This window comes from Salmo trutta, chromosome 21 (assembly GCF_901001165.1).
Source record: "Salmo trutta chromosome 21, fSalTru1.1, whole genome shotgun sequence".
In the NCBI taxonomy this organism is placed as follows: Eukaryota; Metazoa; Chordata; class Actinopteri; order Salmoniformes; family Salmonidae; genus Salmo; species Salmo trutta.
Genome location: NC_042977.1, coordinates 16,954,132 through 17,076,027, shown reverse-complemented (window position 1 = coordinate 17,076,027; position 121,896 = coordinate 16,954,132). Strand labels below are relative to the sequence as shown.

Here is a 121,896-nt window from a genome sequence, read left to right as displayed (position 1 = left end):
TTAAACAACACATCCTAGATCTGAATGAAAGAAATAATCTTATTAAATACTTTTTTCTTTACATAGTTGAATGTGCTGACAACAAAATCACACAAAAATAATCAATGGAAATCCAATTTATCAACCCATGGAGGTCTGTATTTGGAGTCACACTCAAAATTAAAGTGGAAAACCACACTACAGGCTGATCCAACTTTGATGTAATGTCCTTAAAACAAGTCAAAATGAGGCTCAGCAGTGTGTGTGGCCTCCACGTGCCTGTATGACCTCCCTACAACGCCTGGGCATGCTTCTGATGAGGTGGCTGATGGTCTCCTGAGGGATTTCCTCCCAGACCTGGACTAAAGCATCCACCAACTCCTGGACAGTCTGTGGTGCAATGTGGCGTTGGTGGATGGAGCGAGACATGATGTCTCAGATGTGCTCAATTTGATTCAGGTCTGGGGAATGGGCGGGCCAGTCCATAGCATCAATGCCTTCCTCTTGCAGGAACTGCTGACACACTCCAGCCACATGAGGTCTAGCATTGTCTTGCATTAGGAGGAACCCAGGGCCAACCGCACCAGCATATGGTCTCACAAGGGGTCTGAGGATCTCACCTCGGTACCTAATGGCAGTCAGGCTACCTCTGGCGAGCACATGGAGGGCTGTGCGGCCCCCCAAAGAAATGTCACCCCACACCATGACTGACCCACCGCCAAACCGGTCATGCTGGAGGATGTTGCAGGCAGCAGAACGTTCTCCACGGCGTCTCCAGACACTGTCACGTCTGTCACGTGCTCAGTGTGAACCTGCTTTCATCTGTGAAGAGCACAGGGCGCCAGTGGCGAATTTGCCAATCTTGGTGTTCTCTGGCAAATGCCAAACATCCTGCACGGTGTTGGGCTGTAAGCACAACCCCCACCTGTGGACGTCGGGCCGTCATACCACCCTCATGGAGTCTGTTTCTGACCATTTGAGCAGACACATGCACATTTGTGGCCTGCTGGAGGTCATTTTGCAGGGCTCTGGCAGTGCTTCTCCTGCTCCTCCTTGCACAAAGGCGTAGGTAGCAGTCCTGCTGCTGGGTTGTTGCCCTCCTACGGCCTCCTCCACGTCTCCTGATGTACTGGCCTCTCTCCTGGTAGCGCCTCCATGCTCTGGACACTACGCTGACAGACACAGCAAACCTTCTTGCCACAGCTCGCATTGATGTGCCATCCTGGATGAGCGGCACTACCTGAGCCACTTGTGTGGGTTGTCGACTCCGTCTCATGCTACCACTAGAGTGAAAGCACCGCCAGCATTCAAAAGTGACCAAAACATCAGCCAGGAAGCATAGGAGCTGAGAAGTGGTCTGTGGTCCCCACCTGCAGAACCACTCCTTTATTGGGGGTGTCTTGCTAATTGCCTATAATTTCCACCTGTTGTCTATTCCATTTGCACAACAGCATGTGAAATGTATTGTCAATCAGTGTTGTTTCCTAAGTGGACAGTTTGATTTCACAGAAGTGTGATTGACTTGGAGTTACATTGTGTTGTTTAAGTGTTCCCTTTATTTTTTTGAGCAGTGTAGAAACAGTTCTCTCCGCCAACAAGAGGGGTGTGAACAGTTTGGGGTCGCATGGGTTGGAGGTGTTTTTTTTAACTCTGCTGATAAATGACATCCATCCAGACCTTTGCCACCTAGGAAATTTGTGTGACTGGACCTTCTCAAATAGTACTTGAGTTCCCCTGACACCCATCCACTTCATCAGCAAACTAGAGAGCATGCGCTTAAACCAGATTGGACAAGTTTGGCATTCATCACAAGTTTGTGTGACAAAACAAAACCATGCATAGAGTGGAAAATGCAATGCAAATACATGGAATTCGTTTTTTTATCTGATACATGAGATCTTTAGCGCAAAAGTGTTTTTTATGTGCACTACGTCATCACGGACAGCCTTTTGTCTGCAACAAATCTGTTTTGATGGAAGCAAACCTTTGGTGGGAAAATGTGCATATTTGTTTAATGCAGATTTTATAATATTTGCATGAGCATCTCTTGCAAATTGGATGGAAACCTAGCTTGTGACATCACAGGGTAGAGTAAAAAGTGGTTTTCAAAACTTGTAAAGTATTTCTAGCCAGAGGGAGGGTATTTTCATGCTCCCCACGTCACTGCGGATCTCAGATGTAATCGGCTAGAACTTCATATTTTCTTTCTACAAAATGTAGAAATGTGCCGTTTTCACATGTAGACACTGGCATTGTGCTGAAGATAATGTAAATGAGGTTGAAAAGTGGTGGAATTGACCTTTAATCTTCATAATTAAAACACCAATTATAGTATAAAAATACAAGTCTCTAATACAGTAGACATTCACAAAATTGAACAAATAGCTAAAACATACATCTTTAACCTTGGTCTTAGTTATAACACATAATGGTAACAGACAGTTGGCTGTATACTGCTAATATACTTTAAAACCCATAAAACAGGAGATAGAGAAAAGTAGTCTAGGTCTAATTCCAAACACAATGTACTCAACTCTTTTGAGCACATGGTCCTACCATCATCAACTGACAAACTTAACCAGGAAACTGGTAGTAAACTTGCATATAATCTTGGACCTCGAGGGCTGAAGTTGTGCACCCCATCCACTTCAGAAGGATGCTACAAGTTGTGTGGTTGTTGGTTGGTCATTGAGATGCACTCTGGGATGTGTAGTCCATTTGGAGTCAGGAGCTGTAGGCTGTCAGGGTCAGGTTCTGTCTCTGGGTCTGGGGTGACCTCATCTCCTGCAGGGCAGATGGAGAGCTGGGTGAGGCGTTCCTCAGACTGCAGGATGTGGGAGGTCCACTCCTGACACACCTCCTCCATGGAGGGGCCGCTGCCCCCGTACTCCTGGGGGAGGATGTCTTTGGAGAAGAAGCCACTCAGAGTCTCTTTGAAGTTACTGCCGTGCATGTGGATCTAGGAGTAAGAGAAGGGAATTGACATGAATTAGTATCACAGTTGTCATGATCAACATTGTCATTGTTGTCATTATTATCATCAGAGGCAGCATTATCCTCATTATCATAATGGGTTATAAGCACCTGCTCTAAACAACATCTTGAGGTCACTATCATCATCTCCATCACTCCTGTTGACAATGTATGAAAGTTGTATCCAGGTGAAGCAAAAGTCATAGTGCAAGAACATAAGAATGGTGACTGACCCGCTGTTTGATCTTATCAGTCAGGAATGGACGGATCATGGCGAAGACGGGTCTGAAGAATATGGGCTCATTGATCAGATGGATCCCTCGCACCTTCAGAGGAAACGAGTCCTGACAAGATCACATTTACACAGAGGCTTATTACAGTATTATTATTAAAGGCGTATTCACAGTATAGCTATTGAGTATGTAGCTATATTCTGTAAGAGTAACATGAGATATCTGCAATACAGACAACTCTGGATCCAGACCTAACCCTCACCTTCAAAAGTATTGATCATTCTAAGATTATTTCTGAAAGCAGTGGAGGGGCCCTTTAAAAACAGCAATACTGGGTTCTGTTCATTAGGCACCAAACTAAAGAAAACAGACTGAAACAGGGAGGGACTACCTGCAATGGTTCAATAGGAAACTATTTTTGTTTTCAGTTGCAAAACTTTTAAAAACATTTTTCATTGGGTGTCCTAATGAACACAACCAAGTTCAACTTATAGCCTACCGTGAGCACAGAGGACATCATCTTTGCCAGGGAGGAGTTGATCTGGAGGGCGTGAGCGAAGCACCATCCCTGCATGTCGAAGATGGCCTTCAGTCCATTCCTCTGGGTCTCTGTCTCCTGGACGATCAGCTCAGATGTGATCAGACTGACACGGAACACCTCGTAAGCTGTGAAGTCTTTAGGGTTCCACTGACCTGAGGAGACAAGCCAACACATTGCAAATGACATCTAAAAATGACAACTTCTCCGATGACCCAGTAGAACAGGGTCCTCCAACCCTGTCCCTGGAGAGCTACCATCCTGTAACCCTAATCTAGCACACTTGATTCTAACAATTAGCTGGTTGATAAGCTGAATAAGGTTAGTTACAACTGGGGTTGGAGCAAAAACCTACAGGAGGGTAGCTCTCCAGGAACAGGGTTGGAGAGCCCAGCTGTAGAGTACATCAATTCTAATCTTGACATCGAAGCCAGTTCAACTGCTTTTTATAAATTCTTCCCTTCTATTCAGGGACTGATTTAGACCTGAGACACCAGATGGGTGCAATTAATGATCAGGTAGAACAGAAAACTAGCAGTGCTCTGGATCTCGTAGGGTAAGATTTGAATACACCTACTATAGAGTATACTATATTAAACCAAATACAGTAGGTATGCCACCTCACATGGCACAGGGCTATGGGCCGATGTATCAAAATTAATAATGTTCAAAGTACATTTCAAGGTTGCTGCGTTGACGTTAGGGGGACATAGCAGGAGTGAAACTTCGGCGCAATTCCATACAATTCAAGAGATTACGTAACCCCAGGTTACACATTGTGGGCGGTAACTGTAGATGACAAGGTATGTTTATTCATGTCAGGAGAATTTAGTGAATTAAGGTAGCTTTATTCACGTCAGGGGAATTTGGTGAAGTGCAGACTGAAACTCCATACAATTTAAGGTTGCTGCATTCACATCAGGGGAACACAGAAGGGGTGAACTTACGTGCAACTGTCACGTCCTGACCAGTAAAGGGGTTATTTGTTATTGTAGTTTGGTCAGGATGTGGCAGGGGGTGTTTGTTTTATGTGGTTCGGGGTTTGTTGGGCTATGTACTTACGCAAGAGGGGTGTTTGTTTTATGTGTTCCGTTTTTTTTGTGTCTATGTTAGTGTATTTCTATGTTCAGTCTAGTCTATCTATTTCTGTTTAGTTCATTGGATTGACCTTGACCGTGTTTTTGTAATGGGATTTGTGGGTAGTTGTTTCCTGTTTTGTGTCCGTGCACCTGACAGGACTGTTTAGTGTCGTTCTTTGTTTTGTATACGTGATTTGTTTGTTTTTCCTTCTTTTGATTTAATAAAGAAGATGAGTATACACGTTCCCGCTGCACCTTGGTCCAATCCTTACGACACCCGTTACAGCAACTCCATACGAAATGATATGTGGCTCTGTTCACGCCAGGGGAGATGAGGAGTTAACGACTATGGTGAAACTCCACATGATTATTGCATTTTCGTGTGTTACATTTGTGTTCAGTAGCATCTATGAGTCACATGATTATGAACCAATGACACAGATTGTTCCTGATGTTGTGAAATTCTCTCTACAGAACTGGTGCTGTGAGATTAGGATATCAGGATTCAAGGATGCTGTGAGATTAGGATATCAGGATTCAAGGAGGCTGTGAGATTAGGATATCAGGATTCAAGGATGCTGTGAGATTAGGATATCAGGATTCAAGGATGCTGTGAGATTAGGATATCAGGACTCAAGGATGCTGTGATATTAGGATATCAGGATTCAAGGATGCTGTGATATTAGGATATCAGGATTCAAGGATGCTGTGATATTAGGATATCAGGATTCAAGGATGCTGTGAGATTAGGATATCAGGATTCAAGAATGCTGTGAGATTAGGATATCAGGATTCAAGGATGCTGTGAGATTAGGATACCAGGATTCAAGGATGCTGTGAGATTAGGATATCAGGATTCAAGGATGCTGTGAAATTAGGATATCAGGATTCAAGAATGCTGTGAGATTAGGATATCAGGATTCAAGGATGCTGTGAGATTAGGATATCTGGACCTGCTTAAACAAAGCAATTGTAACAGTAGTAGAGCAAAGGATTGCAATACATGAGCAAATGAATGGCTGCAGTATTGCCGTTATGAGTACGATGCATGGAATGCTAAGGCAAATGTATGAACGTGTGTATTCTTATTTTAAATGTATGTAGTTATGTCCTTCAGCTGTAATTGTCTAATGTTATTTATTATGTTATGGTTTGTGTGGAACCCAGGATGAGTGGCTGCTGCTTTAGCAGTAGCTAATGGAGATCCTAATAAAATACTACAAGTACTAAATACCATTTTAGGTGGTTTTGTGCAGTGGTGCCATTTGCCTTGCCTGACACCGAGACCACACCATATCAGACCATATAGATGAGCACTAACCTATCCTATAGGTGAGCACTAACCTATCCTATAGATGAGAACTAACCTATCCTATAGATGAGAACTAACCTATCCTATAGATGAGAACTAACCTATCCTATAGATGAGAACTAACCTATCCTATAGATGAGAACTAACCTATCCTATAGATGAGAACTAACCTATCCTATAGATGAGAACTAACCTATCCTATAGATGAGAACTAACCTATCCTATAGATGAGAACTAACCTATCCTATAGATGAGAACTAACCTATCCTATAGATGAGCACTCTGCTGCCGCTGAGGTCCCGGTCCCTCAGCACTCCATGGTAGTTATTCTGGAGGAGTCCCAGGACAGAGGACGGGTGCAGGTTGGCATTGATCTCTGGGCACTCTCTCCTCCAACGCTGGTAATTAATTAGTAGCTATAAGGATGGAGGGAGAGAGGAAGCGAGAGAAAGAAAGATGGGAAAGAAAACATATATTTTAGATTGCAACAGAAAAACAGCCAGCGGTCAGCCTGTCAAATCATGTCAAGCTATTGAACCAAGCATGACAATGAAAATTACATTCTGAACCGGGAGGATGGAGAACGATCTACACCTTTTACTTTTTTGAGAGATTGAAATCAAAATAATGAATAAAAAACAAAGAATAAAAAACAAACAAAATTATCCGTCTCATCTACATTTTTTTTAAGTCGCTAGCAACGATTCGGAGGTAAGTTAATATAAGTTAATATAATATTTTTGTCATTTAGAAAAAAATTTTTTTTTTTATATATATATATATATATAGACACACACACAGTGCCTTCGTTAAGTATTCAGACTCCTTAACTTCTTTCCACATATTGTTACGTTATAGACTTATTCTACAATTGATTAAATGAACATAAAAAACCCTCAGCAATCTACACACAATACACCATAAGGTTTTTTAGAAATGTTTGCAAATATATGAAAAATAAAAACAGATCCCTTATTTACATAACTATTCAGACCATTTGCTATGAGACTCGAAATTGAACTCAGGTGCATCCTGTTCCCATTTATCATCCTTGAGATGTTTCTACAACAGGGGGGTCAGTTACCCCAGTACTTGGGAAAAGCGCCTCTTTTCTAAAAACATTTAATCAAATAACGTTAACTTAAAAAGTGTTAAACGCTGTCACTTATTTCCCTTCATAGGCAAACAAACGAAATGTGACCATCGTCCACATACCACATGTTTACCAAACTGTTTTTTTGTGTAAGCAATTGGACATTGTTCTTGGGGGCATCGACCCAACTCTCCTTCACTGACAGTTTTGATTCCAAGTTCTAAACAACTGCTAAATACATTAGATTTAGTTAGATTTTATAATAGTTAACCCACCGCGGATACCAACCTTCAGTGACAGCTCAACATCAAAGTCTCTCGCTCTCAGAAACTTTATTAGAAAACTGTCCGACCAATTCAACCTGTCCTGCGGGTCGATGATGTCTTTCTGTGCCCTCTGTCTCAGTTGTAATAAATAACGTTGGACAACATTGGAGTCGTCGGGTAAACTATTCAGGTCTCCTTCGTAATAATTCTCCTTTACAGACATGTCGGAACTGTATGACATTTCCCGCCCACCACACACAAAAGCAGGCTACTCTATTTACGTCGAGGAGAATGGAGAAACTTCCGTTCATGCAATCAGAATGCAACTGAAATCATTTCTGCTCTTCAAGCCGCATGCGGCTCACCTAGGCCCTACTCACCGCTGTGCAACTGAGCAAATAATCGAAGCCCGTGTCAACAAACATGATGAAATCAAGGCAACTGTACAGCCTATTGGTGGTGAGGGGTAAAACCTTTGTTTTCAAGTACTTCTCGACCTAAAGTCTACTGCCATGATACGTTGCAGCAAGGCAAGACAGTGGAAAACGTGGAATAGGCCAACGAGCTGTTATTCGTATAAATAAATTGTTCTGTTATGCTACAATTCAAACACTTAATAACTCGGGCTAATTAAGCAATAAGGCCCGAGGGGGTGTGGTATATTGCCATTTATACCAATGTTAAGGGCTGTTCTAATTCACGATGCAACACAGAGTGCCTGGATACAGCCCTTAGCCGTCGTATATTGGCCATATACCACAAACCCAGTCTTATGAACTGGTTACCAACATAAAATAAAATGTTTAGTCATACCCGTGGTATACGTCTGATCAGCATTCAGGACTCGAACCACCTAGTTTATAATACACAATACAAAAGTATGTGGACAACTGCTCGTCGACCATCTCATTCCAAAATCATGGGCATTAATATGGAGTTGGTCCCCCTTTCCTGCTATAAGCCTCCACTCTTCTGGGAAGGCTTTCCACTAGATGTTGGAACATTGCTGCGGGGACTTGCTTCCATTCAGCCACGAGCATTAGTGAGGTCGGGCACTGATGTTGGGCGATTAGGCCTGGCTCGCAGTCGGCGTTGCAATTCATCTCAAAGGTGTTCAATGGGGTTGAGTCAGGGCTCTGTGCAGGCCAGTCAAGTTCTTCCACACCGATATCAACAAACTTATTTCTGTATGAACCCCGCTTTGTGCACGGGGGTCATTGTCATGCTGAAACAGGAACGGGCCTTCCGCAAACTGTTGCCACAAAGTTGGAAGCACAGAATCGTCTAGACTGTCATTGTATGCTGTAGCATTAAGATTTCCCTTCACTGGAATTAAGGGGCCTAGCCCGAACCATGAAAAACAGCCCCAGAACATTATTCCTCCTCCACCAAACTTCAGTTGGCACTATGCATTGGGGCAGGTAGCGTTCTCCTGGCATCTGCCAAACCCAGATGGTGAAGCGTGATTCCTCACTCCAGAGAATGCATTTCCACTGCTCCAGAGTCCAATGGCGGCGAGCTTTACACCACTCCAGCCAATGCTTGGGATTGCGCATGGTGATCTTAGGCTTGTGTGTGGCTGTTTGGCCATGGAAACCCATTTCATGAAGCTCTTGACAAAGTTATTGTGCTGATGTTGCTTCGAGGCAGTTTAGAACTCGGTAGTGAGTGTTGCAACCGAGGACAGACGATTTTTACGTGCTACGCGAATCAGCACTCGGCGGTCCTGTTCTGTGAGCCTGTGTGGCCTACCACTTTGCAGCTGAGCCGTTGTTGCTCCTAGACGTTTCCACTTCACAATAACAGCACTTGCAGCTCTTGACGAGCTGACTTGTTGGAAAGATGGCGTCCTATGATGGTGCCACGTTGAAAGTCACTGAGGTCTTCAGTAAGGTCATTCTACTGACAATGTTTTTTTTATGGAGATTGCATGGCTGTGTGCTCGATTTTATACACCGATCGGCAACGGGTGTGGCTGAAATAGCCGAATCCACAAATTTGTAGGGGTGTCCACATACCTTTGTGTATATATAGTGTATCTATTTGGTCATGGATCACTCCCCAAACGGAATTAAATACTTCCAGAGAATGAAAAAGCAGAGTGTACCGTTACAAAAGTGTCCATAAAATGTTACTTTGTCTCTACAATCTGTCATATAATTGTATCCTTTGGCATTCCACACAAGAGGGCTGTGTCGTGTTGATCCACATTTTCTGTAGCGGACATCCCAAATAGGCATGGGCATGTTTTCTGGTGTCAAATCTGTGGCTGACCTTGGCCTATACAATACATTTTCCATTTATAGGAGAAGCATGGGAGGTTTCAGCCTGCCAAGCATGGGCATGAAACTACTACTTTGAGTAGCTATAAGAAGACATTTCATTGACACCTCCCTATGCAAAAGAAACCAAAATGTATAGGAAAATATTCACAACAGTCTACATTCAAACATTATAGAATGCCCTCGCGAGGTCATAGAAACAGCAGCACCTGCTGGACAAAGAAATTATGGAAGAGAATGAATAGAGGAAATAAACAAGTACAGAAGGATAGAAATAAAGAGCTACGAGTCCAGTCATTTTTTTGTTTGATATTTTTTTGAAACTCAAAAACAGAATAACAGGGTCAGGGAGGCGATCCAGGCGCCTAAGTTAGCAGAGAATGCCAACGAGTACTCATGACGAGTCCTCCTTTAAACCAGAAGTACAGGGTACGATGACAGTACATAGGGCGAGCATGTCCAAAAACTGGAACATAAAACAACGCTCGCGGGACACATGGGACATGTAAGTGTCGTCTGTTTCATAAAATCCATACAGGGTCTTTATTAAAGTCTTTATAACGTTCTAGGCATAAGGGAAACATGGTGGAAACATGGTTTACGTTTCACAAAACATTCTAAAGCGCTTTGTTTTGGTCCAGGCTTTTGCTACAGTAGATTCCACTCTTCTTCCATGGGAGGATCCATTTGAGTGACAGCTCTGAGAGATTCAGTGATCCAATGAGAAGCGACAGGGGAATGGGTCCAATGCAACTCCAATCTTAGCATTCATAGATCAGCTGGATCATACTCCAAGCAAGGTGAGTGTGTGTACAGGGTGTGCTTGTAAGCAGGGTGTGTGTAAGCACTTCAGAGTGTGTGTATATTTACAATATCTCTGTGTGTGGGCCCTCCATATCACTCTCTCAAGGGTGTGGACGTTACTTAAGGAATGTAACAAAATGATAAATATTTGCTTATTCCCCCACTAGGTCCATTGGTTGACCTAGAGAGGTGCAGTCTTCAGACCTGTAGAGACCACAATATCTGAAAATGTAACAACAGATGGGCATCACCATCTTAACAACGGGCATGGGACCCAAGGTCACACAAGGTGTTGACTCTTTACTAGTTGTGCCCCATCGTTCGCGTTTTCATCATAGAAAAAAAACCAAATGAATCGCTCGCTTATGCGGTGTCTATAATGGTTCTTATATAGCAGCTAAAGTGCGCAAGTAGGTACACATTTATGGCAAATCATTTATTTTGGTCAGAAATTGGACAATCGGATGAGGTGGAATCTAGTTAAATATTGACTCATTGATCTACAAAGCACTGAGGCCCAATGAAAATCAACAGTTTGCCCTGAGACACTGGGGTCCCCTCCTCCCTCGGGTACAAACATTGCTCAACACTTATTAAGACTTATTACAGGGATTACGAATGGCCATTATTGTTCACCAGCTCCATTCAAGTCTACGGGCCTCTGTGGAGAATCCCATCTGAGCTGGGAAGGACGACAGGAAAGCTGAACCGTAAAAAGACGGGGCATATCTCAAATGACACCCTATTCCCTATACAGTCCAATATTGCATGCTACTTCTAGTACACTATATCAGCATTAAGGTGTTACTTGGAACGGAGACACTAATAGATCACCATGTTGTCTTCTCTTGGTTCTCTCCTTCACCACGTTATTTAAGACTAGTTCCCCCAGACCCCATTTAAGCTCCATCAGGCTTTCCACAATCACCATTACAGTTGACCTATGAACTACGAAACGCAGCTTGAGAAGTAAGGGCCAAATCCTAACCTGAGATATACTTGGGTTAACTCAAACCTTTGAACATCGTGCATTGATATCAATGGGAGATAAGTTATCTGGGCATATCAAGTTAGGAGTCCGCCCTATACGATTGCTTATATCTTTACAGTGTTAGTAAATCTACCTGGTTATACAGAGTGGGGGTTAAAACCCTCAGGTGGCTTTTAGGAAGGGAGGGATTCTGGGAAATGGTTCTTACTCAGTAAGAGCAGAACGCTTAAAGCTTTTGCCTTCATTAGAACTGTGAAACGCATTAGATGCATCCTAATATTCAAGTCTCCGTAGGTGAGCCAATGCAGACCCTTCTCTTTGGAGTCTTTATGTGAGTGCATACACATTGCATTTCTTGGCTGGAGTTACTAACAGAATGATACATTCAACAAATCCCCCCCAAAGTGAGAAGCGTCCGAGCTAAGAACACATCCAAGGCTAGGAATAAAACGTAAAAATAAAAAAACTGTCTAGATGGAATGACTTAGATTTCTGCTACAGAGAAATATGCTGTTTTACAGCAGAAGTCAACAACTACTAATATTAAGGGCAGGTGAAGAGGCCAACCCCTGCACATCCCCAGATACACATGACACCTCACTCCTAACTGGCATTGGGTGTTCAGCCCTGCGATCTAATGGGATGGCAAGGACCAGTTTTCCAAACTGACACCTGAGCAGGAAAAACGCTGGGCCCCAAGTATAACAGAATCAGGGGAAACTGACCCTACTGATGGAAGAGAGCTGGGCTTTCAGAACAGACCTGGGCTGTGGTGCTTAGTGGACGCAAAGCAGCACAACATTGCATATAGAACTAGGATGTCTAGAACAGACGTAGGTATCACAGGTGGCTGGTGGCACCTTAGGATGTGATTTTCTCTAGAAAAAACGAATGTCACACGACCAAGAAAAAGTAAGGGCCCTAATAGTGAAATATCTTTTCTATAGATTTAATTTCTATCTGCTGTGCGTTATCCGGAAAAGGTGCTGCAAGGATCAATCTGACGTCTGCGTTGGCCGTGCAGCATCCTACGGTGACGCGGCCTCTGCAGAAGTCAGGGCGTTCATACTTCTTGCGCTTCGCGGAGCAGCGCAGAGCTGTTGTGAAGGAAGTGAGTTTGTGTGCATGGAGCTATACGGAGCCATCCGCATTGTTACAACATTTGCGAGGTGCACGGTGACGCTGTACGGAGCTCAATTTGGCCTCTGCGTGTCTCCGGATGCTCCGCAATTGCATCACACCCTCCATACGGAGCCTCCGACCACATTTTCGGATCAAGCATAAATGGGCTTTTATTGAAGCGTTACGCTTTGGAAGCACAGCCCAGCTCTCAATGGAATGTTTCAGATATTTGGCTAGCTCTAAGAGCAATAGTCGTAAATTCTGTCATTCTCACACCTACCACGGCTTATTGAGAGACTGTGTTAGCTCACACTAGTAAATAAAAAGAAGACATCTAAGATTTGGCATGAAAGTAAACAATGCTACAGTTGAACCATATTGGTATAGGGGTCGTTCCATGTGATTCCAATCACTTTCTGACTGCACCCCTTTTGATTGGAACAAAACCTTTCATTCATGTTTGCCCATGGTGGAAGTGGTCGGAAAAGTGACTTTTTGGACCTGAATGTCAAAGCATTCAGGAGATGGAGGTGCTCAAAGCTGAGCCATTTTGCATACCCCAACCTTCCATGAGACGTCCACATCACTGCGGAAAAATAAACGGTTGAGTGTGATATCATTTGAAAGCTTACAAACAGGACTGTCAAATGATATGATTTCATTTAAGAACGTTCTTACATTTCCATTTACGCTATAAAGTCTATCTAAAATGTTGTAGCTTAGACCAGTGGTTCCCAAACTAAAGGGGTCGGCGGCGGGACGACGACGACTGTCTAGCTTTCAAATTACTCTTGAATGTGCAAGGTGCAATTTTGAAATTGGGTCGTGAGTCATCAGTTTTCCTCATGTCAGTCATTGCAGACCTTTAGAGAGCTATTGATCAACTAGTCCATGTCAGCTAACGTTTTTTTTTTAGCTAGGTCTTTTAGCCCATTGATTTTGTTGTAATGTTTGAGTCACTCAGATATCACATGAACACGCAAAATATGTAGAACTGCAGGAAATTAGCTTTAAAATGGCCAAAAACATCTTCACCTCATGGCAGAATGTGTAGAATTACAGGAAATAAGCTTTAAACCTGAAAAATCCTCTCCGCCATCAAGAGGGGGTGTGAACAGTTTGTCATGGAATGTGCTTGTGCCCATAGAAATAGACATGGGGGGGATGTTCCAAAATGATGGGAGGCCCCCTCCCTATAAAGGTTCTGAAGACCGGGAAGGGGTGGGCTTGTTTTGAGAGAATTGTCCAATCAGAGCCTCCTGAGGGTTTTTGAACATACAATGTCATTTTAGAGGATGAGATGCCCTGAAGCACTGGTCTCTGATCAGCCTTATATTCAGACCGACCCATACTGAACCATTAGAACAAACTCCTCTCCCCCTTACGAACAGGTCTTTGGAACAGTTCTTATGGGCAACATTAGGCAGACACTTTAGCAGCCATCTCAAATCAGAACCTCCCCCATTTCACTACCAAATGTTTTAGGCATCTCTCCCCTCACATAAATAACAATTTAATTAAACAAAATAAAATAAAAACCATGGTATTCCTGGAAGAACTTATCACACATGGAAAGGACAGCCACATCAATACAGTAATCTTCATCATGTTCATCAAAAAAAGGTCATAAGAAAGTCTTGGACCAGACTGATTGCAGAGGAGTGTCTGATCACTGTTCAGAGTCCAACGCTCTCAGTCTTTTTTTTATGTTACATCATTTCTGATTAGCCATCTTGAAATCAACAGTCCGTTCCCCGTTTGTTCTTCCTGATATTTACATCCACATTTACACAGTCTTGGTGTTTCGTCTATGCCCCATGAAATATAAAAAATAACGGGTGACGTCAACTCAGCACTAAATGGTCCATGAACGTAACAAAACAAAGTGGCTTAAAAGTAGCTGTTCCAAGGTGTGTGTGTGTGTGTGTGTGAGATATTTGTCTCCAGTTGTTATCCTCTGTATATGCCTTTATTCATGTCTTTGTACTCTGTGTGTTGATGCAGATAGGCAGCTCTGTGATGGACTGATGAGGGGGCGGGTCATCAAATGATCGATCGACTGATTGATGAGGGGGGACGGGGTATGCCCCTAGGAGGGACGTGGTCCTTTAAAGAGGTTCTGAACCCATGCTATGGATGCAATGGGTCTGGCCTGATGTCAGGTATCATCGTCTGTGTCCTCCATGAGAACTTTGGTGTCCCGGGTCTTGGTCCTGAGGAGAGAGAGAGAGAGTTTAGTAGAGGGGAACACAGCCATACGTTATTACCATACTGGGAAGCGAGGCGCGGTTGTCTCAGGGACATACTGTAGCTTTGTGTGTGTATGCAGGCCTGCCAATATACAGTCGTATGAAAAAGTTTGGGCACCCCTCTGAGGCTGCATAATAATTTACTCTGTCGTCACAGAAAATGATCACAGTGGCATGCCATTCATTTTCGAATAAAAGCTGAGTACTGGGGTATTGTCCAGACAAAGATTTTTAGTGTAGCAATATTAAGTTGTATGAAATTAAATCAGATGTGAAAAATAGGCTATGCAAATATTTGGGCACCCTTGTCATTCTGTTGATTTGAACACCTGTAACTACTTAGCACTGATTAATTGGAACACACAATTGGTTTGGTGAGCTCATTAAACCTTGAACTTCATAGACAAGTGCATCCAATCATGAGAAAAGGTATTTAAGGTGGCCAATTGCAAGTCGTTGTTCTCTTTGACTCTCCTCTGAAGAGTGGCAACGTGGGGGCCTCAAAACAACTCTCAAATGACCTGAAAACAAAGATTGTTCAACATTATGGTTTAGAGGAAGGCTACAAAAAGCTATCGCAGAGATGTAAGCTGTCAGTGTCCACTGTGAGGAACATAGTGAGGAAATGGAAGACCACAGGCACAGTTCTTGTTAAGGCCAGAAGTGGCAGGCCAAGTAAAATATCGGTGAGGCAAAGGATGGTGAGAACGGTCAAAAACAGCCCACAGACCACCTCCAAAGACCTACAACATCATCTTGCTGCAGATGGTGTCACTGTGCATCGTTCAACAATTCAGCGCACTTTGCACAAAGAGAAGCTGTATGGGAGAGTGATGCAGAAGAAGCCTTTTCTGCACACACGCCACAAACAGAGTCGCTTGAGGTATGCAAACGCACATTTGGACAAGCCAGCTTCATTTTGGAATAAGGTGCTGTGGACTGATGAAACAAAGATTGAGTTATTTGGTCATAACAAGGGACGTTATGCATGGCGGCAAAAGAACACAGCGTTCCAAGAAAAACACTTGCTACCCACAGTAAAATTTGGTGGGGGTTCCATCATGCTGTGTGGCCAGTGCCAGTACTGGGAATCTTGTTAAAGTTGAGGGTCGCATGGATTCCACCCAATATCAGCAGATTCTTGGGAATAATGTTGAAGAATCAGTCACAAAGTTGAAGTTACGCCGGGGCTGGATATTTCAACAAGACAACGACCCAAAACACTGCTCAAAATCTACCCGGGCATTTATGCAGAAGAACAAGTACAATGTTCTGGAATGGCCATCCCAGTCCCCAGACCTGAATATCATTGAGAATCTGTGGGATGATTTGAAGCGGGCTGTCCATGCTCGGTAACCATCAAACCTAACTGAACTGGAGATGTTTTGTAAGGAGGAATGGTCCAAAATATCTTCATCCAGAATCCAGACACTCATTAGAGGCTATAGGAAGCGTCTAGAGGCTGTTATTTTAGCAAAAGGAGGCTCTACTAAATATTGGTGTGATTTCTCTATTGGGGTGCCCAAATGTATGCACCTGTCTAATTTTGTTTTGATGCATATTGCACATTTTCTGTTAATCCAATAAACCTCATTTCACTACTGAAATATTACTGTGTCCATCAGTAATTTGATAGATCAAAATGAAATTGCTGATCCAAACACCCAATTATTTATAAATGGAAATCATGGAAATTGTCAGGGGTGCCCAAACTTTTTCATACGACTGTATGTGTGTGTGGAGCTATTGTATAACCATACTGGGAAGCGAGGCGTGGCCGTCTCAGGGACATGCTGTAGGAGCGTTTCCAGTTCTTCTTGCCCAGGCGGTTCCGGACTCCGTCCTCCTGGTCCATCATCTGCTCCAGCAGCGTTTGGTCGTCAGCGTTCAGCGGAGCCACCGAGATGTCCCTCACCGCTCGGAACTCACCACAGTTATTCAGGTGCTCGTTCTCCAGACGGAAGAAGTTCCACACAAAACGTCTGCAGTGGAGAGGGGGGGAGGAGGAGAATCGAGTGAAATGTTTTTGAGGTTTCTCACCTTCATTTCATGTCTGAAATGCCGTCGAGGGAGGTATTTAGTGGTTAAATGGTCGCTGGTTGAAACCTTCAGAAGGGCTCTACCTAGTTACCACAATAGTAGGCATAGACTGAAATGTTAATTCAATGAGAAAGGAAGAGAATGCAAAGAAAATATAGGAGAGAGAATAAAATACTGTAATCTCACCTGAAGACCTCCAGAGGGGCGAGGATGGTAGCCACAATGTCTGCAGCTGAGGGTATCCCACTCAGGGAGAGGGGTATTGTCCAGGCAAAGCGCAGCAGCACATCCTCCAGTATGGCACAGTAGTAGTAGGCCTGAACAAACACACGCGTGTATTATCATCACATACACATCTTCTGACATTACAGAACAATAGTAGGCCTGAACATATTTTAGCGATGATTTACTACATTAGCAGACATCCTCTTATGGCTGGGCGATATGGCCTAAAAATCACATCTCCATTTATTTCCTAACTTCTGGACTATTTACGAAATAGGTTTCTAAATAAGCTTTGTTGTACAATTAAAGGTCAAATCCACTGCATTTCAAACAGTCAACACTATTCTAATGAATTCAGGGCTTGTGAAATTACACCTAGGCCTTCCATAACCATTAAACCAACTAATAAAATAATGAAATTATCAAAATAGTTTAACCTGTTTTTTTTGTTGCAATAATCACTGATCTGGCTTTCAGGTTTGTCGAGGAAAATATTTTGTTACAAATTTAACCAGAGCCATGTATAAAGCACATTCACTAATAATGACTAACCTCTTGTAGCAGGCATTATAAAACAGGTTTCATAATCTCTCTAGCACAAGCCCACGAGCTAGTGAGTAGCCAGCTAATCTTTATATTTCAAGTTTAGCCAATTGGATCTATTTTCTAGTTAACAAGGCAGAACAGTTGAATTGTTATGAACACACCCTTCTGTCCTTCTCCAACTGTTTGAACAGCAGGCTAGCTTGTCCACTTTGTTCAGATGTTGAAATCAAGTGGCCTACATTCTTTCTCAGAATGAGAACGAGTTGCCAATTCCTTATATAAATTGTGTTTTATGTTTATTGCGCATTTATAAAACACAGATTATAAACTGGGTGGTTCGAGCCCTAAATGCTGACTGGCTAACAGCCGTGGTATATCAGCCCGTATACCACAGGTATGACAAAACATGTATTTTTACTGCTCCAATTACATTGGTAACCAGTTTATAATAGCAAAAAGGCACCTCTGGGGTTGGTGGTATATGGCCAATATACCACGGCTAAGGGCTGTGTCCAGGCACTCCGCGATGCATCGTGCATAAGAACAGCCCTTAGCCGTGGTATATTGGCCATATACCACACCCCCTCATGTCTTATTGCTTAATGAGACAACTAGTATAACAGTCTGTGGCTAAAATGCTGCTAGCGGTACTGCAATGCCATGCGCGACACTGAGAATTAATTTTACAGAATCAACGTTCATTGGTACTCCTGTTTTAGTACTGTTTGCTCTGTGTGAACTTTGAGCAGTTGAGGGTATCGTTAGAAAAGTTAACGCCTCCTCTATTACAGTAAAATAATGTCTCAATGTGTTTGTGACCATATGACCCATTCTGTTGGACCAAACCTCAAATGCAAATAGCAAGTTAAAACTGCTTGTCAGAGAGGAAGAAGTGATCTCTCATTTTGTGGGAGTGGCAGGGGGAGGGGCTTGATGTCTGTGTGTGTGTGTGTGTGTGTGTAAACAGAGGAAGAGGCAAAAGTGAGAGGTTTCACAAATAAGTCAAATGCTTTTCTATGGGCTTATTTCGGACCTAAGCTTGTTGACTGCCTTCGCGCCTTTGGGACAACTCCCATTGTTAGGGTGGAGACATGAGCATCTTGTCATTATACTCCGATCGCTGGTGTAAATGGAAAGGTGCACACACAGCAGAGAAGGAACGAAGGAGACGAGACCAAAAAGACAACATGAGAACAATCGGACATAAACGCTCATGAAAACTAAAAAACTTGCGATACAGGCATTTGGAATATTGCGCAGAAACATACATTCAAATGAGTTACATATCGACCAGCCCTACATCCTCTCTGTTCCTCTTTGAGGCATGTTTTTCCCGACCAGTGTGTGTGTGTGTATTTCTGTATATAGACGATTACCTCTACCCATCTTATATTCGTCATTATGGTCGTTATGACCAAGAGGTGTACACTAACTTTCTGGGGGTAGACGATCTCCTCTCTGAGTATGGTGTTATCTCCTGCATTGCGGTCAAACAGGCCCCAGTCCATCTTCAGATCCCACACCAGGGTGTAACAGGAACTGACTAATGAACAGCCAATCAGCAGGTAGAAGAAGATCTGGGTGTCCTCATGACGCACAGCTAGGAGTGGAGAGGCATAGGGGTCAAGGGTCATATTCAATCACTCAAATCACTGATCAATCAACAAAGCAACCGCTCAATTAATGATTCAAGCGTTTGGTCAATCAATCAACGTAGTGCATACGTATAAACTACAAACGTTACATTGCGAATACCATTACTGTACCAATCTCTCCTTGTTTGTTGTTCCATTGTTTGTGGATCCTCTCTCCTCTTATGAGAATCACTGGTATATGCATGTCAACCGTCGTAGTGGCCCAAAACGGTTCTGTACTTACGATATGTCATTTAGATCCCAGTCTAAGATGGCTATAAACGTTCTCTCCATACCTTTGTGAGTGCTGTAGAGGGCAGCGAAGGTGACCACGAAGAAGGTGGTGGAGTATTTCCCTGCGTTGACCAGGTGTGGGAAGGCCCGTTTGGAGTCGCGGTAACGCCGCAGGCACTGCACAAAGCGGAACCAGGCCGGCAGACACTGGATCACTGCCCGCACGCCGTACGAGTACGAGTGACACACGCCTCCACCTATCAGAATACACATCGATTAGGAATTAGCCAATAAAATTCAGCACACGTTATACGAGTAGGAGTGACAAACACCAGCACCTATCACAAAGCACATGATTAGTCGACCAATAAAATCTGCCAAATACGTTCCATTTAAATTCCTGTCTGTTGGATCGGACATAGAATTTATTTATAGGAATTCAATATCCTCATGAGTTTTAGAAGGAGTTGACTCCAACACTTAACACCCATGCAAATAATAACATCAACGGGATAAAATGCGCTAGAACAAGGCTAGTTGGTGGTGTGTATGTTTATTTGGACTGGATAGTGTTCGGAGTGAGCTGTCTGTGGACCAGGTTATGTTTGTTTGGACTCGAGTTCACTTTGTTTGGACAAAAGTCTTGAGGGTATGTTTAGTGTGGGCTTGTTTTGACTGAGATTTGTATGTTTGGATAAAGCTGCGTGTTGTGATGAGTGAGAGTGAGAAAGAGAGAGGAGACGGGGATAAAGGAGAGGAAGAGAGAAATGAAAGTAGCGACCAGAAATTAGAAAAGCCCTGATTGTTCAGCTGACTGATTGAAAGTCAAACTAACAAGCTTATTTTCCATAGAGCTTGGAGTGTGTTATTGTGTGTGTGTGTGTGTCCGTTGCTTACTGTCGTGCAGTAGCCCGTCTTGTTGCTTCCAGTCGAGCTCAAAGCTGTAGAAACAGATGAGGTACTCCAGGTCCATCAGAACCACCCCTAGAGAGTTGAGCTGGTCGGCCAGCCAGAAGTCTGCAAACTCTACCCTGTGGAACGGGGCTGTCACCACACGGAACTAGAGGACAGGGAGGGTTAGGGAGAAAGGTAGAGAGGTGGGGAATGGAGAGAGGGAAGAGAGAGATCGTGAGAGGGAAAGATATATATACTGACTAAGGATGCATAGGACAACAAAGACAGAGCATTTGGCAACATAAAATGTTGCCCTTTCCCCCATCATGACGACAGGCACATGTTCAGACATGTTCAGCGGCCATATAACATTTGACAGTGCACTTCTTCGGCATTCTGAGTGTCTCACCAGCAGTTTGAGGAGCCAGAAGCGTGACTTGTAGTAGAGGGTCTTGAAGGGGTTGATGAGGAAGAGGAAGAAGAAGCCGTAGAGGACCAGCGGGTTGGCCTGCATGGGCACCAGGATGGACTTGGAGAACAGACAGGACAGGATGCTCATACACCACAGCACCCCCAGGAAACCAGCAATCTATGTGGAGAAGAGGAGGGAGGTTAACTGGTGTTGGAATTTGATTGAAAATGCAATCTATTACAGTGTCATTCCGTTCTACTGCTTATTGCTTTGGCAACAGTTGATTTGCTCCTTTCATGCCAATAAAGCTAGTTTAAATTTAAGACAGAGAGGGAGAGAATTCAAGCAAATGACTTGATACTAACGCGAAAAGCTAGATTCAGTAACACTACACTAAATTTGACCATAAAAAGCCACATAGGTAGAAGTAATAATCAGAACGATATGACTAAAACTCAACCAGTATCCAACAACAAACTTCTTGGACCAAACTAATATATATGCGCCATTCAGAAGACGCTTTTATCCAAAGTGACTTAGTTATGCGCGCATACATTTTACTTATGAGTGGCCCCGGGAATCGAACCCAAAATCCTGACGTTGCAAGCGCCATGCTCTCCCAACTGAGCCACGCGGGACCAAACTCTTACCTCAAAGAGGTGCTGGTGGGAGAGGTTGTTGCGGGGGTTGAGCTCGAAGATGAGCACATGGTTGACCCCCGCCTGGCGCCAGCCGTACGTGTTGATGCCCAGCAGGAAGAGGAACTCGATCAGCAGGAAGCCGCCGCGGTAGATCCTCACCAGTGGCCACACGTTGGCATTCTCTATCACAACCGCAGCTAGAGGGCAGGACGGTTAATAACCCATTAATAACATTAATAACAATTACCCATTAATAACTCTTTAATAACCTTTAACCCATTAATAACCCATTAATAACATTAATAACAATAACCCATTAATAACATTAATAACAATTGCCCATTAATAACTCTTTAATAACCTTTAACCCATTAATAACCCATTAATAACATTAATAACAATAACCCATTAATAACCCTTTAATAACCTTTAACCCATTAATAACACATTAACGTCAGCTTTCCGTCAACAACTGAGCTGTCAAATCCTGAACTAGAGCACTTAGGCCCGTAGAAATGGGGAGGAAAGGGAGGGATGACGGTCGTACCTGTGATGACGACAGTGACCATGAGGACGAGGAAGACGCCACAGTACAAGCCGACCCTAAAGGTGGTCCACGCCGGAGCAGGCTGTGCAGCACCCAGTGGAGGCACTCGTAGTCTCTTCATGGCTCTCTGTCTGTCTCCTCCCTCCAACTCTTGTGTTACCAGGGCCTGAGAGAGCGGTGGAGACAGAGCGAGAAAGGAAGAGATTGTGTCACAGCTAAAAGACAAGATGATAAGCGAATAAATCTGAAATGATTATAGTACATTGCTACTAGCAAATGCTTTTCATTGATAAGAGGGGGAAACAAAATGGCTGTCCAGTCCAGTACCTCAGTCTCAGAGATGAGCTGGGTGATCTTCTTGCAGGTGTAGAAGGGGGCCACCTCCACATGGGCCACGCGCCAGTCGGCTCCCCGCGACGTCTCCAGGATCTTATCATGCTTCTTCAAGATCTTACGGAAACCTGTGAAGTTCAGATTCTGGGGAGAGGGGAAACAGTTGAAGGGTTATAATAGGAGTCTCCCGGAGAATTTTTAGGACGAAAACTTGTTGCAATGGATCAGAAGGTGACACAGGACAACAAGGTTAGGGTTAGCGGTAGTGTCTAGGGTTTGGTGATTAGGAGCTGGTACCTAACTTGGTAGTTCTGCAGCAGGATGAGGCTGAGGTAGAATCCTGAAATAGTGTATAGGGGGTAATATCTAGGGGTAGTGTCTACTAGGATTGGTTGGTATACCGGGGTATTTGGAAAAAGGCCACGGAAATGTTTTTCGATACCGTCAAAACTATTTCTTTGACGTTTTTCAATATGTTGTAATATTTGTAGCTACCTTTTTAATACCTGCAGTCAACATGTGCAATAAATTAGGGAGATAAAACAGATTGTGTTCTTCATTTCACCCGTTTCACATGATCTTACATTATGAAGCTTACTGTAGTTCCCCAGAACAGTTATGCCAGTCACGTGTTTGTTTGTAAATAGCACAACGGGAGAAAGCGAGAGCTGGTGAGTCCATAGCAGTCTATCTATCGACGAGTCCCTGTTGTGCAGCGCACATGAGGTGATGAAGTTACAATTCAATTCACTACTAAATGTTTGCCATCAGATATCTCATAATGGCTTTCTGCCAGAAGTCAAAGAGCTCTGGATGAGTTCTGTACAGCTGCCATTTTTTCCCTGTGCTTCCTACTAGCGTTTTTTTTGTCTCCTCCGTTCTTCTCCCCTCTGCTCCATGTACACATGCTGCTCTTCCTTCAGAAAAGCATGCATCACAACTTGGCTCATTTGCACAATTTCTCTCGTTCACATTCGCTTGTAAATGTCCACACTCACCGAAAATTACATTTGGTAGCTACTAGCTATGCTTGTATAGCTTTATGAGCTGGATTTGCCTGTCTATGCAATTAGTTTGTTCGTTTTCGCACGTTAGCATTTAGCTAACAGCGTCTATGTGATTTCACTATTAGTTTGTGCTACTTTTGTTAGTATTCTGGTAATAGAGGCCCAATGGGCTTTTCTTGTGTTTTTAGCACCCCCTTGTGTGCTATGCCGGTAATACCTTAAATCCCTGGATGAGTGAAGCCCGGTTTTACAATATGAAAATCTGGATACCGCCCAAGGGTCTAACTTTGTAGTTGTGCAGCAGGATGAGGCAGTGTCTAAGGGGTAGTGTCTAAGGGGCAGTGTCTAAGGGGCAGTGTATAGGGGGCAGTGTCTAAGGGGCAGTGTCTAAGGGGCAGTGTCTAAGGGGCAGTGTCTAAGGGGCAGTGTCTAAGGGGCAGTGTCTAAGGGGCAGTGTCTAAGGGGCAGTGTCTAAGGGGCAGTGTCTAAGGGGCAGTGTATAGGGGGCAGTGTCTAAGGGGTAGTGTCTAAGGGGCAGTGTCTAAGGGGCAGTGTCTAAGGGGCAGTGTATAGGGGGCAGTGTCTAAGGGGCAGTGTCTAAGGGGCAGTGTCTAAGGGGTAGTGTCTAAGGGGCAGTGTATAGGGGGCAGTGTCTAAGGGGCAGTGTCTAAGGGGCAGTGTCTAAGGGGCAGTGTCTAAGGGGCAGTGTCTAAGGGGCAGTGTCTAAGGGGCAGTGTCTAAGGGGCAGTGTCTAAGGGGCAGTGTCTAAGGGGCAGTGTATAGGGGGTAGTGTCTAAGGGGCAGTGTATAGGGGGTAGTGTCTAAGGGGCAGTGTCTAAGGGGCAGTGTCTAAGGGGCAGTGTATAGGGGGTAGTGTCTAAGGGGCAGTGTATAGGGGGTAGTGTCTAAGGGGCAGTGTATAGGGGGTAGTGTCTAAGGGGCAGTGTATAGGGGGTAGTGTCTAAGGGGCAGTGTATAGGGGGTAGTGTCTAAGGGGCAGTGTCTAGGGGGTAGTGTCTAAGGGGCAGTGTATAGGGGGTAGTGTCTAAGGGGCAGTGTATAGGGGGTAGTGTCTACTAACCTGGTAGTTCTGCAGCAGGATGAGGCTGAGGTAAAACTCTGAGAAGGCCAGTTGCAGGTCTTTGATGTTGCGGTGTTTGCAGCGCTCCTGCTGGGACAGGTGGAAGACGGCCTTGCGGCGGCGACGGAGACCCTGCATGCTGCTCTCCCGCTGGGCATCCAGTGAAGACTGCAGCTCATTCTGCAGCGTGGCGAAACGGCGCTGGGCCTCGGCTAGCTTTTCTGGGAGAGAGAGGGTGGGGGGAGAAGAGAGGGAGAGGCAGGGTCATGGGAAGAAGGGGAGAGAGAGGGAGATTGAGTAAGAGAGACAGGGAGATTGTGTAAGAGAGAGGCAGTCTGATTCGGTCTCTGTTGCCTAACTATTGGTCTTTGGCAGGAAGACTCAGTCCCTAAGGGATTCATGTTTGTCTTCTGACCAGATGGGTCATTAGTGGCCTAGACCTGTGGAGGAGAATGTGACTGTTTGCTAGTAATGCAATGTGAATGTGCTGTTGGTCTTTTTGTTGGTACAATCATAGAAATAGGCTAGCTAAGTAGAGAAACAAACTGTGGTTTGGTTATATCAGGTGCATGACATCGAGCAACATGCACAGTTACCAGAGTAGAATGTGTTGATTTTGGCCAGCTCCTTCTCGCACGTCTGAAAGAACTTCTCCTCAAACTTGGCGTAGTACCTCTTGACTGTGTCCTCGTCTGTGACTGGAAAGACAGGAGAAGATTTGAAGCACAAGGAAAAACTAGGTGATATTCATCTTCTCTCTTTTCCAGACAAGCTGATGTTTGCAAATGTCTTTGAGACCTTGCTATTTTCCCCACGTGTGATATTGAGCAGTGGTCCTTTCGCCAAAGATAGCCTTAACCCAGTCATTTCACATATTTGATGCATTTAAACACTAGCAGCCCATATTTAACTATCTAGTCAACTTAGAAGAAAGCTTGTTTAGAAGGGAATACATCAAAACATGTGAAACGACTGGAGTCTTAAGTAGGGACGTCAAACGTTCATCCTGCTGCACAGACCCTATGGACGCTCTAGTCTAGAGCGTCTTGTTAAAATTGTGCTTAGGAGCATTTCTAAACTCTCTCCATGGTTAAAGTAGAAAGAAATGGATGTCATTATTGTAAACGTGTGTGAGTATGCTACATTTACTATCATCACATATTGGGGCGGCAGGGTAGCCTAGTGGTTAGAGCATTGGACTTGTAACCGAAAGGTTGCAAGATTGAATCCCCGAGCTGACAAGGTAAAAATCTGTCATTCTGCCCCTGAATAAGGCAGTTAACCTACTGTTCCTAGGCCATCATTGAAAATAAGAATTTGTTCTTAACTGACTTGCCTAGTTAAATAAAAGGTAATAAATATGGAAATACTGAATTAATTATATTAAATTACACTCATTTCCATATGGTGGACAAAACATATTACTACATTACACAAGCTTGCATTTTCACCACAAAGTTTAGTGGAATTAAACATCCGTTTTACGTCAGATTGGAGATGTTATTATAAAGAGTGTATAGTCATCACGCCAACACTAAATGGATTGCTTGAATCAGATTCACATATTTGGTTAGGTACCGTTGATTTTGTCATACGCGTCTGTCCGTCGCAGGACTTAACGCCATTGTCATTTTCAAACTTAAAATAGCACAGACAATTCGGGGCGCTCTCTGTATAAAAGTCGCTGGCCACAAACTAATACACGGATTTGACAGCCATCACTGAAACGAAAGCAACCCGTCACTATTTAGAACTACGTGTGGAGAGACGATTCATTGAAATTATCCAGTCAAAAAGTTTTTGCGTTTCCTATTTCATATCTACCATAAACATTTTCCTACAAGGAGATGAGTTGATAAAAGCCTATCGACAGTTACATGTTGTATACCCAGATTTGTTGTGGTTTTTCTTTTAAAAGGAGCGCAAACCATACCTGTCCCAGTTCCATTGATTTCAATACAATATCGATGCGAGTGATTCAGTTGCATGCTCTATTGATTACAGTAGAACAAGCTAATCAATTTCTGTCTAGAGTGACCGATTGGTAAATATTGGTGCGTGAGCAGTTTTTAAAAAGGTATTAATTTTGCAAAATACAGTAATCTGAACACAAGTGTGACGTGTGCGTAATTTTTGTCTTCAACATATCACAACTTATTGCAGCATATTGATTATTATATTAGATTTAAAAACAGTGTTTTGACACTACTATAATTACAAATCCATGACAACAGGAAGCAGCAATTTTCAACTTATGTTTTAGTAATATAAACTGTACCTTTTACATTATTCTTCAGGATTCTACTTAAATCAGGCCAGAACTAATGAACTAGCCCAAAAACATGTTATGATATATTGATGTTGATATTAGTGTGTTGCCTACTCTAAGTCTGCATTGACAGAGGCTGTCCTAAGAGATGGTACGGTATTGTGAGACTCCGTAGAGAGCAAGTTTTCTGTACATACACTACACCGTCATTACTTAACCTCTCGAAGTTAGCTTATTCAGCACATTCAGGTGGCATGACATGGTGGAGATGACATGGACAGTGTTATGACAACAGACAGCAGTTCTAGTACGTTCATAACGCTGAGAGCTGCAGAGGTCTTTTCGAACGTAGAACAGCTAGCCATGTTGGAGAGTTCACACACAGTAGAGGGTGAGAATGTTTTGATAGAGGTGAAAAGCGGCTTTGCAATGTTTTGAAGGAAGAGAGCTAATGTTTCATAGAAGGCTAATATTTTCATGCAGAGAACACAGCAGTGGTTAGAACACTAGACTGCTGCGAGAGACTGAAACGGTTCCAATTTCTACGGGAAGAAAATATATGACGGACATGTACGACGTGTTCTCTCCCGGAGGCCCTGCAGTGTGTGCAGGCTTTTGTCCCAGCTTAGCACTAAAACACCCGATTTCATATTGTGGATTAGTTGAATCAGGTGTTTAAAACAGTGTTACAGTTGAGACTAAAGCCTGCACACATTTCAGCTTTTTAGGAACACTGGTCTAAAGCAGGGAGGGGTATTCAACCGGGGGTCTGGGGGTATTGAATGACATACCTACAGGAGAATATCTTCTTTCTAATAACGTCCACTTTATTTCTCAACTCCTAATATTGAGCAAATTGGGTGGTTCAACGAAATGAGTGTCTTTTGCATCCCTTTGATATTTTAAGTATAAATTGTGCAGCAATATTGAATTTTAAAAGCCTGTTATATTCCATGAAGTGCCCTTTAATATAGACCACATGGAGAATTCAATAAATCAGATTTTCTTTTATATGAAGAAAGATTGACTAAATCGCCAAAATTCTGCATTTTGACATGCCCTCCGTGCAACCTCTGACTTCTAGGAAGATTTTAACCACCATTTCTCCAAGTTTTCACCATCACTGTGAAGACCTCGTTATTTTGTTGCTTTGACAAAGTCATTTCTGAAGAATATTATTTACTTGTGATTCAAAATCTATACCTCATTTTAAAGGTCAACCCTGTTACCTTAAAGTGTGGTGTCAGGAAAATAACCTCACACTCAATGTCAACAAAACAAAGATCGTGGACTTCAGGAAACAGCAGAGGGAGCAGCCCCCTATCCACATCGACGGGACAATAGTGGAGAGGGTGGAAAGTTTTAAGTTCCTCGGCGTACACATCACGGACAAACTGAAATGGTCCACCCACACTTCTCCTTGCCATTTTTCATTCACCTGATAAGACATTTTTATATTTTTTGCTAATGTATGATGGGGTTCCCTGGGCCGCCGGTTTGACTGAGAGGGGGGGGTCTAAAGTCATTTAAAGACAGGTCAGTATGTGCCTCGATACAGTGCTGCCTCACTCCTGTAATACCTCAGAAGGCCAGCAGGAGGAGCTGTTGGAGAGAGGGCAGCGGGTTGGTTCCGAGTAATTCCCAGTTTTACAGTATTATGTTCACTTACAGTAGAGCTATGGGTAGTCCGTCCAGACAGGTGCCTCTGACTCAGTGTCTGAGCACTATCTGTGAATCAGAACAACCAGACTGTGGTCTGGAAAACACTGGGTGGCTGTCAGGGATATTTCAAGGAGTCTACCTTCCTCTTACGTGCTCATGTAGGGTTCCATGTACGTTTTTAATCAGGTGCATTTGTGCTTGGATAGATTAGAAACTGGCACATACTGTGGCCCCTCCCCACTGGAGTTAAGGAAAATTACATCCTCGATGACTTGGTTTCCTGAAATCGGTTTTGAAACTATGGTACAAAATCCCATGTATTTTGTAGGACCAAAGATGCTGAAATGAACTAGAAATGTGATAGGCTGGGATGATCTGAGAGGAAAGGATTCATCATCCTAATCGCCTTTTGCCTTAGATGAGAAACGCCGATTCATAACAAAACGCTCATCCTTCCACTTTCTGTAGAACGAGTCTATCATGAATACATTACACACGCAAGGACACATGCATTCAGACATTTGCAGCAGAAGATAAATCACTGGAAGGGTTTTTTTCTGGATCAAAATGGGGCTTAGACAAAGGGTGTGGTCAGCCAGTCAGAGCAGCTGAATTCTGTCCGGTGCCTGGGCAAGAACATTTGAGGCCCCCATCTTGGCGGTGTAGTGATTTGTTTTTGCAGTTTTAAAGCAAATTTCCTGCAATTCTACACGTTACCATGGAGCTGAGAGAAAAGGTTGCCAATTTCATGCATTTTGCCATGGCTAATGCAGTGTTCTAATGCTCAAACATAATAACAAATTCAATACTCCTGAATTCATAGTTTGGGGAATTTTCAATTGTCCCTGACTGTCTAGCTTTTATTTTGTTGTTAGTCTTCAAAGATTATGTAAGAAGAAAAAAAGTATATAGGTCCATATCTTTTCTACATACTTTATCTGGTTTCAGTCATTTAAATTTACACTGAAAGCGTTTATTTTATTTTTTAAACTCCGTTTGGACTTAGGCAGCCCGAAAAAAAACAAGTAGGCAGCCCGTCCAAGGATTTTCTATGCAGAAAAATCCCTGCACTGGTCTGCAACAACAACAACAAAAAACTGCTATGAGAGAGGTCATCGTTAGTCTGAATCCACTGGAGGAACAGAGGATGGGGAGACTGATGGATGAGTGAATGGATATAATAGCTAAAAGAGACAACTCAAAACACTCCCTGTAGAACTGTATGCTGAACAGGATGTTAGTCTGTGCTAGTGCTGTTGGCGGGAAAGTCTCCAAATATCCCTTTTACTGGGCTTTCAGGCTCTCTCTGTTTTGCACGTGTCTTCAGTCAAAAGGTCGTAGAGAAATGTAAACATTTGAGAGATTTTTTTTATTTTTATAAAGGATCTTCACAGTGCTTTCCCCCTACTGTCCTCTAATAAGCTTCGGTGATGTCTCAGTTCGCTAAATCTAGCGGATGACAAAAACAAGTTCATAGTTTTGAGGGAGAAATACATTTTACGTAGATGGGTAATGACATGATTTTAATTTCTTTCTTCACATAAATGTATGTGTTATGACCCCAGTTTCAATATACAGTGACACATGATGATCAAATCTGAGTGGGGACTATCCAAGAGGGGTTGTTGTGACTCTGCAGATTAAATAGAGCTCATTTTATTAAAAGATATGCTATTTTATCTCAGACAGGGATCCTGACTGTGGCTGAATCATGGACTAAATTGGCAGTTCTTCCTCAATGTCCCTTTTCTTGTTTTTCCATTGTCTTAGGCCATATATACAGTATCTCACAAAAGTGAGTACACCCCTCACATTTTTTGTAAATATTTGAGTATATCTTTTCATGTGACAACACTGAAGAAATGACACTTTGCTACAATGTAAAGTAGTGAGTGTACAGCTTGTATAACAGTGTAAATTTGCTGTCCCCTCAAAATAACACAACACACAGCCATTAATGTCTAAACCGCTGGCAACAAAAGTGAGTACACCCCTAAGTGAAAATGTCCAAATTGGGTCCAATTAGCCATTTTCCCTCCCCGGTGTCATGTGACTCGTTAGTGTTACAAGGTCTCAGGTGTGAATGGGGAGCAGGTGTGTTAAATTTAGTGTCATCACTCTCACACTCCCTCATACTGACTGGTCACTGGAAGTTCAACATGGCACCTCATGGCAAAGAACTTTCTGAGGATCTGAAAAAAAGAATTGTTGCTCTACATAAAGATGGCCTGGGCTATAAGAAGATTGCCAAGACCCTGAAACTGAGCTGCAGCACAGTGGCCAAGACCATACAGCGGTTTAACAGGACAGGTTCCACTCAGAACAGGCCTCGCCATGGTCGACCAAAGAAGTTGAGTGCACGTGCTCAGCGTCATATCCAGAGGTTGTCTTTGGGAAATAGACGTATGAGTTCTGCCAGCATTGCTGCAGAGGTTGAAGGGGTGGGGGGTCAGCCTGTCAGTGCTCAGACCATACGCCGCACACTGCATCAAATTGGTCTGCATGGCTGTCGTCCCAGAAGGAAGCCTCTTCTAAAGATGATGCACAAGAAAGCCCGCAAACAGTTTGCTGAAGACAAGCAGACTAAGGACGTGGATTACTGGAACCATGTCCTGTGGTCTGATGAGACCAAGATAAACTTATTTGGTTCAAATGGTGTCAAGCGTGTATGGTGGCAACCAGGTGAGGAGTACAAAGACAAGTGTGTCTTGCCTACAGTCAAGCATGGTGGTGGGAGTGTCATGGTCTGGGGCTGCATGAGTGCTGCCGGCACTGGGGAGCTACAGTTCATTGAGGGAACCATGAATGCCAACATGTACTGTGACATACTGAAGCAGAGCATGATCCCCTCCCTTCGGAGACTGGGCCGCAGGGCAGTATTCCAACATGATAACAACCCCAAACACACCTCCAAGACGACCACTGCCTTGCTAAAGAAGCTGAGGGTAAAGGTGATGGACTGGCCAAGCATGTCTCCAGACCTAAACCCTATTGAGCATCTGTGGGGCATCCTCAAACGGAAGGTGGAGGAGTGCAAGGTCTCTAACATCCACCAGCTCCGTGATGTTGTCATGGAGGAGTGGAAGAGGACTCCAGTGGCAACCTGTGAAGCTCTGGTGAACTCCATGCCCAAGAGGGTTAAGGCAGTGCTGGAAAATGATGGTGGCCACACAAAATATTGACACTTTGGGCCCAATTTGGATATTTTCACTTAGGGGTGTACTCACTTTTGTTGCCAGCGGTTTAGACATTAATGGCTGTGTGTTGAGTTATTTTGAGGGGACAGCAAATTTACACTGTTATAGAAGCTGTACACTCACTACTTTACATTGTAGCAAAGTGTCATTTCTTCAGTGTTGTCACATGAAAAGATATACTCAAATATTTACAAAAATGTGAGGGTTTGTACTCACTTTTGTGAGATACTGTGTATATATATATATATATATATATATATATATATAAATATCGCAACTGGACAAAGGTGCAGAAGATGTTGCTTGAATACCAATGGGATCTTAATATTATTGAATTGCTATAAACCCCTCAATAGGCTATGGGCTGCCTCTGCTATATATCACCCAATAAAACCCTTTTCTGGTGTGATGTTGTTTATCATGTTCAATGTACACAAAGTGTACAAAACATTAAGAACACCTTCCTAATATTGTGTTGCCCCCCACTCAGTGTATAGTGTAAGAAGTTAACCTTAATCAACCCGGGAGTTTATCAACTGCCCCAGGGCGTGGTAACAGTCACTGTAGAACTGGTAGCCGGCCCCTGTTTAACTGGTTTGGGTAACTCTATATAGCTCTACAGAACTGGGTCACTGAGGCCGTCTGGGCCCCGAGGAGGGCTGACAAGATTGGAGATACACACCAACCAATCTACACACAGCTGGGTGACACACTGCCAAATCACAGGAGAGCCTGACTAGTAGGCACACATTGTTGGCCTATTTGGTTGAAGAAAGACCCTTAAAACTATTTTGACACGGTGGGTAAGATGGTGGTGGCAGTGAAGTCAGACTTGTGAGCGTGCTGGTGAAGTGACATCATGATGTCTGTGTGTGAAAATTAACGGGCGAAACCAACCTCACAAGTCTGCAAACCTCAGCTGTTTCCAAGGACCATCATTAACTTTTCAATTACATTCAATTTAGCCTAAAATGGGCCTGTGATTATCGTTAGTCTGCCATGGCAAATAACAGCTATTTACACCCAGTTCTGGCACACACACACACACACACACACACACACACACGCGTAATGGCACGAAAACAGCAGCCGAGATAATCAACACACACCCACACACATATTCATAAGCAACAGCCATTCATAACGGTCATTTACCACATGTGGGTAGGTCGCATCCTCGCTCCCGTTCTCTCGGACACACTCACACAACACACTGACGAACAGCTGCAGCGATCACAACAATCGTAGTTCTATTATCATGTGTTGATTGGAAGAAAATAAAAACGGTGCCTTTCGGCCTAATTCATGGGGTGAAAGCATCTACGGCGTATCATAGCGATGAAAACAAAGACGACTGCGGTCTGCAGTTGAGAGTTTGGAAAGGGTAGGCCTACTGAACAAAGAGCTAAGGGTATTAACAAAAATCAAAAACACTTGGTTGGGAGCTTCACGGTGTGCGGACTGCCGTGTCTTCTTGGTTATATAACACCGGTTGGTTACTACATTGCTATTAGAGTAAACACACTGGGAGCATAACAGTGTCCCAATGCTTTTTTGCTGACAGCACTGATGAATCGAGTTTCAACTTGGGCAACACTTCAGGCCACGTGTCCACTGTCCAGCCATAGCAACAGCACCTACAGACCCAGAGACCGGCTCGCTCCAATCCTATCAGTGGCAGTGATGTTGAACTATGACCGCAGATGAACACAGGAATCTGTGTTTGTTTTTGCGCCGAAGAAACCCAGGGATATACAGTGTCTTCAGAACGTATTCAACCCCCTTGACCTTTTCCACATGTTGTTGTGTTACAGCTTGAAATGAGATTGTGTCACTGATCTACACAATACCCCATGATGTCAAAGTGGAATTATGTTTTTAAGAAACGTTCACAAATGAATCAAACATTAAAAGCTGAAATGTCTTGAGTCAATAAGTATTCAACCCCTTTAGGCTTGCCATAACAAAGTTCAGGAGTAAAAATGCTTAACAAGTCACATAATAGGTTGGATGGACTCTGTGTGCAATATTAGTGTTTTTTTTTAATGACTAACCCATCTCTAGACCCCACACATACAGATAATTGTTAGGTCCCTCAGTCGAGTAGTGAATTGTAAGCACATATCCAACCACAAAGACCAAGGAGGTTTTCCAATTGTGTACAAAGGGCACCTACCTAATGGCACCCACCTACATTTTTAAACATCCCTTTGAGCACGGTGAAGTTATTAATTACGCTTTGGATGGTGTATCAATATACCCAGTCACTACAAAGATACAGCCGTCTTCCTAACTCAGTTGCTGGAGAGGAAGGAAACCGCTCAGGGATTTCACCATGAGGCCAATGGTGATTTTAAATCAGTTACAGAGTTTACCTGGGGCGGTAGGTAGCCTAGTGGTTAGAGCATTGGACTAGTAACCGAAAGGTTGCAAGATAAAATCCCCGAGCTGACAAGGTAAAAAAAAAACTGTCGTTCTGCCCCTGAACAAGGCAGTCATTGAAAATAAGAATTTGTTCTTACTGACTTGCCTAGTTAAATAAAAGGTAAAATAAAAAAATAATAGCTGTGATGGGAGAACACTGAGGATGGATCAACAACATTGTAGTTACTCCATGCACAATAGTACTAACCTAAAATATTCCAAAACATGCATCCTGTTTGCAATAAGGCACTAAAGTAAAACTGCAGCTTTGTCCTGAATACAAATTGTTACGTTTGGGGCAAATCCAACACAACACATCACATTCCAAATACTTCATATTTTCAAGCATGGTGATGGCTGCATCATGTTATAGCTATGCTTGTCATCGATAAGGACCGGGGAGTTTTTCAGGATAAAAAGAAACTGACTAGAGCCAATCCTACAGGACAACCTGATTTCAGTATGCTTTCCAACAGACACTGGGAAACAGCAGGACAATAACCTAAAACATCAGGCCAAATATACACTGGAGTGGCTTTCCAAGACGACATTGAATGTTCCTGAAGGGCCTAGTTACAGTTTTGACTTAAATCAACTTGACAATCTATGACAAGACTTGAAAATGGCTGTCTAGCAATGATCAACAACTAATTTGACAGAGCTTGAAGTGCTTTAAAAAGAATAATGGCGAAATATTGTACACCTCCCCGTGCGCAAAGTTCTTAAGAGACTTACCCGTTAAAACACCCCTACAGTAATTTGATGTGACGTCACTTTGAATACTGAATGTGTGTTTATGCTAGAGACGTACAGTTTCTTTCAGCGGTGTTCGTTTTTACCCTGTTATTTAGAACCTGACGGACAACTATAAAAGCTCACACCAAGTGTAGTCACCCACTGGCTCAGACAGCTGAACAGACAAAGACATGTTCCCACCAGCACAATTTAGGTGAAGTCTCCTCCTCCCCTCTAAACATTACATATTTATTGCTAGGCAGGAAGCTAAGTGATGTGTGGCTAATAAACTGTTCCTTCTTTCTCCTGACCTCAGCCCCCATTCCTCACTAATCCACAGCTCTCCACCCTATCAGTGACCGCAAGCATGTGATTGCCTTTCCCTCACACAGTAACATTCCAAGCCCCTGGCTCATATCCAACCTTAATTGACTCCACCATATACATAACCAATAACTTCTGGTGTAACAACCAGACTGTGGCCCTTCTCCTTTTCCATAGGATATAACAATATTTCAAGTTTAGACGTCAGAACCCATCAGTGGCGACAGCTCAATCGTCTTTCTGACGGTTTTATAAAGCTTGCGCCAATTCCATAACATGGGGCATGTGAAAGGACACTCTTACGACAGTGTTGTTTGTTTTGCTCTACGACATCCACAAGCTTTAGGGGAGTTGGCACGAAGCTAACCCAGTGCCGGGCCTTAAAAATCACACAACGTGAATAGGGTGCAAAAGTGCCATAACCAAAGTGACTAAATATGGGTCTAACAAATAAATCCTGAGTTTGCTTCTATCGCCTAGATATAGGACGGACACGTCCACCTTATTCCTTAGGGTTCATTTTTTTTACTCTGCTTTGCCATTTTATGAATGTGTTATTGAATGCGTTTCTATGGGCTATAGCAGTAAAGGCCAAAATCAATATAAAAAATCAATAATAATATATACTTTTTATTATAAACTGGGTGGTTTGAGCCCTGAATTCTGATTGGCTGAAAGCCATGGCATATCAGACTGTATACCACAGGTATGACAACACATTGGTAACCAGTTTATAATAGCAATAAGGCTCCTGGGGGGGGGGGGTTACGGTATATGGCCAATATACCACGGATAAGGGCTGTGTCCAGGCACTCCGCGTTGCGTCGTACATAAGAACAGCCCTTAACAGTGGTATATTGGCCATGTACCACACCTCCTCGGGCCCTATTGCTTAAATATACCTACAGGGTTCCTAAAATTCTAAATCAAATAGCTAAATGATCCATGGTATGACCATCTTAATATATATATACTGCTCAAAAAAATAAAGGGAACACTAAAATAACACATCCTAGATCTGAATGAATGAAATAATCTTATTAAATACTTTTTTCTTTACATAGTTGAATGTGCTGACAACAAAATCACACAAAAATAATCAATGGAAATCCAATTTATCAACCCATGGAGGTCTGGATTTGGAGTCACACTCAAAATTAAAGTGGAAAACCACACTACAGGCTGATCCAACTTTGATGTAATGTCCTTAAAACAAGTCAAAATGAGGCTCAGTAGTGTGTGTGGCCTCCACGTGCCTGTATGACCTCCCTACAACACCTGGACATGCTCCTGATGAGGTGGCGGATGGTCTCCTGAGGGATCTCCTCCCAGACCTGGACTAAAGCATCCGCCAACTCCTGGACAGTCTGTGGTGCAACGTGGCATTGGTGGATGGAGCGAGACATGATGTCCCAGATGTGCTCAATTGGATTCAGGTCTGGGGAACGGGCAGGCCAGTCCATAGCATCAATGCCTTCCTCTTGCAGGAACTGCTGACACACTTCAGCCACATGAGGTCTAGCATTGTTTGCATTAGGAGGAACCCAGGGCCAACCGCACCAGCATATGGTCTCACAAGGGGTCTGAGGATCTCATCTCGGTACCTAATGGCAGTCAGGCTACCTCTGGCGAGCACATGGAGGGCTGTGCGGCCCCCCAAAGAAATGCCACCCCACACCATGACTGACACACCGCCAAACCGGTCATGCTGGAGGATGTTGCAGGCAGCAGAACGTTCTCCACGGCGTCTCCAGACTCTGTCACGGCTGTCACATGTGCTCAGTGTGACCCTGCTTCATCTGTGAAGAGCACAGGGCGCCAGTGGCGAATTTGCCAATCTTGGTGTTCTCTGGCAAATGCCAAACGTCCTGCACGGTGTTGGGCTGTAAGCACAACCCCCACCTGTGGACGTCGGGCCCTCATACCACCCCCATGGAGTCTGTTTCCGTTTGAGCAGACACATGCACATTTGTGGCCTGCTGGAGGTCATTTTGCAGGGCTCTGGCAGTGCTCCTCCTGCTCCTCCTTGCACAAAGGTGGAGGTAGCGGTCCTGCTGCTGGGTTGTTGCCCTCCTACGGCCTCCTCCACGTCTCCTGATGTACTGGCCTGTCTCCTGGTAGCGCCTCCATGCTCTGGACACTACGCTGACAGACACAGCAAACCTTCTTGCCACAGCTCACATTGATGTGCCATCCTGGATGAGCTGCACTACCTGAGCCACTTGTGTGGGTTGTAGACTCCGTCTCATGCTACCACTAGAGTGAAAGCACCGCCAGCATTCAAAAGTGACCAAAACATCAGCCAGGAAGCATAAGAACTGAGAAGTGGTCTGTGGTCACCACCTGCCGAACCACTCCTTTATTGGGGGTGTCTTGCTAATTGCCTATAATTTCCACCTGTTGTCTATTCCATTTGCACAACAGCATGTGAAATTTATTGTCAATCAGTGTTACTTCCTAAGTGGACAGTTTGATTTCACAGAAGTGTGATTGACTTGGAGTTACATTGTGTTGTTTAAGTGTTCCCTTTATTCTTTTGAGCAGTATATATATATATATATATATGTATGTGTATGTGTTAGCTTAAACCTATAGGAGTTATTCATTTTTTTTCCCCCCACTTAGAGTATTTTGTGTAGATCATTGATAAAAAAAAAAATACAACTAAATCAATTTTAATCCCACGGTGGGTGGCTAAAGTATTTGAAATGATTTCAAATAGTATTTGAACCCAAGTCTAACACACAGACATGCACACGTTTGATAGAAAACCATTTCTATCCCTTGAAAGAAGCTACACTGTATAATACTCAGCCTACATGCCTTCTCGGGTCCCCTCAAGCTTTGACTCGCCTAACGCCTCTATCTTCAGGCACATCTCAGGGTTGATAGATACCAACTCTTTTCACCCTAATCAGCTACACTATACAATCCTCCACCTACATGTGTGTACCGCAGTTCCCTCCGAGCTTTGACTGTGTTACAGACCTCAGGCTCCTACAAAAGGTGTTGACAGGCGAGTGGAACAAAGTAGCCTCTGTGGCCTGGTCAAACGTAACAAGCTGGATTAAGTCTTCAAGCTCACAATGCCACGCAGACACCACAGGGAACTCTTAACGACCATGCCGCGCTGCACTGAGAATCACGCTGTAGAAATGGATTAGCCGTCCAATAAACTGAGGACAGCTATGATGACGCCAGCGACGATAGAAAAGGTCTGGAGCAAAGCATTCTGTCATTCTCCTTGCTGTTAGACCAAAGACTGATGGACAGAAGCTTCATTTAAAGAAAGAGGGATATTTGAGGGATGAGGTTTGCTTATTGTGCACTTTTCTTCCTCTCCCTGGCTCAACACTCTTCCTCCGCTCTGTCTTTCCTTCTCTCCATTTTCCACTTTGCCCAGCGCTTTTCTCTCCTGGTCTATCTAATGCAGGTGATTGACTTGTTCTTGCATTGATGTCTGCAGCAGTTTCATACTGAAAGGCCATTGGTTACCTAATAGTGGTGTGTTGGGGGGGAGGGTTGGGCCCTAATAGTGTGCAATATGCACGTGCGCACACGCGCACACACACACACACACACACACACACACACACACACACACACACACACAGAGCTTATTTTACCTTCGATAGAGGGGGCCTGGTCCTGGGCAGAATACAGCATATCCTTGAAAGCCTGCAGAGCAGAAATAGAAAAACAAGAAAGGGGTAAATAAAATAATAATAATAATAATAATAATAATCACTAACCTAACTAATCGGATGACACACAAAAAGGCCTAATGCACTGCAGACATTTTGTTTCAGGCGACATGACTTATGTTTCAACATGTAAACACTTTAAATGATGCACTTTAGGTGCACACATGTAAGCCTGCAGCACAATGTGTTATAACAGCACATGATACAGTGTGACTATTTTACTCGCATATGCGCCTAAATGTTTTGCTGTGCGTCCCAGAATTTTTTATTTAGGAGCACCAGTGTGCCTAGAAATATGAAGGACTATTACCTCATATTTTTCATTCTCCTCAATGTCTTTGTGTCCGCCTACATTTATTTTTGTTACTTAGGCGCACACGTCCTCCTTGTAAAAAAGCTCAGCGTAGAGCCCTGTGATGTGCTGTAGTGTATGACTCACGACGCTGCCGCTCCTTAACATGGGCAACCAGATTATTCCACCGCTGACTAGCTAAAACAGCCAGGGAATTTCTGCCCAGGAGCAAGTAAGCAGGCAGGCAGGCACTGAGGTAGACAGACAGAGGCCAGAGAGAGAGACCAGAGACAGTACAACCAACCAACCAGCCAGCCAGCCAACCAGCCAGCCAACCAGCCAGCCAGCGGAAGCAGCCGAGCTGCGTGATAATAACAGGTCATGCAAATCTAACAATAGAGAAGAAAGGTGAAAAAGGGGAAGTGTTCTGTCCCAGCTTTCCTTGGCATCAGGATGACAAAGGAAACAGTCAAGGTTATTCTGGTGCATCACGGAGCCAATCACACAGAACAGAAGGTGCTTTTTCGAAGCCCTAGCCCCCAAGCCAGAGTCCAGACAATGGGTTCAGAATAGACAGAGTCAGCAGCAGATAGCTACTGCAGTCTTTCTACATCTGTGTGTGTGTGTGTGTCCCGTAGTGCAGAGAACAAGAAGCCACTCGTTATTGTGGAGAAGCCAGTGAGACAGACGACAATACAAGTCCTCGGTGCCAATAGAGCCGCATGGTCAAGGTCACTCATGCTCTGCTGAATGAGTGGATTCAGTAATGTACAAACAAGAGCAACGAATGAAGAGAACGAATGGACAAATGATTGGGAAAGAAGTCTAGTTGACTGGAAGACAACCTATTGGTTGTTCTACCGACGTGGACAAGTGCAAACAGGAGTTTCATAGTCTTGCCTGTTTTATTTCTGCCCATGGTGGATGATGAGCATGTGGTGCTGTCTGTGCATGACCTGGGATCAGCCATTGCGCTCTGGGTTCATTGGCATACTTGTGTTGTGTGGGAGTGTTTGGAGTTTCTGTGTGTGTGTGTGTGTGTGTGTGTGTGTGTGTGTGTGTGTGTGTATTATCTTACAGTGGGAATCGCAAATCAATCATTCCCAATCATTCAGTGTTTGCTGGTTCTTTATCAGGGTTCCATACTGTCACCTTATCCAAGTTGTGTGTGTGTGTGTGTGTCCAACACTGCCAACCCCCACTGTTCCCAACAACAATGATGCAGGCAGATCCATTCTCACATGCTTGTTTTTCTCTCTCGTCATGTGACTCCTTGGAACAACAGCTTCACCATCAGGCTACAACAACAGGCATCCTCAGTTCCTCAGTCCAAGAGATGCCTTTTAAAGTGTCCAGATAAATGTTACTCCTAGGCAAATAGCCTGGGGTCAGCTTTCGCTGCTATTAGACACTATTAGAAATACTGTACTTAGAGTCTACCCTACCTGGGGGGGGGGCTACCCTACCTAGATGGAGGATAAAATGACTTGCACTAGTTCATGCCTATTCCCTTAGAACTTGGCTAGATCAGATAGAATCTCAGAAACAGTCAATAGCGAGACAGCGTGAGAACCAACAGACTAAGGGGGCCCATCTGTGTATTCCTCCATCTTAGCTGTGGTCTTCTGTGAGGGGTCGGTTGTGTTCCAGCCCATCTCCACACAGTCGGACCGTACATATAGTAAGACTGCTAGCCTTTATCATATTAATGTGGTTCCGAAGATGTAAAACACTTCAAGGCATTGTGAGATCTGATCATTTCGCACAGTGCGGCGGGCTGGAACGCGACCAGCGTCTTTCTTACTCTGCCCTGTAGCTGAGCCAGTTGATGACAGTGATATGACCCCGCCGTGAACCTGGTCCCTGCTCTGCACCCCACGAAGACGGTCACAGGACTGTCCCTGTGAGAGCGAGGGCTAATATAAAATGGAACAGTCCACTGTTGAACGCTCCAGTAGTTTTATTAGAAACAGTCAGTTTGACCACACGGGAAGGCCTGAAGAAGACCCTTGTGGTAAAATCATTGCTAGTAAGTAAAACCACGGGAACATTTAGCTCCTAGGCTTAACCGTGAGAAAGCGTCTTCCTCTTTTTCACATGACGTTTTGTACCCTTTTTTTTGCACTACTTTCTAACTAGCAGTCCAGTGTTTCCCTAGGCTTGTTCGGTTTTTAAAATGGTGACAGTGAGGGACGGTGTTTTGACTGAGCAGCAAATTGTTTGTGGCACAGATGGTAGGGACGATAACAGCAACAGAGGCAGCGATGGCATGACGTGGTCTGCTTAGAAAGCTCGCCAACTGTCATGCGATGCTCAGCATATAGCCTTACAAGACAGGGTGCCGGGCTACTAGTGTAGCGAAAGCCCACGCTTTCCCACACTACCCACGGTGTGTGGGTGTGGGTGTGTACGTGACAGAGAGGGCAACTGCCCCTTGCTTGAGCCTGTGTCTGTGCAGTAAGTGTATCAGTGGGTGTTAAAGCGTACATTTCCTAAAGAAAGCAGAACACTACAGGCAGGCGATTATCCCTTTAACCCAACCTCCCTCCATCCTCCCTTCTCTGACGCTGTACTCCTGTTGGCCTTTCACAGGTCTGTGGTATCTTCGCATATGGCTGTACTCACACAGCATGGACCGTAATACAGGCCAAACAACAACACAAGGCCAGCCAAAATCAAAGCAGTGTGGACGGTGGAGGTGTGTGTGTGTGTGTATTTGGCTACACCAGGAGGAGTCTAGGAGACTGAGCCTGGTTAGAATGAACAGAGTCAAGTTGAGTGACTTCTGACTACAACTGACCACTCACTCTGTCTCCAATTTCACTGCATTCGTCTGCCTAACAGGCTCCTAAGCTAAAAGAAAACTGATATATATTTGGGTGTCACGCTTATAATAGGATTATATCTACTCTATGACGCACAAGCCAAGATGAAGGCGTAGGTTGTCTATAAACTATTAACTACTGGTGAGTTAGCCACTGCATCTCCAATGTGAGCTTGTAAACCGTAATCAGGGTCATATTCATCGAACAGAAGAAAAAAAATGACTCAAAAAGGAAGGAACTACTTGAACGTGTCCAATAAGAAACTTGTTTTTGTTTTCCGTTGCAAACCGTTTGCCCTAACGAATACGACCCACCCTTGCTTTCTGCAAAGACAACAGCGATAATCATAAACTGTGACTTTAATGGTTCGGTGTAACTCGCGTCAGGTGACAGCCAGCAGCCAGAAAAATCGGCTGACACCAGCGTTCCACAAGAGCGAAAGACACAGCAGTGTAGACAACAACAGAGGTCACACAGACAGCACTAAGACTGGCACTGGTTGTTATTCTCAATGACAACCGTAACCACAGTCACACACACATGAATACAGACAGACATGAATATGGCACGCAAACACATGAATGCGCACACAGTAACACAGGGTCAATCCGACGTCTGCGTTGGCCGTGCAGCATCCTACGGTGACGCGGCCTCTGCAGAAGTCAGGGCGTTCATACTTCTTGCGCTTCGCCGAGCAGCGCAGAGCTGTTGTCAAGGAAGTTGTCAAGGAAGGGACTTTGTGTTTATACAGGACCTCCCGCCCTCACCTACTATCAACCAATCATGTCAATGCGGAGCTATATGTAACCCTCCGCATTGTTACAAAATTTGGGGCGGCGCACGGCGATGCGGTACAGAGCTCCATTTGGACTCTGCGTGCTACCGGGGGCTCCGCAATGGCGTCACACTTTTCATACAGAGCCTCCAAACACATTTCAGGCATAAATCGGCTTTAAGCTTCAGCCCGTTTCCCTGCTGAATCTAATTCAGAGGCAGTAGAGTGCTCTGCTCATACAGAATGGTGAGTGCAGAGGCCAGCTTCCCTCTTGCCCTGAGAGAGAGAGATCAGTGAACAAATACAACACCTATATCTCAGAGCTGCATATGCATGCACTCACACACATGCATACGTGTGTGTGTGTGTGTGTGTGTGTGTGTGTGTGTGTGTGTGTGTGAGTGAGAGAGAGAAAGAGAGAGCACACTCAAACAAACCGCACACACACACACACACAGCTAGGCAGAATCTAACAAACAGGTTCTCATAAATAGTCAGATTCTCAGAATACACTTCTGAAAACCACTACACAAGTGATAATTCGTCTCTATGTGTTGTGCAACTCTAGCCAACAGCCGGGAGTGTGGAAAGACAAATTGTGTCATCATTGTGTAAAGAGCTGACCCCCGCAAGAGCTAAAGAGCCATCATTCCGTGTCTGTTCCAGCCCTGCCAATCTCTAATCGGTAGGCTATTCCCACGAAGGAAACCTCCGCAGCACTGATGTTAGATGATTAAATTATATGTACTGCAGATGGTCGAGAGTGCTATTTTCTGAGGGAGAAGAAAAGGGGGGGGGGGGGGGGGCTGGGTGTGGTGGACACATAACTACACCATATTTCATACATTTTTAAGAATGCCGGCCTGCACACCTGCGTAGATCAATATGCCACAAATCTATTTGGTATGCTTATTTCATAACAAAGAACCATTTTGTTCACACACTGTCCAGCAGAGTGAAGTCCTGGGGGAGGGCAAGCTGACCCTTTACAGAGATGTTTTATTAAAAATCAGTGCAAGAAGCAGCAAAGCGTAGATTAGAACTGGAAGCAGCTGTGGCTCAGTCTGACTGAGGACTGCAGCCGTCGTCACCTCCAAATGCAGGTGCTCATTGCAGAGCTACAGTATGTTGCTGCATTCCACACCGGTTCCATAGATTGCAGGTCTTTTCAATCATCCCCATTGAACAGAGGCACTGAGTTTGTTAGTAGCTGTGATGTAGGGTTCAGACAGAATAAGACTAACGTAAGTAACAAAATCTGGAAAAAGTCAAGGGGTCTGAATACTTTACGAAATCTTATAGTTAGTCGTTTTATAAATTGATTATAATTATTTTGAAAACAATATAATTAATTTTAAGCCTTATTCATACAGTTTTGTTGAATAGGAAATACATCAAATATTTGTACTGTGTACTTGAGCTTCTATCCTCAAAAGTGACTACACCTCTGCAATTTATATCAGTTTTTACCAGAAAGGTGATATTTGAACCTTTCTTGGAGTATGCAGCATTACTAGTTATTGTTTATTGCACTCATGATAAATAATTACTTGGTGGATTACGTAGGTTACATTTTCAATTACATATAGTTACATTTCAGAGGTTAATTCCTCAATCTAAGTCCTGTGCATCCCAGCGTGTGACAAAATCAATGGTACAAAACCAAAGACATTGATCTGTTTTAAGATTGATTGCTTATGTCATTGTGATGACTAACTTTTACACCAATCGGAGGTTAAAAAAAAAGGATGTGTAATTCCACTCAATTTTATGGGGTGAAAACGCAAGCTTGTGTAAGGTAGTAACACAAACTGTCCACATTATGGAAGTTAGTGCAACATATACAATAATTTAATATGGCAAAGTAATTCAACATGTCAATTTAAAAAGGTGCAATATGCAGAAATTGATCTGCCATTCCCTGGTTGTTAAAATTCTAATAGTTCGCCTAATTTCAGTTTGTGACAAAACAAGCAATCTAAACCAGGGTTCCCCAAGCCGCGAGTTCGCTACACCTGCAATAACATCTGCTAAACATGTGTTCAGTGTGACAAATACATTTTGATTCGGCCTTCCAAGATTATTCTTATTGTTGGACATAAACTGTAAAAACACCAGGAAATCAGCTATTTTAATTTTTAGAAAACTGTTCCCAAGTATTCCCACGCATAATAGAGACATTTGTAATCGTATACAAATAATAGATAGGATTTATATAGCACTTTTCTACTAACTGACGGTCCTCAAAGCGCTTTACGTACTCAGCTCATCCACCATCAATATGTAGCACCCACCTCAGTGATGCACGGCGACCATTTTTATTTCAGAACTCCCACCACACATCAGCTATCAGCTGGAGAGGTGAGGAGTGATATGCCAATTAGGAATGAGGGGGATGATTAGCTGGCCGTGACAGAATGTGACCAGGTTGGGATTTTGAATGACCACAGGGAGTCAGGACACCACGTTTTAACATCCCATCCGAAAGACTGCACCCTATGCAGGACAATGTTACCAAATGTAATCAAGGTTTGAAAAAAAGTATGTTATAGTCAACAACAAAAAATGATGATTATGTTCTGGACCCCCTACCATCCACTGAATAACAAATTGGCCCACGGCTGAATCTAGTTGATGATCCCTGATCTAAACCCTGTGAAATATATTTTCAATTGTAATTTCCGCTGTTTGAAGCTGGTGTACAAAACCGAAAGTAAAAGACGCTAAAACGAAATTTAAGAAGGGAAGCATAGAAATAGCGCACATCTACCGCTTCTTAGATTTGCTTTCAATAAGAATGACATTTATAATTCACATTTCTGTGAATTTCGTCGGTTGCCCAAAAAGTTACATATTGCAGCTTTAAGATTATAGTACATGTTGCCCACTCACCAACTATTGCAACAATGACATCTCTTTCTCACTCTATTTCTTAACCATTTAGAGGGTTTAAAAATGCTCTCACACACAATTGAACCGGTCGCTCTAGTCTGGACTGAAGCATCCACAGCGTCTGTGCAGAAACCTGAACGCATGAAGTCTCTAATCCTAACCGATAAAACTCAACTCCACGATTTACGATGGAGTTGAGCGGCGACTAATTTAGTGTGGGCGGACTGGAGCTCCGACGTCTCATTAAATGAAGTTTTTATCCAAAAACTGCTGATTTCAGCACCCAAATAGCCTGCAATTACAAACGACATTGTTCTGTGTAATTGCAGGCTACTTCATTGGGTGCTGAAATCAGTCGTTTTTCGTAAATCGTGGAGTTGAGTTTAGTCGGCAAGGGTTCAGCCAAAACTATTTTCGATACTGGCGAGGTGGTTAGCGAGATAAATTGAGCAAGCTAACCCTATATTACTAGTTGGGTTGGCTATTAAAAAAACCAAGCTCCGTTAATTAAGAAAACCCCCTTTTTGGCACCTACTGTAGCTAGCATAATGTAGCTAGCTGAGCGAGCCAAAAAGCAAGACCGCTAACGTTAGCTAGCTAGCTATTTACCTCATACTGGATGTATTGTTTTCTCCATTCAGGAGTGATGTGCGCCGAAAGGTGCTCCGTGAATTTCATCCTTCCTCAGCGGTTCCCCTCCCAGGGTTTCGACGATGAAATACTAGCTGTCAAGATGACTTTCTTTGTGATGAATGGATATCAAGCAGCTAGCTTTTTTTAAATAAAGGCAGCATGGATGATGTGACAGAATCACCACTGAGCGATGTTTGTCATCCAGATTATGACTGTGCTGCTCGCTTCAAGATCCCCTTTTTCTCCGTCTCACATTATGGTCGGAGAACGTTGGCGGGACAATCCCGAAACATAACTGCCAGATGATGCTCCTCTCCTCCTTTATCGTAACTATGTTGTCACTATAATACACTGTTATTTCGCCTTTCGTTGTTACTTTGACAATATTGTTTTTGTGGGAACACGGGTCTAGCCTCTTGTGCTGTAAAATCGTTCAGTCGCCATCATTGGGTAGAAAGTGACGTACTTGTGTCGTCACCGCTCATAGAACGCACCATTATGTTGCAAAACGTTTCGTTTGTTGTGAAACGTTTTGCAACAGAAACCATTTACTCCAAACATATTTATTTTTTTTGCAACAGAAACCGTCTACTACAAACGGAAAACGTTTTGCAACGAAAACGAGAGTTTATATTGGCTAAATTCAGGTAGGGCCGTCCCCGTTTCGGTCCGTTTGCTCTGTTTGCTTCCGTTTGGTTCTTAAACGGTCAACGGTTTAATTTGCGAGACGTAATGAATACACCACAGGTGGATTGTTTCCTCCAAACTCTCACCGCTCCCTACATTTGGAATAAGTTAAGAGCATGTGCAAATTGCCACTGTGCCTTTCCCACAATTTATAGTCTAAACAAACCACTGATTTTGCTGTGAGGTATAAACCCTTGCCAGGTGGTCGGACTTCATACATTTGCGTTGTGAACATCAGTGTCGCCCAGAGCAGTGCTATATTTATCAACAGACTATGAGTCGGAGCTTGATTGCCCCAAGTAGGTCTGGCACCAAGGCTTTATGAACAGAGCTCAGACTGTTCCTTGGTATGCAACCAACAGAATAAGACATCGTGACGTAGTCACTAGATGGCCATGCAATAATAAGGACACATGTAGTGTAGGGATTGAGGGAAAGAGTCACAATAGGACTTGAACCAGCAATCCTGCACTTCCAGGGCAAATGCACAACTACCTATAAGGTCCAGACTTCTTCGTACAGAGTAGGCTATGCTCACAGTACACTATTCCCGCTCTCTCAAAACGCGGCACGTGAGTTTCTTTTGACAACAGCGCCCTCAAGTGTCAATGTCAGATATGCCGAGAGCATAATGTCACCAAGCAGTGCCCACAGGCACCGCCAAAGTTGGTGGGTAAATGAAGATATCCCTTAAAGGCCGTTTACTCTAGAACAAATGTTCACAGTTCTGGGCTACTTAATTAAGGGGTGGCTCTCCCAAAGGCACCAATGCGATAGCAGCTGAGTCTAGTCTAATTAGTTAATTGACTGTAGGCCTATATGAAAGTCTCTGGTACAGCTACCCCTCATATTGCCTAATAAATCAGACTGTGATACCAATTCTTGGTATACAATCTGAAACAAAACACAGCAGAAAATGTTTAGTAATGTTTAATTGTCTGCGTTTGGTCCTTCATCTGATCAACATTTTTTGCATTTTTTTTTTGATATCCAGAGGAAAGCATTATTTACCCAACTTTTTAGAGGTCCCGTACTGCCTTTGAAATGTATATTAATTGGCACATGCGCAAAACCATGTAAACGCCTGCAATTAGTATGCATTCATCTCGTGCATGTACTTCCGTCGTAAGCAAACAGATCTTGATTGCCACACACAGAGACCCGCGTTTTGAAGTCGGTTTATTTATTCTTTCCTGTGAATATGTTGTCTCAAATGTTGACCAGCTGAGAGACCTACCCCATGGGCAATTGGCAGAGTAAGTTCAAACATAATTGTATTTAACATTTGTGACAGACAAGGGAAGTTTCGTATTTTTTCAACGTAAATGTGCGTGGCTATGCTTTTCAGGCAATGTAAAGCATCGCCACAATCGGGATCTCCCTGGACTCCTCTGGCTGCTAGTAAGATGAATATCTCAAATAAAATAAAACTATATATTCTTTGCGGACAGGGATTTTACTCTGTAAATGTTTAGTTTTTCTTGTAAGGATTCAAAATACTGTTGTGAATAGGACAGCTAGTACTCACCACAACATTTAAGTCATTTAGCAGACGCTCTTATCCAGAGCGTCTGCTCTGGATAAGGGGTTGTTTACATGCTAAGTTAACCCTATATTAAAGAGTGACAAGTCCCCACAAAGTTAAATCCTCTTGGCTATGAAAATGAATAAAAGTTGAATTACTGGAATTAAACTCAGGAAATGAGCTTCGCTGCATGCGTGATGATTTTTGATTGTGTGAATATGCTGCAAAGTCAGCTCCACCTCTGTAGTGTGAAACTAGTTATGTTATATAACTATTTAGTGCTTGAGTGTGTGTGTGTGCGCGTGTGTGTGAGAGTTTGAGATAAATACCTAAACACAACTTTTTTTTTCTCAAATCTTTATTAGGCATGAAGTTAAAAAACAGTGATTTTCAAAAAACAGTGGGCCTAACACACCATGCACAATAAAGGACAGCATTTGAGATGGATTACTCTTGCCTTTCAATTACATAAGAGTTGAGTTTGCTTTGTTTTGACGTCAACATCCGCTCTAGGCAGCCAAAGGCAGACTAGCAGCATGATGACACTGGCCTCTGGTCAAATTCAGCACCATGTGTCGTGGACAGCGCCTCTGTGCCACACCACATAATGCTGGCTTGAAATGGCAAACATGTATGTCTCCCTGCAACGATAACGAAGTGAAATCTGTATAGGAAATTATATTTGGTGGTAGAATCACTAATTTATGCGTTATTGATTAGGCTACAGATGCAATGCTTTTAAATAGGCCCCCGAGTGGCGCAGCGTTCTAAGGCACTGCATCTCAGTGCTAGAAGCGTCACTACAGACCCTGGTTCGATTCCAGGCTGTATCACAACCGGCCGTGACTGGAAGTCCCATAGGGCGGCGCACAATTGGCCCAGCGTCGTCCACCTGGGGTAGGCCGTCATTGTAAATAAGAATTTGTTCTTAACTGGCTTACCTAGTTAAATAAATAAAAATAAAAAACAGCGTCGCGCAAAAGAATGGCGCGTCCGCGTCCATTTAGTGCTGTAGGCAGAGGGCTCGGCTCTTGGCATTCACCGCGTGCCTTAATTGAATGACTTTAAATCAAGGTCCGCTGTGAACACGGAGAGCCGGAGTCTAAATCATGGATGGAGAGAAAAAGGCGTCACCGGTCTCCATTTTAGGCAATCCTATCCATAATCTCACCAAGAGAGAGAACCGGTCCTTGTCGCTTCAGATGGGGGTGCATTCCATATAGCGTAGCCTCATTTCCATATAAGGTATTGCAGCCAATTTGGATAATGTTTGGCCCATGAAATTTCGTTGACTCAACCTCGGCTATTCATAAGGAGATCACCAATACGCCTACGAGATAATCCACGGCAGCCATTATAAGAGAATCAAGTTGGTTAGGGACGGCCGTGTATTTTAGTCCTTGTAGGAAAGGGTATGCTCTGAATTTGGAGGTTGTAGGCTACCACAATGAAAACGCCTTAAGGTGAAAAGAGGTGGCACATTTGATGTCCTTACGCGCCTGTCATGCAGCATAAGCAAACATGTTATTTACCATAGTAGTATGACTAGAATAATCCTATAAAAATACCAAGGCCGTTATTCCTCAGACATTCATTCAGAGATGGAGGGGAGATAATCTAGGCCAAACAACAAACACCATAGCCCGCAACACCACTAATCCGACATTGAATGCAAACATTTGACAATTCTGCAACGCCCTAATTCACTGAAAAACGCAAAGAAGAAAAATACAAAATACAGAAATAACCTAAAGGATGACACGTTTAGCCCGTGTCTGGTTGAAGGGCAACAATGATTAGGGTAAATACAATAATATAAAAATGCTGCCAAATACCAACCGTGCGCACAAAGGTTGTCTATTATCTAAAGAGAAATAACATCATCTTATTGAAATACAACCCACATAAATAAAACGACACAGGTTTTAACTGCATACAGGCTATTCTGGTCCATGGCGCATTCTTTCCTCAGGAATGATCCCCAGTCGCATAACACTTCTTATCACGTCTGAGTTCGTCTCCAGAATTCGAGGGATTTTGATTCGATGCCGGAAAAAAAATATTTTCTAATCTAATAGCCTACATCCTCGTTCGGCATTCTTCTTCGGTGAGAATTGTACTATTATATGTCCTTCCAGACGATAGCAATTTAGCATCCTTTCAGCGCGAGAGGATTACGAGCAGGGTCAGTGACGTCACCATGCAGACAGATGCTCCAAAATCCCTCTCATCCTCATCCAATGCCCTTGAGACTGTTGCTGCGCTTGCAATTTTACCAGCCTTTTCTCAAATAGCTATTTGCAAAAACGTCCATCTACATTTTTTTCCACAAGTCAGCAATATTTTCATATGCCGAGTGTGAACATTTGTGTCCAGGCTTGGCTTGCACATAACTGTGCATGATGACACGTGAATAAACTAATGAGTCAATTATGTATAGGTCTAATTGGCCTACTCTCGGCAGATACTCATGCAGCACACACTTTGGGTCTTTTAGCAACAGGCCTATCAGAATATTTACAAACTATATCGAGATTTACACGATATAGGAGCCATCCAAATAAACTGTGCATAATTCAGCGGTGGACATACCGATCTGAGTTTGCCACTAGAGGGCAGTATAGCCACACAAAGCACCTTGATGCAAAGTTCATAGGAATTCAGCCACACTGAAAAAGAAGGTTAGATTTGTATTGATTAGTCAGGACTGATGAGCTCAGTTTACAGATGCCTCTGGCCAGCCATGGATGTGCATGTGTCCAGTCTAAATACATGATTCAATGGCTCTATTCTTCAGATTCAGTGGGTCATTCCATTATAAACCTGTCACCATATTCGGTACATTGTGCTCTCTTTTCATCAGAACATCTCGCCATATAACATGGTTGAACAGAAATGCTATGGACAGAGAAAGACATTCCCATGATATTCTGCTTAATCTTTTCCTCTCTTCCTAGTTTTCACTTTCAGTCATTAGTTCCCTATGATGGGACCACATCAGTTCTGCCTTAAGCCGACATCAAACCATGTGACTCTTTGTGGAACAGCAGGCTATACCATATCCACTCTATCTAGCTGGACAGTGGCCTTGTGATTTCACCAATGAGGAAGGAAATGAGCAAAGGATGAATGCTTTGGCTTACAAAACATACTCCACTTGCTTTTAACCCTTGATATTGGGGATGGGCCGATATTGGATGAAGGTGAAATCCCAAGTTAGTTTTTACTCTAGTTAAATCTTGAATAGCTTTATCAGCTGTTACACAGTACAGACGCAGTTTCTGGAATTATTTTTTTGTTTACTACTTAACGTCACAGTAATCCTGCTTTCCTGAATACATGAGAATTATGACCTCACTCCTTTTCTCTTAACAGTAGCAGAACAGTATGCTCATCCCTTTCAAGAGATTAAAACAGATCCAGATCTCAGTGCTGTCCTTCCCTTATGACTGCTTGAGGCAGAAGTTGCCCTTACACACAGGTCTAGGATCAGATTACTTTGCATACCTGCAATTCTAACATCTGACTCTGCACTGGTGGTTGGGGGCAACTACCTACTCCTATATGACCACTGATACATACAATAACCAGATAGGTATCCACCATATTGCTCTCAAGTGATCAGTGCTTTCAGATCAGTGTTAGTGAAGGAAAGGATGGAATAAAAGGGAAGGAAAGTTATAAAGCCTCAGTCAGTGTGCTGAGGTGTCCAGGGATGTAACCAGGCAACCAATTCCTGATAGTGAGATGTGCAATACCTGAAGGTCCCAGCTTTACCTACTGAGTAGTGTCTCATCTCAACTAGTTCCCACCGGCCATGGGATTAGTATCCATGACTGTGTGTGCTAGGCCATGTTTCCATGACCCTGTCTAAGCTCTCACCTAATTGGTTAATTAGGGCAGATGGTTCGGAGATAAGAATAGATTGAACCGTCTACATGTCAGGCATGATATAGGGGAAGTTTAGAGTAGCCAGTACACTCCAGAGAATGTTGCACAAGTCTACTTTTAGATTTAGACCTCAGCATATTAAGACTGTAGGGCAAATCATCTCAGTCTCGCTGTATAAATTACACTCATCTTGGATCAGGGCCATGCACAGAACATACCTTTCAGGGGTCAGGTGCTCAAAATAATAAAAAAGAGGCACCCTGCTTGAAAAAATAAACTATTTTTGATGTTGTTGCATAGGCCTATTTCGGCAACAACACCCTCTCTCATCATCACAAATTGTAAGCAAGGCAGTTAGTTAGTGCCTCCAAAACACATGATTGACATCAGGAAAAGACGGTGGGCTATCAGATGATCATTGATGTTGACGATTGATGTAGGAAAAATCTGCTAGTTAGCTAGACCGATTTTTCTTTTACTGATTGTGTCTTTGAGCAGTCCCAGAAGTACCGATATTTTCAAACATGTTGGATTTTCTCGGTACAAAATCTGCAATGCTCGTCTAGTGTGAGATGTGCAACAACATGTTTTGAGAACGGTTATCAGCAATAGCCAATGAGAGCTCAATCACCAGAGAAGAAGCCAGTGAGATGACGTTGTTTCGCATCACCCTGAATGACTCGAGCAGGAGCGATGACTAGGCTACTACTAGTATGCGTTTGTACTTGCCTTAAACCAAAGCGTCAAATTGTTACAGCTCTAAAGTTCACAAGCAATGTTATTCAACTTAAAATGTTGGCTAGATATTTCAATTCTGAATAGCAAGCGTGACTGTATGACTGAACTTTTATGAGGCTGCTTTGAGACACCGCTAGTTCTAGCTACATTAGGGATTACTACAAATAACAATGCCTGTAGCAAACCTGTGTTTATACCCGTGAATATCGACTTGACCACTTCAGCATGGTTTTGTGGCACAGTTGATGCAATGCAGGGCTATGGGCCAGAAGGTTAAGTGTTCGCTGACCACCACTGAGGAGCTCATTCTCCCTGCCGGTTTCATCTCATTACACTACGATCAGAGATGGATGCAGACAATGATCAGCTAGGGGGAAATCAGATTATGAACATTTTGATGCTATATTCAATGGTGATTTGTAGCATGTGCATCTTGGTGGGGCAAAAAAATACAAATAAAGTGGGATGCACGCCCACAAAGCCACTACACAACACTAAACAATACATTAATTGCACTGTAACGGTGACAAACGGTGCCCACAAACTGTTAGGGTCTACATAAAGCTGTCCCAACAGCAGAGTCCCAACATCTTACCACTGCTATACCTGGCTATCAGCGGAGCCTTGTCTGGCAGCGAAACAGTTCATTCAGCCTCATTTACTGACTTTTAAAAAACATAGCTGATATGGATGACTTGCTTAAACAAATGTGGTTTCTAATGACAATTGAGATGCTCAAACTATGGCATAAGGGGACGACAAGTGGATAAGAGGCAATCCGTAATTTAGATTAACATATTAATGAGTGAACTAGGATGGATGTAGTCAATATAATTATTTGTTTAGCACTTTTGAAATGTACAGCGACAGAATTCAGACAATGGGCCGTTCTTACAGTGTTCTCCCTGTACACCAAGTCAGAACCATAGGATAAATAAAGGGGGAATATAAGCAGACAATGAAAGCTCTTACAAAATTTGATGATTACATTTCTCTAAAACAGGTTATAGGCTACATGTGCACCACCAAGTCAGAACAGTAGGCAAAATTAAGAGGAGTAAATAGACCAAATTATTAGGGTGAGGCACATGGGCTACTAACAGCTTACTACACAACATACACTTATGTATACTGTAGCTAAGAAAGTAATAATATCTCCCTGGCATATTACATAATTTATGCAGCAGCATAAAATACATTTTTGGACTCACCTTGTTGTGCTGTGCTCACTTGAACAGGAAGGTGGCGCGGCGGTCCTTCGTGGGCAAATGTTGTCATCAAAGTCTGGCATTCTCTGGATTTATGGTGCTTTCAAGACAACTGGGAACTCTGAAAAAAACAAGGTTGAATCATGATGATGTCATTGATCTTCAGGTCGTAGCTCTAGAAAGAGGCCAGAGTTACCGATTTACAATTCCAAGTTGGATGACCGTTCAAAACGTATTTCCCAGTCGGTACTATTTTTTCCCAGAATTCCAAGTTGTCTTGAACTCACTGAAGTCAAGGTTTCGCAGTTCAGAGTTAACAGTTGTTTTGAGCGCAGCACAAATCATGCTTCATTGACAGCATGGCCAATGTTGAATGTTTATCATTTTAAACTTGGAAAAGAGACACTTAATCCCAGATTTGGGACCATACAGCCACTCCACTGAATAGCAGGTTAGTGATTTCTTTGCAGTGCTTGCAGTTAGCCACTGTCACTGATTCCTTCCAAACCACTCATTGTTGAATTTGCGATTTCCAACTTGTTGTGTAATGTTTATGTCCAATGGCTGATGAGCATCGATACATTTTGTCTATAATTTATCTTCATTATTTCTCTTCATATGACAAGGATTAAAAAGGATTTGCCAGTAGCTTGTTGACATGATTCATGATGACCGCTAGCTAAGATTTTGAAAGTCTGATGTTGACATGATCCGTCCAATTAAAGATACTGTAGATATAACGTGATTTGACATAATCTTATCTGTGGCCACATACCTTGAGCCTTCTTGGATGAGCACTTCTAATGTAACTCTATGGCAGCACCCAAGAGGCTTGAATTTTCGAGGTCTACCCTTAGACTTGGCGGTGACGTAGTTTCCCCATGAGTGACAGAACACTGAGCTAATCATGGCGCAACTGGAAAACTTTATCAACACCTATGCTTTGTATTTTCCGCTGGCTGCCTCACCACCACAGAAAGCACTGAGCTAGGCTGAAAAACCAGCATTTTGGAGCTGCCTTCCTCAAGAAATCAAAAAAGAAGACCATGTTCATATGCGGCTTTATCAACTCAATGATTTATTTTTTTACATTGTTTTCAAACTGATATGTGACACGTATTAATGCCAAAATAACATGTGGGGCTCAAACACACCTGTCCTGAATGAAAGGTTGCCACTGGCTATATTTATAATTATTTAAAATATATGTAACAAATGTTCCACCAACAGGTTTCTGTGTCAATGCACCACACACAACCCAAAAGCAATGTATAACTGCATACCGATTGCCGACTTCGAGTGCTTCATCGTGGTTTGCGTTTTCAACACCAAAATTAAATAGAGTATGTCAATCTCGAACAAACACAAAATACATCCCTCCCTACTCAGTATCGAAGGCTTGGCTTGACAAACTCCGATTGTCATTAAACTTTTTGGTGTTTTGTTTTCTAACAGATGTCTCCTCCCATTCATCGAATGACCGGTGAACAGTTTGGATGCTGGAATTATATTGGAGTGGATGAACATGCACAGGTAGCCTACAGGAGACTTTTGAAATAGCATAATCAGATGAAAACATTGTGACTGGTTATGTTTATGCCACACATAATAGGTAATACATTTTAAAAGTTAAAAGTATGCGCCGGATGTCATTCATTTCAATGGGGAAGTCCACAATGGAGTGAAATCGAAACGCCCCCTTGTGGTTGAAGGTTCTGTTGTAAGACTTACGCTACATACTTTGAATTTTCTCAAACTTTCCTTCGTTTTCAGTCTAGCCAGAGTCCATCGAAGAACAGGAAGTGACCAAACCACCGAAGAAGATAAAAATGTGGTTTTCGGTGATGGCATAATGGGATAGCTAGCAACTTGTAAACAATTGAGTACTTTAATAGTAATGTTAAATAATACACATTGTCTGTTAAGCCAACTATATTATGACTGTTGCCTCCCATTTAAGTTTATTGTGATGGTAATGATGTTTGTTTTTGATGATAATTATTAGGTGGAGGTTGCTAGCAACAGTGGTATCTTCGGCGTAATGAAATACGTCACGATGTGTATTGGGCATAGGTTTGAGGTCGAGGAATAGCCGCTCGGATCGGAAAGGAGGCAGAACACGCATTAAAGGTTAATACAAGCTTAACTCCATTGATCTACGTGTGTGCGTGCACATGAGTTGAGTGGGATCTTTTAGTAGTGGACACGTTTTGGCAACATGATATCTTCGTCTGTCCAACTCCCATTCACAAAGTTTTTATTTTTTTATTTTTGTCTTTTTAATAGTAAAAAGGAAAACAAGGAAGTCGCCTTCCCTTGCTAGTAAGTGCTAGCTGTCAGCTTCGCTAGCTGGCTTTAGCCTGGCAAAAAAAACATACCAAGCTAGTTAGCCTTTTTAGTTTCCCACATCTCCATGTGAAATAATCAGATTTATAATTAAAAAATATTCCCTGGCAAATACTCTTATACTTGCTTTTGTAACCTAAAACATTTTCCCAGTTTATGGTGCTTGTGTATTCAGTCCCATATCAGTTTTGGTCAGGAAGCTCTTCAGCTGTTGCTGGTCGGTGGGGGTGTGCCAGTCTCGGACAGCCCCCACTTTGTCCTCCATGGTGCTGATACCCTCCTTCCCCACTTGGTGGCCCAAGAAGGACAGCTCTCTCCCCATGAAATGGCACTTCTCGGGGTGGAGCTTCAGGCCTGCAGCAGCCACCCTCTCCAGCACACGCTGTAGCACACCCAGGGCTGACTGGAATGAGCTGCCATGGGCCAGGATGTCGTTGATGTATACCAGACACTCCAGTCGGGGTATTCCATCCAGCACCCTGTCCATCAAACGCTCAAAAGTAGCTAGAGCGTTGCACAGGCCGAAGCACAGGACCTTGAACTGCCAGTGTCCTCTGTTAGTGGAGAATGTAGTTTTGGCTCTAGCCTCTGGGGAGAGGGGCACCTGCCAGTAGCCACTGTGGAAGTCTATTGAGGAGAAACCTGGAGGACCCCCTAACCAGGTCCAGCGACTCATCGATGCGTCGTATGGGGGATGAGTCCTTCCTGGTTACCTCATTCAGCTGCCTGTAGTCTGCACAGAACCTCAGCTTGCCCCCCTTAGGAACCATGACAACTGGTGCCGCCCAGGGGCTGTCTGAGGGCTCGAGGAAGTCTGCCCACTGCATCGCCAACACAGCCTTGTCTGCTGCATCCTGGCATGCCAGCAGGATACAGTGGGGACGCATCTTGATGGGCAGAGCATCACCTGTGTCGATCTCATGCTGCACCAGATGAGTCTGACCCACCTCTTCCTCACTCAGCGCAAAGCTGTCTCTGAACTCAAACAGCAACTGCCACAACCGTTCCTGCTGCTCGGTGTCAAGACCAACACAGTTCCTCCCCCCATATCTCCCTCACTGCAGACAGTGTCCTCTCCTCTCCCATCTGGGGTAGCTGGGCTGGGGGGGTGCAGCCCGGGCTCACGGAGGGCTGTGTCGTGGGGGTAGCTAGGGGAATGTAACACACAGCCGTAGGTGACAGGGGGGCTGGCATGAGTCTCTGCTGCTTTAACTGTTGGAGTAAGGGGTTTTTTGTTTTGTGAATGTGACATTAGGGGGGGCCATGGTGACTGCCGGCCCTCCCTGGAAGCTCAGTTCGCCCCATTTAGGTCTAACTGGCAGCCTGTGCTCCTAAGAAAGTCCAACCCCAGGATACAAGGGTCTTGCACAGCCGCCACCCACACAGGATGACGCACAGACCTGCCCCCTACTGTCAGTCATTATTCCCTTCTCTTTCATGGGTGCCAGCTCACCTGTAACTGTGCCGAGCTGCAGAGTTGTGGGCTCAGACTGGCACAATATCCGGCCTCACAAGGGTTACTGTGGACCCAGTGTCCTCTAGGGCAGAGCAGGGCACCCACTCCACAGTGACAGGGACACGACAAAAGTCCGGCCCACCACAACAACAGGCTCCATCTGCACTCGTCTTACTCCACTGTCCAAGACGAGCCTTGCTCCCCCGTCTGTGCCAGTGGACTCCTCCTGGCGATGGTGGTTGTTGGGAAAGCGAGCCAGGGGTCCGCACTGCCCCATCTATGCGGACCCGAGCAGTTTCCCTGAGCTCTGGGGGACATGGGGCAATTCCGGCACAGATGGCCTGGCTGGCCACACCCTCAGCAGACCATGGGACCAGGGCGTGTGTTACCATCCACCTGTGCTAGCTCGCTCTGCACAGAGGGGGGTATGTGAGCATTATGCCCGCCGAGAGACGCTCCTAATGTCATTAGCTAGCACTCGTAGTGGCTCTCCAGGCTGCCTGCGTCTATTACTCGGAGCGCAGCAGCCCAGGCTGTACACACTGTCAGAAGCGCCTCCTCAGTACTCCAACAAAACCCCCAAAATCACGTCTGTCCTCGGGGCTAATCAATATCAAACAGGACAGAGCATCATCCGTGGGGCACAAAGCCAGCTGCAGTGCCCGATCTTCATTCGACCACCCCCCCAGAATGAGGTAACAGTTCAAACTGAGCATGAAAAGCTTCCCAATCTGCCTTAATGGTGTACTTCGGGGTCTTCACAGATACGGATGCAATCGGGGACTGGGTGCCGCCATGTTTGTTTACATCCTGAGCTCCAGCCTTCTCGTCACGCAGCGTCGACCTCACCCCTTCGGTCCGCCGCCCAGAATCCGTGCGAAGCACAGTCGCAGAAGCATCCATGCCCGCTTCAGCTGCCATCCTTCTAACAGTCACCCTCAAGCGGCTTCTGTGCTCCGATGCCCTGGCGATCCCCTCAGCCAGATCCTCCGATGTCCATGCACAAGCACCTCCTTAGCCATAATCGTCTCCTGCCTCCTCCTCCACTTTCGGATTCCCTTGAAACATCTTGAAACATTTTCAACCCCTGTTCTCCACGTAACGTTTGCTAGCCACGGTAGTCAGCTAGCTTGCCGGCTAACTTTTATCTACGTTTTTACTTCTGACACCAATGTAATGACCTGGCTAGATCAGAAATGGACAAAGTCTAGACAGAGGATTGCGTTTACGAATTCCCGGTTTATTAACCAAACTCAACACAGGCTACTGTTTGGCCGTAGCCCACGCCAAATAAACCAAGGAAAACAGTATCAAACAATGGTGACCCATCTCTTGTTAAGACCAGACATAAAAGAGGGAGAACAATGGCTAAGCATGGTCTTAAACTTGCGGTGCTCCACCCCCCTTCCAACCCCCAGTCGCTCCACCAACCACAAGGATGGCCGGCACCGGAACATTGCAGGCATTCCAGTGGTTGGTATTTCGCAGGGTCCGACATGCCAGTCAACCTGCTAACACTGGGTACTGGTAAGTACAATACAACAAACGCACATCATAACTCATAACGCACAGCTGTCTGTGCCGGTCGCTACACTATCGATGTTTACATTGAGCTGGGTGATCGGAATATGAATGACAGTCATCTAATATGCTGTAATAGAAATAAGGCCATGCTCATTAAAAAAAATATGTCATCCTCCCTCATCTTAAACGGCACCGATCTCCACCGGTACAGATCAGATCAAGGAACCAAGCGACGACAATGCCTCCATGGCTGCGGAAGGAATGATAAGCTTGTCTCAATTTTCAGGAAGTAAAAAAAGAATGTTGAATGCCGGAGCTTATTACAAGGAGATCTCAAGGTGTGATCCCTTTTGTGACGAATAATGACATTGCAACACTCCAGATCTTGCGTCTGCGTTGAGCTTGTAGTAAGCTTAAGCTGTCCTGAATAACTGGGCCTGATGAGAGCATAGGCCTAGGACGACTTGGGAGAATAAGGATTGGCAACAGACAGCACATCAGTATCAGAAGTACAAATACAGACAGACTGTTCTGTACTGTACCTTTTCTAGACCTTACAATCTGTCGAGAGTAGACCCACAACTGATCCAAATGGAATGAGACATTCAAATAACAGGGCTTTTGTACTATTATTTAAATGATATTTTCACTACAGTTTACGTCTAGAATAGAATTGTACTCAATTGTACTCACTTGAAAACAATAATGCAATATTCATTGCATTGTGTTGTTGTAGGCTAGTCTAGGTAGAGTAATTGTATTGTCCAAGGTCATACAAATTTAATTAACTGTATAACGGATACAAAAAAATAAAGTGAGGTGAGCCAGTGGGAAAAAAAGAATCATAATAAGAAATAAAATAAAATGTAATAATACTAAACAACCTGTGTACAACACCTAGCGGCCTCACCAAGAGATTTTAGCCTTCTGGAATTCCCACTTCTGACACCAATGTAGTACACGGCAGGACAAGGAAGTGCAACCGGCTCCCTGGTGTGAAAGGCAAACACCCTGTGCAGTTTTAGTCACAGTACATTTGTGTTAGGCTAGCGGTGTTTCTGTACTGCACATGTGATGGCAGAGTATGCAATACAAATTTGATACAAATCATCATGATATCATTCTGCCAGGTAGGCCTACTTTGCAGTCAACATTTAATTGGGAAGGTTTTTGGGGAACTTTTATAGAGCCGAGAGGCTTTATATCTTACCTTTTAGAAGTGTTTTCTTCAGGCTGACTCCTAGCATCTATTGAATTGATATTTCCCATAAATTCAATGTGCAAATCAACTTAAAGTAGTGTATCTACGAAATGTTTTGCAACGACACAATTCGAAAGGAAGGTTACAGCTAAATTGTTTCCTTTTACTGTTTGCGATTCACAAATGACTATTTTGATGGGCATGATTCGATTCACCGAGACCTGACCTACTACAATGGTGAAGAACATCATTCAGTTAGTGAATAATAATCTTTCAAAAATAATTGATTCATATTAATGAAATATTTTGAGAAATGTGAAGAGGGGAATCAGTTCTACAGTAAATTAAATTTGTATGGACGAAACAAGATCAATAGCAAAGCTTTTTGAGCTGCGTGTCTCATGTCTTGACTGTTATTTTATGCGCAGTGACGCACCTGGCCTCTCCACTGCCTATCAGCTATTCAAATCAAATTGTATTAGTCACATGCGCCGAATACAACAGGTGTAGACCTTACAGTGAAATGCTTACTTACGAGCCCCTAACCAACAATGCAGTTTAAAAAAATACAGATAAGAATAAGAGATAAAAGTCACAAGTAATTAAAGAGCGGCAGTGAAATAACAATAGTGAGACAGTATATGGGGGGGTAACGATACAGAGTCAATGTGTGGGGGCACCGGTTAATTGAGGTAGTACTGTATGTACATGTAGGTAGAGTTATTAAAGTGACTATGCATAGATGACAACAGAGAGTAGCTTGGGGGTAGAAGCTGTTTAGAAGCCTCTTGGACCTAGACTTGGCGCTCCGGTATCGCTTGCCGTGCGGTAGCAGAGAGAACAGTCTATGTCTAGGGTGGCTGGAGTCTGACAATTTTTAAGGCCTTCCTCTGACACCGCCTGGTATAGAGGTCCTGGATGGCAGGAAGCTTGGCCCCAGTACAATTAGTGTTGGGGGTTTTAAACACTTCAGTGGCACGTCCTGCTATGGAGAGGTAGCAAGGCCTAATGGTAGTCAGGTGGGAAGATATAGTTGGTTAAAGGACTGCATCACATGCCACAGGGAATGCCAAGCACACACACCAAGATGAGTGTGCCATTTGTGTTGGAGGCTTGCACCTTACATCACTTCAATGTTAACCACACTGTAAAAGTGACTGTTTTACAGGTCTATGTACTTTTAATTCAGACATATCAAAACTAAAACTGAATGAAAAAAAGATTGTAAGATGACTATTATAAGACTTCAAGTGGAAACAACTGAAATATGACACACAAATCCACAAAGAACATTCTTGAATCCTTGTGCGTATAAGACGTGACACTAATTGTACTAGGCTAGGCTAGATGAGTAACCATCACTGCGCAGCCCAGACACTTAACAGGGGATTTACTTCTTAGGTCAGAGCCGCCTCCTATTAAATGCTGATTGGTCGGACTCAACTAAACCATAGCGACGTGCCCCGTGTTGAGGTTAGGCATATAGTTACTTTAGATGCGTCTCGGACGAACTGGATTTTTCAGCCAACTTCAATTGAAACTTTTTTGTTGAAGAACAAACTAAATTGTAATATAGAACATAATCCAATCTAAATTCTAGGGAAGAACTTGAAGCCGTGCTGACAAGTGAGGAGAGTTGTCCCAAGTTGGATATGGTCACATTTGTTCTTCTCTTCATCCCTTTTGCCTGCGACATAGTTTTCGGGTGTGTCGAGAAGAAACATACGTTTTATTGACTCTTCACTAGTTCGTCAAAATAAGATAATCAAGAGGAACATTTCGTATTGTGTGCTGTAGTTTAGTTCAAAATGGGGCGCGTATAAATAACGTATTTTGCACCAACAATTTGCGCCCTCCATCTCCAATTCATCTGTTGAAGGACCCTATATCATTTTGAGATTTTAACAACGACGAATGAAATGGCAGATGATTATGTACTACTTGGAGCGTCCGAGTTCATCAAAGGTAACAAAAATAAAAGTAGTTGCGCAACTTGGCTTGAATAACATCCACTTATTGCGCGAGAGTTCATGGACGTGTTGGTCAGGCACATCCTTAGATTGCTTTCGCCCACAAACGTTTAGAACGTGATTTAACAGCTGTTTAACTAATTTGAATGTGGAATAAATGCTTTTCATTCGTGTAGTTAGTTTCTATGAGCATTGTTTGTTCACTTTCTAGTGACTTTAGTACTTTATTACTCTCCTAGAACGGAAATTTGATTGCACCAGCCAAAACATAGGCCTACATGGACTCACATTTTAATGATGGAAGAGTAACTTTATATTTTGGGTGTTAATTAATGTTGTTTGATGTTTTGGAAGAAACAAAGGCGGCTAAGCCTCGGGAAATGGAAAGAGTTTATAACCACCAATGTGGGTCATTGAGAGTGGGAAATTAAATATTCTTATTATTGTTGTTGGTGGTGTTGTTCTCTTTGCCTTTGTTTTACATTGTCTTCATTCTCTTACAGACAGGTTGTATTTTGCAACCCTTAGAACCAAACCGAAAACTACAGCAAACACTCACTACTTCAGCACAGATGATGAATTTCTCTATGAGAAGTAAGTAGGCCTGTTGTATGGACTACCCTCTTCAATTCAAACCACAGGTTTTCAATGGGTTTCATGTCCAGAGACAGAGAAATACTGGATACATTTCATGATGTAGTTGACCTTAGCAGCGGTACCAATCCTATGCCGTTTAGCAAACTCCAGGGGTTTACAGTGCATTCAGAAAGTATTCAGACCCCTTCACTTTTTCCACATTTTGTTACGTTACAGCCTTATTCTAAAATTGATTAAATAAAACATTTTCCTCATCAATCTACACACAATACCGCATAACGACAAAGCAAAAACAGTTTTTTTGAAATGCTAGCAAATGTATTAAAAATGGAAAAACTAGTATTACAAAAACTTGTATTCAGACCCTTTACTCAGTACTTTGTTGAAGCACCTTTGTCAGTGATTACAACCTCGAGTCTTCTTGGGTATGACGCAACAAGCTTGGCACACCTGCATTTTGGGAATTTCTACCATTCTTCTCTGCAGATCCTCTCAAGCTCTGTCAGGTTGGATGGGGAGCGTCGGTGCACCGCTATTTTCAGCTCTCTCCAGAGATGTTTGATTGGGTACATGTCCGGGCTCTGGCTGGGCCACTCAAGGACATTGAGACTTGTCCTGAAGCCACTCTTCCGTTGTCTTGGCTGTGTGCATAGGGTCATGGTCTTGTTGGAAGGTGAACCTTTGCCCCAGTCTGAGGTCCAGAGCGCTCTGGAGCAAGTTTTCATCAAGGATCTCTCTGTACTTTGCTCCGTTCATCTTCCCTCAATCCTGACTAATCTCCCAGTCTCTGCCGCTGAAAATCATCCCCACAGCATAATGCTGCCAGCACCATGCTTCACCATAGGGATGATGCCAGGTTTCCTCCAGACGTGACGCTTGGCATTCAGGCCAAAGAGTTCAATCTTGGTTTCTCCAGACCAGAGAATCTTGTTTCCCATGGTCCGAGTCCTTTAGTGCCTTTTGGCAAACTCCAAGCGGGCTGTCGTGCCTTTTACTGAGCAGTGGCTTCCGTCTGGCCACTCTACCATAAATACCTGATTGGTGGAATGCTGCAGAGATTTTTGTCCTTCTGGAAGGTTCTGCCATCTCCACAAAGAAACTCTGGAGCTCTGTCAGAGTGACCATCGGGTTCTTGGTCACCTCCCTGATCAAGGCCCTTCTCCCCCGATTGCTGAGTTTGGCCAGGCAGCCAGCTCTAGGACAAGTCTTGGTGGTTCCTAACTTCATCCATTTAAGAATGATGGAGGCCACTGTTCTTGGGGACCTTCAGTGCTGCAGACATTTTTTGGTACCCCAAAAATGTGAGCGTACAATATAGATCAGCATTTAAATTATTTATTTTATACAGTAATCTTTGCTCACCTTTATCAAGTGTATCAAAAATTTCAGACCCAACTGTTTATTATTAGAATTTTTTATTTTACCTTCATTTAACTAGGGAAGTCAGTTAAGAACAAATTCTTACCCTGGCCAAACCCTAGCCACGCTGGGCTAATTGTGCGCCGCCCTTTGGGACTCCCAATCACGGCCAGTTGTGATACAGTCCGGAATCGAACCAGGGTCTGTAGTGACGCTTCTAAGCACTGAGATGCAGTGCCTTAGACCACTGTGCCACTTGGGAGTCACTCAGGACACTGTAGCTCACATAGATAAAACACGTGTTGCCTCTGGATTTAGGCTAACCAATAATCAGTAGGCCTAGGCCTAATGGCAACCGGTTACCATGTGTAAAATTGGATTTTATAACCTGATTTCGAATAAAAAAAGTGTATTGCATGTACCTTATTCTGTAATTGTTAATTTACAGTATTCAGGCCTTACATAATATTACCTTCCTCCACTGAAGAGTAATAGTTATGCTATTATTTTAGATACATTATTTACATTTGCTCTCTTGGGCTTGTGTCTCAGCTTCTATGCTGACTTTGGACCCCTGAATCTGGGCATGCTGTACAGGTACTGCTGTAAACTGAACAAGAAGCTCAAGGTAAGACACAGATACATTACCATTACTACAAGGGGGTTTCCTCAATGTGCACTTTACTTTACCCTTTTGATAACCCTTTCCATTAAGTTGCTCCTGTTACTGTGTCATTGCAATGTAATTTTCAACACAATCTTTCCTATAAAACCAAACATAGAAGCCGTTTAACAAACACCTCATGATTTGAAATGTTGACAGTCTGGTTTCTTTCAGTCCTTCACTCATTCCAGAAAGAGGGTGATTCACTACACCAGCTATGACCAGAGGAAGAGGGCCAATGCTGCAGTACTTATTGGTGCCTATTCTGTGAGTGTTCATCTTCTTGTCTTTATTATGTAATTCTCGCAGTCTCTTATTGTCTCTAATGCACATGCACGCGTCTGTTTCAGGTGATCTATTTGAAGAGAAGCCCAGAGGAGGCCTACAGGACCCTCATCTCAGGAAACAATACCGCATATCTGCCTTTCAGGTAAATAAACAAAACACCTCTCCAGTTAACTATTCAGTTACTCTATCGCCCAATCTTAAATGTAGAGGTCGGTAGGCTGATGCTGTGTACATAACACCCTGCATGAATGGTTCATATACAAATACTGCCAAACTTCATGCCGAATGCCTTTATGCCCAACATTTGTCACTGATAATGTTGAAATAGCGTACTGCTGAACAAAGGAGAATATTTGTTGTTTCTTTTCTATAACTGGTATCAATGTGCTCGCATTAGACTCCGATATGCCGCAAATCACAGTTTAGCCGGGCTGCGCCACTGACAGAAATGACTCTGGCACACACATAAATACCTGCGGTTGCGCACGCACATGCAGTTAGAAATGAGTTGAGGTGAGAATGTGGGTGAATGATGCACAATTCCTGCAGAACTTTCTAGATTCCTGATGACTCAATGCCACATTGTAACCCCATCATCCTGACATCACAGGATGACACAACACCATACCAAATTACACTGTCACCGTTTGGGTGTATGTTGAGTAAATATCGTTGGAAAAGCTTATAATGAGGTTAGCTGTTGAAGTGACAACCATTTCATGTTCAACAGGATGGTTGCAAATAGTGCTTTTGTCACAAGCGTCGTAGTGAACAGACCAAGGCGCAGCGTGTAGTGCTCATTCTTACTTTATTAAAATGATGACACTTCAACAAAACAACCAAACGACAGCCGACAGTTCCGTAAGGTACTCAGACTATACGGAAAACAGGCTTCCTAATTATGGCTTCCAATCAGAGACAATGAAAGACGCCTGCCTCTGATTGGAAACCATACTCGGCCAAACATGGAAAACGAAACAGAACTAGGAAACTAGAACGAATTCCCCTAGAAACAAACCCCAAAACAACCCCCCTGCCACGCCCTGACCATTCTACTATGGCAAATGACTCCTTTTACTGGTCAGGACGTGACAGCTTTTCCATCAAGAATGTTAGGCCATTTCAACACACTGTTATGCACAGCCAACAATAGTCTCTAAATGTGAAATTAACTCACCATTTGTTCTTCTCTTTTAGGGACGCTGCTCTCGGAGACTGCACATACAATTTGACCATCCTAGACTGTTTACAAGGAATACGCAAGGTAAAAATGCATTGTTTATTTTCAGTTGAGCCTTGGGTTGGTATTTACTATAAATAAGGATTTATTATTACTCTGTCCCTCTTGTCATGGGTATTTGGTGTCTTCCAATGCTTGGTATTAGTTATAATGGTCAGTAATAAGCATTAATAAACTATTTATAAGTAGTACATACTCTTAATAAATGAGTATTCCATCATGTATAAACAGTTATGGCATTTACAATGGTATAGCATTTAAAAATCTTATAACATATTACCCAGCCTTTTTATGAGTTTGAAAGGACCCATACAGGTTAAATGGCCTCAAGAATCCATTTTCTTTCTCAATTTCCCCCTCTCTCTCCCTCCCTCTCTCTGTCTTGTTCGCAGTGTTAATCTTTTAGTCCAATTATGCTCACAGGGAGAGAAACATGGTTAGCATGTATCAACATGGAGGAAGGGTTACATCATGGATTCACTACAGAATGTTCCGTTCAGATAGAAATATAGTATCTAGAATAGACATGATTCTCAACTATGTAGAATATAGACTCATCTTAGTTCTCTGCGAAACATTTCTATCTGAGCATTCCAAAATGTTGCTCGCCTGAATGCTATCCTGCACTATGTGCTGGTGCTCACCCTAGCCTTTTAGTCTGGGACTCAATTCTTCACACGCAACCTGGTGTGTGGACTATATATCCAGTTAATGGATTGGTTAACCAACCAATCAAGTGCCAGCGAGATGTGAAGACCAGAAGGGTTGTGCAATGGAGTGCGTAATCAATAATCGAAAAAGAGAAGATGAGGAAGAGCGTCAATTTCTCCTGGCCCCACGTTGACACAGGTCCTTGTGACTCCAAGGATATGTCTATAGTAACGACTGTATAGTGTATGTAAGTGGCTCCTAAGTACTGGTCTTCTTGTGAACAACAATTAATGTCAGGTTTGATTTAATACCACCTTGTGTGCTTTTTGTTTTTACATCCGTAGGCCCTGCAATATGGATTCTTCAACTTTGAGACATTTGATGTGGAAGAGTATGAGCATTACGAGCGGGTGGAGAATGGAGACATGAACTGGATTATTCCTGGGAAGATGTTGGCCTTTAGTGGACCTCACCCAAGAAGCAAGATAGAGAATGGTGAGTTTTCCTCAGTGTCTATACATGTTTTTCATGGTTTTAAGAGACAATTACAGTGCTTGTCATGTCACAGGAAATGGAATGGCAGTTGATAGTACAGAATACCTAAATACATTTTTATTTTGCCTTTATTTAACTAGGCAAGTCAGTTAAGAACAAATTCTTATTTTCAATAACGGCCTAGGAACAGTAGGTTAACTGCCTTGTTCAGGGGCAGAACGACCGATTTTCTACCTTGTCAGCTCAGGGATTCGATCTTGCAACCTTTCAGTTACTAGTCCAACACTCTAACCACTAGGTTACCTGCCACCCCAAATGTCCTTCATCAACCTCCACTATAATGGCACTGACCCCCAACCCTGTCCCCCCCCCCTCTCCCAGGATACCCTCTCCATGCACCAGAGGCCTACTTCCCATATTTCCAGGAGCATCATGTAACCGCCGTGGTGCGGCTCAACAGGAAGATCTACGACGGACGGCGGTTCACTGACGGTGGCTTCGAGCACCACGACCTGTTCTTCGTGGATGGAACCACGCCCAGTGACCTCATCACACGACGCTTCCTCCACGTGTGTGAGAGCACCGAGGGCGCTGTGGCTGTCCACTGCAAGGGTGAGAGGCTTTGTGTGTGTATTAATGAGTTCATAAAGCCATCATGTACGTCATACTTAACTCTGCTGTCTGTTCAGTAGCAAATAAGATCAGGACAGCGGAGTCAATCACCACCTTCCGGAGACACCTGAAACCCCACCTCTTTAAGGAATACCTGGGATAGGATAAAGTAATCCTTCTACCCCCCCCCCCCCCCAAAAAGATTTAGATGCACTATTGTGAAGTGGTTTTTCCACTGGATATCTTAAGGTGAAGGCACCAATTTGTAAGTCGCTCTGGATAAGAGCGTCTGCTAAATGACTTAAATGTAAATGTAAATTATTCAGTGTTGGACTCTAGTGATACAGAGACTCATCACTAGAGGGCAGCAATAGGCTGATTTATCAACAGTAGGCTTACTCCTTCTCTCTCACCATTACTCTCTATGTCAAGGCTCAGGAGAATACCCAGATGCAGACTGTTTCGAAGTAACAAAGGTTTATTACAGAAACAGGGGGGCAGGCAAACGACAGGTCAAGGACAGGCAGAGGTCAGTAGTCCAGAGCAGAGTCTGAAAGGTACAGAACAGCAGGCAGGCTCAGGGCAGGCAGAGGTCAGTACTCCAGTGCAGAGTCCTAAAGGTACAGAATGGAAGGCAGGGCAGGCAGAGGTCAGTAATCCAGGGTGGTATGGCAAGGTACAGAACGACAGGGTCAGGGCAGGAAGAATGGTCAAAACCGGGAATGCTAGAAAACAGGAACTAGAGACAGGCAGGAGCACGGGACAAAATACTGGTAGGCTTAACAAAACAAACTGGCAACAGACAGAACACAGGTATAAGTACACTGAGGATAATGGGGAAGATGGCCGACACCTGGAGGGTGGTGGAAACAAGCACAAAGACCGGTGTGACACTCATAAAGAACTGTCTTTTCTCTTCACTCACTCTTCCCCTCTGTCCATTCACAGCGGGTCTGGGTCGTACAGGGACTCTGATAGGTTGTTACCTGATGAAGCACTATCGTTTCACAGCGGCTGATGCCATCGCCTGGATCAGGATCTGCAGGCCTGGATCCATCATCGGACCTCAGCAGGACTTTCTAGAGGAGTAAGGAATAAACCCCAATATTTCACACTAAGACCCAGTGAAAGATACAGTGCATTCAGACCCCTTGACTTTTTCCAAATTTTGTTATGTTACAGCCTTATTCTAAAATGGATAACTTTTTTTTTTTCCTCTCATCAATCTACACACAATACCCCATAATGACAAAGCAAAAATGGACATATCACATTTCCATAAGTATTCAGACCCGTTACTCAGTACTTTGTTGAAGCACCTTTAGCAGCAATTACAGCCTTGAGTCTTCTTGGGTATGATGCTACAAGCTTGCACAACTGTATTTGGGGAGTTTCTCCCATTCTCCTCCAGATCCTCTCAAGCTCTGTCAGGTTGGATGGGGAGCGTCGCTGCACAGCTATTTTCAGGTCTCCAGAGATGTTTGATCAGGTTCAAGTCTAGGCCACTCCAGGACATTCAGAGACTTGTCCCGTAGCCACTCCTGCGTAGTCTTGGCTGTGTGCTTAGGGTCATTGTCCTGTTGGAAGGTGATCCTTCGCCACAGTCTGAGGTCCTGAGCACTCTGGAGAAAGTTTTCATCAAGGATCTCTGTGCTTTGCTACGTTTATCTTTCACTCGATCCTGAATAGTCTCCCAGTCCCTGCCGCCGAAAAACATTCCCACAGCATAATGCTGCCACCACCATGCTTCACCGTAGGGATTGTGCCAGGTTTCCTCCAGATGTGACACTTGGCATTCAGGCCAAAGAGTTTAATCTTGGTTTCAACAGACCAGAGAATCTTGTTTCTCATGGTCTGAGAGTCCTTTAGGTCCCTTTTGCCAAACTCAAGCGGGCTGTCATGTGCCTTTTACTGAGGAGTGGCTTCCGTCTGGCCACTCTACCATAAATGCCTGATTGGTGGAGTGCTGCAGAGACGGTTGTCCTTCTGGAGGGTTCTCCCATCTCCACAGAGGAACTCTGTCAGAGTGACCATCGGGTTCTTGGTCACCTCCCTGACCAAGGCCCTTTTCCCATGATTGCTCAGTTTGGCCAGGCGGCCAGCTCTAGCAAGAGTCTTGGTGGTTCCAAACTTCTTCTATTTAAGAATGATGGAGACCTTCAATGCTGATGGGGACCTTCAATGCTGTAGACATTTTTTGGTACCCTTCCCCAGATATGTGCCTCGACACAATCCTGTCTCGGAGCTCTACGGACAATTCCTTCAACCTCATGGCTTGACATGCACTGTCAACTGTGGGACCTTATATAGACAGGCGCGTGCCTTTCCAAATCATGTCCAATCAATTGAATTTACCACAGGTGGAATCCAATCAAGTTGTAGAAACATCTCAAGGATGATCAATGAAACAGGATGCACCTGAGCTCGAGTCTCATAGCAAAGGTTCTGAATACTTATGTAAATAAGGAATTTCTAAAAACCTATTTTCGCTTTGTCGTTATGGGGTATTGTGTGTAGATTGAGGAGGAAAACTATTTAATCAATTTTAGTATAAAATCTGCCTCTTATATCTGTGGAAGTTTAGTACAGTAGAATATTTTTCTCCTCCTGACTCCTTATCCCTCTCTTTAGTAAGCAGCACAGTATGTGGGTGCAGGGTGACATGCACCGCACCAAACAGAAGCAGCAGCAGCGTCGCCAGCGGCCAAAGCTGGACCAGGAAGTGACTTGCCTCGTCTCCAGCATGGACGATCTGTCAATCAACACCATTCTTTATAAGTCCTTCAGCCTGGATGAGGTGAGTGACTTTGGCAGTAGTTCTTTGTATGCAGGGTTGGGTAGGTTACTTTGTAAATGTAATCCGTTACAGTTACCTGTCAAATTGTAATCAGTAATGTAATTTTGGGATTACCCAAACTCAGTAACGTGATCTGATTACTTTCTCTTTAAGAGCATTTCCGTTATGCATCTTGTCCTGGAGGCAACTCTGCAGAGTGGTCACTAGGTGGCATACAGTAGCCACAAAGTTATACAATCGGATTTTAAACCTAGCCTTAACCCTAACATTAACCACACTGCTAACCCCTAGTGCCTAACCCTAACCTTAATTTAAGACCAAATTGTATTTTGGGTTTTCATACATTTTTACAATATAGACAATCTGTGTTCTGCAGCTGGCCCATCTAGTGGAAATGTCTCAGTTCTGCCTCAAGGACAAGACATCCCAATAAACATCAACCTGCTTAAGAGGCATTAGAAGAAGACATAAGTCAATGTTACCAATTGAACAGCATCCATTGCAGGATAAATCATAGAGTTTACATAGCTGGTCATAAATGGATGTTGGATTTTACTTAATGGGTTGGTTATGTAGGCTTCTTCTAACCCATTGCTTTCTTTTTGCTTGTGAAAAATGTATGCCATATGCTATAGAGGCCTATTGTTTACGTTTTTGTTGGTGACACTGATATCTTGATAATTTGCAGCTGTTTGAGTCTATCAAAAGTGTGCGAGTTTGAGCATTTGTCCGTCAGGCCTATGTATTTTTTTATCAGCATTTGATTGAGCAATAAAATACCCACTCGTGGTCTTATTAAATGAAACTCGTTTTTGACAGTACAGAGCACAATACCACAGGGGAGTTTAGAAGGGAGGAACTCCCTCAAACTTTTATTCCATAAACTGGGATCTGCACTATGCAGCTGTTGCAAGTGCACATTTTATACTGGCTGTCCACTGGGCCATATTAATTACGCCGATTCTGTTACAAAACGGGAAGCGACCTACCTGAATTTTTCTGATAGAAACTCTTATTTTGCTCCATTTGCTTCAGTTTGGTTCTTAAACGGTAAACATATTTCTTGCTGAATACACCCCTGGTCACAAAAACAATGATTAATAATCAGCTTAAAATTCTTCTTTTCAACTATTATTGGGTTAAAAATACACATATACATTTGAACTGCCATCCACATTCACAATCCGTAAAGCACAAATAGCTAAATGAGAGAGCAGCAGTGTGATTCACATCAATGCCCTACGTACACTGAACAGAAATACAAACGCAACATGTAAAGTGTTGGTCCCATGTTTCATGAGCTGAAGTAAAAGATCCCAGAAATGTTCCATACGCACAAACAGCTTATTTCTCAAAAATGTTGTGCACAAATTTGTTTACATCCCTGTTAGTGAGTATTTATCCTTTACCAAGGTAATCCATCCACCTCGCAGGTGTGGCATATCAAGAATCTGATTGAACAGCATGATCATTACACATGTGCACGGGACAATAAAAGGCCACTCGAAATTGTACAGTTGTCACAACACAATGTCTCAAGTGTTGAGGGAGCGTACAATTGGCATTCAGACCTTATTTCAATTACAACATATTGGATGATATCAGGTATGACGGGAAGACCGAGATGCAGACTACGTCGAATAAACAATAGTTTAATCTTCCAACAGGAGCAGGCAATAGACAGGTCAAGGCAGGCAGGGGTCAGAAAACCAGAGGTCGGGCAACAGTACCGGATGGCAGGCAGGCTCAGGGTCTGGGTAAGGCAGAGGTCGGTAATCCATAGGGGGGCAGCGGTACAGGTCGGCAGGCAGGCTCAGGGTCAGGCAGAGTGGTCAGGCAGGTGGGCTCAGAGTCAGGACAGGCAAGAGTCAAAACCGGGAGGGCAAGAAAAGAAAGACTAGGAAAAGCAGGTGAGACAAAACGCTGGTTGACTGGAACAAACAAGACGAACTGGCAACAGACCAACAGAGAACACAGGTATAAATACACAGGGGAGGGGATAATGGGGAAGATGTGCCACACCTGGAGGGAGGTGGAAACAATCAAAGTCAGGTGAAACAGATCAGGATGTGACAGATGACTTCATATTCCATTCACCCAGTTCAATGTAACAGCTATAGGTTTAGGCTACTACATGTTACTCAGATATTCCCTATACCCATCATGAGGTTGCTACAACCTAGCCTATGAATGAAAGTTTACAACGTACAGTTGAAGTCGGAAGTTTACATAAACTAAGTTTAAATGTATTTGGCTAAGGTGTTTCACAATTCCTGACATTTAGTCCTAGTAAAAATTCACTGTCTTAGGTCAGTTAGGATCACCACTTTATTTTAAGAATGTGAGATGTCAGAATAATAGTAGAGTGATTTATTTCAGATTTTATTTCTTTCATCACATTCCCAGTGGGTCAGAAGTTTACATACACTCAATTAGTATTTGGTAGCATTGCCTTTCAATTGTTGAACTTGGGTCAAATGCTTCAGTTAGCCTTCCACAAGCTTCCCACGATACATTTTGGCCCATTCCTCCTGACAGAGCTGGTGTAACTGAGTCAGGTTTGTAGGCCTCCTTGCTCGCACACGCTTTTTCAGTTCTGCCCACAAATTTTCTATAGGATTGAGGTCAGGGCTTTGTGATGGCCACTCCAATACCTTGACTTTGTTGTCCTTAAGCCATTTTGCCACAACTTCAGAAGCATGCTTGGGGTCATTGTCCATTTGGAAGACCAATTTGCGACCAAGCTTTTACTTCCTGACTGATGTCTTGAGATGTTGCTTCAATAAATCCACATAATTTTCCTGCCTCATGATGCCATCTATTTTGTGAAGTGCACCAGACCCTCCTGCAGCAAAACACCCCCACACCATGATGCTGCCACCCCTGTGCTTCACGGTTGGGATGGTGTTTTTCGGCTTGAAAGCCCCCCCTTTTCCTCTAAGCATAACGATGGTCATTATGGCCAGACAGTTCTATTTTTGTTTCATCAGACCAGAGGACATTTCTCCAAAAAGTACGATCTTTGTCCCCATGTGCAGTTGCAAACTGTAGTCTGGCTTTTTTATGGTGGTTTTGGAGCAGTGACTTCTTCCTTGCTGATATAGGACTCGTTTTACTGTGGATATAGATACTTTGCACCTGTTTCCTCCAGCATCTTCACAAGGTCCTTTGCTGTTCTGGGATTGATTTGCACTTTTCACACCAAAGTACGTTCATCTCTAGGAGACAGAACGTGTCTCCTTCCTGAGTTGTATGATGGCTGCATGGTCCCATGGTGTTTATACTTGCATACTATTGTTTGTACAGATGAACGTGGTACCTTCAGGCGTTTTGTAAATTGCTCCCAAGAATGAACCAGATTTGTGGAGGTCTACAATCATTTTTCTGAGGTCTTGGCTGATTTCTTTTGATTTCCCCATTATGTCAAGCAAAGAGGTACAGAATTTGAAGGTAGGACTTGAAATACATCCATAGGTACGACTCCAATTGACTGAAATGATTTAATATAGCCTATCAGAAGCTTCTAAAGCAATGACATTTTCTGGAATTTTCCAAGCTGTTTAAAAGGCACAGTCAATTTAGTGTATGTTAACTTCTGACCCACTGGAATTGTGATACAGTGAATTACAAGTTAAATAATCTGTCTGTAAACAATTGTTGGAATAATGACTTATGTCATGCACAAAGTAGATGTCCTAACTGACTTGCCAAAACTAAAGTTTGTTAACAAGAAATTTGTGGAGTGGTTGAAAAATGAGTTTTAATGACTCCAACCTACAGTGGGGGAAAAAAGTATTTGATCCCCTGCTGATTTTGTACGTTTAACCACTTACAAAGAAATGATCAGTCTATAATTTTAATGGTAGGTTTATATGAACAGTGAGAGACAGAATAACAACAAAAAAATCCAGAAAAACACATGTCAATAATGTTATAAAATGATTTCCATTTTAATGAGGGAAATAAGTATTTGACCCCTCTGCAAAACATGACTTAGTACTTGGTGGCAAAACCCTTGTTGGCAATCAGAGGTCAGACGTTTCTTGTAGTTGGCCACCAGGTTTGCACACATCTCAGGAGGGATTTTGTCCCACTCCTCTTTGCAGATCTTCTCCAAGTCATTAAGGTTTCGAGGCTGACGTTTGGCAACTCGAACCTTCAGCTCCCTCCACAGATTTTCTATGGGATTAAGGTCTGGAGACTGGCTAGGCCACTCCAGGACCTTAATGTGCTTCTTCTTGAGCTACTCCTTTGTTGCCTTGGCCATGCGTTTTAGGTCATTGTCATGCTGGAATACCCATCCACGATCCATTTTCAATGCCCTGGCTAAGGGAAGGAGGTTCTCATCCAAGATTTGACAGTACATGGCCCCGTCAAATGATGCAGTGAAGTTGTCCTGTCCCATTAGCAGAAAAACACCCCCAAAGCATAATGTTTCCACCTCCATGTTTGACGGTGGAGATGGTGTTCTTGGGGTCATAGGCAGCATTCCTCCTCCTCCAAACACGGCAAGTTGAGTTGATGCCAAAGAGCTCCATTTTGGTCTCATCTGACCACAACACTTTCACCAGTTGTCCTCTGAATCATTCAGATGTTCATTGGCAAACTTCAGATGGGCATGTATATGTATTCTTGAGTAGGGGGACCTTGCGGGCGCTGCAGGATTTCAGTCCTTCACGACGTAGTGTGTTACCAATTGTTTTCTTGGTGACAATGGTCCAAGCTGCGTTGACATCATTGACAAGATCCTCCCGTGTAGTTCTGGGCTGATTCCTCACCGTTCTCATGATCATTGCAACCCCACAAGGTGAGATCTTGCATGGAGCCCCAGGCCGAGGGATATTGACAGTTCTTTTGTGTTTCTTCAATTTGCGAATAATCGCACCAAATGTTGTCACCTTCTCACCAAGCTGCTTGGCGATGGTCTTGTAGCCCATTCCAGCCTTGTGTAGGTCTACAATCTTGTCCCTGACATCCTTGGAGAGCTCTTTGGTCTTGGCCATGGTGGAGAGTTTGGAATCTGATTGATTGATTGATTGATTGCTTCTGTGGACATGTCTTTTTTACAGGTTACAAGCTGCGGTTAGGAGCACTCCCTTTAAGTGTGCTCCTAATCTCAGCTCGTTACCTGTATAAAAGACACCTGGCAGCCAGAAATCTTTCTGATTGAGAGGGGGTCAAATACTTATTTCCCTCATTAAAATGCAAATCAATTTATAACATTTTTGACATGCATTTTTCTGGATATGTTTGTTGTTATTCTGTCTCTCACTGTTCAAGTAAACCTACCATTAAAATTATAGACTGATCCTTTCTTTATCAGTGGGCGAACATACAAAATCAGCAGGGGATCAAATACTTTTTCCCCCCACTGTAAGTGTATGTAAACTTCCAACTTCAACTGTAGGTGCACACAGGTCGAGAGAAGTTTCTATTGGACAAATTCAGGTATGTTTATCCCCGTTTTGTTCCATTTGCTTCTATTTAAGAAACGTTTTTCAACATAATTGGCAGAATGAATACACAACCCTGATCATGCGTAAACAGAGTTCACTCTCATAACAGCGGTGTTGTATTCCTTCTCTTCCCTTCGCTTGTGGACTTCAATGCACAACACATCAGCTGTATGTGACCAGGCGAAAATACCTTTCCAAGCCAAACCGCTATACACAGCCTACATCGTTGTCACCATATTAGCTAAAGAAACGTCATAGCTGATAGAACTAACGCGTTAGTAAACCTGCTACAATCATGCATTTCACTGGCGGGCCCCGGTGGCAATACATTTGTAATAGCAAAAGCTTACCTTGACTTGGAAGAGTTCCAGTGTTGTTTTGGACAGTCATAGCCACCTAGCTAACATAGCATCCCTCTGTTTGAGCAGGGTGTTTTAGTAGGCTAAACTAACTGCATTTGCTAGCTAAGTAAGTCATTTTAGAATAAATTAATTTGTTAACTGTTCAACTATTGTCTTTCTCTTTGAGTAAACTACTCACCATATTTTATACACTGCAGTGCTAGCTAGCTGTAGTTTATGCTTTCAGTACTATATTCATTCTCTGATCATTTGATAGGGTGGACAGAATGTCAGTTCATGCTGCAAGAGCTCTGATAGGCTGGAGGACGTCTTCCGGAAGTTGTCATAATTACTGTGTAAGCCTATGGAAGGGCTTGAGAACCATGAGCCTCCTAGGTTTTGTATTGAAGTCAGAGGAGGATGGAAGCTAGCTGTCCTCTGGCTACACCATGGTGCTACCCTACAGAGTGCTTCTGAGGCTACTGTAGACCTTCTTTTAAAAATAGTGTGTTTTAATCAGTTATTTGGTGACGGGATTATATTTAGTATAGTTTTATCCAAAAAGGATCACTTTTTGGGGGAGGGGTTCGCCCAGGGAGCCATACAAGCTAGAACCGCCACTGCGAGTCACGACCACTCACACTGTAGCCTAAACGTAGTCCAGTTCAAAGTGAATGATCTATATATGGCAATGGCTATTTACATATAGGCCTACTGCAGCTCTGATTGGTTATGGTGCACCGGTCTGTGTAGAGTACAGGCCTGATTCGTGCCTGTCAATGCAATAGAATCCTACTCCAATGCGCTCTACCTACAAGACAATCTCTAGCAAAGTTAATTTAGCATACTATGTCTTCATTGTTTGTTTTGTTACGGTATGTTACATTGAATGTGGCTAATATTGCCACAGTAGAGCGAAACGTTGATAGTGTTAACTAAAGGGGAAAACTCTGGAAAATGGAGTGAAGTTCAATCTAGTGCTTCTTTGCGCGGGCTGAGGGGAGCTGAGCGCCCACGTATGTGTGCAACTTAGAGGAACATTGCCATTGAGCATGTTTTGGATGCTCTGGATCGACGTGTACCACAGCATGTTCCAGGTCCTGCCAACATCCGGCAAATGGTGGTGACACTAGATACTGACTGGTTTTCTGATTCACACCCCTACCATTTTTTTTAAGGTATCTGTGACCAACAGATGTGAAATCCAAATATTAGGGTGTAAATGAATTAATTTCAGTTGACTGATTTCCTTATATGAACTGTAACTCAGTAAAAGCTTTGAGATTTGAGTTTATATTTTTGTTCAGATAATAAGTGATATCAGAATCGCCCATAGGCTATAGCCGTCCTTACATTTTTACATTACATTTTAGTCATTTAGCAGACGCTCTTATCCAGAGCGACTTACAGTAGTGAATACATATATTTCATACCTTTTTTTTTTCTTCCCCATACTGGTCCCCCGTGGGAATCAAACCCACAACCCTGGCGTTGCAAACACCATGCTCTACCAACTGAGCCACACGGGACTTACCTCCAAGCATTTATTCAAGTTGGATAATCTTTGATTGCTGACAGCAGTCACTCCATTGGAAGACATAGCTTGGACTATAGTCTTCAAAAGCCTATTCCTGCTCTTTTCCCGAGATCCATCAAACGCATGGTGTGTCATCATAGTGGTCTCTGACTTGTGGTCAGACTCGCTCAGGCAGAACATAAACTTGAGCCTTTTTTCAATGCTGATTTGAATGTCATTGAGAAAACAAAAAGGTGTCCCAAAAAAATTATGACAACATCCTTTCTGAATTTAAAAGTAATCCTAGAAGTAATCATCTAGTTTTTCAACAGTATCTGTAATCTGATTACTATATTTTTGCTGGTAATGTAACATATTAGTTCGTTTTTTTGTAATCTGTTGCATGTAACGAATTACATCTAATCCGTTACCCCCCATCCCTGTTTGTATGTTTTACTTTATTTATAGACTTAGACAGTTATAACAACAAAAACAGTACAACCCCAACCCCTCATTCACTTCCTCCCTTCCCTTCCCTCCCCTTCCCCTTCCTTCCTTCACACCCTCCAAACCACCCACCCACCAAAGCAAGTTAAATAGGACAGAAAAACAGAAACAAACAATAATAGAAACAAAAACAATGGGGAAAAAAGTTATATAAAAATTCTTATCAGCACATTTACATTTAAGTCATTTAGCAGACGCTCTTATCCAGAGCGACTTACAAATTGGTGCATTCACCTTATGATATCCAGTGGAACAACCACTTTACAATAGTGCATCTAAATTTTTTTTTGGGGGGGGGGTTAGAAGGATTACTTTATCCTATCCCAGGTATTCCTTAAAGAGGTGGGGTTTCAGGTGTCTCCGGAAGGTGGTGATTGACTCTGCTGTCCTGGCGTCGTGAGGGAGCTTGTTCCACCATTGGGGTGCCAGAGCAGCAAACAGTTTTGAGTGGGCTGAGCGGGAACTGTGCTTCCTCAGAGGTAGGGAGGCGAGCAGGCCAGAGGTGGATGAACGCAGTGCCCTTGTTTGGGTGTAGGGCCTGATCAGAGCCTGAAGGTACGGAGGTGCCGTTCCCCTCACAGCTCCGTAGGCAAGCACCATGAACTTGTAGCGGATGCGAGCTTCAACTGGAAGCCAGTGGAGAGAGCGGAGGAGCGGGGTGACGTGAGAGAACTTGGGAAGGTTGAACACCAGACGGGCTGCGGCGTTCTGGATGAGTTGTAGGGGTTTATTGGCACAGGCAGGGAGCCCAGCCAACAGCGAGTTGCAGTAATCCAGACGGGAGATGACAAGTGCCTGGACTAGGACCTGCGCCGCTTCCTGTGTGAGGCAGGATCGTACTCTGCGAATGTTGTAGAGCATGAACCTACAGGATCGGGTCACCGCCTTGATGTTAGTGGAGAACGACAGGGTGTTGTCCAGGGTCACGCCAAGGTTCTTAGCACTCTGGGAGGAGGACACAAGGGAGTTGTCAACCGTGATGGTGAGATCATGGAACGGGCAGTCCTTCCCCGGGAGGAAGAGCAGCTCCGTCTTGCCGAGGTTCAGCTTGAGGTGGTGAGCCGTCATCCACACTGATATGTCTGCCAGACATGCAGAGATGCGATTCGCCACCTGGTTATCAGAAGGGGGAAAGGAGAAGATTAATTGTGTGTCGTCTGCGTAGCAATGATAGGAGAGACCATGTGAGGATATGACCGAGCCAAGTGACTTGGTGTATAGTGAGATTAGGAGAGGGCCTAGAACAGAGCCCTGGGGGACACCAGTGGTGAGAGCACGTGGTGCGGAGACAGATTCTCGCCACGCCACCTGGTAGGACCGACCTGTCAGGTAGGACGCAATCCAAGCGTGGGCCGCGCCGGAGATGCCCAGCTCGGAGAGGGTGGAGAGGAGGCTCTGATGGTTCACAGTATCAAAGGCAGCAGATAGGTCTAGAAGGATGAGAGCAGAGGAGAGAGAGTTAGCTTTAGCAGTGCGGAGAGCCTCCGTGACACAGAGAAGAGCAGTCTCAGTTGAATGCCCAGTCTTGAAACCTGACTGATTAGGATCAAGAAGGTCATTCTGAGAGAGATAGCAGGAGAGCTGGCCAAGGACGGCACGTTCAAGAGTTTTGGAGAGAAAAGAAAGAAGGGACACTGGTCTGTAGTTGTTGATATCGGAGGGATCGAGTGTAGGTTTTTTCAGAAGGGGTGCAACTCTCGCTCTCTTGAAGACTGAAGGGACGTAGCCAGCGGTCAAGGATGAGTTGATGAGCGAGGTGAGGTAGGGGAGAAGGTCTCCGGAAATGGTCTGGAGAAGAGAGGAGGGGATAGGGTCGAGTGGGCAGGTTGTTGGGCGGCCGGCCGTCACGAGACGCGAGATTTCATCTGGAGAGAGAGGGGAGAAAGAGGTCAAAGCACAGGGTAGGGCAGTGTGAGCAGGACCAGCGGTGTCGTTTGGCTTAGCAAACGAGGATCGGATGTCATCAGCCTTCTTTTCAAAATGGTTGACGAAGTCATCCGCAGAGAGAGAGGAGGGGGAGGGGGAGGAGGATTCAGGAGGGAGGAGAAGGTAGCAAAGAGCTTCCTAGGGTTAGAGGCAGATGCTTGGAATTTAGAGTGGTAGAAAGTGGCTTTAGCAGCAGAGACAGAAGAGGAAAATGTAGAGAGGAGGGCGTGAAAGGATGCCAGGTCCGCAGGGAGGCGAGTTTTCCTCCATTTCCGCTTGGCTGCCCGGAGCCCTGTTCTGTGAGCTCGCAGTGAGTCGTCGAGCCACGGCGCAGGAGTGGAGGACCGAGCCGGCCTGGAGGATAGGGGACAGAGAAAATCAAAGGATGCAGAAAGGGAGGAGAGGAGGGTTGAGGAGGCAGAATCAGGAGATAGGTTGGAGAAGGTTTGAGCAGAGGGAAGAGATGATAGGATGGAAGAGGAGAGAGTAGCGGGAGAGAGAGAGCGAAGGTTGGGACGGAGCAATACCATCCGAGTAGGGGCAGAGTGAGAAGTGTTGGATGAGAGCGAGAGGGAAAAGGATACAAGGTAGTGGTCGGAGACTTGGAGGGGAGTTGCAATGAGATTAGTGGAAGAACAGCATCTAGTAAAGATAAGGTCAAGCGTATTGCCTGCCTTGTGAGTAGGGGGGAAGGTGAGAGGGTGAGGTCAAAAGAGGAGAGGAGTGGAAAGAAGGAGGCAGAGAGGAATGAGTCAAAGGTAGACGTGGGGAGGTTAAAGTCACCCAGAACTGTGAGAGGTGAGCCATCCTCAGGGAAGGAACTTATCAAGGCATCAAGCTCATTGATGAACTCTCCAAGGGAACCTGGAGGGCGATAAATGATAAGGATGTTAAGCTTGAAAGGGCTGGTAACTGTGACAGCATGGAATTCAAATGAGGAGATAGACAGATGGGTCAGGGGAGAAAGAGAGAATGTCCACTTGGGAGAGATGAGGATTCCAGTGCCACCACCCCGCTGGCTCGATGCTCTAGGGGTATGCGAGAACACGTAGGCAGACGAGGAGAGAGCAGTAGGAGTAGCAGTGTTATCTGTGGTAATCCATGTTTCCGTCAGTGCCAGGAAGTCTAGGGACTGGAGGGTAGCATAGGCTGAGATGAACTCAGCCTTGTTGGCCGCAGACCGACAGTTCCAGAGGCTGCCGGAGACCTGGAACTCCACGTGGGTTGTGCGCGCTGGGACCACCAGGTTAGAGTGGCAGCGGCCACGCGGTGTGAAGCATTTGTATGGCCTGTGCAGAGGGGAGAGAACAGGGATAGACAGACACATAGTTGGCAAGCTACAGAAGAGGCTACGCTAATGCAAAGGAGATTGGAATGACAAGTGGACTACACGTCTCGAATGTTCAGAAAGTTAAGCTTACGTAGCGAAAATCTTATTGACTAAAATGACAAATGCTAGCTAACTAACACAACACTACACTAATCAAGTCGTTCCGTTGTAATGTAATAGTTTCTACAGTGCTGCTAGTCGGTAGAGGTTGGCTATTATACAAAAGCAACTTTGTAGCTAGCTAACATAACATAACACTAATCAAGACGTTCCTTTGTAATGTATTTTGTTTCTACAATGCTGCTCGTCGGTAATAGTTGGCTAGGTATGGAACAATGGCATCGCGGGGGACGGAAATAGCTGGCTAGCTAACCTAGCTAACCTCGATAATTACTAAACTACACAATTATCAAGCTATGACAAAGACAGCTATGTAGCTAGCTAGCTAACACTGCACTAGTCAAATCGTTCCGTTGTAATGTATTAGTATCTACAGCGCTGCTAGTCGGTAACGGTTGGCTAGCTAGCAGTGTTGACTAGCTAGCAGCTAGCAGTGTTGACTACGTTAGGAGGACGAAAAAATAGCTAGCCTCGGTAATTACTCTAATTACTCTAAACTACACAATTATCTTTGATAGCTAAGAAAAATTGCACAAATGGCCAAAATTGCACAAATGGCCACTAGAACAGACATGACCGCTTACCAAACTATGCAAGTTACACTAAGTAAAATACTTTCCACGTATTGTGTTAATGGGGACCAGGTTAAGGCAAACTATTGTTGGGACCCATGCACAGTGTACCTAACCTTATCCAGAGCAGAGATGACATCACCTCCTTAACCCACTGCATGAAGGAGGGCAGCTATCGCATTTGCCTGATGCGTGATAGCATTCTGGTCTAGGGGAAGTACCTCAAAAATGGCAGGGACCGGGTAGGTGCTAACAGTTGTATTACACATATGTGAGAATGCCTCTCAAATGGGGTCCCAGAAGCCACTCAAAGATTGGCATGACCAAAACATATGTCCCACAGTCGCTGGACTCTGGTGGCATCTCAAACACTTGGTCAACATTTGGGTGTATTTTTCCCAATCTGTCATTTGAGTAATGGAGACGGTGCAAAAGCCCATGCCTTATGCAAAATGATGATGTGTGGATACATTCAATACTTTAAGTGTCAGGTAGCTCGCCACCTATGTCTTGCTCCCATGCAGATTTTGTATTTGCAAAGGAAGGCGGATTAATGTTCTGTATTATATTGTATAATCTGGAGATTGTGCCCTTCAGATAAGGGGTAAGATCTAAGCACCTCTCGACTGGACACTTAGTGGGCTCAAGTGGAAATAAAGGGAAATGTTTTTTGGCAAAGCTGCGAGTTTGCAGGCATCTAAAATAAGTGGTTTTTGGGAATATTATGGTCAACCCTCAGAGTATCGAATGAGATGAATGTGTTATCAACAAATAGGTCACATAAAAACACCAGACCGTTCCAATGCCAGAACTGGAATGCCGTGTCAATCTGTGACGCTGGGAAGAGATGATTAGATGTTAATGGAGAGAAGCCACCTGCTTGTTAAAGGCTAAAGTGACTTTGGAATTGGGACCAGATTTTAAGGGAGTTCTTAACAATGGGGTTCAAAACATGGGTGCCAAGGTTCATGGGCATTGGGCAGTACAGGAGCGAGACCGGAGAAGTTGGAATGCTTGACTGTAACTCTATGATGGCCCAAGTTTTCAAATGTAGAAACCCAATAAACACATTTAGATATATTTGCTGACCAGTAGTAGTGTAAAAAAGCCTGCGGGCTTAGGTCTGTCTAGATATACCTTTCTCATTCGTGGATTTGACTTATTCCAAATTAAGTTGGAAATGTAGCTGTCCAGTTGTTTGAACAACGACTTTGGCAGAAAAATGGGAATCGTTTGGAATATGTACAAAAACGTAGGCGGTACAGGCATCTTAACAGAATTGATGCGACCTGCTAATGAAATGGGAAGAGACAGCCACCTTATGAAATCCTGCTCAGTGCGCTCCAGGAGTGTTTTCAAGTTATGTTTAAACAGAGCCTTAAATGAGCGTGTGACCTTTATCCCCAAATAAATAAAGACCTGATGCTCCACCTTAAATGGGAAATTGGCATCCCAATTCCTTCTGCGAACTGAGACGAAGAAGCACACTTTTTGTTAGGTTTAGCTGATAACCAGAGAATGTCCCAAAACCTTGTAGCATGTCTAAGAGAGAGGGCATAGACTCCACAGGGTTAGAGATGTATAAAAGATTGTCTGCATATAAGGACACCTTGTGAGTTATGTTGCCCCTTAGTATTCCCTTAATCCTCTCCTCCACCCGCAGGACGATAGCAGAGGCTTATACAGACATAAGCAACCCTGCCCTATAAGCAACCCTACCCTATACGGATAAACAGCAACCCTGCTTGGCCCTCTGTGGAGAGGGAAGTAGCTGGAGGTATCATTGTTGGTGCAAACAGAAGCCACTGGGGACGAGTACAAAATCTTAATCCAGGAAAGGAATGACGGGCCAAACCCAAATCTCTCTAGTACTGTAAATAGATATTCCCAGTCAACCCGGTCGAAAGCCTTTTCAGCATAAGAGATGACAACCTCTGGCTGTAGAGTTGAGTGGGCAGAATAAACAACATTAAATAGGCGGCAGATATTATAGATAGATTGCCTATCTGAGATAAATCCTGTTTGGTCAGAGTTAGTTTGTATGTTTTTTTGTTTTTTTTAAATGTGATTTTACAATTTGAACAGGGTGTCCTGGGTCTTGTTCTGGAGGGTGTAATGTCACAGAACTTTCAGATAGAAATGTATTGTGCAACACAGGGCTGCCAAACCCAACCAGTGCACGGGCCATATTGAAAAAGCCCAACGAATTTGCGGGCCAGACATAGCCTATTATATTTGTTAAAACATTTTTTTTGCATAGTCCTACTTGCTACCCAAACTGGCCATTGTACTATTACAAAAATGATGTCCCTTTTATAATGTCCACTTATCTACGTAGGATTCTGCATATCGCATTTTAACATATTGAAACAAAAGAAGAGATATTTGTCCAGTCTTTGCTGCTACGCTTGTGCATTTGTCTATATCCTGTGACCTTAATCAAAAAGTATTTCATAACTCAGAATAACAAAAACATAGCTCGGTTGTTGTAACATTTAAGCTTAACGTTTTTTCCATTTCTTGCACTGCATGGATCACTGGTGGGGTAGAATGCAGCATTGCTGGTGCACTCAAAATATCTTGCGGTTGAGTAGCTAGCCTAGGCTGCTTCTCAAATAGGCCTGCATGTTTCTCCTTTGCATGGTGTTTTGTTTTTTGGTTAGTCATTGTCAAGCTGCAACATATTTGCCAGACCACAACATATATAGAAATGTGTCACGGGCCGGATTCGGCCCGCGGGCCTTGTGTTTGACACATGTGGTGTTACATATAGGACTGTCTGTCAGGTACAATAATGATTCAGGTCAGTTTTATTCATTGCATTATAATCTGAAATGTTCTGACCCTGTCTAAGTCTCTTGAGGGCTGGTATTTTGCTAGGATGTGAAATGATTGCGACTGCATGTCTTGGTTTGTCGCCCTCCCTCTGTCATCTGCAGAATAACTACAGGGAGTGTCTGACCCAAGGAGATAAACTCAGGGATTTGAAAGGCCGTCGCTCATCCAGGTCTGCCACCACTTCACGGTATGTGCGTGCGGTGTGCGAAAGTGAATGTGTTAAAACATCCATCAATACTTCGTTGACATTGTTTCCATAGTACATCGACAGACATAACCCTGCGTTCATCTTTAGACCTATACTTTGAATGTATTTTTAAATGGTTCTAAAACCTTACTGTTTGTTGTACCATCCTTCTCCAGGTTGAATTTGACAAAGACCAGTCAGACCTCTATCACCCCTCCCAAGTGTTCCAAGTTATCTCAGGTCCCTGTCCCCTTCTCCTCCTCCTCTTCTCCCAAGAGGCTGGGGCAAAGCTCCTCATCCTCAGCTAGTAACCTTAAGAGGTGAGTTTCTGTGTGTGATGTGTGTTTTTGTGCCATCTTCATATGTTCAGGTATGTACAGTTGAAGTCAGAAGTTTACATACACTTAGGTCATTAAAACTTGTTTTTCAGCCACTCCACAAATTTCTTCTTAAGACTATAGTTTTGGCAAGTCGGTTAAGACATCTACTTTGTGCATGACGCAAGTCATTTTTCCAACAATTGTTTACAGACAGATTATTTCACTTATAATTCACTGTATCACAATTCCAGTGGGTCAGAAGTTTACATACACTAAATTGACTGTGCCTTTAATCAGCTTGGAAAATTCCAGAAAATGATGTCATGGCTTTAGAAACTGCTGATAGGCTAATTGACATAATTTGAGTCAATTGGAGGTGTACCTGTGTATGTATTTCAAGTCCTACCTTCAAACTCAGTGCCTCTTTGCTTGACATCATGGGAAAATCAAAAAAAATCTGCCAAGACCTCAGAAAAAAGATTGTAGACCTCCACAAGTCTGGTTCATCCTTGGGAGCAATTTCCAAATGCCTGAAGGTACCACGTTCATTTGCACAAACAATAGTACGTAAGTATAAACACCATGGGACCATGCAGCCGTCATACCGCTCAGGAAGGAGACACGTTCTGTCTCCTAGAGATTAATGTATTTTGGTGCGAAAAGTGCAAATCATTCCCAGAACAACAGCAAAGGACCTTGTGAAGATGCTAGAGGAAACAGTTACAAAAGTATCTATATCCACAGTAAAAAGAGTTCTATATCGACAACCTGAAAGGCCGCTCAGCAAGGAATAAGCCACTGCTCCAAAACCGCCATAAAAAAGCCAGACTACAGTTTATGACTACACATTTTTACATTTTAGTCATTTAGCAGACGCTCTTATCCAGAGCGACTTACAGTAGTGAATGCATACATTTCATACATTTTTTTCTGTGCTGGCCCCCCGTGGGAATCGAACCCACAACCCTGGCGTTGCAAACACCATGCTCTACCAACTGAGCTACAGGGAAGGCTACACATGGGGGCTACACATGGGGACAAAGACCGTACTTTTTGGAGAAATGTCCTCTGGTCAGATGAAACAAAAATATAACTATTTGGCCATAATGTCCATCGTTATGTTTGGAGGAAAAAGGGGGAGGCTTGCAAACCGAAGAACACCATCCCAACCGTGAAGCACGGGGGTGGCAGCATCATGTTGTGGGGGTGCTTTGCTGCAGGAGGGACTGGTGCACTTCACAAAATAGATGGCATCATGAGGCAGGAAAATTATGTGAATATATTGAAGCAACATCTCAAGACATCAGTCAGGAAGTTAAAGCTTGGTCGCAAATGGGTCTTCCAAATGGACAATGACCCCAAGCATGCTTCCGAAGTTGTGGCAAAACGGCTTAAGGACAACAAAGTCAAGGTATTGGAGTGGCCATCACAAAGCCCTGACCTCAATCCTATAAAAGATTTGTGGGCAGAACTGAAAAAGCATGTGTGAGCAAGGAGGCCTACAAACCTGACTCCGTTACACCAGCTCTGTCCGGAGGAATGGGCCAAAATGCACCCAACTTATTGTGGGAAGCTTGTGGAAGGTTACCTGAAACATTTGACCCATGTTATTAAACAATTGAAAGGCAATGCTACCAAATACTAATTGAGTGTATGTAAACTTCTGACCCACTGGGAATGTGATGAAAGAAATAAAAGCAAAAATAAATCATTCTCTCTACTATTATTCTGACATTTCACATTCTTAAAATAAAGTGGTGATCCTAACTGACCTAACACAGGGAATATTTACTCAGATTAAATGTCAGGAATTGTGAAAAACTGAGTTTAAATGTATTTGGCTAAGGTGTATGTAAACTTCCGACTTCAACTGTATGATTTCTCTCTCTCTCTCCTTCTAGTCCCTTTAGCCTGAGTATGTTCAGCTCTAAGGCTACTGCCATTCACTGAGCCCGCGTTGATCATTGACTTTTCACCTTTGACCTTCTGACCTTCCAGTTGACCCCAGGAGACAGGAGGTTAACCCCCTCAACCGCTGGAGAAATGTGCACAATTGTCTCTGTTATAAATGCACGTTAAATGACATTTAATAATACAACAAAAAAAATCTAATCCACCCCTGAGACACTGTAAAAATCCTCTTTGTAACAATTGGATTTGTAGACATGATCTCGTTTCAATCAATGTAATTGTTTGATTTCAAAATGGGTTTATCATTTTAATTGTGTGCAAGGAGATTGTTTATCATGGCTTTCTCTTTCTCTTATTCAGTTATTTAATTGATATCTATTGTTTTGATTCATGAGTGGCTGTCTTATGAATGTTGTTGTTCAGGAGATACATTTGTTTTATGTGAATACATATTTGGATTGTAGCAGAAGTGACTCTGGTTGACTTGTTTTTACGACTCTGTTGTTGACAGGCTTGAGACAATTGTTTGTTTTAAATAACTTTAAGTAGTAGGCCTGTATGGTGTTTATGGAGTGTATTTCTGCAAACTTGCAGAAATACTATTGGTACATTGTCATTTAAATTTGATTAAAAACATTCCTTGTCAAAATAAGTTGTCTTTCTCTGCAAATGTGATTTGACTCATAAACATGGCAGGTTAAGACACATTTTTCGGCTTATATGAATATCTCCAACTCAATAAGATGGGGGCCATGTATAGCAGTTGTAAGGGCAGGAAATCAACAGATGTCAAGGCAGATTAAAGTGCTACCTTTTTAATATTTTTTTTTTGTTTGCAGATCTTGTGTTTACACAGTCATACCAATTCTGATATTTTTTTTCTGCTAATTGGTATTTTATGATCAATCAGATTTTTTCACAAGATGTTTTTCAGAATTTATCTGATTGGTCAAAATACCAATTAGTGAAAAAAATATCAGAATTGGGCTGCCTGTGTAAACGCAGCCTTAGTGATCCAATGGTGAATATGCCATAGGCCTACTTGGCCTCATACATGACCATACCATTACCAAATTGTAAACCAATAAACTGGTTCTACAATGTAAAAGGAAATTTACATATCCGTCTTTACTTTGATACATTTGTATATATCAGAAATAACATCACAGTTCATAAATTGAACACTTTCAATACTTTTCTCACAACTCCTAGTAACCTCCCTAGGCTTGGACTCCCAAATGAGGAGCGCAGGCCACGTATATACATATACTTATGACCAATTAGATCAGATCTTTTGCCAATAATTGGGCAAAATATCAGAATTGGGTTGCCTGTGTAAACGGAGCAAGAGAAACTAGACTCACGCACAGATGGAGCGCTCCAAACAAAAATACATAAATGTTATGTAATAAATCAAAACTTATTTCTCACAAGTGTAACGTAGGCCTAGTTTGTGAACACTGCAAACAATGTGTCCACTCCATAGCCGTGGGAAGATGTGGGGGTACTGAGAATTCGTTTGAAAAAGTTTTCTTTGTCCGTGCTACAGATGACTATATCGGTCCGTTAATTCAGGACTAGTGAAGGCCCAGTGCGTAACTTTCGTGAACTATTTCATTTTTTATGTCGGCTAACCGAACGCTTACATTCTAGAACACTGGGTATGATGGGGGGCTAACGTCAATTCATTATTGCCGATTTATCAGGTAGCCTAAATTCAAATCAAATCACATTTTAGTGATATACATTTAGAGTGCATTCCTGGTGAGAGGAGACAATTTCATTAAACATATTTATAATATACAATGTGACGAAAGTATTTTTATTTAGACGTTTCATTGTTTGTGAAAACGTGAGTTAATAGTTGATTTAGGGGATGGTCCTTGGTTACCCTTAGTCACTTATTCCTACCCCTCAGAGGGGCACACGCATTAAACTCTGTTTGAACTTTAGTCACCCAACAACAAAGGGACCAAATGAATGACCAGCTGTACAGATTTCATTCATAGCATTCTTCATCTTGCCCCAGAGTAACCCCAGTTCCAGTTAAATGACCTCACACAGACACTCTCCCAACCCCCGCTTGTGACTCAGACTGCAAATCAATGATTGCATCTCTGCTCAAAGGTCACACTTTCAATTGTTTTGAATGGCTCTCTTCTTAGGTTTACTTTAGGCTGGACTGGTGGGAAATCTTCACTTAATCTCAGATCTGTATGTGCTTTAAGCCAAACTAAGTCCCAAACGGTCATTATGTACATGTCATGTCAGGCTAAAGCACATAGCTACAGATCTGGTGCCAGGCTAGGGAACGTTGAACCAGAGTTATGAAAGTTTCTGGCATTATGGTGACATTTGTAAGAACTAAGACTGCAGTGTATTTCCAGGAGTCTCTAACATGAAATGATTTGTATAACACCTCGAATAGCCTAAAGTTGTGAAGAAAGACTCAATCTTTAAAGTTATCATTAATAAATATGTTATCCTGTCTTTTGTATTTTTAAACATAGTTCCGTTATACAGTACCATGGTATTGGTATATGATTGATGGTAGCCCACAGTGGCAGATTTGGGTCTGAACTGTGGTAAACTCAACTGTTTAACTTGATGGCCTTTACTAACAGCTCCTGCATCAGCTGGAGATAAGGAAATGTTTGCTCTCTGAAGAGCAAACAAGCAATTCAACAGTAATATTTCAACAGCAAACACTACAGTACAATTTAATCACAAGTTAGTTTAAAAGAGATTCAACCTGGACACGTGTCAATTTAAGCGTACATGTTCACTTCTGAAGCGTCATTAGCGTCAAGGATGCGCTTTTGGGTGTAGGTTATAGATAACCAGATCAAATTCCAAAGAAATGAAGCTAGATGGGTTCTTCAGTTAGAACACTACAGCGAGAACATCATCTTGGGTTTAAATCAAGCACAGATATAAAACAACAAACCGATAAAATAGGATTAAAGTTATTCATTGTGTCGCAGTCATTAAGGCAGCTCAGCCAAGCTGTGCCTAAGGCATGAAATGCTCATCCAATAACTACATTCACAGACGGTAGTGCACAAATGCACCCGCTGGCCTGTTGGTGAGACAGCTGTGCTGACGGCAGCAGCTGGGGTTACGATGTGCCAGTGACACTGTGCCTACTGGTCTGTGCACTACACTGTGCCTCTTATCGTCCTGGGGTTGATGTCTTGCCCAGCTGGCACACATACAGTCAGGCCCATCATTATTGGCACTCTTGATGAAGATGAGAAAAAAATACTGAAATAAATAATTTCAAGACTGAGGTATTATTTTGTTCTCAAAAAAAGGGGAAATTATATTATTTTATACGAATACAATTGCTTAAAGAAATATATTTTATTTAAGAAGTAATAAAAAAATATATAAAAACGATAGGGGTTAAAATTATTGGCACCCCTCTTTTCAATACTTTAGCACCCTCCTCTTGCGAGGATAACGACACTGCCTTTTTCTAAAATGTTTTATGAGACTGGAAAACACATTGGGAGGGATCTTAGATAATTTCTCCAAACAGAATATTCCCAGATCCTTGATATCCTTTGTCTGATCTTATGGACTGCCCTCTTCAATTCAAACCACAGGTTTTCAAGGGGCTTCAAGTCCAGAGACTGAGATTCACCACAAAATGTTGATTTTGAGGTCAAATAACAATTTCTTTGTGGATTTTAATTAGTGCTTGGGGTTACTGTCTTCCTGGAAGATCCACATGCGGCCAAGTGTCAGTTTCCTGGCAGAGGCAACCAGGTTTTTGTCTAAAATGTCCTGGTACTTGGTAAAGTTACTGATGCCATTGACCTTAACAAGGGCCCCATGACAAGTGCAAGTTAAATAGCCCCATAACATCAAACATCCACCACCATATCTTACCGTAGGTATGAGGTACTTTTATGCATATGCTTCTGTTTTCAACGACAAATCCACCACTGGTTTGTGTGGCCAAAGATCTCTATTTTCATGTTATCTGACCATAGCACCTGTTCCAACCCAAGTGCCAATGGCGTTTATCAAACTCCAGGCGGTACTATGGTCAGATAACATGAAAATAGAGCTCTTTGGCCATGCACACCAATTGAAGAGGGCAGTCCATTAAAGCAGAGAAAGAACGACACTTTTTGTTGGTGTGCCAGGACCATTCACAGTTGAGCTCACTCAGTTTAGCTCAACACTGATTGGCTATTATTTTAGACTTTTTTTATCAAGGGAGGCCAAATTCTCACTGTATTAAATACTATGGGCGGCAACAATGTCATGCTCTTTTTGACCAGACAACATTAGATAGATGGCCTACACATACAGAGACAGAGGGGCGCTGTTTTGCTGATTCGGATACTTTCTCTGGTGAGATACATTCAGCCTCTTACGAAATGAAAGAAAATTATGAAACATACAGAGACGAAAGATAAATTATTTTATATGTTTTTCGATTTTTTTTCTTGGTCAATTTTTTGGGGAAGCCTGGCTTCCCTTGGCACCCATGAATACATGTCACTGGATTTATTTTATTACTTCTTTCTCTGAGCAATTGTATAAAATAATAGAATTTCCCATTTCTTACATACAATATAGCTAATTTCATACAGTATTTTTTGCTCATCTTAATCAAGGGTGGCAATAATTATGGACCTGACTGTATCTATGTAACGATCAATGTTTTATGATCTAATGATGACTGGACAAGTTACCGCAGGATATTTGTTCTATAGGTCTACTTACTGAACCGTGTCATAGTCTTGACATCTTCTAATTAAAACCCAAATAGTACTAACCACAAAGCCCTTATGGACCTGAGATGGGACACCAGAATCTGATGTACGACATTACCTTCCAATGTAGAAGAGAGAGAGATACCTTATCTGAGGTTTATTGAATTACCTAATACCATGAGAGTGTGTGTAACGACTGTTGCAAGGAGAGGACCAAGGTGCAGCGTGGTACGTGCTCATGATGGTATTTATTTTATCTGAACACTGAATCAAAAACAAAGTGGACCAAAACGCACAGCTCTGTGAAGGTGAAAAACACAAGACAGAAAACAACTATCCACAAAAACCCAGTGGGAAAAGGCTACCTAAGTATGGCTCCCAATCAGAGACAACGATAGACAGCTGTCCCTGATTGAGAGCCATACCCGGCCAAAACAAAGAAATACACAAAACATAGAAAACGGAACATAGAATGCCCACCCTAGTCACACCCTGGCCTAACCAAAATAGAGAACAAAAACCTCTCTATGGCCAGGGCGTGACAGTGTGGCTTGTCTTTGTGTATATTTGTGTGAGTAGTGATCAAACTAATGACTGAATTAACAAATGAATGACACAATATACCGTTATAGAAATGTATTGATTTTATACTAGTTTTATAAAGTATATCAAAGTAAATATTGCATGCATTTGAATACTTGTTTTGTACAGTATATCAAAGTAAATGTGAATACAGATGACCAAAATGTATTTCATCCTAGCAGAGGGAATCTTTCAATGGAACTACAATGTACATTACTCTACTCAGTCGGTGTAGTTAGAGTCATTCAACATCACAGTAAATAGTGGCATTTACCAACTAACTACTGATAGTTAGGGTCACAAACAGAATTACCACTCAAATGTTGAATGATTTCACAGTTCAAAGATGGAGGTCGAAAATAATGATACAGCTATGATGATTAACTGGAAGATGCAGTAAATATTACTGATAACACTTATATGGAGTATCATCAATGTCACTTTCGAAACGGGACTCCTCCTAAAATGGGCTTTTCGCCAGTGCTACCATTCTGAGGTGATCACAAACCACTCTGTGACTTTTGTTTTGCCTATCAACTTCAAAAAGACATTATAACAATACATTGCAACCTATGTACATCATTGTGGCTTCAATTCTTAAATATACAATATGTACAATTTACATTATTAAGAAAGTAGATCAGTGGAGTCCGTCTTACTGAGTTTTCAGTTTGTATCGAAAGTCAACGTCATAGGTGGGCTGCAGGATCCCCAGACCTGCACGTGATTGGTCGAGAGGAGGCACTTTAACGGCTGAGTCTAGGAGCTCCATGTTGAAGTAGGACAGAACCAGCGCCAGGAACTGCTTGATCTCATGCACGGCGAAGAAGCGCCCGGGGCACTTGGTCACCCCCGAGCCGAAAGGCATGTAGTAGTACCGCAGTTTGCGTCCCTCCCTGTAGAACGTTGTCTTCTCCTGGCCGTTATCATCAAGATATCTGTCGTATTTGTAGGTCTGTAGATTGACAGAGAGAGGGGAGTTAGAGGAAAGACTGACAAACTCCTAACCCTAGTTATATGGCCTTTCATCTTTAAAGGAAAGACACTGAGCATCACTCACCAAGGGATCCTCATATATCTTGGGGTCAAAGTGGAGCATCTGTGGGTAGAGGGCGATGACGTCATCTTTGCGGATGCGATACGACTCCTGGTTATCAAGGTGAAGCAGGAAGTCCTCTTTGGCCACTCGGATGTTCATTGATGCGCTCGACAGACGCATGGCCTCCTTGATGATGCTGTCTGCAGGGCAAGAAGACATGGTTCTTTATAATACCATATTCACTGGACAGCTTGACTTTGGTGTCAAACATGATTTTGTAAAAATATCTACTAAATCAGTTTTGGCATATTGCAGCTTCCCGTTACCTATTACAGGCATGTTGTCCAGGTCCTCCCGGGAGAGAGTGAGTTGTGGTTTGCTAGGGTCGACACGCTGACCTGAACTCTCCAGAATATTCTTCACCTCCTCATTGGCTGCTTTCATAGCTTCTGGACTCCTGAAGAGGCAAGACAAGATGAAGGGTAAGTCAAACCATCAAGTTCAGACTATACAGATCATGCATCACAATATTCCCAACATGCACTTTGGACAAGGTTGTTCTCTGCAGCTCTATGACATAAAGGGAATGTTATGTTTCTCCAATGAGTGGTTCTTGGCACCTCTGTTATCGCAGGAGTTACTGTGAGCTAGCACTAAGTCGCAGTCAGTAGATGAGAATGCCAATTTACTGTACAGGACTGTTACAAAATACATTACTCAGCCCTTATCTCCACCCTAATGAGCATAGCATCTACGTTTGAACAAGAAAGCTAAGCTGATAACCCCCCCCATACTCAGCTGTTCACTCCCTGTACTGTACGGCCCATATCTGTGTGCACTATTCTGTACCTTCTCTGTTCTTTCTATTACTAAATGTTCTGTTCAGTTAAACTCTTCGTAACACTTTGTGGCCTACCTAGTCTGGCCTACATAGTCTCACTTGGACAGTCTCGCTTGGCCAAACTTACCCAGACTTGTGACACAAGTCTATGGTGGATACACTAAGGATGGGAATGAGACTAAGCCCTGCTGTACAGATGTAGGATCTTAATTTGATCACTATTTTGTTGCTGAGAATTTCTTGCAATGCAGGAAATGCAAACTTGTATTGTATTTGAGTTTTAAAAAGGATTGACATTTCAGACTTGTTTTGCCCTAACAAAAAATGTGTCAACCCCTATAAAAATGTCCATGAATTATAATCCACATAATAATTAAAATGTCCTGTTGCTGCAGGACACTTTTCCTGCTGTAGCAAACTGGCTCAAATTAAGATCCAACATCTGTACATACCTAATCATGTGGAGCAGGCTCCAGAAGGCAGTGGGGAGCGTGTTGGCCTGCGAGGCCCACAGCAGAGCCACGTGGGTACGGGCCTTGCTCAGGTCATTGAAGGTTGACAGGGTGTCATTCAGCAGCATGCGCAGTGAGATCAGGTCCGATACATTCTCGCGTTTGCTCAAGTTCTCAGCCAGCATGGTCTTAGCCAGGTTCTCTCTTGCAGAGTGGGCACTCTTGAACACATGGATGGGCAACCCAGCCACCAGCGCTGGGAAGATCTTGTCGAACTCCTTGAAGTTCTCCAGGGTGTTGAGGACCAAAGCCTTCTGGGCCTCCTGGCGCGCAGCATTCTTGTCGTTACCTAGATCCTTGCCGAAGAGTGTCAGGTAGCTCGACTCAAACATGACCTTGTAGCAGAAGGCGAAAATGCCATCCACGTCCCAGCGATCCTTGCTCGGGCTGAGGGTGTCTGACTGCAGCATGACAGACTGCAGGTTCTCCATCATGGTCTCGATGAGCGAAGGGAGGGCTTCACCCTGCAAGGTCTTCATGAAGGTCTGGTGGAGGTTCTCTGTGGTGTAACCGTGTCTGGGGTCCATGCTGTCATGGCCGAAAGCCTGGGTGGAGACAAAGAGAGGTTTCATTTAATACTCTTGAAAGCCTGTATTGACAGATATGGATAGATGAACTCATCATCAGCAAATGTTTAGTTGAACAACAGTTCATAGCATTGGCATGTCTTCACCTTCACCGAGGTAGAGAAGTGAAACTTCTTCCAGTCCAGATGCCTCCCTTGGCGGATGACGGCGTGGTAGGAGAAAGGGTCGCACAGGAAGTGAAAGTACTTGCCAGCGATCTTGCAAGTGAAGATGTGCCCATATTTATTCTGTCGGCTCCGGAGAAACTCCAGGGGGTTGGCTCCAAACTGGACGGCACAGCCGAGGTATGGGATCAAACCATTTTCCACTGGTGGTTCACCTGGTTTTCTTGAAGAGTAACAACAATCATTTAGCATCATAACAATGATAAAGCAATGCCCAAGCAAGCCATCGGAAATATTTGAACATAGGAAACACAAAGGTGATGTTTAGACATGAGATGTATAAAATACGTGAGTGAAGCAACATCCAAAGGACACTTAAAGATGTCCAATGAATCCATACTTGTATCTGAACCCAATTTAAATGTTGTCTTCTAAACTCAAAGCAAACAACAACAAAGTAATGTAAGAATAGCTCTAGTGATGTGCAAAAAAGATGCACTTTTACACTTTTACAAGCCTTCACATGTAACTATTATTATTTGACCATGCTGGTCATTTATGAACATTTGAACATTTTGGCCATGTTCTGTTATATTCTCCACCCTGCACAGCCAGAAGAGGACTGACCACCCCTCATAGCCTGGTTGACTCTCTAGGTTTCTTCCTAGGTTTTGGCCTTTCTAGGGAGTTTTTCCTAGCCACCGTGCTTCTACACCTGCATTGCTTGCTGTTTGGGGTTTTAGGCTGGGTTTCTGTACAGCACTTTGAGATATCAGCTGATGTAAGAAGGGCTATATAAATAAATTCGATTTGATTTGATTTGATGTACTCAAACTAGAGTCCCATCCAGCAGAACAAAACCCAATGCCACTGCATCAAACTCAGAATAACACTACCACTTATTCATAACTTTCAGGTTTGTACAATAAAATAAAGTACTGCATGTCAAAACCATTACCGCTGGCTTTTTTGGCAAGTAGACATCACTAAAGTCTCCATAAAAATGAATAACCTTTTGCAACATGGAGCCCATTTATATTTTAAGAGCAATACAGACGACACAAATATAACCACATTACATCAACGAAAGAAAACAATAAAAGGGTCAGCTGTAAATATTTTGTTGTTGCACAATTTAAACAGGAATACCACACCCAAGCCTTCACATTATCTGCCGCGTATTCCATTCCACAATGTTATGCTGTGTTCTTCATTAGATTCTTCACTGTCAAACACTGAATACCATTTAGCATTTTGCACGTAAAGACATTTTACTATAAAATGCGTGGGTCTCTGCTTACCTCTTACGGATCCCCAGAGCAAGCCACAGACAGCAGCAAAGGCTGATCACCACAACCCAAATCAAAGAGACGGTGATGATCATGGTTGCTTAAGATGCTAGTGGCAAATACCTGTGTGGAGAATAGACCAAAAGGTGCCTGGTGCTAGAGAGGGCTAATGGTCAGGTTTAGTGTTAACTCCCTGGCAGAGAGAACTCAGCTAGATGACAGTGGAGGTTCTGGAAACTGTGCTCGTGGCATCCTAAGCTCTGATTCAGGTTATTTATATGGTGCTCCACACAAGCCATGGGGAGGGACATGAAGCAAAAGAGCAGTGGAGATGACTGATTGGCAAGTGCAGCCAAGACACCGCCCTCCTGTTACATGTTTTCCAGTGTTACCTATTATACTAGATGTCTCTAGGAAATCCATGGAGGTGTGTGTGTGAGTTGTACAATGGCCTTGACTGTAGTCCATGGACAACTCCACCTGAAGGACATCAGACTGTACCTGATAGCACCGCTGGGTGGGCAAATAGCTTTCAAGGTCTTTGATGCTTTTTGTTTGTGTCTCTCTCGCACTGTGTGTTTGTTTGTGTGCGTGTGCGTGTGCGTGTGTGTGCGCGCTTGTTTTGGCCCGTTGAGATCAGTAACTAGGTGGAGGAGGCAAAGTATTATTTTTCAGCTACTCTTAGAACATATATATCAAAAGAATTCATATTTTCGCACTCAAGAGGTAATTATCTTGAAAAATAACTGTTTCCCCATACCTCATGAATCCTCAGTACAGAACATTTACATGCAGTACATTATTATTACCCTCAGGTGGTGACTAGTCCATTTCCAGCCTTTTATAGATAACAGCAGTTCTTGTATCTCCAGCTTAGGAGATTAGTCAGATATGTGGAACCAAGTATATAATTAGAGAGAAATGAAAGAGCCTCCAATGTTTCAGCAGCATGTTAGGTTTGGATGATGTAAGCTTTTTGGAAAGAGCCTCTCTACTACATGGTTGTTTTGGACAAGTGACTATGTCCATGCAGTAAGTGTGAGTCAGACACACATGCTTGAACAATAGGTACCCTGTCATGTCAGGAGCTTTGTGGTTGAACAATACGTGTCATTTCATCAGTAAAGACTATGTAGTGCTGGCACTGAGTGACACTGCTCTTAAAATAGGGTTTCTTTCTCAAGATTAATTCATATTCAAAAGTGTGACAATTTGACCACAGAGTGACAAATTTTTGGTGGAAAAATAGTGTGTGGATTTCCAGGATTTAAGTAAAATCTTGAAATTGTAAGAGGTTTGTTGCATCTTTCCTCATACATTGTTAGAAAGATTTATTTCCCCTATATTCTCCAAACCACATGATGATGCTCTGATGAAAATATGTAACTAAGATATTCATTTATGTTCATCCATGTCTGCCTGGCTAGGACTATCCTTATGTTCTTCCCATCTCACCAAATGCAGCCCCTATGCACACACAGCAGACAACTGACAGTTCAAGATGAAATCATGAGGTTGATTAAAGAGGAAAAGTTGGAATGAACCAGGGAAGATGTGTACAGGATGGGACTTGTCCACCTGATGGAACACTGAAATACCTGTGATGGTGTGTGTGTGTGTTTGTTTCAACATTAAGTTATCCGTTCACAAAAGAGATGACATGTATTTCGTCTATGACAGATTGAAAGGACTTGCTGACACAGGTTTTGTCCTTATACCTGGCGTCATGCCAACTGATAGTTTCAAGGTTAAAGTATTGTTCATTGTTTGTATTATATTCCTTGTAGTCTATCCGGTCAGATGGAAAAGTGTTTTGCTACATTTTTATTGTAAACTTTACAATGCGAAACTTTTAAAACATTCCCTAATAGACGTACTAAAAAACAGACACTCAAATCAGTTTATCAGATGAATCCATGAAATATTCTACAAAATTCTGCACTTGTGTTTACACAAAACCATTCCAAACTTTCTTTCTTTCTTTCTTTCTTTCTTTCTTTCTTTCTTTCTTTCTTTCTTTCTTTAACTAACTCCCTACTTTACGTAGCTTCAGATATACTGCAAATGTCAGTCATCAACCAAAAGTCCCTTCTGACCATTGATGTGGTGGCATTGCATCACCCCTTTCCTGACAGCCTGCCCTTTGAGTTTAGACTGTAGTAACCTAAATCCATCCGCCTCCACACGGGTCACTCCTGGATAAAAGGTTACTCCCGTACCATGGTTGTGGCAACCTGTGGCTGATGGCTCTCATATCATTCAGTTAACAGTCAGGGCGGTCAATCATTCCTTAATTTGAGCTATCACCTACTGCAGGGATGGGCAACTTTGATGGGGGTGGGGGCCACAACAAATCTGAACTCGCAGTGGCTTGCAGGTCTGTGTACCCACATATGCAGTCAGAGCCAGCCCTAGCCTTTTGGGAGACCCTAAGCAAAATGTTGTGTATTTTACTATTCTTACTCTCAACAGTAAGTTGAGACCCCGACTGAGTCTACCATTTTTGAGAATGGTTATGTTGGTGGTTGTGAATCCTGTTAATGCTTGTATTAGGTTGGTGTCACAATTTGTGACAGAATGTATTTATACACTACTCTGTCAGGCAACTACAGTGCCTTCAAAAAGTATTTACCGGTACACCCCTTTACTTTTTTCACATTTTGTTGTGTTACAATTTGGGATTAAAATGGATCAACACAAAATACTCAAAGTGGAAGAAAAAGTATATATTTTTTAAAAGATGAATGAAAAATAAAACACTAATAGTGTATCTTGAATAGATAAGCATTCAATCCCCTAAATCGTTACAATCACCTTTGGCAGCGATTACAGATGTGAGTCTCTAAGAGCGTTATTTAACTAGGCAAGTAAGTTAAGAACAAATTCTTATTTACAATGATGGCCTACCAAAAGGCAAAAGGCCTCCTGCGGGGACGGGGGCTGGGATTAAAAATCTAATGCAAACATAGGACAAAACACACATCACGATGAGAGAGACACCGCAACACTACATAAAGAGAGACCTAAGACAACAACATAGCATGGCAGCAACACAAGACAACACAGCATGGTAGCAACACATCATGACAACAACATTGTAGCAACACAACATGGCAGCAGCACAACATGGTAGCAGCACAAAACATGAAACAAACATTATTGGGCACAGACAACAGCACAAAGAGCAAGAAGGTAGAGACAAGAATACATCACGCGAACTGAAAAGAGGAGCGACCCAGGGAATGTTCGTGCTTTGATGACCTTTAACAGAATGTGACTGGCAGAACGGGTGTTGTATGTGGAGGAGGAGGGCTGCAGTAGGTATCTCCGATAGGGGGGAGTGAGGCCTAAGAGGTTTTCATAAATAAGCATCAACCAGTGGGTCTTTGATGTGTGCTGACAGAAGGACAGTGTACCATCTCGCCATACTCCCAAGTACTTGTATGAGGTGACTACCTCAAGCTCTAAACCCTCAGAGGTAGTAATCACACCGGTGGGGAGAGGGGCATTCTTCTTACCAAACCACATGACCTTAGTTTTGGAGGTGTTCAGAACAAGGTTAAGGCCAGCGAAAGGTTCTTGGACACTAAGAACACTTTGTTGTAGAGCGTTTAACACAAAATCCAGGGAGGGGCCAGCTGAGTATTAAACTGTATCATCTGCATATAAATGGATGAGAGAGCTTCCTACTGCCTGAGCTATGTTGTTGATGTAAGTTGAGAAGAGCGTGGGGCTTGGGATCGAGCCTTGGGGTACTCCCTTGGTGACAGGCAGTAGCTGAAACAGCAGCTTTTCTGACTTTATTCACTGCACTCTTTGAGAGAAGTAGTTAGCAAACCAGTCCAAAGACTGTTCAGAGACACCAATACTCCTTAGCCGGCTCACAAGAATGGAATGGTCTACTGTAACAAAAGCTTTGGCTAAGTAAAAACAAATAGCAGCACAACATTGCTTAGAATCAAGGGCAATGGTGACATCATTTAGGATCTTTAAGGTTGCAGTGACACATCCATAACCTGAGCGGAAACCAGATTGCATACCAGAGAGAATACTATAGACAACCAGAAAGCCAGTCAGTTGATTATTGTTAAGTTTTTCAACACTATTGATAAACAGGGCTAAAATAAAATTGGCCTATAATAGTTAGGATCAGGCCTATAATAAAGGACGCACCGTGGCTGCCTTCCAAGCAGTGTTTAACGAGCTCCTTCAGCACCTCGGACTCAGTGATAGCCTGCAGGGGGAAACTTTGTAGCGGGCAGGGGAAAAAGAGGGAGGAGCATTGGGGCTAGTCGCGTTAGGGGTAAGAGAGGAGGAAATGTTGGACGGGCAAGGAGGCATGGCTGAGTCAAATAGGAATCCTGACTTAAAGAGCTCAGCCATGTGCTCCTTGTCAGTAACAACCACATCATCAACATTAAGGGGCATGGGCAGCTGTGAGGAGGAGGGTTTATTCTCCAGGTCTTTAACTGTTTCCAGGACTTCTGGGGTTAGACCCACAGAGAGAGAACTGCTCCTTAAAGTAACTAACTTTGGCCTTCCAGATAGCCTGAGTGCACTTGTTTCTCATTTGCCTGAACTAGAGCCAGTCAGCCTGAGTATGTGTGTGCCGAGCCTTTCGCCAAATGGAATTCTTGAGGTGGAGTAACTCTGCCAGATCACGATCGAACCAGGTGCTGAACCTGGTTTAAATTCTCATTTTCTTTATGGGGGCGTGTTTAGGGGCGTGTTTGGGAGCGTGTTTGTTAACAATACCACTGAAAATATAAAAAAAGAAGGTCCAAGTGTCTTCGACAGAGAGGATCAAGCTGATTCTATACCAATTTACAGAGGCCAGGTCATGAAGGAAGGCTTGCTCATTAAAGATTTTTAGCAAGCGTCTATGACAAATCAGGACAGGTCGTTTCACTGAGCAGCCATTACGAACACAGGCTGTAAAATAGTGATCACTAAGGTCATTACAGAAAACACCAGACTGATACCTATCAGGATTATTTGTGAGGATAACATCAAGAAGAGTAGCCATTTCTGGGTGTTTGGAGTCATACCTTGTGGGATTGTTAATAATCTGAGAAAGATTTAGGAAGTCTCATTGCTTTAGGACTTGGTCAGGGGGTTTAAGCATGTCACAGTTCAGGCCACCTAGCAGGACAAATGCAGACTTAGTGTAAGGGGCCAGGAGAGAGCTTAGGGCAGGTAGGGTACAGGCTGCTGATGGTGGATGATAACACCTAGCAACAGTCAACAAAGAGCTATTTGAAAGTTTAATGCTTAAAACCAGCAAATCAAACTTTGTTTGGGGACAGACTTGGTGGAGACAACCGAGCACTGAAGGTGTTCCTTGGTAAAGATTGCCACTCCACCACCTTTGGAAGATCTGTCTTGCCGAAAAAGGTTATAACCAGAAAGGTTAATATCAGTGTTCAAAACACTCTTTCTTAACGACGTCTCAGTAATGACCAACACATCTGGATTGGAGCTGTGAACCCACACTTCCAATTGATCAATTTTATGTAATAAGCTACTAGTGTTAGCAGAGATGGCGCCAGAGGAGAAGGCTGCTACCATCAGTCCTATTAGCCAACGTGCAATCACTGGATAAAAAAATGGATGAACTCCGATCAAGACTATCACACCAACGGGACATTAAAAACTGTAATATCTTATGTTTTACCGAGTCGTGGCTGAATGACGACATGGATAACATACAGCTGGCTGGGTTTTCGGTCCATCGGCAAGATAGAACAGCTGCCTCCGGTAAGACAAGGGGTGGTGGTCTGTGTCTATTTGTAAATAACAGCTGGTGCACGAAATCTAATATTAAGGAGTCTCAAGGTTTTGCTCGCCTGAGGTAGAGTATCTCATGACAAGCTGTAGACCACAATATTTACCAAGACAGTTTTCATCTATATTTCTCGTAGCTGTCTATTTACCATCACAAACCGATGCTGGCACACCAACGCCTATTCCCCCTCAGGAGACCGAAATGATTTGGCATGGGTCCACAGATCCTCAAAAAGTTCTACAGTTGCACCATTGAGAGCATCCTGACTGGTTGCATCAACATCTTGTATGGCAACTGCTCAGCCTCCGACCACAAGGCACTACAGCGGGTAGTGCATACGGCCCAGTACATTTTTGCTGTCAAGCTTCCTACCATCCAGGACCTCTATACCAGGCAATATCAGAGGAAGGACTGTTCTCTCTGCTACCGCACGGCAAGTGGTACCGGAGCGCAAAGTCTAGGTCCAAAAGGTTTCTTAACAGCTTCTACCCCCAAGCCATAAGACTCCTGAACAGCTTATCAAATGGCTACCTGGACTATTTGCCCCCCCCCCCCCCCACTTACCTGTGCCCCCGCACATTGACTTTGTACTGGTACCCCCTACTGTTATTTTATTGTTGCTCTTTAATTATGTTATTTCTGAAAAAAATTAATTATATATTTCAGTTTATTTTAGTAAATACTTTAACACTTGTTTTTCTTAAAACTGCATTGTTGGTTAAGGGCTTCAAAGTAAGCATTTCACTGTAAGGTCTACACGTGTGACAAATAACATTTGATTTATTAACGTGCAGAAAACCTAGGCTTTTACGAAAGCAGAAATCTGTGAAGCAGATATTAGAGCACAAGTCAGAATTGGGGCTAGCAACAGTAGATGGGCCAGAATGTACATACACATTTACAGATATCATCAGCAGTAATACAATCAGGGCACGGCAGAGGACAGGGAGAGCTCTGCAGTGTTGATTTTTTATGACATTTGAATGTGAATCAGAAGGTAACAAGATCATTTTGTACAGAAATTTCATCAGGTAACATGAATACAAAGCCGGCGAGAGGTTGTTAGAATAGGATGGGAGGCCAAGAGTCCATGTAACCAATAGAGAGTTAGAGTCGTGAGTGTGGGAACAAACATTGTCTGTCCCACGGTCGGGTAAACAATCAAGTTTATAGTCAACTCTGTGGGCGTTCAATTAAAAAAATAAAGCACAAGAAAAAAACTTGGGGCTTGGGGCTAGCCAATGTAAGTTCAAAGAGTCACTCGCCCCAACAAGATAACTTTGCACACCTGGATTGTACAATATTTTCTCATTATTATTTTTAAACTCATCAAGCTCTGTCAAGTTGGTTGTTGATCAATGCTAGACAGCCATTATCAAGTCTTGCCATAGATTTTCAAGCCGATTTGAATATAAACTGTAACTAGGCAACTCAGGAACATTCAATGTCGTCATGTGGTGATGCGCAAGTTGATTTATAACCCACCCGCGGTGCGGATGGATTTAGGGTAATTAAATATTGTGTGGATGAATTGCAATTGGGTGGCGAGTGGGTTGAATAAAGAGAAAACAATACCTTAAAAATCCCTTAAATGTATAATTCTTGTGCAATTTATATCTACAGGTGACATTGATGTTTTTCTTTCATTCTTTTAGGCTAACTGGCATTATTGCATAAGCCTAAACTTTAGGGTCTAACTGTGTGCGAGCCAAATAACCCATTCGCCAATTGTCAATCGCCAAATACTTTTGGAACGGGCAGAAGAAGTTTATCTCAGTCCTTGGAGACAAAAATGACAATGTCAGAGTTTAATTCAGTAAGAGAAAAGCTGTGAATGGAGAGTTGAAAATAGAGATGGGAGGGCCAGAAAAGTCATGTTAGGGAAAGATTTGGTGAAGTGGTAAAAGAGGATGATAGCAGTGTTGTGTGTGATGATTGTGAGGTTCTATGAAAATTCGACAGTCACAAGATGGGGACTTCAAATAGAGAAGTTCAAGGGAACTCTAGCCTACTGTTCAGATGGATTAAATGGAAACTGAAATATGGACACTGACTGTATGTCTGTAACCCCTCACATAGTCTTAATATTAATTCCTGCAGAATTAAACACTTCTTGCAGTAAAATTATACAACAAATGTAGGCAACATTTTGACTAGGGAACAGGAGTGGAGAAATATGGCTTCTTTCTTAAAATGCTAATGCTCAGTTAGATACCATCTGTGAGAGGTGTTATCTTTATCAGCATCATAAAAGCTGATACTATTTCAACCATATAAAATATGCATCCAAGCCAAACTGAAATCTTAACAGGTACATATTGGGTTGTTTTGACAGCTTTCTATTTCCTTACAACCAGTCAAACTGATGTCATTTGGACATTTGGTACAGAAAATGTTTGCATTTTCTCTGCAGTCTCTAAACGTATTTGCTCCGCATAAGATGACAGAGAAAATTACAGATGTCAACTAGATTAAAGCATTCATTATATCAATTTATGACATTATTCTGGTGACCAAGGTTTTTTTTTGTCTTCTGGGGCAACATATAATGACAGAAGAGAAGCTGCATGTATCTAATTATAGAAAAGTTGACTAACAAATAGCCTACCAAAATGTTGGAAATTAGTAAGAGAAACATATATCTAAATCAAGCAACAAAAAGTCCTGTACCCCCTTTCAAAAGCGCGTTAGGGTGCAGGCCTCAGATTTTCACTTTATCACATAGGCCTAGTTGGGTGGTTGCGGATGGGTTATTAGCAATTGCGGGTGGGTACATGTGAACAAACAGCTGACCCCTGCACCACTATCATCTTGGTAAGCAACTCCAGTGTATATTTGGCCTTGAGTTTTAGGTTATTGTCCTGCTGAAATGTGCATTTGTCTTCAAATGTCTGTGGAAAGCACCTCTACACTAAATAATTTTCTCTGGGTGTGCGCCAGCTCATGCTTTTTATTGGAAAGCAGAATGAACCAGGTTTTCGTCTAGGATTTTGCCTGTTCTTAGCTCTATTCTGTTTTTTATTTTTGCGCAAAAAAACCTCCCTAGTCCTTGCCGATGACATGATGCAGCCACCTCAATGCTTGAAAATATAAAGATTGGTAAAGTAGGCTACTCAGTGATGTGTTGTGTTGGATTTGCCCCAAACATAATGCTGTGTATTCAAAACAAAAAAGTTAATTTCTTTGCCACATTTTTTACAGTTTTACTTTAGTGACTTATTTCAAACAGGATGCATGTTTTTGAATAGTTTTATTCTGTACAGACTTCCTTCTTTTCACTGTCATTTAGGTTAGTATTTTGGATCTATGTTAGTGTTGTTGATCCATCCTCAGTTCTCCTATCACAGCCATTAAACTCTGTTTTAAAGAGTTGGCCTCATGGTGAAATCCATGAGCGGTTTCCTCCTCTCCGGCAACCAAGTTAGGAAGTAGGCCTGTATCTTTGTAGTGATTGGGTGTATTGATACACCATCCAAAGTGTAATTAATAACTTCACTATGCTCAAAGGGATATTCAATGTCTGCTTCTTTTTTTTAACCATCTACCAATAGGTGCCCTTTGCAAACCATCGGAAAACCTCCCTGGACTTTGTGGTTGACTCTGCTTGTCACGAGCTGGCTCGAAGAACAACAGGAGAGGTAGAGTCAGGCGCAGGAGACAGAGAGTTCGTGACCACACTTCTTTATTTGAAGTAACGGGATGTGGTCGTCAAAGGATAGGGGCGCAGCCCTTAAATACTCTGCGATGGTGTACACAAATAAAATAAACCACCGGCAGAAGGAAAACTTAGTACACGTTCTTTTACCACACAAAACCCGGACAAGCAACACAATCACGTACAACCACATACATCCTACGCTAACCTAAATACCCCCCCCCCCTTACTAATGACTAACCCAAAACAGGTGCGTGCCTACCTAGACCTAACCAAACGAAAGTGAAACAAAAAGGGATCGATGGTAGCTAGTAGGTCGGCGACGACGACCGCCGAGCTCCGCCCGGCCGAGGAGGGGCGCCACCATCCGTCACTGTCGTGACACTGCTTGAGATTCACTGCTCGACTGAGGGACCTTACAGATAATTGTATGTGGGTTACAGGGAAGGGGTAGTCATTTAAAAATCATGGTAAACACTATTACAGAGTGAGTCCATGCAACTTGTGAAGCACATATTTACTCCTGAACTTATTTAGACTTGCCATTAAAAAGGGGTTGAATACTTATTAACTCAAGACATTTAAGTTGTTCATGTTTTATTAATTTGTAAACACTTCTAAAATCACAATTACACTTTGACGTTATGGAGTATTGCATGTAGATCAGTAACACAAAATCTCAATTTAATCAATTTTAAATTCAGGCTGTAACAATAAAATGTGGAAAAAGTCAAGGGGAGTGAATACTTTCTGAAGGCACTGTGTTTCTTATCTTGACAATGGCTAACACTGACATGGTATAACGGGACTGGTGAAAGTAAACCCATCTGTTGGCCTCCTATTGCTTTGGCACATCTACAGTGGGGCTGTAACGCCCTGGCCATAGAGAGGGGTTTTTGTTCTTTATTTTGGTTAGGCCAGGGTGTTACATTGGGTGGGCGTTCTATGTTCCTTTTTCTATGTTTTTGTATTTCTTTGTTTTGGGCCGTGTGTGTGTGTGGCTCCCAATCAGGCACAGCTGAAGTTCGTTGTTGCTGATTGGGAGTCACACATAAGGAGCATATTTTTCCTTTGGGTTTTGTGGGTAATTGTTTCTGTTCAGTGTGTTACCTGTCAGTACTGTTTGGCTGTCGGTTTTCTTGTTTTTTTTGTATAGTGTTCTTTTGTCGATTAAACGTCTATGATGAACACTAACTCCGCTGCACCTTGGTCTACTCTCTCTTCAGACAGCCGTTACAAGGGCTCCATTTTGACATGGCATCTAGCGGAAAAGCTTAGTTTAAGTCTGAACATTAATATACAGTTGAAGTCGGAAGTTTACATACACTTAGGTTGGAGTCATTAAAAGTTGTTTTCAACCACTCCACAAATTTCTTGTAAACAAATTATAGTTTTGGCAAGTCGGTTAGGACGTCTACTTTGTGCATGACAAATCATTTTTCCAACAATTGTTTACAGACAGATTATTTCACTGTATGACAATTCCAGTGAGTCAAAAGTTTACATTCACTAACTTGACTGCCTTTTAACAGCTTGGAAAATTCCCGAAAAGGATGTCATGGCTTTAGAAGCTTCTGATAGGCTAATAGACATTGTTTGAATCAATTGGAGGTGTACCTGTGGATGTACTTCAAGGCCTACCTTCAAACTCAGTGTCTCTTTGCTTGACATCATGGGAAAATCAAAAGAAATCAGCCAAGACCTCAGAAAAAAATGGTTAATCTGGTTCATCCTTGGGAGCAATTTCCAAACGCCTGAAGGTACCACGTTAATCTGTATAAACAATAGTACGCAAGTATAAACACCATGGGACCACGCAGACGTCATACCGCTCAGGAAGGAGACGCATTCTGTCTCCTAGAGATGAAGGTACTTAGGTGTGAAAAGTGCAAATCAATCCCAAAACAACAGCAAAGGACCTTGTGAAGATGCTGGAGGAAACAGGTACAAAAGTATCTATATCCACAGTAAAACAAGTCCTATATTGACATAACCTGAAAGGCCGCTCAGCAAGGAAGAAGCCACTGCTCCAAAACCACCATAAAAAAGCCAGACTATGGTTTGCAACTGCACATGGGGACAAAGATTATACTTTTTGGAGAAATGTCGTCTGGTCTGATGAAACAAAAATAGAAATGTTTGGCCATATTGACCATCGTTATGTTTGGAGGAAAAAGGGGGAGGCTTGCAAGCCGAAGAACACCATTCCAACCGTGAAGCACGGGGGTGGCAGCATCATGTTGTGGGGGTGCTTTGCTGCAGGAGGGACTGGTGCACTTCACAAAATAGATGGCATCATGAGGGAGAAAAATTATGTGGATATATTGAAGCAACATCTCAAGACATCAGTTAGGAAGTTAAAGCTTGGTTGCAAAGGGGTCTTCCAAATGGACAATGACCCCAAGTATGCTTCTGAAGTTGTGGCAAAATGGCTTAAGGACAACAAAGTCAAGGTATTGGAGTGGCCATCACAAAGCCCTGACCTCAATCATATAGAAAATGTGTGGGCAGAACTGAAAAAGTGTGTGCGAGCAAGGAAGCCTACAAACCTGACTCAGTTACACCAGCTCTATCATGTGGAATGGGACAAAATTCACCCAACTTACTGTGGGAAGCTTGTGGAAGGCTACCTGAAACGTTTGACCCAAGTTCAACAATTTAAAGGCAATGCTACCAAATACCAATTGAGTGTATGTAAACTTCTGACCCACAGGGAATGTGATGAAGGAAATAAAAGCTGAAATAAATCATTCTCTCTACTATTATTCTGACATTTCACATTCTTAAAATAAAGTGGTGATCCTAACTGGCCAAAGACATGGAATTTTTACTAGGATTAAATGTCAGGAATTGTGAAAAACTGAGTTGAAATGTATTTGGCTAAAGTGAATGTAAACTTCTGACTTCAACTGTAGATAATCAAATCCTTGAGAAGGTTCGGCATTGGCCAAACCAGTGTATACATGTGTGGTTTCAGCACAGGTTTATGGGTTTGGCCGACGAAAGAAAAGGCCTAGGGTGGACCATGTCAGGGTAGGTTTCATGCCAGTAGGTACGTTTGAGATACAAGTTATGATAGGAGGTTGTTCTAGAATGTTGTGGTTTTTAGTCAGGTCACGTATAACAAAGGAAAAGGAATAAGGACTTGGGCCGCCCCATGCCACCAAACAGTAAGGTAAAACAAGCTGCTTATATAGGTGAGGAAGGGAGTGGAATGGTGATTATCAGAGCCAGTTCAGGCGCGGTGAGTTGGCAAGAGTTTTTCAATATTTTTATTCTTTAAAGACTTCCTTCTTTTCACTCTGTGAATTAGTTTAGTATTGTGGAGTAACTACAATGTTGTTGATCCATCCTCAGTTTTCTTCTATGACAACCATTAAACTCTATAACTGAGTTAAGAGGGAGGCCTGCATCTACAGTACCAGTCAAAGTTTGGACACACCTACTCATTCAAGGGTTTTTCTTCATTTGACTATTTTCTGCATTGTAGAATAATAGTGAAGACATCAAAACGATGAAATAACACATATGGAATCATGTTGTAACCAAAAAAGTGTTAAACAAATCAAAATATATTTGATATTTGATATTTTTCAAAGTAGCCACCCTTTTCCTTGATGACAGCTTTGCACACTCTTGGCATATGTGTTATTTCATACTTTTGATGTCTTAACTTATTATTCTACAATGTAGAAAATTGTAAAAGTTCAGAAAAATCATGGAATGAGTAGGTGTGTCCAAACTTTTGACTGGTACTGTATGTAGTGACTGGGTGTAGTGATATACCGTCCAAAGCGTAATTAATGACTTCACCATGCTCAAAAAGATATTCAGTGTCTTTTTTTACCATTCTCCTTCTTTTGGAAAACATCCCTGGTTTTTGTGGTTCAATCTGTGCTTGAAATTCACTACTCGACTGAGAGACCTTACAGATAATTGTACTTGTGGGGTACTAAGCTAACATATGGGTTTTAAGATGGTCATACCATGGATCATTAAGCTATTTCATTTTAAATTTTAGAACCCCTCAATATTGAATTTGGCCCTTACTACTATAACCCATAGAATATATAAGAAAGGTAAGAAAATATTTATGTTTTTTCAACACATTTAGCCCCTTTGTTTGGACGCTGATTCCTAAGGTTGCAAGTTCAAGTACAGTGTTTTAAGCTATCCCAAACCTTAACCCTTACATTCACCATTTGGATTTAATGCCTAACCTTAAGATGTCAGAGTTAATGCCTGAACTTAACCCTAACCTTAAAAATTAGTTTGCAACAACTTTGACCCTGACCTGTTCACCGGACGTGCTTGTTGCACCCTCGACAACTACAATGATTATTATTATTTGACCATGCTGGTCATTTATGAACATTTTAACATCTTGACCATGTTTTGTTATAATATCCACCCGGCACAGCCAGAAGAGGACTGGCCACCCCTCATAGCCTGGTTCCTCTCTAGGTTTCTTCCTAGGTTTTTGGCCTTTCTAGGGAGTTTTTCCTAGGGAGTTTTTCCTAGCCACCGTGCCTCTTTCACATGCATTGCTTGCTGTTTGGGGTTTTAGGCTGGGTTTCTGTACAGCACTTTGAGATTTCAGCTGATATACGAAGGGCTATATAAATACATTTGATTTGATTTGATTTGACACGTGACGTTTGAGAAACATAGATGAATGTCTAATTCTGACATGAGACTGTGAGAGCTATTTGCCACCTGATCAAGGGAACAAAAAAACTCAAGGCAATTTTTTTATTACACTACTAGGTACAATTTCTGAATGGCCAGACATTTATTAGCCTGGTGATTACTGGTGAGGTTCAATAAAGATCTGCTAACACTTTGCAAGTCCGATCTGATGTGTCCCTTGTCAAGCTGCCATGGAGCTTTGGTTCAGACTGTTGGTTGGATAGAGAGAGATAACCCACTGCACCCTACTCCCCGACCAACAGTCACAGCGATTAGCAAGCAGTCCAGGGGACTGTTGTAAAATGGAGATACTTTAAAAAGTGAAAGGAATGCAAAAAGGAAGATAGAGAGGAGCCCTCAGGGCAATTAATACTGACAACGTTCTTGCAGTCTTGTGCTGTCTTGTGCTCCTGAAGATGACGCACACATTACCCTCGAGGGGATTATTTCAGTGGTATTATCCTGTATTTTGTTTTACTAGACAAGGATGACTTGAAACAGTTTCGACGTGGATACTTTATCCAATCATATTGAAGTTCGAGTTTACAGTAAATCTGTAGCTGTTACATACCCAATATTTGTTCAAAGATTACATGATAACAACATGATAGACTACTTTTTTGAACTTCAAGTAAGTAAGTACTGTAAGTATAAGTAATTTAATAAACAGTAATTATGTAATTCAAATAAATTAAACAGCAAGTAAGTAATTAAACAAACACATTGTTGTTTCAGTGAAACCAGAAGAAACCAAAATTATTAGTTTGGTTATAATAACATTGCAGTTACTTTCACAAGGCACCGTACTTTCAGCGTATTGTAAAAAGTAAGTGAAATTAAGGGGACAAGAGAGCTGATGTCCACAATCGGTGCTGCTCCACTATCTATGATTCACAGATAGACTTATGGGTGTAGTAGGGTTATCATAGGTCTTGGATGTGTTCACCTTGAACTAGCAAACAATAGGACTGGATAGAAAAGGAGGTGGGATTAGGCTTGGTACAGTTGGGATGATTATGGAAATACTTTGATACTATGTTGTCTTTGTTATGTGATAATTTATGATTACGCACGCACGCATGCAGCCCCCCCCCCCCCCACACACACAGCTGCACCTTGACACAGACAACAGATGATAGCTGTGAATAATTGGCCTTGACAGTAATGCTGTGTGGAGGATAATTGACCTTGACAGTAATGTTGTTTGACAGATATGAAGCTTTATCTGCCAACTAGAAATTTATCTCAGCTATTCTTCCTCTGAAATACAGTAGTACTGTAAAGCAGGCAAAGGTCTGGATAAGAGGAGTGAACGACTCATGTAATGGTGATCCCCAACCTCATATAGATCTTGTCTTGAATTCTGCTATTCAGATTTAGACCTGGAAGACCTGTGGACTTCCTAGCTAATCAACAACCTTGATCAGTTACAGTTTAAGTCAGAAGTTTACATACACCTCAGCCAGATGCATTTAAACTCAGTTTCACAATTCCTGACATTTAATCCTAGTAAAAATTCCCTATTTTAGGTCAGTTAGGATCCCCACTTTATTTTAAGAATGTGAAATGTCATAATAATAGTAGAGAGAATGATTTGTTTCAGCTTTTATTTCTTTCATCACATTCCCAGTGGGTCAGAAGTTTACATACACTCAATTAGTATTTGGTAGCATTGCCTTTAAATTGTTGAACTTGGGTCAAATGTTTCGGGTAGCCTTCCACAAGCTTCTCACAATAAGTTGGGTACATTTTGGCCCATTCCACATGACAGAGCTGGTGTAACTGAGTCAGGTTTGTAGGCCTCCTTGCTCGCACACGCTTTTTCAGTTCTGCCCACAAATCTTTTATAGGATTGAGGTCAGGGCTTTGTGATGGCCGCTCCAATAACTTGACTTTGTTGTCCTTAACCCATTTTGCCACAACTTTGGAAGCATGCTTGGGGTCATTGTCCATTTGGAAGACCCATTTGCGTCCAAGCTTTAACTTCCTGACTGATGTCTTGAGATGTTGCTTCAATATATCCACATAATTTTCCTCCCTCATGATGCCATCTATTTTGTGAAGTACACCAGTCCCTCCTGCAGCAAAGCACCTCCACAACATGATGCTGCCACCCCCGTGCTTTACGGTTGGGATGCTGTTCTTCGGCTTGCAAGCCTCCCCCTTTATCCTGCAAACATAACGATGGTCAATATGGCCAAACATTTCTATTTTTGTTTCATCAGACCAGAGGACATTTCTCCAAAAAGTATGATCTTTGTTCCCATGTGCAGTTGCAAACTGTAGTCTGGCTTTTTTATGGCGGTTTTGGAGCAGTGGCTTCTTCCTTGCTGAGCGGCCTGTCAGGTTATGTCGAGAATAAGACTTGCTTTACTGTGGATATAGATACTTTTGTACCTGTTTCCTCCAGCATCTTCACAAGGTAATTTGCTGTTGTTCTTGGATTGATTTGCACTTTTCGCACCAAAGTACGTTCATCTCTAGGAGACAGAATGCGTCTCCTTCCTGAGCGGTATGACGGCTGCGTGGTCCCATGGCGTTTATACTTGCGTACTATTGTTTGTACAGATGAACGTGTTACCTTCAGGCGTTTGGAAATTGCTCCCAAGGATGAACCAGACTTGTGGACGTCCACAATTTTTTTCTGAGGTCTTGGCTGATTTCTTTTGATTTTCCCATGATGTCAAGCAAAGAGGCACTGAGTTTGAAGGTAGGCCTTGAAATACATCCACATCAAATGATGTCAATTAGCCTATCAGTAGCTTCTAAAGCCATGACATCATTTTCAGCTGTTTAAAGGCACAGTCAACTTAGTGTATGTAAACTTCTGACCCACTGGAATTGTGATACAGTGAATTATAAGTGAAAGTATCTGTCTGTAAACAATTGTTGGAAAAATGACTTGTGTCATGCACAAAGTAGATGTCCTAACCGACTTGCCAAAACTATAGTTTGTTAACAAGAAATTTGCGGAGTGGTTGAAAACAAGTTTTAATGACTCCAACCTAAGTGTATGTAAACTTCCGACTTCAACTGTATATGCAAGGGAGGAAGGGAAACACATAGACTAGAGTTGAACAATGTGAGCTATGAGATGCCTCATATAGGTTGTGAACTATTGACTTTCAAGCCTGATCCTTGGGACTCATAGGGCATTCAGGCTATTGTTCTATACGAATTCTAACACATCATCAAGCCCTTGATTAGTTGAATCAAGTGTCTTACTACAATGTAATGTATAGGTCATGTATAGTTTACCCATCTCCTTATTTTGGAAAATCTCTCTGGTTTTTGTAGTTGAATCTCTGCTTGAAATTCACTACTCAACTGAAGGACCTAACAGATAATTGTATTTGTGGGGTACTAAACTAACATATGGAATTGTTTTAAGATGGTCAAACCATGGATCTATAGCTATTTCATTTTGAATTTAGGACCCCTATAGGTATCCCCCAAAAATATTGAACTTGGCCCATAGAAACGCATTTAATAACACATTCATAAATGGCAAAAAGACAGTAAAAAAATAAATAATAAGGAATGTGGTTTTGAAGCGTCTATCCTTATCTAGGATATATAAGAAAGTTCAGGAAAAAAATATATAAAATTGACACATATTTAGCCCCTTTTTTTGTTGCCACAAAACTACCTTCATACTTCAATTTGTTTGTATGGGTTACCTTCAGACGAAACACTTGTGGGGCTCGGATTTTGATGGAGATTATTTTATTGTGTTACTTCATACACCACCGTGATTTACAATAAGGCCGTGACAACAAAAAGACAATAATCACACAGTGGAGGAATAAATGATTTAGAACCACAGAGTTACCGCAAGTCAGCACAAAGACAACAGGTGCACTGCCTCCGCTATTCAAGCACCATTTCAACTTAAACATTTAAACATCATCAAATCAACAAGGCTATATATGCTTAATAACCCCTAGAGTTGGTTGATGCACCGGTGCGGCAATCTAAGTAACCTAATAAAAAATCCCCATCAAAATCCGTCAATTTAAGCTAGAGATATCTGTTTTTTCCATTTGGATGCGTCTCAATCCACCACATCCACCTATGTCACACTTCCGTATCTGGGGTGAAAGGTTACAGAGCTAGAGCAGTGTTTGTCAGACCATGAGACATCCCGAAAATCGGTCTTCTCAGTCTGTAGCTTCTGAATGGTTTGACCTACAAACTATTACAAACTGACCAGTCTATGGAGAGTGGATACTCTCACGAACATCATGGTGTTATCTTTTTCTGTAACAACGGGACACTTGGCGGGACTCGTCTGGTAACCGGTACCGGTATTTTAAAAAGTGATGGAGTTTTGTAGTTTTGTAGTTTGTAGTTTTGTAGTTTTATAGTTTTGTGCCTACCTAAAGAAAAAGGCTTAAATATGTGTAATATATATATATATAAGTGTCTGTCCTATATCTAGGAGATATAAGAAAGGTCATATATATATATATATATATATATATATATATATATATATATATATACACAGTGGGGGGGGAAAGTATTTGATCCCCTGCTGATTTTGTACGTTTGCCCACTGACAAAGAAAGGATCAGTCTATAATTTTAATGGTAGGTTTATTTGAACAGTGAGAGACAGAATGACAACAAAAATATTCAGAAAAACGCATGTCAAAAATGTTATAGATTGATTTGCATTTTAATGAGGGAAATAAGTATTCGACCCCCTCTCAATCAGAAATATTTCTGGCTCCCAGGTGTCTTTTATACAGGTAACGAGCTGAGATTAGGAGCACACTCTTAAAGGGAGTGCTCCTAACCGCAGCTTGTTATCTGTAAAAAAGACACCTGTCCACAGAAGCAATCAATCAATCAGATTCCAAACTCTCCACCATGGCCAACACCAAAGAGCTCTCCAAGGATGTCAGGGACAAGATTGTAGACCTACACAAGGCTGGAATGGGCTATAAGGCCATCGCCAAGCAGCTTGGTGAGAAGGTGACAACAGTTGGTGCGATTATTCGCAAAGGGAAGAAACACAAAAGAACTGTCAATATCCCTCGGCCTGGGGCTCCATGCAAGATCTCACCTCGTGGAGTTGCAATGATAATGAGAACGGTGAGGAATCAGCCCAGGACTACACGGGAGGATCTTGCCAATGATCTCATGGCAGCTGGGACCATTGTCACCAAGAAAACAATTGGTAAAACACTACGCCGTGAAGGACTGAAATCCTGCAACGCCCGCAAGGTCCCCCTGCTCAAGAATACATATACATGCCCGTCTGAAGTTTGCCAATGAACATCTGAATGATTCAGAGGACAACTGGTGAAAGTGTTGTGGTCAGATGAGGCCAAAATGGAGCTCTTTGACATCAACTCAACTCGCCGTGTTTGGAGGAGGAGGAATGCTGCCTATGACCGCAAGAACATCATCTCCGCCGTCAAACATGGAGGTGGAAACATTATGCTTTGGGGTGTTTTTCTGCTAAGGGGACATGACAACTTCACCGCATCAAAGGGACGATGGACGGGGCCATGTACCGTCAAATCTTGGGTGAGAACCTCCTTCCCTCAGCCAGGGCATTGAAAATGGGTCGTGGATGGGTATTCCAGCATGACAATGACCCAAAACACACGGCCAAGGCAACAAAGGAGTAGCTCAAGAAGAAGCACATTAAGGTCCTGGAGTGGCCTAGCCATGCCACATGCGAGCTGTGGCAAGAAGGTTTGCTGTGTCTGTCAGCGTAGTGTCCAGAGCATGGAGGCGCTACCAGGAGACAGGCCAGTACATCAGGAGACGTGGAGGAGGCCGTAGGAGGGCAACAACCCAGCAGCAGGACCGCTACCTCCGCCTTTGTGCAAGGAGGAGCAGGAGGAGCACTGCCAGAGCCCTGCAAAATGACCTCCAGCAGGCCACACATGTGCATGTGTCTGCTCAAACGGTCAGAAACAGACTCCATGAGGGTGGTATGAGGGCCCGACGTCCACAGGTGGGGGTTGTGCTTACAGCCCAACACCGTGCAGGACGTTTGGCATTTGCCAGAGAACACCAAGATTGGCAAATTCGCCACTGGCGCCCTGTGCTCTTCACAGATGAAAGCAGGTTCCCACTGAGCACATGTGACAGACGTGACAGAGTCTGGAGACGCCGTGGAGAACATTCTGCTGCCTGCAACATCCTCCAGCATGACCGGTTTGGCGGTGGGTCAGTCATGGTGTGGGGTGGCATTTCTTTGGGGGGCCGCACAACCCTCCATGTGCTCGCCAGAGGTAGCCTGACTGCCATTAGGTACCGAGATGAGATCCTCAGACCCCTTGTGAGACCATATGCTGGTGCGGTTGGCCCTGGGTTCCTCCTAATGCAAGACAATGCTAGACCTCATATGGCTGGAGTGTGTCAGCAGTTCCTGCAAGAGGAAGGCATTGATGCTATGGACTGGTCCGCCCGTTCCCCAGACCTGAATCCAATTGAGCACATCTGGGACATCATGTCTCGCTCCATCCACCAACGCCACGTTGCACCACAGACTGTCCAGGAGTTGGCGGATGCTTTAGTCCGGGTCTGGGAGGAGATCCCTCAGGAGACCATCCGCCACCTCATCAGGAGCATGCCCAGGCATTGTAGGGAGGTCATACAGGCACGTGGAGGCCACACACACTACTGAGCCTCATTTTGACTTGTTTTAAGGACATTACATCAAAGTTGGATCAGCCTGTAGTGTGGTTTTCCACTTTAATTTTGAGTGTGACTCCAAATCCAGACCTCCATGGGTTGATAAATTGGATTTCCATTGATTATTTTTGTGTGATTTTGTTGTCAGCACATTCAACTATGTAAAGAAAAAAGTATTTAATAAGATTATTTCATTCATTCAGATCTAGGATGTGCTATTTTAGTGTTCCCTTTATTTTTTTGAGCAGTGTATATATATATATATATATGAGCTTTCTTATAGGCACTTATTATGTATTTTCTGCCATTTATGAATGTTTTATTCAATGTGTTTCTCTGGGCTTCAGTAGTAAAAGCCAAATTCTATATTTTATCAAATCCTTTTATTTTTTCAATTTTTTTGATACCCCCCCCCCCAACATCTTAGATTTACAGGGGTTTTAACACACTGAAAGCAAACTTAAAGATACTAACAACATGTCACGTCCTGACCAGTAAAGGGGTCATTTTGTTATTGTAGTTGGTCAGGACGTGGCAGGGGTGTGTTTGTTTTGTGTTGTTGGGTTTTTTGGGTTAGTTTTATGTTATGTATTTCTATGTTTGATTTTCTAGTATTTCTATTTCTATGTGGTATTATTTGGGATTGGACTCTAATTGGAGGCAGCTGTATCTCGTTGCCTCTGATTAGAGGCCATATTTAAGTAGGGGTTTTTGTCTTGTGTTTTGTGGGTGGTTGTTCCATGTATAGTCATTAGTACCTTACAGGACTGTTTTTCGTTGTTCTTTTGGTCAGTGTTCATGTCTTTAATAAATTCAAGAAGATGATTCACATTCCCGTTGCAGTTTGGTCCGATCATTACGACGCTTATGACACAACAATTTAGCCCAATCAATGTTGCTAAATATCATGTGGCTGTCCATGGCACTGATGTCTGTCTGTGTGGGCATGTGTGCTTGCATGTGCAAGTAAAAAAATAAAATAATACTCACCCTAATTGTAGACTAGTTAAATGCCAATGCCATCCACCTCTCTTTCATGTTGCAAAGTGGTCTATGGCTCTGTCATACAGCACGCTTTTAGTTTTTGTTTTTCTAGGCTACCTAGCTAAAATGCTTGCTAGACTAACTTCGTCTCATGGGCAACAATGAACCAGCTATGTTAACTAGCTATACTGAATAAAAATATAAACGCAACATGTAAAGTGTTGGTCCCATGTTTCATGAACTGAAATTATTATATTTTTTTAAATAATCCATACGCACAAAAAGCTTATTTTTTGTACGTATGGATTTTGGGCACACATTTGATCACATCCCTGTTAGTGAGCATTTCTCCTTTGCCCAGATAATCCATCCACCAGACAGGTGTCATATCAAGAAGCTGATTAAACAGCATGATCATTACACAGGTGCACCTTGTACTGGGAACAATAAAAGGCCACTTTAAATTGTGCAGTTTTGCCACACAACACAATACCACAGATGTTTAAAGTTTTGAGGGAGTGTGCAATTGGCATGCTGACTGCAGGAATGTCCACCAGAGCTGTTGCCAGAGAATGTAATGTTATTTCTCTAGCATAAACTGCCTCCAACCATAAGCCGCCTGGCTCCCAAGTGCTTCTCCCAGTCCCTGCTGCTGAAAAACATTCCCACAGCATTATGCTGCCACCACCATGTGTCACCGTAGGGATGCTCTCAGGCCCACCCATGGATGCACCCTTGCCCAATCATGTGATTAGTGCCTCATTAATTTATTTAAATTGACTGATTTCCTTATTTGAACTGTAACTCAGTAAAATCTTTCAAATTGTTGCATGTTGCGTTTAGATTTTTGTTCAGCATAGTTAACATGAGCCTACTGGGGGAACAAAATGGCGCCGTAGAGAGAACACGGTGTTTCAGCGAGCTCACGCGGTATTCGTAAATTTATATTCTTACATTAATCTCCTAGCTTGAAAAAGTGGTAGAATTGGCTAAATAAGTTACCCTACAATGAGTCTTGGTGACTATTTCTCAAAAATCTCTGACAACATGCCCAACAGAGCTACTAAGAAGTCGACCAAAACCGCCATCTCTGTAGAGGTGCAGGAGGAGCTAACTAACGTTAGCGAATCTAACAACATTGCGGATCCAGGCACAATGGACCTGGTGATTCAAAGGATGACAGATAACATTACTAAAGTGATCGATGTTAAGATAAGAACGGTCCTGGAAGCAATAGCAGGCCATTCAGCTGAACTACAGAGGGTTGTCAAACGTGTGGATGAGGCGGAAGGAAGAATTGCTACTGTGGAAACTTCAACTACATCCATGGACACTAAGATAAAAGCACTTGAGAAGCAGGTGCGCGAAATGGCGGAGCACATTGACGACTTGGATAATCGAGGACGCAGATGCAATATCCGTGTTGTGGGACTCCCGGAAAATTCTGAAGGGACACGTTCAGTAAAATTTTTTGAGGAATGGATCCCTGGCTACCTACAAATGGACACTAAGGCTGGTCGTGTGAAGCTAGACAGAGCACATCGCTCTCAAGCACCGATACCCGGTCCCAATCAGCGCCCACGACCAGTGGTTATAAAGTTCCACAACTTTACCGACAAGCAACGTGTCATGGATGCGGCTAGAAACATCGGTTCTGACGGTAGTCAACGTAAAGGTCCAAAGGTCTCATTCTTCAATGATTATTCCACAGCGGTTGTACGAAGGCTCAAAGCGTTTGATGAGGTGAAGGCTCGACTCAAGAGAATGAAGATCGACTACGCACTGCTGTACCCGGCCACATTGAAGATTATGGTCAACGGATCGCCTAAAAAACTCTACACATCTGAAGAGGCTGCTGCGTTTATTGACTCTCTCGGGTAAATAACCTTAAGCTGCACCTCCGCAGCATTGGATAACGTCATA

At 43.0% G+C, this 121,896-nt stretch overlaps 4 protein-coding genes across 9 annotated transcripts; 1 reads left to right on the top strand and 3 right to left on the bottom strand.

The window, feature by feature from the left end:
• Positions 1-2,264: 2,264 nt before the first annotated feature.
• Positions 2,265-7,860, bottom strand: LOC115156831 (alpha-tocopherol transfer protein). Its single transcript, XM_029704559.1, has 5 exons — positions 7,496-7,860; positions 6,377-6,530; positions 3,685-3,878; positions 3,186-3,296; positions 2,265-2,938 (listed from the first exon to the last, which is right to left on the bottom strand). Exons 1-5 carry the CDS (start codon positions 7,712-7,714, stop codon positions 2,639-2,641), a joined length of 978 nt encoding a protein of 325 aa, XP_029560419.1. The 5' UTR covers positions 7,715-7,860; the 3' UTR covers positions 2,265-2,638.
• A 2,192-nt stretch (positions 7,861-10,052) lies between these two features.
• On the bottom strand, positions 10,053-46,746 carry LOC115156829 (xenotropic and polytropic retrovirus receptor 1 homolog). The gene is made up of 14 exons (XM_029704551.1): positions 46,224-46,746; positions 38,753-38,804; positions 25,112-25,213; positions 24,516-24,736; positions 22,422-22,571; positions 22,095-22,260; positions 21,557-21,744; positions 20,904-21,083; positions 20,498-20,660; positions 19,663-19,857; positions 19,166-19,332; positions 17,148-17,278; positions 16,682-16,903; positions 10,053-14,885 (listed from the first exon to the last, which is right to left on the bottom strand). Exons 1-14 carry the CDS (start codon positions 46,290-46,292, stop codon positions 14,831-14,833), a joined length of 2,061 nt encoding a protein of 686 aa, XP_029560411.1. The 5' UTR covers positions 46,293-46,746; the 3' UTR covers positions 10,053-14,830.
• LOC115156830 (dual specificity protein phosphatase CDC14AB) lies at positions 38,194-89,172 on the top strand. 6 transcript variants are annotated; one of them, XM_029704553.1, is made up of 16 exons: positions 48,004-48,190; positions 48,283-48,335; positions 55,752-55,829; positions 59,517-59,625; positions 63,297-63,387; positions 65,302-65,377; positions 65,588-65,680; positions 65,764-65,843; positions 66,899-66,965; positions 67,937-68,087; positions 68,469-68,699; positions 69,648-69,786; positions 71,331-71,496; positions 86,204-86,289; positions 86,466-86,609; positions 88,511-89,172. In XM_029704553.1, exons 1-16 carry the CDS (start codon positions 48,175-48,177, stop codon positions 88,557-88,559), a joined length of 1,629 nt encoding a protein of 542 aa, XP_029560413.1. In that variant the 5' UTR covers positions 48,004-48,174; the 3' UTR covers positions 88,560-89,172. The 6 variants fall into 6 exon arrangements, with proteins under 6 accessions (XP_029560418.1, XP_029560413.1, XP_029560414.1 ...); XM_029704554.1 differs by lacking the exon at positions 48,283-48,335; XM_029704557.1 differs by lacking the exons at positions 48,283-48,335; positions 59,517-59,625.
• A 4,701-nt stretch (positions 89,173-93,873) lies between these two features.
• On the bottom strand, positions 93,874-98,469 carry LOC115156828 (cholesterol 7-alpha-monooxygenase-like). Its single transcript, XM_029704550.1, has 6 exons — positions 98,217-98,469; positions 96,898-97,138; positions 96,165-96,769; positions 95,198-95,328; positions 94,893-95,071; positions 93,874-94,787 (listed from the first exon to the last, which is right to left on the bottom strand). The coding sequence occupies exons 1-6, from the start codon at positions 98,297-98,299 to the stop codon at positions 94,488-94,490; spliced, it is 1,539 nt and encodes a 512-aa protein (XP_029560410.1). The 5' UTR covers positions 98,300-98,469; the 3' UTR covers positions 93,874-94,487.
• Positions 98,470-121,896: the final 23,427 nt, after the last annotated feature.

What these genes read in the sequence shown, in the direction of transcription:
- LOC115156831 (XM_029704559.1), bottom strand. Translation starts at nt 7,714, where the DNA reads ATGTCATACAGTTCCGACATGTCTGTAAAGGAGAATTATTACGAAGGA. An exon ending in ATGTTGAGCTGTCACTGAAG is followed by an intron (nt 6,531 to 7,495) that starts GTTGGTATCCGC and finishes CCATCCTTATAG; the next exon opens with CTACTAATTAATTACCAGCG. An exon ending in TGATGTCCTCTGTGCTCACG is followed by an intron (nt 3,297 to 3,684) that starts GTAGGCTATAAG and finishes TGATCTTGTCAG; the next exon opens with GACTCGTTTCCTCTGAAGGT.
- LOC115156829 (XM_029704551.1), bottom strand. Translation starts at nt 46,292, where the DNA reads ATGAAATTCACGGAGCACCTTTCGGCGCACATCACTCCTGAATGGAGA. An exon ending in TCCTGCTGCAGAACTACCAG is followed by an intron (nt 22,572 to 24,515) that starts GTTAGTAGACAC and finishes CCCTCTCCCCAG; the next exon opens with AATCTGAACTTCACAGGTTT. An exon ending in AGATCGTCTACCCCCAGAAA is followed by an intron (nt 17,279 to 19,165) that starts GTTAGTGTACAC and finishes GTGTTTGTTCAG; the next exon opens with GCCTACTACTACTGTGCCAT.
- LOC115156830 (XM_029704553.1), top strand. An exon ending in CTGGACTCCTCTGGCTGCTA is followed by an intron (nt 48,336 to 55,751) that starts GTAAGATGAATA and finishes GTTTTCTAACAG; the next exon opens with ATGTCTCCTCCCATTCATCG. An exon ending in AGTCCTTCAGCCTGGATGAG is followed by an intron (nt 71,497 to 86,203) that starts GTGAGTGACTTT and finishes TGTCATCTGCAG; the next exon opens with AATAACTACAGGGAGTGTCT.
- LOC115156828 (XM_029704550.1), bottom strand. Translation starts at nt 98,299, where the DNA reads ATGATCATCACCGTCTCTTTGATTTGGGTTGTGGTGATCAGCCTTTGC. An exon ending in GGACAACATGCCTGTAATAG is followed by an intron (nt 95,072 to 95,197) that starts GTAACGGGAAGC and finishes CTTGCCCTGCAG; the next exon opens with ACAGCATCATCAAGGAGGCC. An exon ending in AGATATATGAGGATCCCTTG is followed by an intron (nt 94,788 to 94,892) that starts GTGAGTGATGCT and finishes GTCAATCTACAG; the next exon opens with ACCTACAAATACGACAGATA.